Below are 121,504 nucleotides of genomic sequence, written 5' to 3' on the forward strand. Positions count from 1 at the left end.
TAGAGGGGGGGGAAATATATGTACACGTAAAACAATTCCGTTTTAGCTATTTGGATTCTGTTAATATCGTATGCACGCCACTTATCTACACAACTGACAGTCAAGAAAACTCCTGAATTTGATTTAATACCTTTTAGCTACATTAAATTGTGAAATCAATTAAATCTGCTGAAATCAATGACATATTACCACATCTTTAACTGGCCTGTCAGTTGTTAAAACATTCTTCTTCTTTAAATGACTAAAGTTCCAGCCTAGATCATCAAAATCCAGAAATAGCAATTACAATACCACGCGTTATTAATGCTTAGCTACCCACTTGTAGGTAGCCCCCATTTCTCAGGGCAGTTACTTTGAGCGTATAGATTCGTACAGCAAAAGCTCAAAATGCCACGTTGCTCAACGAGGGCTGGCAGCGTAGGGGTATCATTGTGCTAATCCTTCCAACCATGCATCGGAGGTTGAACACTCGTACAGGTATTATTGCCAAGAAACACAAAAATTCTAGCATTGGCAAAAACAACACAAAATAATTTAAGAATATTGAAAAAAAGACACATACAAAAAAAAAAAAAAAGACATTGTTTAAAGGGAGATACAGCAATGTACAACCACCAGGTACGGTGGGTTACCTGACCTGCACCCCCCCTCAAATACTCAATATTAGCAATGTCTAACATTTTAGGTACACATAATGCATTACATCCTTGCTGCTTTACCATAACACACTCCCAGACCTCGGTCTTAACCAAGCAGAGAAATCCAACACAGTTCTGCACCAATATTAGGTATTTCAGGACATTGTTGATGGGTCTCAGATAGAATCAACTTTTCTTCTTAATATGTTAATAATTTGTTTTCAGTTTCTAATCTCGTGGTAAGAAACACTGCCGAACAGGAGCCCACTGTCGTCTTCAAAGAGTTCTTGTCAGATCAAGCACTGAAACCTTGACCACTTCCCAGAAATGTGCAGCAGAGTATCTCAGAGAACGACATCTTTGTTTTTATCTCATAGAGGGAGATTTCAAGTCAGTCAACACCATTATTTTCATTTAAGAACAAACCAGAAAAATTAGCAGGCCAGTCCACAAGTTTATTTGAACATAGCTAAAGTCCTTGAAGTCTCTCACAAAATGGCAAAGGCTCTTTGCAAGGATATGAAGGGAGCTATAAAACCTCTACACAGTACTGGAATGCCCAGCATCTGCTCACATCGCTCACAAATGGTGGCAACATTTATATATAAAGAAAACACTATTATGAAAGAAAAAAAATACATCTAAGTATTACAATTGGTTGTTTAGGAAAACAATTCAACTAGGTTTATTTTCTTAATGTTTAACATAAATATAGTTGCAACTTGATCTTCAGTTGACAATGATTGTCGCAGCCAAGGTAAGGATTGAGTACTATCTAAGCAAACAAAAACTCACTATACATTATACAATTTATTTCTGCCATGAGGGATGCCTTCCCTCTCAAATCTTTGGCCTCCTATCACCAATCTCTCCCAGAAGCAGAAGCAATGTAGCATTGTTGCTCTCTATTCATTCAAAGCAGTGGGTTTGTTTGGAGGGGAAGAATAGGGTTTATTCCAGAGCTTACCTTGAGAGTATTTGCCATGAAGTGCTCTGACAAACACTGTCTGAACTCCTCAACTCCACTCTCCAAATAACACCTGCCTCCAAAGTTGCTTCTTTGGAGCAGATAACCAGAGAACCTGCCCTTGACTGCTCCCACTGGCAAGGCGGCTAATCACAGCCAGAAGAGTGTGCAGATGGGACTGGAGGGTTTTGCTTTTTCCCTGCTGGTTTGCATTTTGTTTACATTTTGCCACCAGTTGGCTTACAAGCAGCAAGCATGCGATCTCTCTTGTGTTCGTGTGTGCCAGAAATTAAATCTGTTTAGAATTAAAAACTCCTGCTATGACATTTCTTGCATGTAGACCTGAGATAACAATCTGATCACTTACGTGTTTCTCTCTGCATGGAAGCAGGATGATTTTATTAAATGCAGCTTGAATGAATAAGGAGCAGGAATTCCTACAGTTTTTAATGCCAGGTTTGTTGCTTACCAGTTGATTTATCTTTATTTGTATTTTTTGGTGTGTGAGATGTTAGATTTTGATGAACCATACTTCTATCAGTCCTACTATTTTACTTTTTTTTAAGCTCATTAAGTTTGACTGCTGTTCACCACAGAAATGAAAAGACAAGGGGGAAAAAAAATAATCTGGACTTGCAGAATCTGCAGACCATTTCCACTGAGAGTATTTTCCCGTCTGGTGATCCCAAATCATAAATTAGAATTTATTACTCTGTATGTGTATTCAAAATATCAGAAGTGGCATTACCATGATGAAACAAATCCTGTAAAATAGTGTTTTGAAATTGCATTGATATCCTTTTGCTCAAGAACTATACAATGTTAAAGCCGGTCAAAAATATATAGCCAAGCACTTCATAATTTCAGCAACTTCATGCACAACTAATAATACCCCAGGAAAACAAGAAAAATCTGCAGTAAAGATCATCACAGAAAACTGTCATAGAAAACCGTCCAATGGTAAGCAACGAATCTGAACGTTTCCAAATAATAAAAAAACCTTACACAAACAAAACCAAACATGCATATATAAAGTGTACATGTACTGCACAAGCGCTATTCCTAAAGGATTAAACTGCATAGGTAAAAATCAAAAACAATGTGCAATATTTTAAGCCCTTAAAGCACAATTAAAAAAAAGCAGAAATTAAAAATAACAAACTTGCTCCCCCACAACAAAGCCAATTACATATCATAGTCATTAAGATATTAATCAAGACAGAGGTTCTCCAATCAAAAGTTGGAAGGACTACTCCCATATTTTGGCTCACCATTCATGCTTAGGGGATCTGAAATGTACGTTCACAATTATAATTATCTTGAACAGTTATGTTCCTCACTAGCCAACTCTGATCTCTTTTACAAAGTGCTCTTTTATGTAATAGAAGCTATCTTCCTGGTAGAAAAACTATCAAGTAGTTTAACACTTTGAACATCAAGACACATCGAGAAGAACAAAAAAAAAAAAAGGGGGGGGGGGAAGAGGGGAGAGAGAAGAGTTGGCTGCTAGAACAAAAAGCAACTAATGCCAATGGCTCTATAAACATCCAACTTGTGTATTGTTAGCTACAGTCTTGTTCCTAAAACTCAATTTATAGAAGAATTGCATAAGCTAATAGACTAGAAGCTTACACTGACTTTACAGGACACCACCTCATACACCCTACCTGCCTTCTCTAATGAAGGGATCCAATAGTTAATGAGTTCACCATTACACAAAAAGTTGTCAAAAAATATTTTCAACTTAAAAAAACCCAAAAAATAAACCAATGCAGACACTAAAGCAAACCGTGCTTAAAAAAAAAATCTACAATATCTGTACATAAGCTGTATAAGATCTTACAAAAGAAGACTTCTGAAACCACAGCTACTTCTACTCCTGCCCTTTTGTTGCCTTCTCAAGATAATACACATTAACTAAGTGGCGATTGAGGTGCTTGCTGTATTCACCTTCCTTTTTAAATGAGCGGTCACAGAAAATGCACACATAGTTCTCCCTGGCCACTGTGGTGTCTGCAGCTCCTTGTGACGTCTTTGGACTTGTTTCCTCTTGTACGGAGCGAGCGCCATTTAACCCCGAGTCATCACTTCCTTCTGATATGTTGTCACTTATGTCGCTGCCTTCGTGGCTGTGGATGCCCTCATCCTCATCCATTTCCTGAGATTCATTCACCGCTGTGTTATCCGGAGATGATAAGGCCAGAGCAACTTTAGGGCTTTGCGTACACCCTTCTGGGGATGCAGGTGCCGGCACGGCATCTCCTGTTGGCTCTGTTGCTGGCAGGCACGTCTTAGTCAGGTCCATTGGGTCGGAGTTACTCACATTTTCTGCCACGCAGGGTTCCTCTGGCTCCTTCTCAGGCGCCAGATCTGGCACCACATCCATGGGCACATCCAAGCTTTTTTCAGAAGACACTGCATGGGAAGATTCCTCAGGGCAAGTGTCTTGCCCTCTGTCCGCCTTTCTCTCCTCTTTTTCACCAACAGTGTCTTTGCTCTCTTCCGCTGCAGCAGGCATTTCTTGGTCCTCTACCTCAGCTTCTGTGTTTGCATCCTGAGCTGGCAGACAAAGCTGCCCTGGGTCTCGTATGCAGCTTCCTTTGGGATCAGTGCTCTCCCCCTTGAGAGCATGGCCACCATCATCACTTGATGCCACTGTGTCAGTGGGATCTTGCTCCCCCTGGTTGCTGCCCTCGATGTCAGGCTTCAGGCATTCATCCTCTTCTGTCATAGGACACTCATCCGGCACCTCCTCATCCTCGATCTTCTCCTGATCGAGTTTACTATTTTTCTTACTGTGCTTATTTTTCAGAGCTTTCTTTTTTCTGTTTTTCTTAAGGCAAGAATTTTGCTTTTTAGGCTCCTCCTCTGGTACATCACTTTTTTGAGCTTCCTGGCAGTCTCTGGGTTTAGTTTCCACTTTCTTTTTCTTTTTTGTTACTGCTACTGAGGTATCATTTGCAGGCTCTTGCTTTGAGGAAGTTCCTTCAGACTCTGCCTTTCTTTTGATCTTCTTTGTTTTACATGTTTTCTCTGTATTTTTCTCAGTTTTAATATCCACCTCCTTGTTTTCTGAAGCCGATTTCCGACTTCTGGTTGTCACTTGGCCTGCAGAAACATTGCTCGTCGGCTTCTTTTCTTTTGCCAAATTATCTTTTTTCTCCACTTTCACAATTTTCTCAGTTTTCTTTGCAGCTGAATCCCCTTTTGTTTGTTCCTTCTCTGCTTTGTCAGTAATGCCCTCGGAAAAGTCAGCTTCACTCTTTTTAGTCCGTAGCTTCACCTTTGAAACATCCATGGTGATGTCAGAACAATCGGGGTGCCTGGATTTGATGTGATACTGCAGGTTACATTTTTTAGAAGCTGCGTAATCACAAACAGGACAGAGAAACTGCCGCGGATTGACGTGGAGCTCAACGTGCTTTTTGAAATTGCTGCGGTCAGCTGTTTTGTAGTCACAGTGTGGGCAAGTCAGAGGCTTCGGCCCATTGTGAACCTGCCTTGCGTGACGAGTTACTTCATGCTGGTTTGAGGCCACGTAGCTGCACTGATCACATTTGAATGGCTTCTCACCTAAGAAAGGAAGGGTGGAAGGGAATGATGGTGATTATTAAGCACAGGGGGTGGGGGGTGGGGGAAATCACTTCCCACTAATACAGATACAGAAATATGAAACTCAAAAAGAAAAAAAAAATTGTCCATGCGCCTTTAAAATTAAGTAAAGTCAACATAAGAAATCCACAAATCACAAACACATTCACAAGACACCAAGAACAAAATACAAAAAAGAGAGAAGGGGCAAGGGTTGGGAAGAAGGGGATCCAAAACCAAACAAGCAGTAACAACGTCACAGGTTCTGGCTATGCATACATACCGGCAGAGATCTCTCTACAGTAATATTAGCAAATGGAATCCATACCCAACTGGTCCATTGAATGCATTGTAGAAAAATGGAAATGTAACATTTGATGAATAGCAGTTTCACACAAACGTTTCAAAAAAGTCCAACTTTACACAGATTTAGCATACTTCATGTTTGCATTGAAAAGGAAATGAGGGAAAAGAAGCTAGCAAAACCCAAAGCATGTGAGAGGGACACACTGCTCAGATGATCTTTCCCTCTGATAATTCAGTTCACTGCTACGGTGTCTCAAAACACATGACTGCTGCAGGCTTACTCTCGGCAAGGCAACCATATGCAGTCCAAAGCCATCATGTTACTACTGAAATCCGAATTTAGTTTTGCAATGACTCTTGCAGAAGTGTTCCTGAAACGTTCTGCTTAGTGCATGCCGCTGCAGAAGTGGCTTTCCATTTACACATCAAAGCAAACAGGAAAAACACTTCTAGAACAACAACTCAAGTCCAGAAATACTTTGAGAACATCTGTGCATGTGCAAATTCAGCTGAGGAATTTGGGATGCTCCTGAGCTCTGAACCAGCATCTCAGAACTGACCTACAGAACTAACGCATGCCACTTCCCAAGTATGTTGAAAATCCAGTTTAGCCCCTTCTGCTCACGATACAATAGTACTTCTCCCACTCCTGCAACCCTCTGCCCCAACACTGCCCATACTCATGCTGCTCCTCTGCAGCATGACTGAGGAGACCAGAGCAGCCTGCAGCAAAAGATGAAGTCACTGTGTGGTGTCTGCTTGCGTGTTAGCCACATGGCTGATCTTGCAACGCCCTCACAAACTCTGTGAAAGGCTGTGCTGCTTCTCTGGCAGGAAGGATGAGGACACTTGGTTGAGAGTCTAAATCATTTCATGTCTGCCTGCAGCATCTCTTTATTAGTTAAAGAAGGGTTACTTTGATTCCTTATCATCTTCAGCCTATCTTCTCTCCTTCCTTTTTCCCCCCTACTTCCTGATGACATTTTCCACAAGTTTAAGCGTGATGTGCTTCACTGCTCATTCTTCTCACACATATGGACCTTTATCACCTACACTTCAAGGAACAGTTCCATGTTACACAGAGTGAGGACAAGAACAGCCTCTCTCTTACATACACATGAAGAAGCTGTTCTAATTGCTCAGAGGTAGCTGCAACAGAGTAACTCAAAGGTTGTACATGAAGAGTTTGTGTCCATCACCTCTACTAAATCCAGGGGGTTTATTGCACAAGTGGAAAGGACATGTAACAAGAAGGCTAAGAATACAGCTACTGTAGGCTCTACACCACTGCCGTTCACTGTCTGACATTTGAAGAAAGCTCCAGCACCAGTTTGCCTTAAAAGGCCAGCCTGTGAGCTGCAGGAGTCCAGAAATTGCCACAGAAAAGGTTCAGCTGCCTGGGCAATGTGGCAAGACATGTAGCAGAAGTTATGAGAGCTATTAATAAAGCACCCCTGATAGCAAGAGTCCCATGTGCACTCCCACATCTGTCAGCACAGCTCACGCCCTCCCTCCCAGACCTTCGAGTCAAGGGCCCAGGGCAGATCCCACTTCTCATATCCTTCGGATTTGAGACTTCTTTGCACAGACAAGGGGAGAACAAGATGTTCATGAAATAGTTTCCAGGCTCAGTATTGACCAAACCATTTGCAAATTCACATTTAGCCCAGAGGTTCAGCCAAAAATTATTTTTGTTTCTGGAAGCAGAATACTTCATTCACAAAATTCTCAAACCAAAATACTGGCTATTTTAAATGGGTCATTTTAAAGCTGGCTATTTTTAACAGGTCCAACCCCCCCCATCCACAACAGTTAAAATTGCCTGCCTTCTGGTTTCAATTAAAAGCCTCATCTATTGAAATCGAAACAATTAGTGCTCGGGAGACTTTCACGACTGTTTGCTAGGATTAGGAATTCACCTAAGTCTGGTCAATTCAGGTATTAGCAAATCAAATGCACAGGCTGAGACCTACCCAAGCTCCCCTGTGAGGGCCACAAAGGACAACCGTGCTTGTGTCTAGCATACCTATGCTGTTACAACTCACAAAAAATGCTACTATTTCATTCAAAAAGAGATTTGTAAGAGAAAGAGCAGGTGATTGTAACACCACAGCTTGTGACCAGTGATGGGAAACAAAGGCCAGTTAAAATTGCCATTTTGGCTTTTAGTGCCACAAGACCGAGTCACTTGTGAACACCCTCCGAGTTTGCTCTTTCCTCCTCCATTTCTCCTTGCCATAAGCAATTTGCATCTTTCTGTAATACTATGCAAAAACTAATGGTTCCCTCAGAAGCCCTGGGTGAGATGAGATCACAGACATCATGGGGGAGACTCTCAGCTGCTCAAAATTTTCCCAGTTTCATTGATTTGAACTGAGTTATGACAGCAGACAGAAGACAAGAATCTGCTCCTATATCACCACAATGTTGTGTTTGCTACTGGATTACTAGGGCTACCAGAGCAGGCCTATGGACCTCAAATACACCCTGGAGAGTAAAAGGGAAAGAAAAAAATATATTCTTCTGTTGACATTTTTATTAATGACACTCAGCATTTCCTTAGCAGGTAAAGACAACCTTCCCTGTTAAAACAGGAGCTAAAGCTCAGGCCATACAGGATGAGATGACATCTCACACAAAACTGGGCAGCCTGCTCTAGGTGGCCCTGCTTGAGCGGGGGGGCTGAACCAGATGACCTGCAGAAGTCCCTTCCAACTTCAACCATGCTGCGATTCTGTGAACCACCCCCCTTTTCCTGAGTCATGGTGCTGCCGCCCCTTACCAACCTGAGTGGGTGCGCATATGCCTGGTTAAATGGGTCTTCTGAGAGCTGGAATAAGGACACATAGCACATTGATAGGGTCGCTCTCCTGCAAAAACAAACAGCAAATTAGTTACTGAAACACAGCCGATTCCCAAACTTGGTTACCAAGATGTACATGTGATCCTCAAGTTGTATTTGAGGGCACATTACCTCTCAGCAAAGGGCCACAGTGAGAAGCATATGACCGAGCTGGATCAGTGCAACGTCTTGCCTTATGAATGAGGGTAGTGAAGGGGCAGAATCTGAAAGGGGCACATCCTCATGTCTATCTGGGGTCAAATGCTAACCTCAGGCAAAAAGTGATGAGGACAGCCACCTTTAGGAAGCCCTAAGCCACCAGAGCTGTCTTTCCTACAGTATTTTCTCCCAGCGCTCAATAGATGCACAAAAGGTACAGACCCTGTAAGACACCAGGTATGTTCTTGCTTCACATAACACCTTACCTGAAAACTCCGTGTTTAATCTGGATTAAGATGGGGAGCAACCATCCATTCAGTGCAGACCTGCACTTGCCAGAACACAAGCACAGACAGAGACTGGGTCTCTACTTCCAAAGTTTTAGGGGCAGAGTGAAACTAGCTTGGAGTGTGGAAAAGCATGATGCTTCGCTCAGTGAAATTACGCTGCTAGCAAAAGGTCAAGCATAGCAGCAACATTTATTTTGAAGGCTCAAATCCCTCTGCCTGCAGAGTTATTGTTTCTGGAGAACTAATGGAAACTAACCTGTCATAAATTAGTTCTCCACGAGGGACAGTTAGCTTGTGTAACTATCAGTACAACAATACTGGAAAATCCTTTTCAAGTGAAGACAAGCCCCAAATAAAGGCAGACAGTTTTAGAATTAACATCTGTTAGGCAGGTCCAGATAAGTACCGGGGTGTTTTCCCTGAACTGGTAGCACAGCCGAGAGATCTAGGCTGCATTGTCTCCACTTCAAGTTGCAGAAACACTTTTTAGTCTAGGGTGGATACCTCCAACAGAAGATGGGAGTGAAATTGGGAAGGGAAAAGTAAGTTAGTCATAATATTTCTTCAAGTCATGGTCAGAGTTACACTACAGCATTTTGCTACATCAGTTGAAGCATCCAACCAATGTGTTCTCCAAATCACAGACCTGGACATCAGCAAAAGCCCTGGATACAGGCTATTTGTTCACTTTCAGAGGCATAGCTTTATCTGCAGCAGCAAAGACCTTCATCTGCCAGTATTCGACGTGAGGCTCCACTGCAGGCCTTTGCCAAAACAGCAGTTGAAGTGGTCTTTGTGATGCAGACTAATCCCACATTTCTTCCTCCCATCAAACATTTAGACTATTGTTCTTGATTAGATCAGCAGTTTAAAGGTAAATTCACCCTAACAACCATACCCCCCCTCCCTTTCCAGTTTAAAACAAGGTAGGAGACTGGTGCAATACACACAATAAGATTAAGTCATGTACAAGGGAGGGGTAGGCCTTTTGTTATAAAGAAATGGTTTTGTTTTTAAATGACTCCTTACAAACTGAAAGCATGTGGCCAAAGGTCCTGGAATATTCAGTCATGTCTTCTTCCCATTACCTGAAATTTCATATCTTTAAAGTTACCTACAGCATTAGGAATGTGTAAAAGGCTTTCTTTCAGGTATTTTACACAGGGCACAGCAACAAAACCTACCAGATTTAAAGTATGATGAATGCAACTAATTTAAAATGTGTTACTGGCACTTGAGAATTAAATGCCTGACTACATTGCAAGGGCTGTTTTATAAAATGCTACTCCCCAAAGGATTTTTATTGTAATTTTACAGGCTCATTATATGCAAACAAGCCACCAAAAAAACCCTCTCCACAAGACAATTAAAGAATAAGCCCTGATCTAGCAAAAGCTTAAGCAGGCACTTAACTCCATGCAAATGAACAGGCACACCAACAGCAATGAATGAGTTTAAGATCATCTCTCCATAAAGCTTTTCTTGTAGTGTTATTAAAAGTTCTATCTGCTTGAAATGAAATTGCTTCCAAACTTCCAACACAGTGGCAAGAAAGAAAGATCCCCTATGAAAATCAAAATAACAAAAAAAACCCCAAACAAACAAAAAAAGATAGCCCAAAGCTAGGCACTGAACACTGGGACTGCCTGAAGCAGATGTCTTATTTATATAGCTCTGCAGATAATTTTCAATTAAGTCTTCTAGAAATTGCTTCTAACAAGTAAAATGGAAGAAACTGAGAACAATGTTGCACTGTCTTGCACATAGTACAGTTCCAGGATCGGCAGTGTGAATAGTTGATGGCATAAATCAAGTCAAAACTTGGTCTAACACATCTAATGATCACAAACAAGTCCAGGTAGATCGGTCACTGACACAAAGGGTCCTCTCTGCCCCATCAGCAGAGGAAGGGACAGCCCTGAACATCTCCAACCACCCTCTCCTGGGCAGCAGACAGGCTCTTCCAGACACAGCTTTCCCAGCTGACAAGCTTAAGACCATCTCCAGGGTTTTTAAACCACCCCTCTACCCAAGGGACCCCGTATTTGTCAGCAGCCTGCCACACAAGCACTGTCAGAAGCTGCAAGGTATCTTCCAGTGCAGGGTGGGTTCATGGACACCTGCTTTCCAGCACGGATGCAAGCAACAGGCAAGCAGAGAACTTCTGTCGACATTCCCGTGGTCCCCAACCATGCAGAAGATAGGCATTCCTCCCACCATGCAAGGTACCAGCACACAGCCAGCCCCCTGCCCTGCTCCTGGCCATGTGCTCTGGCACTTGTATGCGGCCTTAGTAAGTCGATTCAGTCCACTAACCAGCAGAAAACCAACCTGGGGAAGAGGAAAGGAGTGTTTTACTGCCATTTTTGTGAGCTGAATCAGGATACGGGGAGAAAACTGAGACTGCCTTTCTCCAGCAGCAGAGCATTTGATCCTGTGAAACTGCACTCTCTACAGAGTCAGTGTTTCAGAAAACCGGATGGCTCAAACACAGCAGAATCCAATTATCTGCAAGGAGGCACTTTCTCACACAGAAAAAGGCAGGTGAAGTACAAAGAATAGGAGAGAGAGAAAAGTATCTATCCAAAATTATTTAACCTATTCGCAATCAGAAAACTAAAGAAACAAACAATTCCAACTTTTTTCTTATATTCTGAACCCATAAAATAGGAAGAAAATGAAGTATGCATGTATCCCTCTCATCTTTTTTCCAACAATTTTTTTTTTTAAGTTTTAAATGAAAATTATAATCCAAAGGTATTTTAGTATTATTCAGACAGTTTTTATTAAATTCAATATGAGTAACAGTCTGCAAATAAGTTTGACTATAAAATATCTGTGGGTGTTTTTTCTGATTTTTTTTTGGGGGGGGGAGAGCAGGGGGTGTTTGTTTGGGTGGGGGGGGGGGGTGCATGTATTCTGGTTTGTGGGTAATCGATTACACATTAATACCAGCAGAAACTTTTAGCTTGCTGTATACCTGCCAGTAGCTTATTCATTCTTCTAATACTCTTCCTTTAGCTTTAACACTCTCCCCTTCAAAATCAATGTTACTGGAAACAAGGCACATTCCTAAATGAGTCTACTAAAATATTTGAAAGATTTTTATCAAGTGAGAACTGGCTGAAAGATCTTAACATTTTATTTAATAGCTAGCAAAGAACAACTACCAAGGTAGACTAAAAAAATGCTGAAATCATAATCACTCATTTCAGCTTAATTAAAATAATGAAAAGACATGGCAAACCAAAGAACCAGAAACCTTGATTGCACTACTATTTCTAAAGGAGAAAAGAGGAACTGGACAATATCCTACATAGTTTAACATGCTTGATTTTTTTTTAATACAGTTCACTGGTAAATTGGTCAAATGCAGTGATAACAAAGCACTTCCTCAGCAAACATTCTTTCATCGTCAGCTCCTGTAAAACCCAACAAGAGCTTTCAGAGATCAGAGGGGGGACCTAATGTCATGTACAAACACAAGCAGGGATGAATTTAAAGTCGAGACAAATGTAAAACAGACAGGCACCACAGCATGGGCTCACATTTGGCCATGAATTCCCCGGATGATTTATTTAGTTTTTCTCCTATTATTTTGTCATTTTTACCTGGTCGCTTTCCTGTTATATCTCCCACAATACACAAAGAAAACAAACTGGAGGATAAACCACACAATTTTCCTAACACCTCTCAGAATAACCTTTGTTTACTTGTTTAGGAAAAAAATATTTAGACGGGACCGATTTTTAAACTTATGGTATCCTCTAAACAACAGCACGCAGCTCTTGTTAAGAGAAGAATATGCCTTAACGTACTAAACATCCCAGTAGACCTTCCCAAACCCGTCAAAGCAGATACTAAAGCAAGCAGACCAACACAAACTTCTGCACACTTGAGCTCAAGCCCAGCCCCGAGGCCACCCGAGTCCAGCCCTCCCCCTCCAGACAGCTGCAGAGAACTGAACTGAAGTCTCCAAACCATTCATGTCACTGCTGTGACAAAACGTAACTTCAAAGGAGAAATTCCCCAGTGTTTTGCTCAGCCAGTGCAGCTTACAATAAAGGGGAACCAAGTCAGGTCAGCACACTCGAAGATGGTTAGCAAGTCTGCCCTCTCCTCAGAAAGCCTCGACAAGGTGGAAATAAAAGCTTCTTAGAAGCTGCAAGAAAGGTCTGAACTGCCCTCCCACTTCCACAAAAGGGATCAGGAGGCAAAGCAACTTGCATCTTGCTCCCCGAAGAGGCGAGGCAGCTAAAACATCCCCTTGCCCATTTTGGCCCCGGGCTAGAAAGGAGCCTCAAGTTTGGCTACAGGATTCCCCATGTGCAAGGCTTTTCCTAAATCACCTGCAGCCCCAGCTCACAGGATGGCAGCAACACTGAAGGTCCTCCGATCCCACTTGGAATAAACCAGAGTAGAAAGGGGCCTCATGCTTTTCCTCGAGATTACAAACCAGAGAAGACAGGAAATCAGGCCAGAGACTCCCTCGAGGGCTTCCTACAGGCCCACAGAAGTACGTGTCTACTTCTGGCTACTGCAGTGATGCAGACCTTAGAAAAAACGAGGCCCCTGTACGTTAAGAGGAATTAATTCACTGGGAATACAACTCTTATTCTGGTTTTGCAGATGCTGGAGGGCTCCTTCGCATGTGTGTATCAGTTCTTTCTTCTCTGTAATTACCGCTTATTCGAGTTTCAGCTCAGTCTGAAGGTACTATTTTCAAAACTACCTATGTGATTTAGGCACCTTTTGTCAACCTGCTTGTTTTTACAGCACATCAGGCTTTCGTGTTGTAGACCCTGACAATCATCACAAGCATGCTTTGTCATGCCCTCTTCAAAAAATTAGCTTAAAAATACTAAAGAGGATGGTCCTCCTCTCCTCTTGGGCCCCTGACACTGATAGACTTTCTCAGTCCTCTAGGACTGCAGACTGGAGCTCAAACCAAATCCCCACTTCCGTGAGGCTACAACCTGGTAGCACCAAGACGAGAGAGTGCAGAGCTTTATCGGGTGGAACAAACTCTACATATAGAAGACTCTTGGCTTGCTTCATTCATCACAGTTTCCCAGTCCTCTTAACACGCTTAAGTCAAAAAAGATGAAAGACTTACCTGTGTGAGTTCGAATATGTTGAATATAATTGTTCTTCCTGTCTGAAAAATAGGAGCATTGTGAACAGGTATACACTTTCCTGGGAAAATGATTTCTTAGGTGTTTCTTCCAGTGATATTCACTGACGGTAGTATAAGTGCATATGGTACACTTATAGACTCTCTCATTTTCCCCTGCTTTGTTGTGGTGCTTCAAATGAGCCAGATAGTGATCATATCTGTTAGTGTTATAGCCACAACGATCACAACGGATTGGGCCCTTAGAGAAATCCACCTCTTCTGCAGTGCAAGAATCAGACTCCTTCACCTGGGCTTGCTTTTCTGCGTTTTCTTCCACAAAGAATTTCTTAGCACTGTGAACCCTGATATGATGCACAAACTCCTCTTCAGACTCTGCCTCGTACTGGCAAGGCTTACAACGAAACGGTTTGCTCTTCAAGCTCTTACACTTGTCCTCTGTGCTTTCTGGAGTACCCGGTGCTTCCAATGAGACATCTTTGTCCACAGTGGGAGTCTTAGGAGGGGGGCAAGCAGCTGCACCTTGGGTTTCCACACTAGGAACTTCAAGCGAGCTTAATTCCACATTTTCAGGTGCCTCGCGGTCACTCTCCGCAGCCTGGGTATCTTCCATACCCTCTCCATCGCTGTCTGAGAAGTTGCTGTCCCCCACTGTTGTCAGTTCTGCCATTTGCCTCTCTTCTCCAACCAGGTAATCGCAACAGTTGCCATTGACTTCTCCCGTCAGGGCCACATTTGCCAACATAATAAGCTGAGGAGCTGCCAGCTCAGCTTTAGAAAGGTCGTGTAAGTCATACATGTCATTGGACAATGCCATACCAATATTAGCACTGCCAGGAAAGAGGCTGTTCCCACCAGACTGTCCCAGCACTTGAGTTGCCATGGCAATAGTTCTGTGGGAAGAGAAAAGGAACACCTGTAAACACCCGAGCTGCAGAAAAGCCTCCTCTGCTTTGTACTGCCCAAGCGGCCCTCCAGGTAACACCAGAAAATTAAACCTCTTCGCTGAGGCACTGGGCAGCGGGTGGCAGAACCCGGGGCGAGGGCTTCCCTGCTCCCACAGACCGCGTTTGGCCTCGAGGGGTGGGTGAGGGTCCCGTTCCTCTCCCGAAAGGGCTGTGTGGTTCCACCCTACGTGGGGTGCAGGATCCCACCCTGTGGAGGCCGGGCGGGGAGGGGACCGACAGCGGGGTCCCACGTCCCTGGTCCCAGGCAGGGCTCCGGGCCGACGTGTGTCCCCGGGCCGGGTCGCAGCGCTGCCCGCTCCCACGGGGCCCGCCGGGCCCCACCAGCTCCCGCGAGGCCCGCCATGTCACACACCGGGGGCGGCGCAGGCGCCCGCGGGTGGGAGCTGAGGCCGCCGGGCCCCGCCGAGGGCCCCCGCCCGGCTGCCGGCCGCCCGGGGGACCCCACCGTGCCCAAGGCCGCCAACAAAAGGGGGGCGGCCCGGCCACCGGCCCCCCCCGCGGCCCCGCGCGGCTCGGCGCACATCCGCCGCGGGAGGCGGGGGAGGCGGCCGGGGGAGCCGTGCCGGGCCGTGCCCCCCGCCGCCGCCCTCCCTCTCTGCCAGGCATGCGGCCATTTTCTGCCTGCCCACACAAAGCCGCCCTCCCCGCGCCGCCCGCCGCCGGCGCCCCCCGCCCGCCCGCCGCCGCCGCCGGGGGGCCCGGCCGGGCCCGGCCGCCCCGCCGCTCCCCCTGCCGCCGGCCCGCGGGGACGGGAGGCGAGGCGAGGCGAGGGCTCGGCTTCCTCCTCCTCCCCCCCCACCCGCGGCGGGCAGGGCAAGGCAGGGCAGCGGCCCCGGTGCGGGGGCGCGGGGTGAGGGAAGCGGCTCGGTACCGGCAAGGTCACGGCGGCCGCGCCCACCCGGCGCCCGGCGGCGGGAGGGCGAGCGGCGCCCCGGGCCTCCGCCCGGGCCCGCGGCCTGGGGCTGCGTCCGGCCCGGCCCGGCCCGCCCGGCGGCGACATCGCCTTCCGGCGGCGGCGAGGCCCGGCGAGCGCCCCCGCGGCCGGCGCGGCGCAGGCGGCGGCCGCGGCTCCTTAGCCGTGGTGCTGATCCCCCCCCCCCGCGGCCCGGCCCGCCCCGCCGGGCCCGGCCGCCCCCGCCGGCCGCAGATCAGCCCTGGACAGCGCCTCTCGCCCGGCCCGGCCCGACCGGGCCCGGCTCCCCCTTCCCCCGGGCCCGGGCCCCGCCGGGCCCCGCCGCACTCACCGGCGGCGCGGGGCCGCCCGGCCGCGCGGCTGCTGCGGGGCGCGGGGCGGTGCGCGCGGGGCCGGGCGCGCGCGAGGCGGGGAGGCGCTGCTGGCGGCGGCGGCGCGGCGGGAGGCGCCGCGCATTCCAGCACACAGCGCGCAGCGGCGGCACCGCCCCGCCCCGCCCGCCCCCACCGGCGCCGCGCGCCCCGCCCCGCCCCCGGCCGCGGCCTTGCGGGGGGCGCGGGGGGCCTGGCGCGGGGGAAACGGGGCACCGGGGGCGGTAGGTGTGCCGGGGGCCGAGGGGTCACACCGGGGAAGGGGGCCCGGCAGGGCGGAGCCCTCCCGGCAGTGGCGATCGTGGCCTCCGGCCGAGGAGAAGGTTCATCCTCGGGAGCAGAACCGGCAGCCGGGGCGGGGGGTGGTGGGTTTCTCCGTGCCCGGCGCCGCCGCCGTGCTCTCCTTTGTCCCGTTCAGGGAAGAGAAAGCTCCACGGAGCAGAGCCGCGGCGTCGCCCGCGGCATCCGCTTCACCGTGCCCCGCCGTGGCACGGGCCTGGCGTGGGCCGGGCAGCTAAGCGTCCTCCACATTGTCCTTAAAATATAAATCGCCCCGAGGAACCGTAGGACCGGAAACCTCCGATGCGATTCCTCTACGCTCCAAAACCAGGGAAAACGACCCAACGAGTTGCGGTTGCAGAGCCTGGCCGCGCGCTCGCTCGCCGTGGCAGGCCCCTGCGACGCGGAGCGCAAGAACGGCAGCCAGCCCTGGTTGGGTTGACGAGGAGAAATCCCAGTCCTCAACGAGGAACCCAGTCTTCCTGGCCATTCTTTCTTGGGCGCTCGTGCGGCTCCTCAGCATCGGTATCTGAAAAGTCACCTTGGGCCTGAAATTCTTCGGGTCGAGTCGATTTGTAAATCTCAAACCTTTCAGCGGGGAGCCGAGTGCTTAATGAGCTGACATCACTGTGAGGCTGCAAAAAAACCCCCTTGTTTCGTCTGGCGAGCTTTGCCGTACCGCCGGGCGGTGGGCGCAGAGACGGGGGCAGCCTCCCCGGCTGGCAAAGCGGAAACTTCTCCGCAACCCGGAAAAGCAAACGGTTTTTTTTCCTAGATACAAAAACAATAGGAGAAATTAAACGATGGAATTGGTGAAGGAGCGTAAAGATGTTTCGTCGGGTATTTAAATGGGGCATCTAACGAGCATCCCTGACGGCGGGATGCAGGCCACAGCTTGGTAGCTCCTCCAGAGCCGCTCGCATCTCAATTTGTCAGAATCCAAGCCCACGTAAGTACTTAAATCGATATTTAGACAAACACCCAGATTTTAGGACTCGCCCCAAAGCGTGATGAGTACACTTGTGGATGGCGAGCCATATGCTCCCCGGCGCGTGCTGCAGAGGTTTGGGGTGTGCTCTGGGCGCGCCTGGCCACCCTCCTTGCCAACGCTCCTGCGACAGGCACACGCCGTTGCCCTTCGGTTTAAAACACCACCACGGTTCCATCACGAGTCAGCTCTTCGCATCGGTTTTTTTCAGTGTCTGATGAAGGCCCATGGTGATTTGGGGTTTATGCTGGAGGGTTTTTTTTTTCAGGAAAGTATAAAAGTGGACTCTTGCAACTGCTTTAGTGCTTTTTTTAGCTCTAACGCGGCACTTCTAGCTTTCAGAAAGCTTCTGGGTAAAACTTAGCCAAGCACATAAATAACCCAAGAACCTGGCTTTCTTTCAATAAGGCTTCGTTTTCTAAGTTATTTTAAAAGAATTTTGATGTTTCCCACCTCTTTTGAAAAATGTTTAACAGCCTTTTACAATTTACATCTCTAGAAGAGTTTCTTCATTGTTTTTTTGGGTTTTTTTTCCCCCCCAAAGACTCATTCATTAGCAGTTACAGAAATGGCAACCGTGCTTGCGTATCTTCCCAACTGGCCCTGCTTCTGCTTAGGTATTTCTGGTTCCCAAGGGCAAGCTCCTTTCTCCAACGTCCCTATATGCCTGCCCGTCATTACAGAGGGACTCTGTCATACAGGTACGTTATGTTCTGGATTTATACAAATTTATATATAATATGTTATGGATTTATTTGAAAGAGGTCGCCCTAAAGTGTTAACCTGAGGTCCCTTGCCAAAGCATCACGCTCTTGCAAACCTCCAGGTGTCTTTCCTCCTGCTTCGCCGCTCTCAGGATAATTTCCCTTGTTTTGGAGTGGGGTGCTTGGACCCCAGCCGTGCTCTGGCATTAGCGCAGGCTGCAGCTCCGAGCTGCTCTTCGGGCAGAGAAACTCAGCGCATGGGAGGACAGGCTCACGTCAAAGCTTTGCCTTTCCAAAAGATACGGCTGCGACTGGCTCAGACTATTTGGCTCCGAAAAATCCAACCCAACTTTCAGTCCAGCTTCCAAAAGTGGTTTCGACATCGCGGTTGCCTACCCCTCTTCCTGAAGCCTTATTCGCAGACAGCTCTTTGCTCAATGCTCTCCTTATCCCAGCCCAGCACAAAAGATGCGTTCCCCAGGGAAAAGCCCCTTTGAGCTCTAAGTTGAGCATTGCCCCTAAGTCAAGTCTGAGCCATTCACAAACCCCCTTAGCTCCAGTGGCTGCCCCATCAGATTTATAGGTTAAAACTCAAGTCACACCACCCCTTAGCTGCGCCAGCAGTCAAGTGCTGTTAGTACTCCAGTGCTTTCCAAAAAATCCCACATGTGCACCCCAAGAAATCTTAGCGGCACAAGGAAGTGGCTACAGCAATTATTTTGTGGTCGGGATGCTTTTGAGCAGCTTGAATGTAGATAATTCTGCAGTGAATATGTATCCTGAAAGAAATGATCCACATCAAAGTCTGTAATGTCTGCAAAAAAATGCAATAGTAAATAAAAACTTCTGCCAAAACAAGAAACTTGACGTTAATGCAAAGATGGATTGTTTCCATTCTGGATCAGCTGGGGAGCAGGGAGTTGAAACTGGGTTTGTAATAGAAAGCATGCCTCAATATCAACATCCATCTGTTATAAAAATAAAGGCACTGCATTTAGAACTGTTAAAGCATTTTAGATGACTGGAGGTTCCTAAGGGAACTTAGGTTCTTTCCTTTGTGTATAATTTCACAATTGGATTTGACATAAGTGCCCTTTTAGGTTCATTCACTGGAAGCACTTTTTTTTTTCACCGTCTGGTTTTCCTCATCTGGGTTGTTGGGGTTTTTTTTGAGTGACCAGATTGCTTAGGCTTCTCTGAAAGCACAGCTATTAATGTTATCTTAATAGTATTTTAATGTTTATCACTTCAACAGAGATCTCTTTCGCCTTTCAGAAACCAGTCTGACCAGATTTCTCAACTTTTGTGCTCTGTGAGTACCCCAATTTGCTGTAGCTGTCTATGTTAATGTTGTAAAAATGTGTTTATGGTTCCAGTGTTCTAAAAAACTTAAATATTAATTGCTTCACTGCCAGGAAAATAGACCCTACCAGCACTTGCTTTAAAAATACAATGTAGGCTCCCACCGCTGAACTTGTAAAAAGCTCTTCAGAGCATCACAGGTTATATACACTTGGCAGTATTGTGCTCTGAAAGGACTCTCTTTTGGTGCTAGTGGAGAAAAAACATTGCTGCCTGGGTTAAAAAAGGCCTCCGTTTGTTTTGTTTTGCGTCATTTGCTACTTATAACACATCTTGTGTTTGAAGGTCAGAGTGGGACCAAATTGCAGGCCCTATGCAGCATCACTTGCATTTCAGAAATTCTGGCTTTAATGAAAAACCTCTTTCTACAGCTTTCAGAATGTGTAGGTCTCATGATGACAGGAATCTCATAAATTATTTTTTTTCAAATACTCAGGAAAATTCTTCAACTCATAGCCATTCCACCGTGGCATCTCCTCCCTCCTTCCAACATGAAGGTTTCTGTATCTGTGTGGTGAACGGGATCAGTAAAACAACACGCATTAAAATGACCTCTCCAAAAAGCTCCTCTTTGGTCATCAGCACCAGCTTATCCCACCTTGCAGGGTCAGTGGAAATGCCACGTTAGCTCTTCTGCCTAAAAATTAATGTAATGCAGGGTCAGTTTCTGAGATTACCAGTTTACAGATGGTTATCTGGATTTAGCTACTCATTCTTAGCTCTTGCAGAAAAGCAAACAGAACAGATTGCATTTGTTCTGGTTTTGCTACCTGCTTGCATGGCAGCGGGTACTGTGAAGGGGCAAACTTCAGCGAAGTCATAATTTCATACCGTGCAAAATATCATGCTCAACTAAGGCAAAGACTCTTCAGGTAAGTACTTACTGAAAGTCATTTTTCTACTCACAGGGCATTTCTCTACAAGCAGTCAGGCTTAATATTTCTAGCTGGTTTTACATAGCCTTTTCAAAACGTCCTTTGGCTCCTAATGTGCCCTGTTACCAACTCCTGCAGCCGCAATTTTACCGAGCAGTAAATCCAGCGTTGAGGCTGCCACTGCCAGACCTAACCCACCACAGCCATCTGACTCAAAGCACGAACCTGGCACAAACGCATCCTGCCAAGTCCCCTTCGTTCCAAGATGCTCCGAACGGTTAATTTTGTGCCGTCAGACTTTACACAGCTCCCATTTATGTGGTTGGGTTTCCAAATGATTGCAGGTCACGGAAGGGAGAGCTGGTGGGTACCGAGTGCTGTGGAAAACCTGCTCGCGAGTTTGCAGCTGGAAGCCATGCAGTCGGATGTCGGGGCTAGGCGCATCACACCTAATCCTCTGTGGCGATTCCTGCCTCCTAAACCAGACAAATAAAGTTGCCCGAGTAACTGTTTGGAGGGCAGGGTAATGCTGTACGTGGAGTTACGGTGCCACAGCCTAAACAGAGGTGCAGCTGCCACACATAAAACTGTTTTTAAAAGCCTTTCTCATCTGGGAGCAGAGGAGTTTGCACTGGTGTAACCGGATTTGGAGCGGTACGTCTTTTGGGCGATGGCAGGGTAGGGAACGGTGTGCCGTGCCTGGTGTTTGACAACAGTTCTCTGGGTGAGCGGTTGTTTCTTAAGCAACGGCTCCCTGCTCTTTGCCACCGGCTAATCGACAGGGATTATGCGGGGAGGAGAGAGGATGTAATGGGCAAGTACTGGGTAAGAGGAAGAATAAGGAAGGAAGAAGGCCCTCTTTAGAAAGAACGTGTGGTTGTGAGGGGGGCTCACCTGACCACGGGTCCTCTACCTTCATTCCCAGCAAGTCAAACTTCACGCCGCCCATCTGCTCTCAGTAACTCTGCTGCTGGGAAGAGTCTGTCTTATTCACCTCAGGTTCAGAAATCCCAGCTAACTTTCCTAAACACCTCTGGGTGTAACCCACACTCCTCTCGCTCCTGCTTCTCACCGGGCATCCTGTGCCTGCTGGCTTGGACATGTCACTCAGCCAAACCTATTTGGGATGGGACATTCACCTCATCTTCAATCGAGTGCTTTCTTCCTCTGTTCCCTCCTCTACCCAAGTCTTCGCTGTACCTTCCCCAGCACCAGAGCTGCTGCCTGCTCTCCCACCTGCTGCAGCACAAGCTTGTCCTCTGACAACCAGGCAATATTTAACCCCCAGTTTAACTCTCTGGAAGATCCGTACCTTTCCAGTACCAGGGATAAAAGAGGTCAGAGATCAGACAGTAGTGAGGGGAGGGTAACCCTAAATCATGCGGTAAGAGCGAAATACATCCAGCATTATGTAGAGATGCAGTAAAAGCATCTTTGCCACTTGCTGCAGTGCACAGAGGTTTTTTCCCAGGAGACGTGAGGATGCAATCCCATTGTGTCAAGTCACTGTTCTCTCCAGCCCAGCTCTCCAACCTTTCCTGTTTGCACCAGCGCAACTGTACTGCGAGAAAAAAAAAGAAAACGTAGCCTAAATAAACATCTAAACTAGATGTCCTTTCCACTTCACCTCCAGTAATCGTTCAGTCAACAGAAACGTCGTTTCCCCAGCCTGAAATAATCCCCGAGAATCAGTGAAGCGTACAAGCATTTTCCCAAGCACACTCTCCACACACTTCCCTGGATTTCACAGGCTTTTCCAAAGGCTGAACTCTTGGTGATGCCGCGGCTTTCAGCGCTGGGAAAGCCGCACAGGGCAGGACACCCATCCACCGGCTGGGAAAAGCCCCCGAGAGTGTTTTTCGCCTTTCTGTTCCCGGGGTAAGCTCTGGGCTTGCGGCGCAGTTTCAAGAGAGGTTTCAGCGATGCACCCACACCAGTACAATACTGGCTAATGCCCAGATTTAAGTGAGGCCTAACATTTCTTTTAAATATGGAAAATTCAGTGCTCTGTGCAGGGATAAAAGTCTTTTCTATTGTCTTTTTTTTTTTTTTTTTTGAATGGAAAGCCGGGGGAGGGGGAAGCCCCAATCTGATGGCTCTCGGTAACAGCCGCCGCCTCCCCGATTGACTGACCTAGATGGGCAGTTCAGTCTCACACCCCGGTTATGAATGTCTCCCTTTTCACTCTTTTCTTTCGAGTATCTCTGCAGCTCATCTCGGACTAACAAAACTCTGCCCCACAAGGTAAGAAAGAAACCGGAAAAACCACATCCCACCCATCCCTGCAGGGTGATCCCTGCCCCCAGCCTTTTGTCTGCGGGCCCAGCAGGACAGGGATTGTGGCTTACTGGGGGGGGATACGGTGCCCAGTACGATCGTTTTCCTCTCCCGGTTCGGGCTGGGGCCCCGAGGCACTACTGCAGGATAGGAAAATCATGCCAGTCCTGTTAACTCTCCCCTTGCCAGCCCGCTCGGAGATCTCCTCCGGGACAGATGCAATGGTCATTTGAACTCAGGGTGCTTCAGGAGCAAGGCAAGTTGTTGGGGAAAAATAAGGTGAAAAAGCTTATTGAAGAAAAAGACTGAAGAAAAAGCTAAATGCAAGCTCTGTTTCAGCCTAATAGAAGATATTTCCTCTCCATACAAGTCTAACCCGACTTATAAAAGCAGAGTGCTATGGCTAGAAGAAGCTCCTACAACATCCCTGTCTTGGGCGGAAATGCGGACTAGCGCATTGAGATTTTATTTGTTAAGATCTGTGAGATCTTAAGATCAATCTTCTGTAGATCTAGATGTTACATGACCACTGTAATACAGCACACGCTGTAATATGGCACAGACTACAGCTCCATCTCCTGAAACGCAAGTGAAGTGTTTAATAGTTGGCTTTTTGTTTATTTAGGATGTTCAGTAAAAATTGCACGGTTGCCCAAAATGTTGACTGTGCCTTTTCTCCCGATTTCAGTGGAAAATCAGGCCACTTACTGAGATGAAAGAATGTGGATTTTTTTTCATTGTCACAATCTTAACAATAGTGTTTCACTCACAAACTTTCCTGGAAGACAGGTAACAATGTTACCTGCCCTTGTCTGGTGCTTTGAAAAATTAACACTTGTTGAGCAGTCTTGTCTGCAAAGCATGAACGTGTCTGAGTACACTAAGGGCAACTTCTTATTCAAATCATCAGTCCAACAGCCATGCTGAATAAGGGGATGCTAACTATTGTAACTTTATTATGAAGTTTGGTCTACGTTTAATTTTCTGCCAAGAACGTATATTGGGACAGGAACACAAAATAACCCGTGCTCTTCTTTCCTTCCACCTACACCAACAAAAGCTCTAGTGCAATTACAGGCCTGCCATTTGCAGAACTTCAGTAAACTGGGAAAAGAGCTTTTCAGCTAGCATTACCTTTCTGTACTAGGAGGCTGTGCCAGTAGACTCATCCTTGAAGGTAAGGATGTAAGAGCTGACATACTGCCTGGGAGGAAAGCTCTGTCCACCCCAGCACCCCAACTCTGAGGGACGCCATTAACACCTTCTTCCTCTGGAATTCAAGGTCTAGGGGTTTCTGAGCCAGAAGTCACATAATGACTCAGTCATCGATGTGTTGACTTTCTGAGAAATTGCCTAATCCTTTCCATCTCATCTTTGGCTTTGGTCTTTAAAACGTGCTGCGGTGAGGCATTTCATAAACCAGAGGGCCTGTATTTTGAGGTGCACATATGTCTGAGCTGGCAAGATTATGAAAATGTGTTAGTCCATACGTTCAGGAGGAGAGGAAGAGAACAGCAGGGACAGCCTGACCCAGCAGCTGAATGTATACAGTGACCTCATAAGCCACGTGCAGACTGGGGGATGCAGCTCCTTCGGCACGCTGCAGCTGCATTGCACAAGAACATGCTCCAGTACATCGACTGGCTTGACCAGAGCATCCTACATAATTTTTTTTTTTTTCCCCAAAGATCTCTGTCGCCGACCATTCCTTGCCCTTGCTTCATTTGTCATTCCAGGGCACGAAGCATTCCTGTAGCTCAGCTGTCTTCCCGGGCCTCTCCTGACACGCTGTCCAAAGGTCATCAAATACAATCTTCCCTCGCCCGCAACCTCTTGGCTTGGAGGCCCGCCAAGCTGAAGCTAAGTGGTGGCACTCATTGCTCCACGAGGCCTCTCAGGTGCTTGAGCAAACAAAGGCTGGAGAGGAACAGATGCCTCGGTAGCCGGCTCCTGCCTGGGACTCCTCGCTCTCCCCTGCTCTGCTCAGGTTGAACGCTGACGGAGACGGTTCGTGCTGCGTTTCTCTCTCCGCTGCTGCAGAAAGTTCTGTTTCTCAGTTATGCATGGAGAAGCTTTGCAATGTAAAAGTCAGTATCTGTCCAAACCCTAATTTTCTGCATCAGCTGAGGGAATGTGTTAGTATCTCGGGCAAAACTGGATTACTTCATTCAACTGTGGTCTTCCTCTCATCGCTTATGCTTGCACTGTTTTAGCTCTATACACATTCACTTAGTTACAGCCTAATCTCCAGCTCCTCGTTAAAAAGCAAATACATCCTTCCACCTGTTACGAAGGAGAGCACATAGAATTAACCAGCCAAGCTGTGGGACCCAGGCAGCCTGGCTGGATTTCTAATGAGGACACAGGATTTGCCTACAGATGGAAAATAGCACTTCACTGCTGACAGTAGGTGTCAGCAGCAGATGACAGTTTGTGCTGAACAGAATCTCCTTGACTCAAAGCAAAGACGGGAACAACTTTCAGAGCTGTTTAAGCCTACTTTGAGCTTGATTTTGACCTCAATTTCAGAAATAGCACAGATCAGTTTGTTTCTGTCCATGCTTGCAAGCACATGAATTTCTGCACTGATCTAACTTTGCTTGTAACTGCTGCCAATTCTTGGCAAGCTGTGTATCAAACTACAGAGAGCCCCAAACAGGTCTGACTTTATTGAACACCAAACCTGTCACAGTTCTAAGTCTTCCACTCTGGCCGGAGTGGTGCAGAAAGCACTGATGGTATTATTCAAATCCACAGCAATAGAGTACTCCTCCTCCTGGGAAAATAATGTTGATAAAGTATTCCTAGGATGAAGGTCAGCTCTGCAAAGTTGTTCCACTTCAACATTTTATCTACATTTATTACACAATTGGGTTTTTTTTCCTCTTTCCTTCAACCATAATTGTTTTCTGTCTGTTAAAGCAGATGTGATGCATTTACAGCTGCTAAATGACATGAAAATGACTACAGGAGCTGACTAGGAGATGAATAACTCCCATTATTCAGCAGCAGGAAAAGGTATTTTGGATTGCTGGTAGTTCCAGCGCACAGGAGGTGTGCAGAAGATGGCTAGCAGGACCACAATTCTCAGGGCCAAGTCTCAGAGGATCCTGTACAACGACATCTGACTACAGCCGTAGAGCAAAGACTGCACAAGAGTCTCAGTGCCAGGGAAGTCAAGGCAAATCCAGTAAAGGAGCAAATATTCCCCTGTGCGGTAACTCAGAGAGCTTGGTCTTTAAGCAGACGGCGATTTGTCTCCACCAAACTTCATGGTGGATAGTTTGAAAACTGAATTGGGCTATGGCTGAGACGGCCCTCAGAGCAAAAGGCGTCAACACGTGTCACTGATAATTGCCCTTAGGACAACTTTAGGGATGCAGGATGAAACTTTCAAGCCCTGTAAAATAACCCCAACATAACTGCTATTAGAGCTGCCTAGCAGCTCCTGCTGTTGCATGAGAAAAGCGAGCAGACAGGACATACTGGGGCAAAGGCTCCACCTGCAAGCCTGGCTCTGGCTAGTGCAGGTGTAAACTTGCTAGCCTTCGTCGTGCTCGCCTGCTGCTCTTTCCATTTCTGGCCTTCTCAGTTCGTTCCAAGACACACTGCGGCGGGAAAGAAACACGGATGCAGGGCCAAGTCTCCTTTTTTCATGCTTGGCACTAGCATCGTGGCATTTTCAGAAGCACCTGATATCTTTAAACATACATCTACCTACAGGATTTGCAATGGCATGTCTGTGGAGAGGCTGAGCTAGCACATCATAGGCCAGCTTCCCGGTTATACAACTCTTAGTCATTCCTAAGCATCATGGTTTAGCCCCAGCCAGCAGCTAAGCACTATGTGGCTGCTCACTTAGTTCTCAGGTGAGATGGGGAGGAGAATCAGAAGAAAAAGATAAAACTCCTGGGTTGGCATAAGGACAGATTACTGAGACAGCAAAGGATGAGGAAAATAACTACAACAGTACTTACAAAAGAATATAGAAATGCAGTTTGCTCACTCCCTGGAACCTGATGCTGGCTCTCTGAGCAGCAACTCGTCCTCCCAGGTCAGCCCCCTTTTATATACTGAGCATGACATCACATGGTATAGAATACCCCTTTGGCCAGATTGGGTCAGCTGTCCTGGCTGTGTCCTCTCCCAGCTTCTTGTGAAAATTCACTCTATCCCAGCCAAAAACCAGGAGACTAAGGTACGATGGAGAGGATGTTTTCAGGTCTCCTCCACCCTGCCAGCTCACCAGTCCTTAATCCGCTCCAGCCACCGGCTGCCAATACTGTACCCTTGACAAAAACGCTTCTCTGACAGAAGGCTAAAAAAAGTTCTTTTTGCAGACATACTGCCCACAAAGGTCAATTCACAGCCTGACGGTTTGCTCCCTTGACTTCATCTCAATCTACTCCAGCCATTCCCAGCAAAATGTACTTTTTGCCAGCGCTTGTCACTTCCTTACTGAAGAAACATTGACGCTCAGCAGGAACAGAGGGAACTATAAGACTGTAAGAGGGAAGACAGTGGGAGATAAGAAATACAGGCCACAAAGGGAGCCTGCTGATTATTTTCATTAGCATTGGCAAAACACAGCTGCGATAGAAAGAGCAATGTCAGAAAGTAAAAGCTACTCTAGTCAAGGGAAAGCAAAGAGAATCAGCTGCAGAGGAAGGCTGCAGCAAAAGGGAGATGGAGCCTCTCCCACACAGCACTTAACTCTGAACTGCCCCAATAGGTACGGAAGGAGAACAACGGACCCGACTATGTCATCTGTTTCATTACAGACAAGACAACAGCATTATCTGTTGGTACAGACTGCATCTCCATCAAATTTTTTTTTTTTTGTGCCTTTGTTCGTATACTTTAGTTTGGAGGCAGCTGGGCTATTTCTGTACCAGGATCACTGGGTGATAGGTACTCTGAAAATATTAAGAGCTAACACCAATTTGCTTTAATAAGGAGGGATAAATACACCACTTGCAATTGGTGCCAAGTGGACAACAGCCCCTGTACAAATATTGCATTTTCAGCTTTCAGATGGCTGTACAGGCAGGCATTGCGTGCTACTTGATTCCAGCAATTTCTCTGTGAAACAACTCCTACTGCTGGAAATTGTTCCACCTCTCTTAATTGATCTTTTGGAACTTAGTGATGCAAAGTGATGATCATGAAAGATTTTTTTTTTAATAAAATAACCAACATACCATCTTGCCTTGCTGATAAGACTAACACACACTTCACACCCAGAGAAAAGAGCAAGTTGCATAGCATGACAGTCTGCAGAACTAGCTGAGATCTGACCTGGGAGCTGAGTCACCAGACAGTGTGGCATAGAGAAAGGTTATCTCTGTGCATCTCTTTCTTTCATCACATGCTTCAGAGGAAGTCAGCTGTGAAACCAGGAGTTTGTTCCTGTAATGAGCTTTAGCTTTGTGTGAGGACATTAAGTCATGTCAGGGTATGAGCAGAACTAGTCCCAGGTGCCAAGTAGAACTGCAATTACCCTACAACAACATTTAACAGTTTAAGCGTTTACATATGCCTTGCAACTATGAAGTTGCTATGAAGATGCTGCCAAAACCCCGTCCAGGAGCAGAAGGAATACTAGGACCTCTCAGATCAGATATTCAGGAAGGAAGCTCAAAGTCTCTTGCAAGTATGAACTCTAAGCTGCCTTCCACAATTTTTTTTTCCATTCAGGAGCCTCACCAACATCCTTGATCTTTGATCAAGTAAACTTTGATATCAGAATTTTCAGGCCTCTGTTTAACTGTATTACTGCCAAGAAGCTGAGCTGCCGCTATCTGTAGGCCTTGTTGACACATTCTCAGTATAAGCAGCAGATCCGTCAGCTGCTATCCCAGGGTAGAGTTCTGATATATCCACAACCAGGAACAGCAGCGGTGATCGTAACTTTTTTTGAAAGGTTCAGCTAATCACCTTCTAAAGCCAGGAACTCACCAACACAGCAGAGCTTTTCTACAGACTCAGATGTGAAACCTTGGTTTACAAGAAATCCTTCATTTCCTTCCACGGTTCAGTAGTTTGTTACTGACTATGCCCAGTATCATTTTGTTGAAACAACACATGGCTTACCAGCTCTGCAGCTGGGCATAAAGGATGTTTTTACACCACCTGGGAAGTTGATGATGAAACATAGCCAACCCTGAAAACCAGACAGTGCCATCCCTGCAGGCCTGAAGATAGTGCTTTGAAGCACTCCTTATTTGCTTATTTCATTACTTTACCAAAGTGAATGGCAAAAATACCCTATAAACTATGGTAATTCATCAGGTTTGTGCATCAAATCACATTTCATGCAGAAACTATCAATACAATTTTAAACATTGTCTAAAAGATTTCATAACATCATAATTTGAGAGCAAACTTCAGCTTCAGACTACCCAGGTAGCAAAAAAACCAGTTTCATTGTTATGTAATTAGTTGGCAAGGAGTATTGACTGTGACAAGTTTCAACCTGAATACATTTAGAAGAACTCCACATTTAAAATACATTATTTTGCTACATTTGGTCAAAATATACATCTTTATCATGTACTTTTCCTCATAAAAGGTAAAGCTTTCTAAGAGGCCAACAGTAAAGTCTCTGCCATTTCCCTGCTTTCTAGATTGATAAAGCAGGCTGCTAAATGAAGACATTTTCCCCAATCCTCAAGCAGCTCTGAGCAGCAAACTACTACTTTATCCTCAAGTTATAAATTTTATCAAGATTTTCACATTTTTCAACACAAGCTTGACACTTTTTTTTGTTGCTTCTGTTGACTTCTTAAAGATTTCTACGCCTTTTTTTTTTTTGGCTGTTGCTTAAGCCAGAACTCGGGCATTATTATTTGAGCCAATTATTTCTCTACTCATGAACGGACATAGTTACAGTTGCTTTTTCATGAGTAACACTTAAGTCGCATTCTAGACTAACCATACCTGCTAAATCTCCTTGTGGACATGCTGCTTGTATCAGCAAAACAGCGCTTTGCTTTTGCTGTAATAGTTTACATCAATTCCCAGACACAGTATATTCACAAGGCTGAAAGCTATGTTTCTGGGACTGCTGCCAGCACAGAAAAGCTGTGAGCACACACACACACACTTCTAAGCTGTATTAGGACAGCCTCTGGAGAAGACCTGGTGGTCACACAGCCCCGTTTTCACTCTTCCCCTCCTCCCCCAGTCCCAAGAAAAGGCTGTCTTTTTCCAGCAATGCCTCTCCCAGGGCACAGTCAGTCACACAAGAACTATACAACACTTCTCAGAGCCCCAAAATATCATTACAAAACAAAGCTAGGCCTCTCTGCTTCCCACTCTTTGACAGCATTTTGCTTTTAAAAAGTACATTTGGGAAAGTACACCCCATCAGACATTCAATTTCCTTTCTTTGCTCAGTCTCAAGGTCTGCTATGTTCTAGAGATACCACCAGCTTTGGATTAAGAATGCTCCCTTCCCTTTTGCAATGCGCACCTTTGGATTACTGTGTCCTGGACAGGTCACCTAGCAGGGCAGACAGGGCCTGAGCTATCAGCCAGTTCACATCAGAAGTTTTCACAGCATTGCTAACATCCACTGTAAAAAGAATAGTCTGGAGCCCCAACGTGGGCAAAGTGTCTGTAGCCACCTGATTTAAATGACCTCAGCATTCCAGAAAAAGATCCAAATTAGAGAAGGACCATCTCATCTCATTTCAGGTTTTTTTTTTTTCTCATAATTTATACACAAAATCCTCCAGGTTTGCACAGTCACTTGGATTAACCCTAAAACTTGGAGTGTCCTCAGATCTGCACATTTTGGCTCCAATAGTCACATAGCACAGATACAAACATTACATTAATGTTAGTCTCTTTCTACATATACAATTTCCCAGTGAGAAAAAACCCCAACACCCAGCTAAGTAGCTGACTGCACTTACAGTAATGTTCACATGAATTTTACAAAGACAAACAAAAGTAGCTTCAAAGAGCAGCACCCCTTAGATATCAGGTGGATTACACACAAGGCCTTTCAGATGCTGGACCAAGAAAAAGAAAAACTCAGAAATTCTGGATTAAATGAAATTTAAGCCCAGAACATGAGTAAGCTGCTCGCTTGAAAATCTGGTAAGGCTACCATTGCCCGAATCCCTCAAGTACAGGCACTGTAACACCATTCTTCTTATTTTGTATCTTATGAGAAGCTGCTGTTGTGAAACAGTGGATGTTCCAGCACCTGTAATACCCTAAACAAGAGAGAGTCCACATTTCCTCGGGGAAAGAGGAATTCTTTGCCTAGTCCTTCACACTTCTCGTATCCGCTTCTGAAGCCTGCTACTAAGTAAAAAAGTGCTAGTACACAGGAAGATTTAGTTCAATCAGATGTAGTAACATCAAGCATTTCATCTTCTTTTTGTGCCCCCAAAGCCTGCAAACGAAAAAAAACAAACCTGTCAGTTCCATCACAGTCTTTCCACTGTGCTCTCCCCAGTTCTAAAAAGGCTAAAGGTGGTAAGCAAGATGAGTTAAACATATTCACATAAAGTAAAACAACAACCATTGAGGTGATGGACCTGAAAAATATTCTGTTCTTGCAGAACAGACGGCCTGCTTTGTACAAATAAATCATGTTTGTACATGTTTGCTAGAGAAGGGCATGTGTAGCGCACACCAAAGGGGAAAGCCTTAAACTAACGTATCTTGCAGATGAAGACAAGCCCGGTGCTGGTGGTACCATGCTCATTGTACGCCTGTGGGGAATTTCATGCCCCACAATGCTGCCCTACTTCCATAGGAAACAGAAATAAGGGACATTGTTACATGCCCACCTGCACCAAGCGGCAAAATAAAACAAAGAATGCTTGCTGAACCTCAACATCTATGTATTTTTGATAGGTCCTTACCAGAAGCAGTTCTTGTTCCTGAACTGCTACCTTGTGTGGAATTGCTTGACTGACTGTTCATTGGAGGTGCAGCTGTGGGATCTGTCCACATACCGTAATATGGGGAACGTGGCTGTGCTCTGAGAAGAAACAGAGTAGAAGGAAGGCTTCATTAGTGCCCTTATGAAAAATTAAGGGATTACCATTCCAAACAAAGGGACTGCATCTCTGAGGGAAAACTGTAAGCAAGCAGTTGTTTCAAAGCTGGAAAGCTCCCTAATTAATGCAATTAACATGTTGAGAGCAAGGATATCCAGCGTTGTCACAGTAGCACCTGTAGGCTTCCAAGAGAAAGTTAAACCTCATTCTTCAGGATAAGCAATTCTAACAATTGCAAACAAGGAATTTTTTTCCTCTGAAATTCTGACCTCAGATTCTGTTAGACAAGAAAGTAGATTTGACATCTGAAGCTTAAATGCATTTTGGCAACACCTACATCCCAGCCATGCAAGACAGAAGAAAACATCCCTCTGTTCTGTTAACTATTTTGAAGAGGTTGTATCAATAAGACTAACATATCATGACCTTTGACTCTCTGATTTAAATTACTTGCTTCTGTGGACATGGAATTTCCTGCTGCTGAAATTTACAAATAGCTATCTCACACTTTCTGGTACCAGCCTTTTCACACACATAATTTCAAATGACTGAAAAAAAGAAGACTGACTCGAAGACTGTTTTAAAAGAGAAGCCCAAGTCAGGAAGCTTGTCCATTTATTTGGACTTAAATATTCAGTTAGGCCTCTAATCTTGAGCAGTAAGAGGTAGCTACTGAAATGAGGGATGTGTGCAGAAATCAAGGAACCAACATAATACCTAAATACAATGCTTAAACACAAGGGTCATGTATTTAAGACTTAAGAAATATCAAGTCAATAAAACCTTTAGCACATTATACCTTTTAAGAATTCTTAGCAGGGTTAATATAATAAAACAAGATCATAGAATCATTTTGCTTGGAAAAGACCTTTAAGATCATCAAGTCCAAGATAGGATATTTCATCCACTAAAGCTCTACTCAAAGTAAATTTATAGACAATTTCTACTGTTCATGGCATCACTGTCCCAGTCTCATCTTACTTGACTCTGAGATCAAGACTGCACATTGGACACTTTAGAAATTCTCTTATGTCCCAAGTTTTTACTTCCTTAATAAACAGGCAATTCTGATAAAGCTTCTGTCATTACAAAAAAAAACCCCAAACAAATTCACAAAGGAGGAAGATGCTTTAACACACTCCTGCCCACACGATCTCAATCCCAAACTTTCAATATAAAAAACTCTATGTGGTTATATTTAATCTGTTATGTTACTGCATTCATACAGGATTAGACTTGATACACATGCAGTTGTTTGACAAATAAACTGCTTGGGCTGTATTGATTGCCTGCAGGAGCCACATATTTTCTCTAGTGAAGCCTGAAATGGCAGCAATTGCTCCCTTTAAATAGTTTATCTAAAAATGATGCATTTTAAATGTTTAAAAGTGTTTAGTAAATATGACCAGCAGATGTTTACTCCAGCACTGAAACTGCTTTTGAATACTGTTTGTGTTACATTTTTCCAAAATGCAACTTACATGACCTACAAGTCCTTTGGGAAATCACCCCTCTTGGATTTCCATACATGGGCCACAGGAGGCTGTAGATTAAAGGCTGTTTAATTGACCACACTGTGTCTCACAAAAGAACAGCTGCCATCCAGACTGACTTCAGGAGAGATGACACTGATACAAGAGACCTATCTACAGAAGGTTTTATGCTTAATATATTATGTGTGTTTTAAGGCAGTCTGCAGATGGATTGTTTAAATGCTCATTTTAAATTTGCAGGCCATCATGCTGGGTCAGAGTAATCAGCTAAAGCAGAGTGAAGTACCTCAGCCCTCCTAATTCTTGTTCCCAGAAACATGTTTAAAATGTCTCTGCTTCTGGAGCTACAGGCTGCTCCTCAAAGTTGTTCTAGAGGTAGGATTTCCTAGCTTAAACGATATAGGCCTGAAAGCTTAGAAACAATATAAACATGGTATACGGCATACCTACTGAGAGCTTAAATACTTAAAATCTGAGAGCATGCATATTTTACCTGTTACTGCCAGCCAAGTAGCCTAGCAAGGTTCCTGTTCCTAATCCACTCCAAAATCCTGGTCCTGAATTGGTTCCACGATAGGCAGAAGTCCCAAAGCTGTCACCTTCTTAAACAAAATGAAAATGGAAAACATACCAGTTAGTGGCACCTAATCCTCAGGCCAGCTGTTGCAACAAGACTCTCCCCTGTTAAAGATAATGTAAAATTAGAAAATAAACTCCTCCCGATTTCAGTAGATTCTTGATCAAGCTTAACTTGAAGAGCATCACAATTTGGAAAGCAGGAAAAAACAAAGAAATGAACACAGATGTAAAGAGTTTTACATGAAAAATCAGCTTCCACTCAATCTCACAGCCCTGACCTTTGCAAAACATGGCAAAGAGCCCCTGCCTGCAGATTTATAAACAGACAAGCTAGATTAAAAATAGAAAAGGAAATGAAGGAAGAATAATCAGCTCAAGGTCACACAGAAAGCCAGAAGCAGACGCGGGAACAGAAATCAAGTACGTAAGACCAAAGAGTGAAATAACCACTAGGACACATTGCTGCTAATCCCACTCAGAACAGCTGCACATCGTGAGCAACAGTGGCTCAGTCTAACAGCTAACATTACTTCATATTGTTCCTGGTAATTCTAGTCGGCTATTTGTTACCAAAAGACATGCTAACTGCAATCACATCGCAAAGTTTTTATTATGCGTGAGTCACCATACTTGACAAATACCTTGATGAAACTGCGAGAATATCAAGTGGGTTGTGGGGGGGGAGGCGAGTCATGGATTTTTTATGTGTGACCTGCATAACATGAGGTTCTGACTCAGAACCAAATGCCTCCCATTTAGAAATAAAAAGAGATGATGCAAAACCAAAGCAGAATCCCTTTCTGGTGTAGAAAAAAACACGGATGCAAGAATAAGCTCAACCACAGGTTTAACACATAAGGAAGTGTAAAAGGCAAGGACCAAAGAGAACCTTACAGTCTCCCTGAAATATGCCCACCTAAACAAGTGGACCAGAGATTATGTAAAAGTTATACAGGGCCTAGTTTGTCTTCAGATTGGTATGAATTATCTGAAGTCATGGAAGCTAAAAAAAAAGAAACAATTTAAATAACCAGTTTAAGTCCACATTGGACTTGATGTTGAATTTCATTTTGAATGTATTGGGAAAAAGATAAAGTCTCATTGAGATGACATACCTATTAAACTATCCTGATTTGGAACAAAAAAAAAAAAAAGGACTTAATTTACTGTAAAAATTGTGTGAATCAGGGAGATGAATGAACTCATTTGTTCAAAAGCACCGTGGCTGAACATGGACTCAAAACTGAGTCTTTTTTTGTTGAAGTATCTAAAGTAAACATTAAGGATCATGACAAACCACTAACAGAGAAAAAAGTAGAATTTAATTGGGATAGGCTAGCCAAACAAGTTTCACAGGACACATTCTGCATGTTAAGGGGATTTAAAGTCAGGCAAATTAAATATTAACAGGAAAAAGTGAAAGACATTGAAAAATCTGGATGGTAACAATAAGCAAAAACTAACACATTCCTGAAATATGGACATAAACACTCAGGGATGCGCTTTTGTTCCACTGTCAAAATTTAAAGGTAGTTGCTAAATGCATAAAGTAGCATAACAACATTTTTAAGCCAGCCCCACATTCAAGAGGTTTTCCTCCTTACTGTTTGAAATTTAAGGAGAAATCATTGGCACTTGTTATTGAAAATGCCGTAATTTAAGCCTTATATGGCTCCCAATGTGCATTTTAGGTGTCTCAACTTTCAGTAATACTCAAGAAAACATATTTTCAAGGTCCTACCCCTGCTAGATTTCAGACTCCTGCAATGAAAAATGCATTGCTGCAATTAATTAACAAGGAACAGGACAGGAAAAAAAAAAGGTAACTCCTCACTCTGTTTTGCCTGTGCCCAGTGTGACGAGCCCTGCCTTATGACCAGGGCTCTTAGTAACTGTCACAGTAACGCCTGCGGCAAGTGGCATGCACACACAGCGTAGACTGTCTGAAGTCTGAAATAACTACGTGGAACTCATTTGCAAAGCCACTAGTAATATACAAGTAGAACCCCTTTAATTTTCTGCTGCAGGTACAGCTGAAAGTTTCTGCTGCACGTGCCCTGCACAAGGGTATCTAAAAGAGTTATACTGGCACCCTCTGTTGGCCAAGTAGCTCGAGCAAACCTGGAAGCATTAGCAAGCATTACTAAAATATAGCCTTTTGACTAAGTAAACTTAATCCTTGCTATTTATTTACTTGATAGAATCTCTTCTCTAACTCACAGAAAGAAAAAAAAAAAAAGATGGGGACTATGAACTTGTCAGAAGATAATTTAAGTTCCAGTGCTGTGAACATCTCACCTGTTCCCAGGATTAAATAGGTTGGTCAGACACCAGATGAATAGCATTTATTTCCCTTAGACACTATGACCATCTAAGGCAGTCCATTTATTAAGTGACAAAAGTAATCAGTTTTCTGGGAAAAGGAAAAATGCACCTTTTCCTATCAGTGCCCTTATCACTGCTTACACAATTTCCAACTTTAGATGCAAGGCAGCATGTGAGATTCAGGTGCTGCACCTCTAATGATAGTTCACAGACACTGTTCTATGCTCTAGGAACCACATCTTTCAGCCATTGGGACCACACTGAAGCACCTGTTAAGCAGAGGACTGGTACACGACACTCAACTCCGACAGTTTTGTGAATGAAATCAGGGGTCAGGCAGCCCAGGAACTGAAGGACTCTTCTGTAAAGTTTCAAAGTGCTGCTTTGGCATGATTTTGTTTCTGCCTAGGTGAGACTATTCTCTCTTCCAGATTACTTATGAAAATTATTCTTCCCTGTCACAATCCTCGTATTTCACACAGTGCGAAAAGAACGTTTGCAGAGCACAGGGAGATGGATTTTCAAAGGCTCAAAAGGGCAGCTTGCTGCACAGCCTGCCCTGAAAGCCTGGGGGAAATCAAGTTCTTATTTTCACTTTTAAACAAAGAATAGGGCACAAAGGTGGCTGCAGGCTCTGCAGCCAATTCAGCAGAGTCAACTGCCAATGCATTAGGTTTAAGTCTATCCCACCCGCAGATAAAGCAGTACAATCCTGCTTGCTCTTTTGAGTACTATAAAAGGCTTAGAGCCCTACCTGTGAAGCTGGACTTAAAACCAGGAGGAGGAGGTGCCTGCTGACTCTGCCAGGAAGGCCTAGCGAATCCATCCCTGTCACCAAAACTCTGCTGAGGCTGCTGGTTACAGAGGAAGAGCTTGTATACTCCAAAAGCGAGAACTAGAAGAACAATTATAACAATCGCTCCAGCACTAGAATCAAAAGAATCCTTCCTTGACTGATAATAGCCAGAGCCAAAGCTTCCAGAGTTCTTCACTTTCCTTTCACCTTCCTCAGTCAGCTCTAGCGTGAACAGCAGACTACAGGAACCTCTTAAGATGTAAGGATCATCTGGGTAATCGTAGCCTTCACAGCTCACTTCGATTTGTCCAAAACGGTAGGTATTTTCCAAGTCTGCTTTGCACTGCCACTGAGAAAATAAACACAAAGTAAAACCTTCTGCTCCAGAGATGAAAATACCCATCTGCTTCCCCAAATAGGCTCTGAAACACAACTGTAATTGCTAACAAATCATCTAAAAGGCCACAGGGAAAGAAATTTGTGAGTGCTCTTATTTTGAAAAGGAGTAGGAATTTGAAATTAACTAAGAATGATTTTAAAATCCTAAAAGTTAATGAATATTTGGTTTGCTTTACTGAAGAGGTTTTTCAAGTACCCCTTCTTTAGCTACAGGAATACTTCTAAAAATAACCTGTGCCCTGTGCAACAGTTACTTAATAAATGCCTGTTCCCATGTGAAGTGAATGGCAGCTACAAAAAATATAGAACCCTGAAATCCAGTGCACCTGATTCCACAAAGAAATCAAAAAATTGGGAAAGATGTCATAAGGCATTCACATGCAACACTTCTCAATGAGATTGCGATTCTGCAGTTGAATATATGCGGATTCTTCAGTCCTGCGGTTCCTTGAAGTATGTGAACTTAGGTATCACCTCTAACTGCAAGTGACACATATTTTGGGGAAAATAAAAAAAAAAAAAGAAAGTAGTTTCTAAATTAATAATTCAGGACAGCAGTATCAACTGCCAATTCAAATCTGACTGTACTTTTACAATACTGTGTTTTAAAAATTATCTTCAGCCTTGATTCCTGGTTAATCTATTGGCAGAAGCCTAGGTAATAGCTAACGAAACAGAAATACATGACTGTTTACTGACTAGTACTGGTGTACCAACATGCAAGAGAAAGCCACGTAAGTCTGAATTAGTTTTTAAATTGGAGAGCTGAAGTGATGCAAATATCTATAGCCCTTTTACTCTAAAGATGGGAAATCCACACAGCAATACCAAAGCAAAAGCATCCTCAAGGGTTCCCAAGCCTGATTTTATGAACTCGAGCAACATTTTAGTTAAAGCCAACAGAGGTTTGCTACGCAGTGTTTTTACATTAGAGCCTTCAGGGATGTTTCAAAGCTATACCTACAGTAGTTATAGCAAATCCAAACCCCAGAAGTATTTAGGTTAAGCTTTAGTCACCAAAGATCCTCTAACAAAAAGCAAACTGAACCGACACCCTAGCCCATAACTCTTTTCTCCTTCAAAAGTCACCAAGCCTAGAAAGGCGATTTCATTAGTTTAACAAGTTTTAACCCGTTACCTGTACGTCATAGCCATCCCAGCCTTTGTTGTAGCACTGAACCACCTGAGGGACGCGGGAACACCCCGCGGTGCCTCCCGTGCACTGCAGCTGAGGGACCGCAGCTGTCCGCCGGGATGTCGTGTACTGACCTACGCGCAGGGTCAGCGCCTGTACCTCCCTCAGCAGGACCCTGCCTGAAACAGGGAGCCCAAAGGTCAGCGCCGGCCCACACGCGTTCCCCTTAGCCACAGGGGCCTCCCTTCAGGAAAAAAGGGGCTGACAATACGAAAGACGCAATAGCGGCCTCTCGGAGCGCGTAACCGCCACTGACCCCACCGTGGGATTACCGCTGCGGCACAAGCCGTCACAAAGGGCCCCAAACCGAGAAGCCCTCCTGGCGAGGCCCCGGCGCGCCCCCTCCCCCGGACCGGGCCGCCGCTAACCCAGCGGCGCTGCGCACCGCTCGGGCGTGAGAAGCCGCCACGGTGACGGGAGAGGTGGGACGTGCAGCTGCGGGGCTCCAGGCTCCTCCATCCGGGAGGGCCTGACGTTGGTATACCGGCCCGCAGGTCTCACCCAGCTGGTCCCAGCTCCGCGCGGGGCCGGCAGCAGCGCAGAGGAGGAGGAGGAGGAGCGGGGGGGCCGAGACGGCCGCCATAACAGCCCTACGCTGAGTCAAGCCTCTTCTCCGGGCGCGGCGCTTCTCATTGGCTGATCCTGACGGAAGGGGCGGGACCTGGAGAGGAGCACACGCACCGCGGGACCGCCCTGAAGCCCCGCCCCAGTAGCCAGCAGGACCAATGGGCAGAGCGGAAGCGGCCGCGCCGTCACTCGAAGCAAAGGGCCCTCCCGCGGCGCGGCCGCTTCCCGCGCTCCGGGGAGGGGGCGGGGCTGGCGCCGCTGGCCCATCACGCGCGCAACACGTAGCGTGCGTCACGTGGCCGGAGCACGCGAGGAGAAAGGGCGGGGCGCGTTCCGCGCTTGCGCTTTTCTCTCCCGGAAGTGGCTCCGGGCCGCGCCAGTTCCGCTTCCCAGCGCGCGCCGCTCGGCCTGTGCGGCTCGCGGGACGGGCGGCGCCATGGCCGGCATCAAAGGTGCGCGGGGGCGGAGCAGTTGCCCTGGCAACGGCGGCGGGGCGCACATCCCCCCGCTCCCCCCGCCTAGGGGGGCCGCGCAGCGCCGGGCGCCCCACCGCCTTGCGGAGGCCCTGCGGTGGGCAGGGCGGTCCCGGGGCCTCCGCCGGTGGGGCCGCACCCCCGTGGGAGGCCTGGCGGGCCGTGCGGGTGCGGGGCGGCCCTCCCAAGGAGGGGCGGTGAGGGGGCCGTGCGGCCCGCCTCGGGCGGGAGGGGCCGGCAGCCGCCGCGGGAGCCGGCGAGTCCCGCTCTGCCGGGCGTCCGGGGCTGCCCTGAGCCGCCCTCTGCCTCCAGAGAGGAGCGGGGCCGCCCGCCCTGCTCCCCGCCCGGGCCCGGGGCCGGTGGGAGCGCCGCCTCGGCGGGGGGGAGAGGGGCGGGAGCAGCGCGGCGGGCCCCGGGCCCGGGCTCTCGCCATGGCAGAGTCTCGGTGGCGTTGTTTGAAGGTTGTGGTCGGTGTTTTATCCAGTGCACGGAACCCTTCACCTGCTGTCCGTTTGTGTTCTCGTTGTAGCCCTGATTAGCCTGTCCTTTGGGGGAGCAGTCGGACTAATGTTCTTGATGCTTGGATGTGCCCTTCCCCAATACAAGTAACGTGCGCTCTCTTCCTATTCTTCATTTCTTTTCGCATGTCTATAATTCCATAATAGTTTGGCTTTCGCAGTTATGGACTGATATGCCCTGTGTGTGTAAGAGGGTTTGGTTTTGGCTTTTTTTGGCTTTAAAAGATTGGGGTGGGAAAAAAAGACCATCCAGGAGTTAATTCATCATAACAGGGAAGGCAACAAAAGTTAAATTACCAGGCTAGGCTGCAAACTGTTAAAGAATGTACTGTCCAAACGTGTTTCCAATGTTGTTCCTCTGTGGCTGCTAAGCAGGTAGCATCTCCTGAAGTAGACAGCAACTGTGAATTATCAGGGCAGCATTTGCATTTCCTCTGGCTACTTAGTGGTAGCTGGGCTATAGGTGACGGTCAGGTGGACCCGTGGCTGCGTACCACGCTTGGTAATGTAGTGTCTGGACTAATTGCAGCTGCTACCTCTACTTTCAGTCTATTGATTTCTGTCTCTTGGTGTCTGGGAGAAAGGCAGTAATAGACCAAAAGTTCAGAAAGTTAGGCCTGTGGCTTTGACTCTTTGCAAATGAATGCTGACTTTACAGAAAATATTTTAAATCAACTTATTTAATGTTAAATATCAAATATCCTGTTGATAGTCCTTCTGTTAGTGGTTGTGAATTACAGTTTTCTACATATATGACTAGCTTTCTTATGCTAGCTCTCTTCTTTTTTTTTTTTTTTTTTTTTTTTTTTGTTATAAGACCAGGGCTGGTGACACAAAACCTTAGGAAGGAGCTCATTATGCAGTCACCCTTCGAACAATGCAATAAAGTGTTACTGAAACAATGCGCAGCTGCATTGGTGTGTCTGAGAAATCTAGTCTGGCGAGCTGCAAGCAATAAAAGAAAACATTACCAAATACGATGGTGGAATTTTTGTAGGTTTTTGTTAGTTGTGTTCAGATTGGGGGGGAAAAGTCTTGGTGCCCCATGGCAGCTGAGAACAATACTCTGTGAATATGTATGTGAACTGAAAACTTATGGGCAAAATGACGTGAGGGCTCTGCAAGAGGTATCTCTGCAATTCTTAAGTAAAGCTGACAAGTTAAACTTAAGAGTTAAGCTCATCTTGTTAGGTGGCATTAGATTTGGGCTGGCTTAGAGAAATCTTGCTTTATGAATATCCTGTTCATGAGCTCTCTACTGCTGCTGCCATCGAGGTCAGCTGAAGCCGCTCACAAACATGGTCTGTGGGATTAATGTCAGCCTGTTCTGAAGTGAAGGATTTACTTTCTCTGGGCTGGTGCCTGTCTTTCCCAAATGTGAATGCTGGATGGGGAAAGTGCCTTGCATTGATTTTAGGAAGAACAGGAAATAAGTAAGTTAACTTTAACTTTTCTTCTCCTTTCTTTTTCAGCCAGTACTGGCCGCTGTTTGTTCTGTTTTTTTACATCCTTTCTCCTATCCCGTACTGCATAGCAAGAAGATTAGTAGATGACACAGACGCTACAAGTAATGCCTGCAAGGAGCTAGCAATATTTCTTACGACAGGCATTGTGGTCTCAGCATTTGGGCTACCAATAGTGTTTGCAAGAGCAGAACTGGTTAGTAATATTTCAATCTATGATTTTATATTTTTTCTAGAAAACTTTGTTCTTTATGTTTTTTTCTGGAGGCAGAGCTCTCATGCACTAAGCAACTTTTATAAGCGCATTCTTAAGAGGCCTGCAGTGGAAAGAGAATGAAAGTTTTTTTGACTAGAAAAGCTAATACTAGAAACGGAAGCATGGCAGAATGTCGTGATTGCCAATTGCTTCACGTGGTCATGGAATAAACCCTAACAGCCTATATGCATTGCAGACAAAATGACGTAGAAAATAGTGTAAAAACTTAACAGGCAAGTAACCAAATATAAAATAATACTTTGAAGCCAATTTGTGGAGTAGTTGAACTAAAGCAGCATGAACAAACAATGCATTTTTGCACTCGCTGGAAATGATACTGGTATTTTTTAAACTTCTGAGTTGGCATTACATCTTTCCTAGTACATAGCTTTTCACTAAAATCCTTTAAAAGATGATCTTGTTTGTGTGAATTTCGGAGAGCACTACTAAGTCAAAAAACATGGAGTACACTTTCCTAAAATCTCTTTAGGCAAGAACACCTCAGACAGTCAGTTTGAATGCCTCACACCCTTTGAGTAATCCACTTACTCTCCTTGGAAAACATTCACCTCCTTTTTTGTTACTGGGATATCTGCTGGCATTTTGAAGAGCTGAATCCTTAAATGTCTGTTTAAAAAGGTCTTACAGCATGGTTAGCAAGTACAGCTGGGCTGCACATGTGTGTGATGCTGTTGCCTAGCCTTACTTTACTATTTTTGGATGTTACAGCAAGACAGCTGTGCCTGCTAGCTAGCGCTTTGAACACGGCTAGAAGAAACTTGCAGTGCTGCTTGGCTAATTGAATTGGTCAAGTTGTTTAGGGTAAAACCAGCTTTCTTGGCGTAACCACATACCACCTTCTGCATCACAGACCTGTTACTGAACTTTGTCTCTAATGTGACGTTAAGATGTTACCTTTTGTCTTGTTGGTATTCAGTTCAAAACGTGTCTAACTAAATTCCCCTTGTTCACAGATTTACTGGGGCGCGTGCGCACTTGTTCTTACGGGGAATACAGTCATCTTTGCCACGATCCTAGGATTTTTCTTGGTCTTTGGCAGCAATGACGACTTCAGCTGGCAGCAGTGGTAAAAGGAAGATAAGAGAACTATCACAGGCATCTTGTCATGCAGTGGCCATCCATACAAATGAGAGAATGGGCAATAAAGAGAAGTAGCGTAGCAAGCCTCTTGGGTGTTCTAGATGCTCCTTTTCACCTTGTTCGTTCCGAGTGTACTACTGTTGCTGACAGGGTTTCTACATTTTTACGAAGTGGAGAGATTATTGATTTCATTTTTACCTATGGTATGTTTTTAGGTGCTCTCTTGGTTTAAAATTGTCATCCTGCTGTCCAGTGTTTATGTGAAGCTTTAAATCTGGAACAAGAACATTTAAACATGGTTTCAAAGAAGATTTAAAGTTTTGGGGTTGTTTTTGTTTTTGGGGTTTTTTTAAGTTAAGCATTAATACTAAGTTTCAAATTTTTTTTTTTAATATGATTAAATTACAAGCTGAATGGAGGTAAGAGATTGCACACCACCATTGTCAATTACCAGATCAATAGATTGTTGCTATATTTTAGCAGAGGCAAGGTGGGGCGGGGAGTACCAGTTGCAGATTTTTCTTCTGCCCGTACCTCAGACTGGGTGATGAACGTTGATAGCCTTCGTTTCAGGAGAAGGCTGAGGAGCAGGTAAGGTTATTTGAGAGAAGTCCTAAACTTTAACACTGCTAGCACTTTTACCTGCTTCATTATCAATTCTTGTGTGGATGTGACATTCAAATACTCTGGATGTATTGATGCTATGACATACAAAACTGAATTGTATTGTAGGGGAAGGGAAAATGATGTTTAAATTCCATTTTTAAAAAAAATAATCTTTGGAACTCTATTTATAAGTATTGTATGGTTTTGAACTTATGTCAGCTTTTTACCACAAAGATGGCAAAATGTTCATTTATGGAACTACTGGTCTGTTTTAATTTGAAGCATATACAAAGCTATTTCCTCCTTCCCTTTTTAATTTATTTTATACATAGTATATATATATAATAAATCAGCTTTTAAAATGTAGATTAAAACTTTGTGTTAAATTTGCCTAAGATTTTTTTTTTTCCCCTTCAACCAATGCAGTTGAGGCATGACTTTTTGGAAGTCACTGGCTGAACTGATTTTCACTGACTGTTCTTAAGTTCTTATGCACTATCGGTTAATAAGATTTAATGTTAGGTCTGTAACTGTAGCTTGTGTTCTGTAAGATTGCACATATAGCTTCAAATATTTAAGAGAAGTTTTCTGCATACGTCTCAATTGTCTGGATTTTTCATTTAAAGAAATCTGCCATTAGACATTCCATCACGAGACAGTTGATGATTGCCGGTTGCCATGTTTGATTGTACCATATATAGTGATAAACTCGACCAAACATACTTGTAAACTATTTTTTTTGTTCAACTCTTAAAAAAAAAAAATCTAGGAAACTTACTGTGCATAATTAAAAGCTGACAATTACTTAGGTCTTTCTTAACAATGGAGCAATATGAAAATGCACAGAATCGCAGGTCTTGGCCGTAGTATGTCTGCGCAGATGTAAACAAAGTGTAAAGCTTGAATATTTGAAGTCGGATAGTAACGGTAGTTACTTGCGTGATATGCTCAAGGAACTTAGACCAGCAGGTAGGGGCAGCAGGGGTGTAGTTACCGACACGTGCTGCTTTGTTAACATCCTGGGTGTAAAATAAGAGCTCAATTTTATCTGTGCTGGTAGAGGAATAAATAGGTGCCCAGACCAGAGCGTGGGTATAGCAGGTGATCTTTCAGCCATAAGTAAATGCTTCACCAGGCTGCCTGCGATGGTGATGCTGGGAGGTGCGTAAGGGCTGTCAAATCACTCATTTCATCACCTTTTTCAGTGAGACTTCCGCATCCTTGCCCCCAGCATGACGGATGCTTCGGAAAATCTTCCAAACCAGTGGCTAAATTTGCAGTCCTTGCGCGGGAGGAACACTTAGGACTTGTACAAATCTTCTGAATCTGTTACCAACTCCTTTCTTGGTTTGTTTTTTTTCTTTGTCAGGAACTGTGTTTTCTTTTTCATTCCTGTGCTGCTAAGCCTACTTTTCAATGTAATGCTCCTCTTTGGATCGCTGGGCCATAGAGCTGTCCCTGTATGTATTGGCAGTGCATCTTTTGTACGTTAATTGCATTACGGCGTTACCTTCTTTTGCTTGCACACCGAGTACGTGCAGTATTGCTCTGATTTATGAGCTAGACACTTGAGAGGTATGATCCTTCCATGTAATATGCACTGAGATAGCGTTACTGTCCTTCTAGAGGGAAAAACTTTGAACAATAAAAATTTTAAATAGCAACCTGAGTTCTGTATGTTTAATCAAAAATACTCTAATAAAAGAGTATTTTGTTCAAAGTATTAATTTTTTTTCTTTCTTTAATGTGGTTGTCATTCCTGTTGGAGAGATGTCAGCAGATTACTCAGTAGTCCTTAAGAGCAAGGATTTATGCCATTTACCTCGGACTACCCCATAGAAATAGGCTCAGTTCCCAAGCGCTGTACGTGTTGCGCTGAGCTGGCTTTGCTGGTTGTATCTCAGTTGGTGTTTTAAGTCCAAACTCTGATACGTCACGTCAGGGAGGTTTAGGTAAAATGGCTTCACCAAAAGGGTTGTCAGTCACTGGAACAGGCTGGAAGCGGTTGAGTCACTGTCCCTGGAGGTATTTAAAAGACTTGTGGACGTGGCGCTTTGGGACGTGGGTTATTGGTGGGCTTTGCAAGCTCGAGGGTAACGGTTGGACTCGATGATCTTAAAGGTCTTTTCCAACCTCAATGATTCTGTTACACAAAGTGATGGCCACCTTCGCCCTCTGACATCGTTATAAATTTGCAGTTTTTATTAAAACCCCCCAGTCTTTGTAGTATTTGTAATCATTAATGATATTTCTGAAATTTGAAAACTGATGTCTGTCTTAGCAGGAGTCAGGGGAATCGGTGGAAAGTCCTTTGCGGGGGGGGGGGCCGACCTCCCCCTCCCCACACGCACTCTGCTCATAGCTGTTATTTTATTAATTTTGGGTTTAGTTTATTCGGGGGGGGGGGGAGTTGGTTAAAATACTAACTACGAGAGAAAAAAAAAAAAAAGTCTTCAGTTAAAACATGGGAAGAGAAGTGGAGCTGAGTAATGCGGCACTACCCCGAACGCTACGGCTGCTCACGACTTTTGCCAGGACATCATACTCAACTCGCTGCGTCGCCTGTTTTTTGAGCGTGACGAAGAACACGACAGCGCACCAGCGCGGCAGGTGACGGCGGTGCCCACCGACGGCCGCTCCCGGGGCCGTCCCGCCCGGGCCTCCGCGACGTGGCGGCGGGAGCGCGCGGCCCTTCCGCTTCCGGGACAGCCGCCGGTCCCGCCCCTGACGTGTTTCTCCTCCCGGTTCCAAGATGGCGGCGGCAGGCGGCGCGGGGGCCGCGGCGGCGGCGGCGGCGGCGCTGTGGAGTGAGGTGAACCGCTGCGGCCAGAACGGCGACTTCGCCCGCGCGCTCAAGTCCGTTAACAAGAGTGAGTGAGCGAGCGAGCGCCGTCCCCCGCCGCCGTGCCGGTGCTGGGCCCTGCCGCACCGCGGGGCCGCACGCCGCCAAGAGAAGGCTGCGTGTGGGCCGAGCGCGGCGTCCGCGTCTCGCCCCCGCCCCACCTCTCTCCCGGCCGGCGTCGTTCCCCGTGGTCTGTGTCCGGGCGGGCTTGGCCTTGCGCAGGGGCGCTGCGGCGGCGGCGGCGGGGTCACGGCTGTGGTGGGGAACGGGCGGTTTCCGTCTGTAGGCTTCGTGCCGGGCTGCGGGAGCAGGGCTGCGAGCAAAGGGCGGCCCGGGGCAGCCGCCTAGGCCCCGCTCCTGCACCGGGACCGTCAGTTGCTTCTGTTGCCTCAGACAGCCCTTGCTGCGGGCCAGGCCTTCGGAGGCACTCGTGGGTCTTCCTCCGGTTTTGGTCGTGAGAGGAAGGAGGGCTTTTCCGCCTGGGAACTGGAGGGGCGGTGGGGTGCATGTGCACCAGCTGACTTGGGAGCGATATCTTGCGTGGGAGCGAGGGTCCAGGCTGAGATGTGTCGTCTTGATACTTTGGCATTCGAGATGGGATTGCAACGTGAGGCACAGTATGGCTAAAAGTTCTCCCTTTGTAAGTAGGGGCTCATCTCCTGCCCCGGCAGATCTGAGAGTTGGGATAATGTAAAAAAATCAAATACCAAAACCTGTTTCTCTCTCCTAGTTCTCCCTCACTGTCTTCCACTGGCAGAAAGCGTTAGCATATAAAGTGATTACCTGTCTAGAGCCATACTGTTGTTCTATATCAGGTGTTTTTCTTTCTGTATACACTTTACGTGGCACTCAGGTTTTGGCACTGTGTTCTCTGCCTGGAAGTGAAATGCCAATTAAAGGTTTGTCCAGGTGCATACAGCTCCTTTGGCGCAGCTCTGTTCCAGGCATGTTAGCACAGCGGTCACTTTGGGTAAGTTCAGTATTTATACTGGATTCTTTTATGCTGACGGGATTTGTTTCATGATCTGAGCCAAAGCAAGCCATGCCAGGGCCCTTTTAAATTCACATGACTGCTCTCAGTGGTGGGTTTTTGCAACTGTAACAACATACGACTCTTACAAAGCCTTAGCGTGTGTCCGATAATGAGTTAGATCTTTGTGTTGAAACGACTTTCTCCTCTAGTACTGCAGATCAGCAAAGACGATGTGACAGCACTTCAGTGTAAAGTAGTGTGTCTTATCCAGAACGGGAACTTCAAGGAAGCTCTCAGCGTAATCAACACCAACACTAAAGTGTTAACCAGGTGAGTTGTGGCTTGCTGTACTCTACAAAATACGAAATGCCAAGTCCTTGATAAGCTGCTGCAGCTTCAGCAGAGGGGAACAATAGGCAACAAAATAAAGAGCAGGAGTTGCTCAGAGCCGTTGGGCTTGGGCTTGGGCTTCTGAGTGAAACACTGATTTATTCTGGATGTGAGAGATGGTCTGGATGAGTTTGAGGCAGACTTAACATCTTGCTGTTACTGTTGAAGAGATTATCCCTAATGTAGTTTTCAGCCACCTCCATGAGCTGATCCTGCTTGTTGATGTGGTTGAGCACCATAACTTGAACAAGGGAAGAGGACAGATTTCATGTGGAGTGAAGAGAGAAGGGAGAAGCCCTTGCCAGTGGCAGCGAGCTGTTGGCTTTGCTTGACTGTCTCATCGTACTGCTCCTTGGGGTCCTTTTCTTTGCCAGCCTGAAGGTACTGCTTCAGCTTTCGGGGTGATGCAAGCCCTTTGTGCATGTTCTCAAAATCAAGACCTTGGAGACAGCTTGTGTTAGAGAACAAGTCCCGCTTCCCATTTGTGTCATTAAGCAGACTGTAATTTTCTTCCTAGTAAAGATGCTCTCTGTGCAACAACTAGGGTGAAAATTGCTACCCAAGAACTGCCTGGCTCCAAAATTTTTGTATTTCAGATACTGCTCTTGTTAAGGAACTTCCCAGAAAAGTGTGTTGTGGTATTAGTGCAATGAAACATACTCTTGTTTATGTTCACATCTGAATAAAATTTAATTACCTTATTCATAAATCCTTTCTTTCCTGGGACAGAAGGGGTTTAATTTAAGTTTTTTACCTTTTTTTTTTTTTTTTTTTAGTGTATGGTGAGGAGGAGGAATAATTTCTCTAAATTCAGCTGGCTGCAGAGTTCTCCGTATAATTTCTTTAGCTTGGCTCTACTGTGTGTCTGTATTCTGCAGAGCAGGGAAAGTGGTTGTTCTTGATCTGTCTTGAAGTTGTCCTGTCCTGCCCTGAGGCTGACCCACTCCTTTGCTTTACTTCTTAATGCCATTTGTTTGCTTTCAGACTCCCTTAATACTCAGCTGGACCAAGATAATTTTAAATAGGCAAAGAAATAGCTGGTGACCAGTGGCACCAGTGATGAACTAAGGGAATCACTGATTAATTTTCCTTTGGCTTACTTAGGAGATTAGTGGAACATAGCATTCAAGGCTCTGCTTGTTTGATAGTGCTTCCCTGCTGGTGTGAGCTTGCTTTGAAGCCAATTTTATGTTAACATCAACAAACCCTTTTGCTGCAGTTCTGCTGTGCTGATATTTCAAAATAGGTTAATGTTACCATTGGCTTAGTATCAGACTATGAGAGGGACTGTGTTTTATACCATTTCCTTTCTCTGTGTGAGTTGATTGTCTTTGAAATTTTGCAGTAGCAATCTTTTGCTGTAATGATATGCTTTCTCCTTAAGAAGGAGTCACATAATGAAGTTTGGTATTGTTTTACTTTTAAGTGTGTGATTCATATAATCAGTAGGAGGTGGGGGGGATTTGAAATGCCATGTGTCTGGAAACACCAGAGAAAAGGAACGTCTTCTTTTAGGTGAAATTTTGATATTCCTTCTCTGTTGAACACAAAGTAGGTTTAAGATATTTTCAGTGCTAAACAGATACATAATTCAGTAATCTGGGATCATGTTCTCACCTCTGGTGTTTGGCTCTTTGGGAACGTAGCAATCTGTGACTAATTAGGGCTGCTTAAACAAGTGTGTTCAAGTGGGTGAATGCTGTTGAATGAAGACTACAGTGCGCGCTGTCAACCTTTGTCTTGTCCTTGCAGTGACATTATTGCCTTTGAGAAGGCCTACTGTGAATACAGGTTGAATCGTATTGAAAATGCTCTCAAGACTATTCAGAGTGCCAGTCATCAGACAGACAAACTGAAGGAACTTTACGGACAAGTGGTAATTACAAGCTTTTCTTCCTGGTGGGAGTTTCATATGCTGGATGCCTTGTCCCCCCTCTAACATGGGGCAAGTTTGGGCACCTTCTCTGTCTTGAAGGTAAGGACAGGTACAGTTCCCAACTGCTCCGGCTTCTGTGGAGCTTCAGTAACCTGTTGCTGGAGGCAGTTGTCATCTTACTGCTTTGGTTCAGGGGCAGTGCGTTTGTGACTCCATCTCCCTTTCTGGGTCTGGCCTGGTAACAGCCATCTGGCTAAGGGCATGGAGGGTGGAAGAGAGCCGACGAGGTGTATCTGCGGTGGAGCCATCTGCTTGCATTAGATACCTGTCCAGGAATGGTTTGTGGGACCTGACGTCTCAGGCGTTAGAAGTGAAGCAGAAAAGAAATTGCGTTTCTTCTCTGGTTTCTCCCAGGTTGATCAAAACAGTTTTGTGAAGAATTGTCTGTCTTCTCTCAGCCACATGAAAGACCATTCATTTAATCTCTCTCACAGAGAAGTGATCTAATCTGGAAAAAGGCTGTTTGAGGACCAAACTGTGTAAACTGCTGCTTTTAAAGAAGCTGGTTTAGGTGTAAGAACTGTGCCCTATCTGGTGTCATTGCTTGAGTCCTTGCAAATGTAATCTATAGAGTTTGCCCTTAAAGGTAGATGCAAATGTTAGTAATGTTCAGCTTAAAACATAAGATGCTCTGCTGCTGCCAGTCCTTGGGGAGGGAGGAAGGAGCCTGTAGTTACTAGCATATGCAGGGAAATGCTATTCTGAAGGCTAATCCCTTCCCCTTCTCAGTTGTACAGGTTGGAGCGTTACGATGACTGTTTGGCTGCATACCGGGATCTCATCCGCAACTCCCAGGATGAGTATGAGGAAGAGAGAAAAACCAACCTCTCTGCTGTTGTGGCAGCACAAAGCACATGGGAGAAGGTGATGCCAGTAAGTAAGTGTGTGTGTGTATGTGTGTAAGCGTGAGACCCAAGGAGTAAAGGATATAGAATCATAGATAGTTAGCAGGATAGAAATGTGTTCCTGTCTCTTAATGACTTCTGAGTGTATTGAAGATCATCTAGTGGTTTCCCCTGTGTGGAGGAATAAACGCTGTTATTGTTCATAAGCTATATTTCAACTTTGATCTCTAGAAAGACTCGTATTGGTAGGTGTCACAGCAGAGCAGGAAATACATCTTGCTGAGCCTGCATTAGCAGAACACCTGTGGTGACTAGCTCTTTCTTCCGTCTCGTTACCCTCTTGCCCAGGGTAAAGCTAACTGCCCGGATCACCCAGCCATATTTGGAAATATTTTTGTTAATGAGCAGTGCAGACTGTAATGTTCTCATTTTTTCAGAAATCTTTGTCCTTGGGGGCGTGCACAGCATGCTCAGCTTTCTGTTCAGCGCTGTGGTCCACTTTCTGGTTCTCTAGAGTAGCAGTTCTTACCTACTATCTGTCAGCAGCCTAAGTACTCCCCAAGTTCAGGCTGGAGTTTAGTCATTGCCTTGTCAATTGCCTCTTTGTTGTGTAGCATGAGGGAAGAAGTGTGCACTTTTAAAATGGCCCCTAAATTTATTTTGCAAGGAGTACTTTCAATGTACATGAAAACATAGTGTGTGTCCATCGCCTGTCAAATCTGTATGGATCGGTTGGTGTTTATGCAGTGTTACATTTGCTTTTTGTGCTAGGAGGATTTGGGCCTTCGAGAAGCTACTTACGAGCTGTGTTATAACAGTGCATGTGCATTGATTGGGCAAGGAAAGTTGAATGAAGCAATGAAAAAACTACAGAAAGCAGAAGGTAAAAACATGGTGAGGTGAGAGGGAAGCTTTATGTGATAGTAGTCACTTGTTCTCTATAGACACACTTAATCAGAGAAAAAGAGGTTTTGAAAATTTAAAAACTGACCAGCAGCAGGATTTATTGTAAGTTTGCAGATGGTTCCTGACAGAATTGGTGTTTTTGTAGAAGCATTCCTCTGCAGCTCTTTTCCAGAGCCATGTGGCATGTACCATCTCCTGGCTCAGCCCCCTGATTGGTGTTCAATGCCTTTGAGCAGTGTTTTGAAGTAGGAAGTAGTCACAAGTGTAATCTCTTCTCATAAGCATGAGATTTTTCTACTTTTTTTCTATTCTATTTTTCTATTCTATTTCTATTTTTCTATTCTAACTCCCGGTTTTGTTAGTATATGTATATATAAAAGGATATCCTATAAAAAATAAAAATACTTCATGGCCTGAATTAGTTATGAAATTAGTTTTAGCCAATAAATGAGCTTTTTTGCAAAGACAATTTTTTCTATGGGGTGGAAGAGGGATTTTGTGTGTGTGTTTAAAAAAAAAAAAAAAAGGCTGGAGGGGAGAATTAGGAAGAATTGGTATCTTTCTGATCTAATTGCTCTTGCAGATAAATAGGTCGGTTCTGTCCCAATTTTGATGATAGAATAGCAGCTGTCCCATACAACTGATTTATTAAGCATGTGTAATTTGAGTTTATGTGCTGTGATAGCAGTCATTTGGAGAGCAAAACAAGTGATGTTCTGGTGAGGTATATGAGAAAGTTAAGAAGTGACTGGTATGCGTACTGAAAACTGATGGAATTGCTGCCCCATAAAGGGTGTAATCTGAATATTGCAGGCTTGCAGCACTTAAAGTAGCTCCCAGGGTGGTGAGCAGTTGCATCCGAATGATCCCTATGGAAAAAATAAGGAGCTGGGTTTAAGGAAATTTGCATAGGAGAAAAAACGAGTGTGTGACTCTGCTCTCAGAAGGCAGCTCTGGGAGGGACAGTATCTCCTGTATATTTGGTATTTCTTCTGCATCATCTAGTCTTCTCCTTCATGTTCAGTCCCTTTCGTCATCACACTTGTAATCTGATGTGCCCTTGTAATGCTGCAGAAGTTTCAGGGATACATGAAAAAAAGTAATGTTCCCCCATGGTTCTAGGCTATTTTTTTTCCCTAAAGCCTTCTAAGTTCTGTCCTTTGATTTGTTTTTCCTTCTAGAGCTGTGCCGCCAGTCGCTGTCAGAAGACTCTGTAAGTTCTTGATGTTGTTCTGGAAAGTGTTTGCTTTGCAGCAGCATGAACAAGGGTGGGGTCACAAAGCATACTGTAGACAGCCAGTGGATAGCCAAAACTGCTGTGCAGTATTACCCAGCAAGACTTGCCACTGCTGCTGGTACCAGCTTCTGAGGCTGGGGGAGCAATCGTGGTTGTTGCAGAAGCATAGCTAACACTGTAGACCGTTTGCTGCTGTGCTCCTTGCACAGTTGGTGCAGGCAGGATGGGTGCAGGTTGTCTGAAACCTCCCTGTGAGGAGGCTATGGAGGAACACACTGAGTAGGTGGTGGGAAACACAGGAAATTTGTAATCACTGTCATTGGTTCAAGCAGAGGGGCAGATTCAGCGCACAAGTTAAGGGTATCTTCATATTACTGCTGGAGCAGGTGAAGCTTTCTGTTCTGCTGGTTTGACCCAGATATGCTTGTATTTGTGCTGTGGCTACAACCTTCACCTGTAGTGGCTGGGGTACTTTGTTGCTAATACTGCCCAAGAGATCTCATGGACATTTGCCAGCAGAATGCTGAAGCCAGAGGAAGAGAGGTGAGATGGCAACTGTTTTTCTTGATTTTCCTTCAGGATGTGACAGAAGAAGACATTGAGGCTGAACTGGCCATTATTCATGGTCAGATGGCTTATATCATGCAACTGCAGGGTCGTACAGAGGATGCTCTACAGCTCTACAATCAAATCATCAAGTTGAAGTAAGGACTTTTCTAAAACAAATGTTCAGTCTTCCATCTGTAGAGACACCATTGTTTAATAACAATGTGCTTTCTGCTTTTCTTATCTGCAGGCCAACAGATGTAGGACTGCTTGCTGTCATTGCAAATAACATCATCACAATTAACAAGGTATAGAATTATCTTGCTGCTCTCAATGCAGCCCTTCCTGGTGATTACTCAGCCTCCTTCTCTGCTGCTGTGGAGAGAAGGGGGATAATCAGGAAAGACTTTTTTCCTAAACAGTAGTTAAATTGCAGACCCAGAGACCTTTTCCTCTTCAAGGAATGTAGTGAAATCTTCTCATGATGTGTGATTTCTCCAGGACCAAAATGTCTTTGACTCAAAGAAAAAGGTGAAGCTGACCAATGCAGAAGGTGTTGAGCATAAACTCTCCAAGAAACAGCTCCAGGCGATTGAATTTAACAAAGCTTTGCTGGCAATGTACACTAACCAGGTAGGGGGAACTGCAGTAAGTAGCTAGTGATTTAGCACTCTCCACAGGAGTTTGAGTAGGCAAAAACGGATATGCAGCTGTTCTGTGTCGGAAGGATAAGACCACTTGGTCTAGGCACATAAGTGAGGAGAAAAAAAATACCATCCCTAAAAGAACAGCCAGCGAGTTGTGTAGTGACTCGAGTGTTGCTGTAGAGAGGAAGGGGGGGACTGTGTGGAGATCACTAGGAGACAGAAGGGGTTCTTAAATGCATCTGAAGTGCTACTAAGAGGACTTGTTTATGGTTCTGTATATGTTCTTCCCCCATTTCAGGGAAGCCATCACTAGCATCTCTTCTTAGCTACAACTGGTATGTTAGCCCTGCATTAGACGCTTGCAGAGGCTGAGAAAAGTGTATTCTCTCTTCCCACTCCTCAGGCAGATCAGTGCCGCAAGCTGTCGGCAAGCCTGCAGTCGCAGAGCCCTGAGCATCTGCTCCCGGTGCTTATCCAGGCAGCCCAACTGTGTCGCGAGAAGCAGCACGCAAAGGCCATAGGGCTTCTGCAGGTAGGTCAAGAGGAAGTACTCCTTTGGCCAAGCTCCATTTAAACTTGTGCTTTGTGTTCTCCTGTGCTGTTTGCCTTAGCTTGTTTTGTCTGGTTTAAATTTCCGGGGGTATCTGACTGTGCTTATTTTGGTTTGGTTTATTGCTGCTGGAAAAGCATTTACACACAACTGAACAATGCCACTTTTAAAGGGAAATAGTTCCCTTGCACCTCTGATTTTTATGCTTAGGAAGCTGTAGTAGACTACTTCTGGGGTAAGCAGTGGGCTCTGCTTGCAAGCAGTTTGCAACAGCCTTCTTTTGGGAGGGAGTGAGTGGCCTGGGACAGATATCTGAGAGAATGATGGGCCAGTGTCAGAGTTTGGGGTCCTCCTCTACTACGTGCTGAAGCCTGCCTGTGCTGGGAAGTTTCCGTTGGCTCTTGCCAGCTTGCTGTGACTGAGCATGAGATATGATTCACCAGAGCAGCAGCCTGGTGCCCACGCACGTGTTGAATTGTTCTTTCCTCTGACTCTCAGGACTTTGCAGACCAGCACCCTGCCAATGCAGCTGAGATCAAGCTGACGATGGCCCAACTAAAAATTGCTCAAGGTATCCAGTGTCCTCCTTTGTTGAGAAGTGTCTGCATGTGATAATGGCACAAGGGGTGAGAAAAACAGGCTTTTGGGCGATCTTTGCTGCAGTCACTGTTGCGACAGGGCTGCAGAGCAGAGATGCTTTCAGTCGGGTATTCTATGTATGGCTATGGCAGGATAGAGCTCATAGCTTAATGTCTGTGGAAATCCAGGCTCCACAGATCCCTGGCAGAGATGCCCACAGTCTTTGTGAATAATAGGGCTGAATCTGTTCTGGGGCAGGAGGGTCTTGAGAGCAGGGTGAGGCTCCCTGATGGTACCATTCCTGTATACAGTCGGGCAGCACAGGGTCGCTCCTAGAAGAGAAGATGCTGCTTGCAAAAGCCTGCTCCTCAACCCTTGCAGGATGCGACAAGGGCAGAAGGGCCCTTTGTCTGGAGGCCTGTCCTTTATTCCTGGAAAGGGGGGAGATATTCTGAGAAGGGGATTGTTATGTCCCTGTTGTTTACCTTTGACTGGAAGTTCACAGGCAGGGTGAGGTACTACTGTGCCACTCAGAGCATGTTCCTCCCTGTCTCTCTTATAGGCAGTGTCACCAAAGCCTGCATGATCCTGAGGAGCATAGAAGAACTGCAGCACAAGCCTGGTATGGTAAGCAAAACTCAGTCTGAACTGTGTGAGGTTTTTCCCTTGTAGCACAGCTTTGTACTGCCCACTCCCTGTTGCCTCTTCCCTGTGGTTTTCACTTGACCTGAGTGTTTGCAGGGAATTTGAGCCCATCTTCCTTGTCTTGGACAAAGGTGGGATTATAACTTGCATCAGGTGGCCTGAACTTAGCCACAGAAGTGCTCTGCCTGTCAGCAGAGAAGCTCTCTACCTATGTTCCCACTCTTGTAATCCCTCAGACCCATGTGTTGTCTGGATTTACTTCCATAACATGACTGGAGCAGCTGCTTCCCTGGTATGTACTGTTGGAAAGTTTTTTTGAAGCAGCTTTAGGACAACAGGTGTTGGTGAGAAAATGCCATATGTTCCATCCCCACAGCATCACCCTAATCTGCACTCATGTCCACATCTGGTATTTGGAAAAGCTAGATGACTTTGAAAATGCTCAGGTGTACAGCAGTGACTCACAGTTGTAGGTCTGTTCCGATTGCAAATGCGAACGATCCAAGTAATTTATGAGGGCAGTCAGCAATCCTTGCCCTGGGTCACCTCTAGTTGTGACTGGGGTGTAGACAAGCAGATGGTGTCTGTATCATCTCTTCAGTGCTGCCTTTTTTTTTTTTTAATGGCTCTTGGGATAGAGAATAGGGGAAGAAAAAGGGGTTTATAATAAACTGTCCAGTGGCAGGCAAAGAAGGTGCCAAGACAAGAAGGTTCTTTCTGTGAATGCAATCTTAAGCTTGTACCGTCAGAGAAAGATTGGTAGGGACGCCTCTTTGGGAGGGACCCGGGTAGGAAGGTCTCACCTGGGTATCCTGCCCGTTACCACAGCTGATTTTTAGGGACAGAGCAGGAAGCTCACATTGAGTCTGCTTTTAGGAAATCCCGTCATGTAACTGCTGACCCTCTGGCTCTACACAGCTTTTGTGAGGATCTGCTATAAGCTGCTCTTGAACGTTTGCAGGTGTCTGCGTTGGTGACAATGTACAGTCATGAAGAGGACATTGACAGCGCTATCGAGGTCTTCGCACAGGCTATCCACTGGTATCAGCAATTCCAGGCAAGTCAGACCAGAGGAGCTAATGCTCAAGGCTTTGTCCCAGTCTTTTCTAGCTAGTCCCAGTCTTTTCTAGCTAGTCCAACTCAGCTTTTCCTGTTGATGCTCAGCCCCAGCAGCTCATCCGGTTGGGGTTTTGGAGATCTGTGAGATGTTTTGTGAGCGTTCGCTTTATCACTGTTTCATTATTTTAGATGTGTTGCAAACAGAGAGGAGCAGCAGCTCCTGTCAGATTAGGAGAATGGGGGCGATGGATGCCCAAATGTAGCAATCAGGCCTTCTCCCTGATTAGAAAACATTGTGGAGCAGTGAGCTGCCTTGTCCCACGCAGTTCTCCCTCACGTCCTAGGGTGCAAAGGTGGTCTACTTCCTGCATGACAGGGTGCTAAATCAGTTGTCCTTGGCCAGGTTTCCGGGGCATTGAAGCCAGCTAGAGCTGGGCTCCATGCTGCGATAATGAGGAACTAATTATGGCTGCTGTGTCTTTCAGCCAAAGTCTCCTGTCCATTTGTCGCTAATAAGGGAAGCTGCCAACTTCAAACTAAAGCACGGCAGGAAGAAGGAAGCAATCAGCGACTTGGAGGAGCTCTGGAAGTGAGTTGGGTGGTTGCTGAACAGGTCGTCTCCACCCAGAGGCCTCTTCAAGGTGTCTGGTGCCAGGCAGTGTCTGTCAGTGTGGGTTGACTGGTAGCCATCCTTTAGAGTTGCTTTTGCACAGGGACTCCAATGCAAAGCCATATTTTGGAAGGAGAGGGGATCATTCGTTTGATCTATAGCTGAGGTTTACTTGAAAACGTGGTTAACTTGTCCCAGAGGCCTCTTGTGTGCAGTGAAAGTTGCTTTGGGGACTGGGATGTGTCATTTTTTCTAGTGCTGCATAAACCATAGATGTCTAGGTTTTAGTTTTTATTATGCCCTTGATGGGATTTTGGGGGGGGACTGTTAACTTGCTTTTGCTTCTGGGACCTGAGGGATTTTCATCTTTCACTGCCTGCTTCGTAATACTGTGGAGATGTCAGCACCTCCCTTTGCCCACGCCAGCGATGTTCGGTGATGTGCCCTGGAGGAGATTGTAGACCGACGTGCCTGTCCCCACAGATAGCAGCTGTGCTGCAGCAGCAAGCACTGCATGGCGGTACCAGTCTTTGGGATGAGTGTGTATCTTGGTAACTTAGTCCTTTTCTTTTTTTTTCCCCATCAAGGCAAAACCCAAAAGATGTGCATACTCTGGCACAGCTCATCTCTGCCTACTCCCTGGTGGACCCTGAAAAAGCGAAAGTGTATCCTTTTGATGGTGGTATCAGACCAAAGAAAGAGGCCTTTGGGTATTGCTTCCTTGGATTTCATCTGTGTGAGGAATTCGGACCCTCTCTCACCTGAAGAAAGGCAAGGAACATCTCCAGAACAGCTACGTATCTAGGTCGAGTTGTCTGGAGCTACATTATTTCCCTAATTGGTTTGCTTACTGCGAATTGTCTTTGGCCTCCTTCTCTCTGTGAATTGATACTTAAGACTAGGTGGAACCAAATATAGGAGACCCTCTGTCTTTTCTGTTGGAATCTTAAACCTGTGGTAGTGATGCAGGACTGTGTGTTAAAGAAGTAGCTGCTGTCTGAGCGTTCACACACCGTTCATGGTGTCGTGCACACACACGCTTGTGTTTGGGTGCGCTTCCTCCTTCTTCAGGCTCAACCCTAGGTTTCCCATAGCAGAGTCTCAGAAATTATTAGAAAATAATTGATTTAATTGAAAGATGCAGCAGCAGGATCAGTCTGGGCTGGGTGCCTCCAAAGAGAAGGACCCAGAACAAAGAAATCCCGGGGCAATACACCTTTGGATCCCATACACCCACCCCTCACGCTGTCCACACATCCTTTAGTCCAATGGTGATTTTTGGTCTGGGGTCTTTGACATCTAATTGGATTCTTCTTCTGTGTCCAGGCAGGCTCTTAGCTTGTTGACGTGCAGTTTCTGCAGTTTTCCCTGAAGGTTGGAGCCTCCTTATCTTCTGGCTTACACTCCTTTTACACCTGCCCTTGCTGGTGGAACATGGAGAACTGAAGAGTCCCAGACTTGGGAAAAACACTACTGAGACATTAGTGTGATATCAAAATACTTTTCCGTGCTAAAAGACTAAACACAGCACTGTACTAGCTGTTAGGAAAACCACTAGGAAAATTACTGAGAAAAATACCTCTGTTGCGGCCTAAAGGCTTCAGCAGATCTAGCTACTTACGCAAAGTAAAGCTAAGCAAACAGCACAAATCATACTCTATTATATTCCTAAGTAATTTATTCTAATTAAAACCTACTTATTTACATTAAACAACTAATATCCCTCAACATGTGCCCAATAAAATATGGCTAAGCTCTCACTTACTCAAAATACCAGGTTCACATACTGCTTTTGCCACCCTGAGCAGCTTTCAGAGGAAGTTGTTGCTTCTGTCCCTGTATCAAAGAAGGAAAAATGAGGCAGACGGTGATTAGGCAGCTCATCCCAGCTTGTGCAGGAAGCTGGTGAGAGCTGGAACTAGCCCCTGCGTTGCTAGCAGGCTGAATTTGTTCAAGCTGAAGTTGCCTGTTGCTATCTGGACAAACCTGGGTGTTTATCTTTTTTGCTTGCTGGTTTGCATCCCTGAACTCTTCCCTTGCAGTCTTAGCAAACACTTGCCTTCCTCGGACACCATGTCACTGAAAGTAGATGTTGATGCGCTGGAGAACTCCCATGGAGCCACCTATGTTCGGAAGAAAGCTGGGAAGCTTACTGGAGACAACCAGCAGAAGGAACAAGGGTAAGGCAGGCTGCTGTAGCTCTCATGCAGTTGTTCTTTGGGGTGGCACAAGAACCACACCTGGTATGCTGGAGACATTGCTGTAGAAGGCAGGCTGGTGGAAAGGGAGCCTGTTTTTTAACTGCATGGAGCTTCAGGTAGCAGCAGACCAAGTTTTGAGAGAGGGGGGAGTGGTTCAGCTTCTTCCAGAGCTAGGTTTTAGTTGACTTGTCTGCTGTGTCCGTGCTGTGTTACAGCAGCTGTTTCCCTTCTTGCTTTTCAGACAAGGGGATGTGAAAAAGAAGAAGAAAAAAAAGAAGGGTAAGTTGCATTTCCTAGCTGTTGACATGTCACAGCTCCAGAGAGCTCGCCAGATTGTTTCTTCAAGTAGGCAGCCTTCAGCTCCCCAGGAGCTGGAGGCCTTTGCTGGGACTAGGTCCCTGTGAACCCAGATCTTCATGACAGCTTGTTTGGGTGGGACGTTTTTCCACAGAAGTGAGAGCAACACCCTGGTGGGATGATGTGGGTTGATGGGCTCTTTGCACTTCCTGGCTACTGACATCACACGCCTGTGCCTTGGTGATGCCTCTTGAGTGTGTTGACTCCAATCTCATTTCCTGGCACTGGATGTTCTGCAGGAAAGCTGCCTAAGAACTATGACCCCAAGGTGACTCCCGACCCTGAGCGGTGGCTTCCAATGCGAGAGCGTTCCTACTATCGTGGACGTAAGAAGGGCAAGAAGAAGGATCAGGTTGGCAAGGGGACTCAGGGTTCCACCACAGCTGGCTCCTCTGAACTGTAAGTACCCATTTTGCAGGGCTTGGTGTGGGGAATCACTCCTGTGCTGCTTTTCTGTGGCTCTGTCACCGTGCCAACCGTGGGTAGCACAGCTGAAACTGTACTTGAACCTTCTACCAGCTGCTCTTCCCAAAGATCCGTATAGGTCACTGGAAACCAAAATAACATGATAGGCATGCTTGAAGATGCCAAGGTGCAAATAAAATTACTATAGTCTTTTAATGTGCTTTTCTTAGCTTTGATGATAATTTGAATTTTGCATGCTTTCTCTCGAGCTATTTGCTTTCAAGTCTTTTGGCGGCTGGAGAACCATTAGCTGTGATTTGGGAAAACATTGTACTTCCTTCTAAGTTGACACTGATTATTTGAGGTGGAATCGGGGTTTACCATTGTGTATGAGGCCTGACAGCAAGATGGTGACTTACTAGTGTTTGAGAGAAGGAAGTACTTCTAAAATGGTAGCAACGCAGAGAATCGCCAGTGCTGTCTGATAGTTTCTCTTTACACAGCTGTCTCAAAACAGAAGCATGAAAAGCCTTTTGTGGCACTGTTGGCTTGAGCAGTGTTTGCAAGGAGAGCTGGCATAAAGATGCCTTTGTGGTGAAGGAGAGAGAAAGGATGTTGGGTTTGCACTGCCTAAGCATGGGGGGCTGAAAGGCCACTCACGTGTTGCATGAGCTGCCACCTGTCTATTCAAAAGTTAGCTTTGCTTTTGTTGTGGGAGATCGACACCATCTAGTGAATATGAGGTAGAAGGTGATTGCCTGCTCCTTGAGACGTGTTCCCATAATCCGTCAGCCTTCTATATATGCTGAACCTTATTTAAGATCTCCTTGCATGAGTGCCCTCCCATAGGTAATGCGACCTAATGCTATCTTATGTGGCAACTGCTATTTTTCACTGTCGGCTTCCTGCAGTACTGCCACATCTTGCAGGTGTTTGTGAACCCACGTGGTATCTCCTTTCTGTCATCTTCCCTGCAGGGATGCCAGTAGGACTGCCAGCAGCCCACCTACCTCCCCTCGGCCCGGCAGCGCTGCAGCTGTATCAGCCACCAGCAATGTCATCCCTCCCAGGCACCAAAAACCCGCTGGTGCCCCGGCCACCAAGAAGAAACAGCAGCAGAAGAAGAAGAAAGGGGCTAAAGGAGGGTGGTAAAAAGCAGGATGTGTAACCTCCCCCCTGAGTAGGTGATGCTGGTTGCAGAATAAAGGTCAAAAGCAAGTGCTGGTGAAAGACTCTTGGCATCTGGATGTCTGTCCTGCCTGTCAGTGCTCTGGGGGGAGATGGGCTGCTATAGGCACCATGATGTGTCTGCTCACCAAGTTGCCTTCATCACACTTGCCCTTGCTGTGACTTAGGGTGTTGGCATCAAACTCAAATGCAGCCCCTAAGAAGAAATCTGTCCATGTTGCCAAACATTTAAAAGATGTGGAATAATCAAGAACTACTTGAAATGTAGATTTTTTGCTCCTCCTGCATATGTTAGTTAAGGCCTTTAACAGATTTATCTCACAATGTCTCTGACTATGCGTGATGCAAACGCTGTCTTCTGTGTTTCATCCCAGTCAGTCACTGACCACCAAACAGCACAGGCACAAAGGGTCTTGGAAAACAACATGTGGGCTAGGTTATACAGGAGAAGACAAGCTGAAGGGGGAGAACAAGGCTGTTAGGAGAAAGCATGGCAAAGTGTGTGACAGCTGAGTCAGCATCCCCTTTTCTGCAAGCCAGCTGCCTTATCCTAGTGGGCTTGGCAAGACAGGAGAGCTAAAACAAAGAGACTGGTTGTGGTGGTGGGCTGCATTGCAGAGCCCTTGCACTTCTCAAGTGGAAGCTGGCAGTGAGATGGAAAATGTGGGGTGCTAGGAGTGCAGATACAGGTACCCCCCCAAGCATCTCTTGAAACTTCTGGTTTGCTCTGAATGTAGGAAAAACATTTTTCCATACAGGGATTTTCAAGGGGTAGAAATAGCCTCTCAGGGAGAATTGTCAGAAGTCAGCCCGAACAGGCCAAGGCTTTTGTCTCTGAAAGAATTTAAAGCACAGGCCTGAAGAGGTGGGGAGCAAGGCAAATGTTACAGTGGCTTAACCCCCCACCCCGAGTCCCCATGGAGTAAAAATCCACGAAGTAGAATCCAGTCTTTATTATCCTGGCTGTGCCATGGGAGCATCTAGGGTGGGGCTGGATGCCTGTTTGCCCTGAGTGAGAAGAACGAACAGCATGGAGAGAACAGCTTTGTGATGGCTGGCAGAGTCACTGTGGCTGAGTGAGTGTTGGATGGAAGGGGTTGTTCTAAATAACCTGGGTGCTGTGTGGTCTCTCGGCCAGCAGCTGGTGACTACGGGGGAGAGCGCGCTGTCCTGCAGCAATGCAATTTCTGGAGGGTGACCTGGAGAGACTGGAGGAGAACGCAGCTCTGTTCTCCAGGTGTCTTCTCTGGTCAAACGTGGCTGAAACTGACCCGATGACACCGCTGACTTGCGGCGCTGCTGGAGCCCCGAGCAGGCTGCCCGGGCAGTGCCCTGGCTGCTTGCTGGGAGATGGGCGCCCAGGTAGAAGCGAGCTGGGAGCAAATCCCGCTGTGTGGGGGAGAGAGAGGGCAGCAGCAGCGGCAGCTGTGGGGAACGCCTGCCTTCCTCTAGCAGCACGAAGCCACGCGTGGAGCCGCTCGCTCTTTGTCGGAACGAGGAAGTTCTCGGCCCGGCAGGGAGAGAGGCTCCCCCGAGGCTGCCGGGGGCCGTGGTGGCGCGTCGGGCCGCAGGGGGCGCGCTCCCTGGGTCGGGCTGTGCGCGCCGCCGTGCGTGGAGCGGGCCGGGCCGGCCATGGGCACCCGCCTGCGGCCCGCCGCGCTGTGGGGGGCGGCGCTGGCCGTGGCGGGCGGCGCGGCTGTGGCGGCCTGGACCTGGGCCCGCCTGCGGAGACGGGCCGCGCCGCCCGCCGCCCGCTCGGCCGCCGCCGATCAGGTACCGAGGCCGGGTGGGGGCGGCCGGCGAGGCCGCTGCGTCGGAGAGCGCCAACGGGGTCGCCCGGGGCTTCTCTGCGGGGCTGCGCCGCCCCGTCGCGCTCCCCGGCGGTCCCGGCAGCGCGGTGGGACCCGGGGCCGGGCCGGGCGGCGGGGCCCGAGGCCGCAGGGGCGGGGGGGCGGGCTACCGGGGCCGCGCTCTCCGCCCTCCTGCCGAGCTGCGTGTGGCTCGGCCGGGGCCGGCGGGTGTCCCGGGCAGCCCTTCGCCTCGCCTGCGCTGCGGCCTTGCGCTTGTGTCCATCCGTTCCTCTTCACCGCGGTTTCTGCCGTTCCCTCCAGACCCCTTGCTATGCTCCCTTCTTCCCCCAGCCCCGCTGAGCTTGGCACATGCCCCGGCTGCCTGGCTAAGCGTGCTGCCCCTCGCTCCACAGGGTAAAGGGCACAGCAAGCAGATACTGGTGCTCGGCCTGGATGGGGCTGGGAAGACCAGCGTTCTCCACTCCCTGGCAACTAACCGCGTCAAGCGCAGCGTGGCTCCCACCGAGGGCTTCAATGCCATCTGCGTCAACACCGAAGAGTCCCAGATGGAGTTCCTGGAGAGTGAGTGAACATGTTTTAGTATGCAACATAAAATAACTTCCTGTTCTGTGTCCTAGGGATCAGGCCCATATTTTAAAACCTCCATGACTCCTCCTGCCTGCTCTGATAACGTGGAGTTGTGATTATTTTCTCCTTGGGGATTCTGCTTTCCCACCCCGCTTCTCGAGCGAGGTGATACACTAGTGTTAGATGGGGTCTGTGTTCGTGCAGCCCTGTTCTCTGGGGAGTTTTGCTCCCAGAGAGAGAAGGGTAATGGGCCTGATTTGTGTGAAGCCAGCCCAAAGCAGAGGTGTCCCCAGTAAGGCCTGTGCCGTGATCTGTAGCTCTTGTGTGTTGTACAGCTTCTCCTTGGTGCTCGTGCCTAGCAAAGGGCAAGAGCAGAAGAGGAATAAATAATAAGGTGAAAAAAAGAGAGGAGAAAGAGAAAAGCTTTGTAGCTTTTTGTTCAAAAGCATCATAGGTAGTGTTTTTTAGTCTTTAATGGCTCTTGAATGTCTGTAGGTTTTCACTAATTTTTCTGTATTGTCCTTAGCACTGATTTTTGGGTATTATCTGTGCCTGCAGAGAGCATCTCCTGTGATGCTTTCGGGGTGTCACAGCTGTTCTAGGTGCAGCTGGCTGATGGGGAAGGTAGAGGCTCTGGAGGCAGTCCCTGGCACAGAGAGGCTGACATCCTTGCCTCATCAGTGCCTCCCTTCTGTGGAGGCAGAAGTTGCCCTTTGTTTCCTGCTGTTTCTGCACTCTGCTGTACCAGTGCTTGACTGGCTGAGTTGGCAGCCAGCCCATAGATGCCTCGGTACCTTTGTCAGCAGGCCTAAAGGAGCTGTGCTCTTCCCAGGTAAGTCTTTGGGATGTGAGGATGAGGCCACTAAGGCAGAGTTTCATTCCTAGTCCTACTACAATAGGAGTCTCTGCAGTCTCTTAGGAAAATCATCTCTACAGAGATGCTTGTAGTCTGTGCCCCTCTCCTAGTAGGTACGAGACACCTGTGTCTCCTACTTGGAGGTGCTTTGCATAGCTGAGCCCAGAGAAACCCACAGTATCTCTGCTCCTGCCTGGGGACGGCCTGGGCCCAGCGCTGCGCGCCCCATGGCAGAACCTGTTGTTTCTGAGTCGTCCTTCCCTTTCTGGTCCAGGTTGGTAGTGACTGAGATGTGATGGCTGCGATCTGACCCATGGGAAATGAAATGTCTCAGGCCAGTTTCAGCCAGGTAAATCCGTGCATGGCTCTCTAATCTGGTTACTTATCCAGTCTGTACCATTGCCTAGTCCAGGGGTTAGCAGCCTCTGCTGTGATCACATGGCACAAGGTGATCAGCAGACAGCAAGGTTTTTATTTTCCTGGCTTAGACAGATAGAAAGCTTTTTCTTTGTGCCGTCAAATAGATAAGCGGGTGGTATCTTGCCTCTGCAGGGCATAGGATCTCCTGGCTGCTTCTGAGTTCCTACTGGTTTGGGGAAAAAAGAAAGTTCTCTGTGAGGTTGCTGACCCCTGGGTTATGCTATGCATGAATACACTTAACAAAGGCAACAGTGGTGATTCCCCACAATGTCCCGGTACAGAACCAGAGGCATCTATCCCAAGCGTGATGTGTCAGTCACAGCACTTTGGCTCCTTTCCACAGGGGCAGACTTGCAGTTCTGCCTGCAGCTACGCTGGGGCTCTTGAAGAAGAGGCAGGCATGCCCCAGCGGGAAATGTTGTTTCCCTTTCTACATTCTTGAAACTACTGAATCATTTTGACTTAAGTGAAAGCAAAATTGCTTTGAGATAGAATAGAGTCACTGAGGGCAGTAAAAGATGGCTGACTAGCAAGTCAGTTTTGAAGAGAACACCTGTGTAAGGCAGCAGACCATTATAGGGAACCCTGAATGTGTTGCTTTGAAAACTTGCTACATCTGGGAGACTCATACATACCTTTTGAGTGCCTCAGTACTCTTGAGCGAGTGGTTCTGCAGAGTACCTAGGAGAAGACCTGGAGAGCTGAAAACACATCTGAAGTACTTAAGATACTGTTAGCTATTTCTGCTCCTATTAAACTCAGCAAACTACCAAACTCTTTTTGTCCTCAGATGGGAATAACAATCTCGGGCAGGTTGCTGCATATGGTTTCACCACAGAACTGTTACAAGACCTTTTTGAAGGTTTTGAAGGTGGACAGCTTTCCTCCAGAGAAAGGGGTCCAGCAGAGAAGGGGTCAGGGGTATCCTGTGCAAAGGTTTCTCCCATCACCTAGGGATTGCCTAAAGAGTCTGCTGGGACTTGATTTTTCTCTCTTCCTAAGCATCCCTGGTTATTAGCAGTATGAAAGCTGTGGGAGTTTTGAACAAGTCCTTAGTGTCACACCAATCTGATGAGAGCCCTCCCCACCTCAGAACTAAATTTCTTCTTTGGAAATTGTAGGCCTGCTTTGTCTTGAGATGAGATGGGCATGTGGAGATAGGTTATATGGGGACATTCTCACACGGTGGTTATGGACACTGAACCTCTTTCTACTCTCCCTACTAGCTTGAGAGTAAGAACCAACGAGGCAGAAAGCAACTATAAAGGAACTGAACGCAGAATCCTCTCAAAATAAGAGCTTAAAATGGATTTTTTTTTTTCCCCCCCAGAACATACACACATGTCTGCATGGGACTTAACTGGGGAAAATAAAGCTATTTCTAGTCTCATATAGAGTAGCCCAAATACTTCGAGTTCTTGGAAACGCAAATACCTTGGATTTTCAGCTCAGGGCCTGCTGTCCCTGGGAACCTACTGGGAGCGGTGCTGCTTGGATCGCTTGGTGAATCCTGTGCTGCTGTCTTCTCTTCCAGTCGGGGGCAGTGAATCTCTTCGTTCATACTGGAAGATGTACTTGCCCAAAGTGCTGTTGCTAATCTATGTCGTGGACTCGGCCGATCACGCCCGACTGCCTGTGGCGAAACAGCTGCTTCATCAACTGATCCAGAACAACTCCACCCTGCCGGTGGTGGTTCTGGCCAACAAGCAGGTAAGAGTTCCCGGCTGCTAGCTGAGCTTGGGCTGGCAGCAGCTCTGAAAACAGCAACAAAGCCTTTCAAAGGAGGCTTTGTGCCTTTAAGGACGCCACACACCTGGGAGCTGGGGGTCTTTCTGGGACACCTGTTGATCGCAAAAGAAAATATTCTGAGGTAGAGTTTCGGATCTGCAAGATGCAGGTCCTGTGCTCAGAGACGGCGCAATCAGAGCTGTGGGTGGAAATAATGGTGAAAACTGCTGAGGAGTTGCAAGGTTTGAGAGCTGCAAGGGAGACCGCAGTTAGACTTGGAGTTAGGTTTCTGTTCTGAATGGCTGTCTAGACGTACCACTTTACCTAGCAGCAGTGCAAAGTGAAGCACTGTTGTTTGCCTTCGGATTGTCCAGTTGGTTGCTCCTAAGGCTGCTGCTGAAGCATGAGAGAAGAGCAGCTTTCCTCACAAGGCAGTCCTTTCTCCAAAGATCTCTGTGAAAGTGTCGATGACTGGTGCTGTACCTGGAATAGAATTGTGCCTGTGGTGCGCATGGCCAGATGATGGAACAGGCCAGAGTTTTTAAGCCTAGATTTTATTTTATGAGGGCTGTGTGCTTGGATTGCTCTACATTGTTACCTCCTAAATTTCTAAGAACTTAGACACGTTACCAGTAGTCCTTTGTGTTACTCTTGAATGCAAGCACAGGCTTTGGCTTCACCAAACACCAATGCTACTACTGATTCTCTAGGTCCTGGGGTCAGAAACACTGTGGCTGAGAAGGTATGCTGGGAATGACTGTTGCATGTTTGCCCTGTTCTTGTAACTCTCTGCTGGGCTCCTGGAGTCTTGGGCCAGCAAGACTTTTGTCTGCCTTGTACAGGTAGTCTTACATTATTGTCAGAAACACTGGAATTACTAGAAACAGAACTGTACTTTTATTTCTTTGGGGAGAAGTTAGGTTAAGGATAAACATTGTATTTCCCCCAAAGCATTTTAGGGCATGGGAATTTGATCTCGTAGAAGGTATGTAAGACTGGTGACCCTTCCCCTCCCTGGACAGAGGCAGGAACGATGCTGCCACCTCTTGCAACTAACAGGCTTGTTTTGTTTTTGCGTACCAGGACCTCGAAGGTGCATATTGCATCACTGATATCCATGATGCTCTGGCCCTGTCTGATATCGGGGATGAGAGGAAGATGTTCTTGATTGGTACCCACGTGGCAGAGGATGGCTCCGAGATCTCCTCCAGCATGAAGGATGCCAAGGAGCTGATAGCGCAGCTGGTTTTGGAAACACAGTGACGGCCCTTTTCAAACAACATGGTATTTGCCGCTAAGGGAGATGAGGTGTTAGTGTGTGGTCAGTTTGCCGTGTGGTGACTAAAATGCACAGATGTCTTTTCCTTGTGGGTGTGGAATTCCTCTGAAAATGATGTCTAGTTGGTAAGAAAATCTAATTTATAGTGGTTTGAAAATACATTTGAAAAGTAGTCTACTTTTTAGCGTATTTGTAGGGGAAAATTAGTCTGTCAGACAGCAGAGTTAAGGGAATATATAGCTTAGATGGGCTGAGATGGCTTCTTGCCAGGTGGGAATCAAGCATTGACTTCCACGGAACAAAGTTGTATCCAGTGAATTTAACCTGGCTTGATGTCTCAGGCTTAAATTGAAATATGTTTACTTCACAGGTTTTACAGAACCTTGTTAACGCATTTTTCTGTTAAAAATGAGACCTCGCTTTTTGAGAGTGTCAGAAATTTAAAGTGCTGGATTAGTATTTTTGACAGTGACAATTTGTGTTGTATTGGAGCCGGCTTCTAAGGGAGCGGCAAATCAGTAATCTCTGGAAATGGGGTTGGTTACTGCTTCTCTAGTGGGTAAGAGCAAGAAAATTAAAACAGTAGGACACTGTTTCTTTGCCTACAGGGAAAAACCAAACCAGTGTAATTTAAGATAGTGACTGGAAGCTTAAATTGGCGCCAGAGGTGGGAGACTCCTCCATCAGGCTGGGTGGCTTATTTTGGTTCAGTCCAGGTCGTCCTGGAGCAAGCACTCTTGCATGTGAAAAACCTGTTGTTTTTTGGAAGTGATTTCTGTCGGCTTAGCAGGTGAGGGAGATGAGCTGCCGACCAGTGTCACTCTCCTAATTAGACTCCAAGAACGCGATCCAGGATCCGGTCAGTTCTGTAAAAGACCTGTTTTGCAACCGCATTTACTGTATGAGGGTTTTATAGTTTCATCCTTTGGAAGGGATGCATAAAGCAGAACATTTTACCCTAAACAGTGGTCCGGGCTTCATTTACCCCATCAGGGAGTGCGGAGTGCCGCAGGAGCCCCCCCGAGGCCCTCCTGGGACCGCCGCCTCTAACGCCGGGCTTCTCACCCATCTGCGGAGGCCCGGTGCGCGGCCGGCCCGCCCCTGCAGGGCCCGCACCTCCTCCCCTGCCCAGCGGGAGGCAGCAGCTTCTCCCTTCCCGGGACCGCCGGGGAACCGAGCGCAGCCGGAGCGGCGAGGCCAGCGGGACGGGGCTGCGGCCGCCGCCGTTGCCGTGGCGACGGGACCGTGCGCTATGGCGGCGGCCGGGCCGCACGCCGGTGGGTGGGGACGGGGCCTGCGGCCGCTGGCGGGGGCGGCTCCTCCCGTGCCCGGGGCTCGGGGGCTCCGCGGGCGGCCGGCCGGCAGGAGGGCTCCCGGGCACAGCTCGGCACGGCCGGCGGGCCCCTGGCGCCACAGCCGAGGGTGTCTGCCGGGGGAAGCGGTGCCAGCCCGGCCGTTGCTGCCATCGGGGCGCGGGGCTGGTTTCTCCACAGCACCGGCGTCGCGACATCTCTGGTTTTCCCATGTCCCCCCACCTCGCTCCCCACCTTTAAAACATGGCAGCTTGTTCTGTACTGCTACGGAGTCCCAGTTTAATATAGCAGCTACTCCCCTGAGGCTCTCAAAATGTCCCCTTGAAGTTGTTGAAGGCAGCGATAAGGGGAAGCTGCACCAAGCCGGGGGGAGCCCGCAGGTTAGCGGTGGCCACTGGTCCTGGTTGCAGGGGGAGGATGACGTGAGGGGACGTGATGCTGAGGGTGCTCCCTCCTGCAGTGTGGGGGTGACTGTCAGCACCCCGCAGTGAGGAGCAGCCATTGGAGACGAGCTTGCTGTGCAGCTGCACCAGGATGGTACCAGGGAAAAACAGTACAAATAACTGCCGAACAACTGTATCCTAAGGAGATGCACAAACTTCATCTGCCTTATGATTATTTCACGCTGAAGAGCAGACAGCCCAGGCTGCAGGTTTTACCAAGCTTTTAAATTCACCTCTTCTTGTCTTTGCAGTTTCTTGTTACTTGTCTGCATGCTCATATAACAGGTAAGAAGCCCTCCCGGCCTCCTGGCTGGGTGTTCGGGCTGTGCCGCACGTCTCTTGGGAGGGCTCAGTTGGGGATTTACACCAAACAGTGAGCTGATCTATCAGATGACACGGTGATAAACACACAGAGGAAATGATGCCTGGTTTTGCCCTTCCCCCTGCTTCTCAAGACAAACCACGTCTGACCGTCCTGCCCCTTAAAAATGCAGGCTGTGAGCCTTTGCTTTACAAGGAATTGATCTCAAAGGGGCTTGATCCCCCCTTAAGCAATGAGTTTGTGTGAGCGCAGGCAGCGGAGGGGAGGTATTTCTGTGTCTGGCTGCAGCAAGGCCTCATTTTCCTTGCTGGGAAGCATGAGCAGGACCAAATGGCAAAGGCTCCCCCAGGGCTGTCCCCTGGTCAGTGAGGTGCTTTAACTCCTTCAAGTTGCAGAGCTGCTGCAGATGTGTCCTGTGTGGGGATGCCTGTCTGTCCATAGCTTTTGCCATGATAAAAGAGTAGAAAGTAATCTTTTTTTGTAATTGGAAAAAAAAAAACCAAACCCTTAACAATTGTCAGTTGAGTTGAGGGACCTGATTTGGATGTACATGTGACTCGTTCCTTGGGTCATGATGCAAGCTTTGCACAGCAGTGTCCAAGCCAGCGATGTGGGGCAGTAGGGCCCCATGCACTTTGTGCTGAGTTTGGCAGTGGCTGTGTGGTGGATCTGTGCCAGCGGTGGGGGAAAAGCGACGAGCCTGCCGGCAGAGATAGTGCCACCTCTGCGGCGCAGCTAGGCTGGGGGGTGCCTCCGTGTGGTAATCCTTCACCCCCTTGCACCTTTGCAAGGAAGAGCCCCCGGGGAGCCGCTTGGGAACAAACAGCTGAAACTGGTTTTTGGCTCCTGAAATGGTGGCTGCCTTCCTGAGCATGTCCCGTCTTGAACTGGCGGCAGGTGGCCAAAGTCCTACAGGCAGTTCCCTCTGTGGGATCCCGGTGGGAGCCGTGTTTGCAGTGTTGTGACCGGCAGTTAAGTGTGACAAAATCAGCAGGTGTCTCACAAAGAGCGTGCAGTGAGGATGCTGTAACAGCAGCCTGCCATTGCAAGGGTCTCTGTGGTGCTGAGCTCTCTGGCAAGCATTTGCTGGGGCTCGGTGTCTCACTAGAGGCGTTGGCCCCATCAGAGAAACCACAGGTGTGTCACCAAAGCACAGACCGTTCTCTGTCAGCAAACATCTCTCTCTTTGGTGTCACCGCACCTCTTTAAGGGTATGTTGCCTTATTGCTGGGTGATACTAAGCAGGGAAGCAATGCCCCAGGCATTCACCTTCTGTGCTTTTTCCATAGTGGGGCACTTCCACAGCTGCCCACCTCGTGGGGTTGTTCCCCAGCTGGTTGGGGGCAGGCACCTGCAGCCTCACTGGGTGAGTACCGGCTTGGTCAGTGATGCCAGGGAGCTCTGCAAGCCACTTGTGACGCTGGCATTGTCTTGTCCTTCTCTTTGTACCAAGGCTCACAAAGCACAAATGCTTGCCAGCCGCTGGGATTTCAGGCTTGGGACACTTCATCAGCAGGAGCAGGCAGTGATACCTGATCTTCCTGAAAGGTTTTGGTCTGATGAATACTCAGTAAAAACATTTTCAGTGCTGCTCCTAGGGCACAGAGCACATATGTCCCTGTGTCTTTATAGCATCTGAGGTCCCTGTGCTAAACAGACTGAAATAAAATTATAAATTAAAAAAAATCACCTGTGCTTGTAATGCCATGTGAGAACAGTGCTGTCTCCATGATGCCTTTTAGTAAACCACAAACGTGTTCATAACAGGTGTTTCTGTTCACCTGGGCTCCTGTAGGCTGGGAGATCATCCATCTCCTACCTGCTGGGGTTGCAGGGCATGTTGTTAACCAGAAAAGAACCTTCCCCCTCTCCCTGCCAAGGGACCCCACAGTGAGGACAGACTTGCAAATTCATGTCTGTGCAATCCAAGAGATAGCACAAAAGTCCATGGGCTGGTCAGTCCAGCAGATTAAATGGGTGGAAAATTACTTGGAGAGAGAGATCCCTTAAATGCACTCTCACAAGGGATGGAGGCAAAGGCACAGGGGTTCGAGAGTGCGATATGGCTTTGAGTGCAGCAGTAGCTTCTTTATGCTTTGTTGGTTTAACTGTATGTGTAATGGCACATTTGTCCTTTTCTGCAATTTTGACAGGATACAGGAACTTGCAGAACCCAAGAAAGTAGCTTGTGCAAATGATCCCAGGTAAGGAGGTGCTCAGACAGCCCTGGCTCAAGGACTGGGGACTGATGGGGCCTTTGCATTTGTCTTGCTACTGCTTTCCTCTTAAGAGCAGAAGTGGCTCCAAAAAAAACCAGATTGAGATGTTCAGTGTGTGAGGGGCTCTCTTCAATTTTCTCTTTCTTGTTTTCAATCCAAAAAACGGACTTGACCCAAGTCTTGCCTTTGCTGCCCCATCTGAGCTGACCCACTGAGATGTTGCAGGGTAGGATGGTGCTGTGGTGCAAGGGGACCAGACATCGTGGGAGCCACAGGCTGCTGTATCCTGGAGGACACAGTCAAGCTTTAGGAACAGAGTTGCTGTCTGCATTAAGGAGTCAAGCTATGGCTTGACAAGCCAGGGCAGCAGTCTCTTGATAACATCTCTTCTCCACTGTCTGGATGGGTGTCACTGTGCTTGAAAAGGTCTCCATAAACCCATCACCCTGGTGTTCCCTGCCCTGACTGCAGTGGTACCCTCTCCCACCATGGCCTCTCTCTCAATGGGGGATGAGCAACTCCAAATTTGCCCTGGGCACAGGAGAGTAACCACTAACATGCTGCAAAACCTCACCCACTTTCCATGGCACACCCTGACCGTAACATTATTATTATCACTATTTTTACAGTCATACCTGTGGTATAGTTAGGTGGTAATGGTGAGGCAAGAAAAATGCAATCATGAAACTCCCCCAGGGGTTTCAGACATGTAATGAAACGACCCTTTCTGAACATCCACTGGTAACTGTAAAAGCAGACTCATAACTTGAAGGCTCTTTTCTTTTTGAGTTGACAACAACCACCTGGACAGTGTTAGGAAATTCAGTGCCAGGGGGACCATGTGTGTCCCATCCTAAGAAGGGAATCATAGAACCATAGAATGGTTTGGGTTGGAAGGGACCTTCAAGATCACCTAGTTCCAATCCCCCCACCATGGGCAGGGACACCCTCCACTAGACCAGGTTGCCCAAAGCCCCATCCAACCTGGCCTTGAACACTTCCAGGGAGGATAGGCCCAGCAAGCACATTTCACGTTTGTGCATGTTTCTAAAATTTCACACCCTTGCTGTTCTTGCTAGGCTTGTGTGGGGAAACCAAGAGACCATCTGGACCCTCTCGCGGCATGCTGTGACAGCTCAACCATCCCCAAGAACAGTGGCACTGGCCAAGCCCAAGCAGGATTTTGGCAAGCATCAGTGCAGGTCAGTGATGTGATAGCACATCCTGGGGAAGGAGGCAGCTTGGATGGTGCTCTCTAATCAGGGGGATGTGCTGGCTCCCAAGGTAAGAGGAGATGCCATCTCCTCTCCTGCCATCACTTGCCCCACAGGGACCTCCGTGCCACTGAGACCCACCAGGCTGTACTGATGTTTCGAACAGGGGCCATCTGTAGGAGGGAAGAAAGTGCTATGGGAGCATCATCACCCTGAGTGCTTGACTTCCAAAATGAGGAGGAACTAGGGAGTGCTAAGTTTCGGTGCCCTTTTATTTCCTTGTACCTGCTTCCTGGCTGTGGGAAAGCCTTTTGCAACACATGGTGGTTGCTGGTCTGATTGGAGCTCTGGGTTGGATCAGCTGCCATAGGAGCCAGCCTTGATCTCAGTCTCCAAGTGCATGGGAGCATGTTCCTCTGCAGTAACAGAAAAGCCCCAAACAGCAGCTCTGCTTCAGCTTAGAAGCAGAGGCATCACGTGCATGCATGCACGCCTTGCTGGAAACATGTCTGTGTCACACCTGTGCATCCCTAGAGTGAGGCTGATGCAGTCCAGCTGGGCACCTGGACAAAATCAGTGAACCCCTGCATCTTCTTGGAGCCTGGCCTAAATCTTGAGGATAAAAGTTAGGAAGTGCTATGAAGAGAAAAATCTTGCAACGTCCTGCTCGCTAGAGGGAATCGAGGTCTTTTGCCTTGAGTTAAACCTTTGCTGTCACTGCATGGTAAACAACCAGTCAAAGCAGTCCATGTTTGGGAATAAGAGTGAAAAATGATGTAAAAAACTTCAGTGGGGCTGGGTGATGCTGCATTACTTGAAGCAATTCACCTGTAGCTCTGTTGGAGAGGATGAAGCTCTTTCAGAGATGAGATGGTGGTTGCTAGTCTGTAAGAATTCCTAGCAATGAAAATGAAACCGTCTTGCAATCCTGACTTTCCTCTACCCGGAGGGATGTCAAGACATGCGTGTCTGTAGTTTTCTCTCCTCTGCCACTGTCATCAGTTCAGGGGCTCTCATCTGCCTGAGAGCTTCTGCCTCTGATAATGGTGTCCCTCTGACAGGCCTTCCTGCCTTTCTGCTCACCTCTGCTCACCCCTTCCCCAGTGATGACAGGTGTCTGTATCAGCTGTGGCTGACGGAAAGCTGGATGAGCGTGCACTAGGCAAGCCTGGGGAGATCCCAAGTTGAAAGGAGCTACAAGAGCACAAGGTGCTATTAAGCCGTTGCAACAAAGAGGTTTCTAAATTGGCAGAGCTGAACAACAGAGATGCTGCCAGGTTTGTGTTGTGGAGTGGCTTCTTGAAATGGTCCAGGGAAAGGCCTCGACTTTGAAAGCAATGCACTGAGGGTGCTTAAAACAGGACTCTGCATACGCAAACAGCATTTACCTTTCAAGTCAGGAAATCTCAAGTGTAAATGCCCAATTTGTTCATGGCTTTTCCATGTGCACTGGTGCCAACTTTTGTACATGCAGCAGGCATGGATGTTTAACCAGACTGAGGATACCACCTGCCACGTTCATGTTCTCTGTCAGTTGCCTTTTACTAACTCTTCTGTGCTGTTCCTCAAGATCTCTCTTCTTTTACAGCTGCGGACAGGAATCAATGATCTGTGAGCGTCCCCCACTAGTGAATTTTGGCTTCCTTTCTGATCGACTGCTGAAGTTGTCTGAACCTAAAAAATACCAGGCTGCTTACCTGCAGCAAAGGTGAGAGGCTAGAAAGCCTGTAGGATCCTATAGGTAGGCCCTTGGGTCTTGCAGCATCAGTGCAGTTTCAAAATAGTAACAACAGGAACAGAGGATGGGTACAACAGAAGGCAAAATGCAGAGAAGGGGCTCTGCTGGGATTAGGACCTCTGGACTCATGGCATGAGTGGGTTCTACACTGGAAATAGCCACAAGACAAAGCTGCCTTCTACTGTGGCAAACATGAGGCTTACACATCGCAGCTGCAGCCTGGTTTAACCAGTGTGGGGGAGTATCTATGAGTAACGGTGCCACAACTCTCTGCTTCCAGACCTCGCCAGTCCCCTGAGTGGCCCGTGTCGCCAGCTGCACTGAGCTATAAGGCCTCCCCGCGGATCCTGGAGCTTGCCCGGCCAAAGGTGCTGCACCCAGAGTTCCTGTATGCCAGAGAGGTGAGGAGGTGGTTGAGTGAGATTTGGAGGGGGCAGCGATGCAGCAAACTGTTCTGAGCTTTTACCCCCTGTGTCCTGCCCCTGGATGTGCCCAGTGTGTGCTCCGGAGGCGAGAAGCTGTCTGGTTCTGCTGGGGTTTGAGATACTGAGAGAAGCTGCCTTTGTGGAGTGAGGTGCTGTCTTTGAAAATCTCCCTACTAAGAGACAGAAAGCAGCCAGGCCGGAGCAGCCCAGAATAGCAGGAGAGCCAAGGGAGGAATCAGGGCTGCATCCCCTGATAAAGCAGCCTGGGAAAGTGGAGAAACCTGATGGGAATGGCCTGTTTAGCTCGTAGGGAGTACAGTTGTGTTTGTAGTTGGGCAGCTGTGCTCCTATCTGTGTATATCGAGGGGATGAGCCTGCAAACAGTATGTATATTTTAACAGTGTTTTACCAGAAGCCTTATTTAGAGATGTATTTCTGAACTTTCTCCTTTTAGGCGGGTCATTGCTTTGGCAGGGGTGAAAGGGCCTGGGGCAATCTCAGATTACAGTCATTTCCATGGCAAAGGCTAAGTTTTCTGGCTGCAGTCTCTGGGCTGGGAAATAAGGGAGGCTGTGCTGGAGCAGGCCTTGGCATCAGTAACCCTGTGAAAAACAGAGGAAGAAGTCCTGGAGCAGTAATTACTGTTGCTGTAGGAATGCATTAACTGCACCAGCATATTTATCCTGAAATCTGAGCGTCTCTCCTTAGCAAGGAAATTATTTGGTTCAGCCAGGAAGATGAATGTGAAGAACATTACTCTAGAAGAAATTTCTCTGCACTCTTACCTGGCTACACAGGCTCTCATTACAAGCATTCCTCTCCTGGCTATGAGTGGGCAACAGTTAGGGGGGAAAAGTAACATTGGCTACAACATACAAGTCTTGATAGTGCCAAAATTACCTTGTAGTTTCAGTGAACAAAAAATAATGGGTGCTGGGAAAGTAAGAGTGCTCCTTCTTGGGTGCTCACAGTTTTGGAGAGGAAGTGTGTCCCTGTGGGCTGCTGTGGATGAGCTCTGTGTCTGCACATCCCTCCCCCGTTCTGAACCTGTGCAGGTGCCAACACAGGTTACAAATGTCGTGGCCATGGCGAGAGCATCCTCGCGGTTACAGCGTCTCGCAGAGCCCCGGGTCAGGAAGGTGACCTGCTGCTATGAGCTCAGCTTTCCTGAATCTGTCATCCATCCGGTAAGGCAGCATCGCCCAGGACCGTGCACGGCAGGGATGCTGGGCAGAGGGGAGGGCACGGGTACTCAGTGGCTGGCGGCTCTCTGCATGGCAGCCCTGCCTGTGCTGCTGCCTGTGAGCTTGATGTCGCTGCTTCCTGGGCTGGAGAGCAGGACTCGTCCTCCGTCCAGAACATGAACTGGCTCCCAGCAGACATCCCCAGAGAAGGGCAGACCTGTGCCTACCCTGCAGTTGTGGGGACGGAGTGAGATGGACAAGTGTCTAATTGGGACCTCCAGTCCTGGGGGTTGGGTTGGACAAAGGGCTATGAGTAAGAGGAGGCTGGAGGGCAGGTTGTGGCACTGGTCAGGTGGTGGTTTCTCCTTCCACGGCTGGTCTGATGCCAGACACGACAGGATCATGTCCCATCTGTGTGCGGTCAGTGGCTGTGAACCTGGGTACACTGAGTTGCAGGCTGGTCAGCCTTGAATGCCAGGAGCACCTGTAAGGACCTTCCTCCCCATTCTTCCTCAGGTTTCCAAGTTCGCTCAGCAGGCAATCGCAAGCCCTCGGACCCTGGAGCTGGCTAGGGCAAAAAGATTGCATCCTGACTATGTGCCCCTGCGGGATGCTGAGTGGCCAGTGACGAAGGCTGCGAAGCATGCAGTGGCCACACCGAGGCTCGTGGAACTGGCCTAGCCTTGCAAAAGGTAGGTGCTGCTTCCCTGCCATGGGGAAATGATCTGCTCTTGGCCCACTTTGTGCAGGCACCTTGTTGATTTGGGTTTGGCCAGTGTGATTAAGCCACTGCTCCTTCACTTCCAAAATACATGGATTTTATATGGCTGGATGTGCTAATGATATGTGGATTGTAGTTTAAAAAGCATTTTTGAGGTGGAAGGATAATCAAAAGAGGAGTAACAGGAACTTTCTAATTCCAGTAGGAATTACTGGTTGAGACTTCTTAATTATTAATAGCAATTATAAAAAGCAGCCAGCTGCCACACGGCACAGTGTAGCACATTCATGTTGCCCAGCATGATGGAGCTGGCCTCAGCCTGGGCAGCAGGAAGCAGTGGGTAGGACGTTTCACAGAGGATGAGGGAATGCCTGGCTGTAGTGGCTGTGACAGCTTCAGTGAGAGATGGGGCCCCCCTTCTCACTGGTGTCCTGGTGACAGCAGTGGAGGTGTGCCAGCTGGCAGGCAGCTTTGAGAGCTGGCCTTGCTCCAGCCCAAATTGACCAGCTCTGTCCTTGCTCCCCCAGGCCTCCTGGGGGCTTGGCTCAATTCAACCCAGATGCCTTCACAGTGAAGGAGACTGCGAAGAAGGCAACTTGTTCTGCTCGGATCCAAGACCTGGCTCGTCCAATTAAGCGCTGAGCTCCCTCAGAAACACAGCCTCCTGCTTGTGCCAGCTGCCCCCATCACCCCCTGGAACATCACCCTCTCTGGGCTGTGCTGTGGCTGGAAAACCTATTCCACCATGGTGCAGAGGCAGCACCCAGCAGGAACACTTTCTTATGAGCAGCTGCTTTTATTGGGCTTATCTGGGGAGTTAAATAAAATGGTCATTCCTTAAGAACAAAATAGTGACCAGGGGAAATGAGCAGAATTTGACCTGATGTGGGAAGCATCTCTCCATAGGACGGCTTATGTCTGGGGTTTATCGCTCTTCTTATTTTGTTGCTTTAATAGCTAAAGAAGTAGTGAAACAACTGCCGGAGGAAGCCAGCACAGGAACTGTTCTTTCACATAAACAAGTGTGGCAAACCAAAGCTGAAGGCGCACAGGAGGTTGATGCAACACAACTCCTGACCTTTGGTTTCAAAATTTTTTGCTAAAGTTTAGAGATCTTAGTGACGCTCAAAGTTTTGTGCTTGTGACAGAAGTAGGAACACAAAAGGCTGCAAAATTCCAGATCCAGGGCTGGATTTGATAAGGTGCAAATCTTTAGTACAGACTTTGGAAATGCTGTGGTGGCACCTGCATTGAGTTGGCTTGAATTTGGGGCTCGTTTTCTCAAATGCCTGCAGAACGGGCAGATCCAGACTTTTGCTTTACATGCATCTTTGATACAAGTTACACAGGCGGGTTAAATCTGTGTTGTTCAAATATCCAGTTGTGTGACCCTGGGCAGAATAATGGAGCCCTGCATTGGGATTTTTGGAGCCTAACTCAAAAAAGCAGTTCTCCTCAGTGTAAGGCAGAAGGCATGTTGCAAAGATTAAGAACAAAACAGGTATCAGTGCCAGACTCTGCAGAACAAACCCTGGGCTCCAGTCGGCTCTGAGGGTGAGTCAGTTTGACAGCTGGATTGGAGGGGAACAACACAGCCTGTGTGGGACATGGCACAGGGAGATTGCTTTTATCTCTTTCCTACGAGTTCAATGTGCTTTGCACTGGCAACCTAACCACTGGTGATGGGCTGGAGATACTGAGGCAAAAGAGATGCTCTCCAGCAAAGGACAAAAGTGATAAATGAAAGTACCATTAAAGAACAACAACCAAAATAAGGATTCTCCCAAGCATGTGGCAGTTTCAGTGCCAGAGTATCTTAATCTTTCCTGTGTTAATCTGATTGTCCTTCCAAAGGAGCAGAGGCAGGTTACCACAAACCAGAAGAGGATTAATCAGAGGATCCACTAATTGATTCAATAAGCCACTAAGCAGAGGATTTTGAACCCTTTTGAACAAGATAAGGTCACTGGGTAATGGTGCTGGTTATTTTTTAGCTCGTTGCATTGTCCTGTACCAGGACAGATGAGAGTTTGGGCTTTGTGCAAGAGTCCCGGCGCAGCTGCGTCCCTCAGCCTTGAGAGTGGCCTGAAGGAGGCTGGGGTCTGGCCCCCCAACCCTGCAGGGGAACCCCAGCACCACCAGCCTCTGCCACCTCCGGGCTTGGAGTGTGCATGGGGCTCTGTGGGCTGCCAGGGATGGGCCTGTGGGTGCACGAGAAGAGGAGGTTGCCTATGTCCGCGGGTTATCCCTGTGGCTAGAGGGAAAACCCATGGCGCCCACTGAGGCTGCCTTGGAATCGTGTTGCCCTCCCAGAGCAGTCTGCGTCCTGCCACTGGGGAGGGGAGCACAAGCAGGAAGATAACACAGCTCCTCTCATCAAAAAACTTTGGGTTTTTATTAATACACTGAAGAAAAAAAAAAAAAAGACCAGTTCATTCCCTTTGGTGACCTTTAACAGAAATGTGGGAAATGCATTTGAGGGCACTCAGTTTGCCAGTATTCAGAGCTGACTCAGGCATCTCAAGCTAACCAAGATCACTGGAACAACACATCTGGTTTTCCAGGTGCCCTTCTCTCTGGATGATCGGTGCATTAAAGCTAGCAAACATAATTTGCCTCTGGGGGTCATAAGGGAAAGAAATCTCCCCCCCCCCCCCCCCATGTTTGAACTGTTCATGGCAGCTTTTCTGCAAGCCTGGGACAAGGGCACAAGATTGCCTTGCCCTGTGCAGCCACTCTTAATGGATGGGAATCATTAGACAGATTATGCAGCTACCAGAAGCTGTATACACACACATATATATTTTTTTTCCTGGTTATGTACACTTTAAATAAAACTTATATTAAATAGCAGGGTATTGCTTGTATCTCAAAACATATTGCAACAGGAGAACCCCAGTGAAACCCACTCTGAAGAGCTTCACCATCCTTTACAGCAGGCACAGGGATCGGAGCAGCATCCTCTAGTCCCTGACAGACCCGCTTTCTGAAGGCAGCCCCTCAGACTTCCTCCACTCTGCCAGGCGCTGCTTGAACCATTTCTGGAGGGGGGAAAAAAAAAAAAAAGAGAGAGTGAGTGCAGTGGGCTGAGCAAACCCTTTGCTAAAGGTGCAGATGTGGTCAGCACGTGAGACCAGGCAAGGAGACTCGCAGCACTGCTATCTTCTAGCAAGGTGCTGCACTGTTCCCAGCAGTACAGGCAGCAGGACAGCCCTTCCTGACTGAAGGGTGCATGCACCTCTTTCAAACTCATTTCTCTTGCTCACTTCAGACCTTGACAGCATGGGTGAGTCCTTGTTTTATTGCTGTGAGTCCAGGTTTTTCTTGCAGACAGAGTAAGAGATTGGCTAAGGGGTTGCTGTGTGGTGTCTGTTTAAATGGCTGGAGCAGTGAAACAATCACTGCAGGTCCAAAATTAACAGGAATCAAAAGCTGACATGCTTCAGAAAGGATGAGAGGGACAACATGGTGGCTCTCAGCAGATTTAAGAACAAATAGATTTAAAAAAGGGTTAAAAATTATCTTAGTCTTCAAGCAATATGCATGACTACATTATTCTGTAGTAACTTAGCATCTCTAAGCCAACTCCCTGAGCTGCTGATGCCACTTCAACACAGCCGCAGTTTCAAATGTTAGATAAAATGCAGCTGGATAAAACCTCACTACCTCCGTAAGAAGTGAGATATAACTCATGTGTGCCGGAAGCACAGCTCAGCCTTTTGTTTGGGAATGTGCCTTTGATTTGCTTTGTTGCTGCTCATTTTGTTGCTATATTTGTTCATGGCTATTTTTGAAGCTATTGTGGTCCATAACGATACAACCACGGTGCTCTCTATAAGCGGCTCTTGCACTAGCACTGCCTTGGACCACATCCAGTCAGATGATTGCCTGCTGACCCTCCTCCCAAAAATTTCACTTCCTATCCTAAACCATTGTCTCCTGTTGACTCAGTACCTCTTTGTATCTCATTTTTACTAAATTTTTTATTAAAATAGCTGCTATATCTAGCCAATAAAGCACTCCAGATGTCAGGAGTGATGATTCTCTGTGTCATACGCAATGCAGGCACTTTGCAGCCCGCCATCCCAGTCTCAATTCTGTCCCTAATGTGACCTTCATCTCCAGATCTCTAGGAGCACCCTGGATTTGTGGAAAAAGATGGCTATCAGGGAAGATTTTAAGACATCTCCAGAGGTGTCCTGGGCATATATGGCCTGTGTTTACAACTTGCTTTAGGAAAAAAAAAACAACGGAGCAGTGCCATTTCTAAGGAGGAAAAGGTATTTCAGGGGTACTGCCTTCTTGCTGCCTCAAACAAGCAGTGCAATGTGGTACCTGCCTGCCACCAAAGCACAGTAGAGGAGGGGGTCTCCTTTTCCACGGCAGCCAAGGACTATCCGTGCAATGGATGTTGTACCAGACTATCCATGCAATGGATGTCGTACCAGCATCCTTCCCTGGGACAGGCTAAACGCTGGCATTGGCTGCTCAGCTCTCGGATCCCTTTCGCTTTGCTCACAGAGAGCCAGGCTTAGCAGCTCTCTGCAAAATGCTGCTAACTTTTCAGCGGGCTGGATTTCTTTTCTATGCCCAGCAATGCTGCTATGGGTCTAGTAGCTTATAAAACACCCACATCAAAAATGGCTGCACTGCAACCTGAAGGAATTGGGAAGGAGCCGTTTGCTTCTGAAGCCCAGGGTAGCCTGCAGGTAGCCAGATGGAGCACAGGGCTCAGTGGAAGTCCCAGACAGTGGCAGCCTGTCCCTGTGGAGGGACATTTGGAGGACTTTGTGTCTCCTGGAGAGGCTGACAGACTTGCCTGCACTTGGATTTGTGGATGCTGAACTAGCTAATTGCGGTGAGGGGGAGTGTGCTCAGCTTGAGCATGTCCCATAGCACATCTGCAGGAGTTGCATCTATCCTGTATCTGTTTTAAAATGACTGTAGTTTCTTCAGACCATAAAGCCAGCAGTGGTTCGGGCACCCAAGACTATCAGAAATGGGTTGAAAGGAAAGGACAGCATGCATGGGTTGTGTATTGAGGGCTCCACAGTCAGCCAGTGACCCTCGGCATGTGTCCTTGTTCGGGCTGCGGGAGGCACTACCCTGGTCTCCAAGCCCAGGCTGGGGATGGGGCTCCCGGGCAAGGGGTGTGCAAGGATCCCAGCGGGACACAGAGCTGCTGTGCAGGAGACCATGGCTGTGGGATGAAGGGGCTGCGATTACAGGGGAAGGGGCTTTGGGGATGCAGGGGCAGGGGCATGTGGGGTGCAGGGAGGATGTGGGGTACAGGGAAGTGCAGTGGTGCAGTACAGCTCTGTGGGTGCAGTGTGGGGTTGGAGGTGCACTGGTGGTTGCAGAGAAGACTTGTGGGTGCAGTGTGGGGTGCAGTAAGGAGTATGTGGGGTGCAGAGAGCGTAAGTAGGGGTGCAGTAAGAAGCACGTGGGGAGACAGAAGGGTGCAGGGGGTACGACAGCCAGGGACAGGACAGGCAGGGGATGCAGGGGGAGCACAGAGGCATACAGGGGGAGCAGGGCTGGTGCCAAGGTGGGGGCAAGAGGCGCACACTCACCAGGGTTTGCTCCTCAGACAGCCCAGTCTCAGCCGCAATGAGGCACAGCGTGGTGGGGTCAGGATGCTTGTTCACCTTGCAGAAGTTGTACTCCAGGATCTCCAGCTGCTCCTCAGTAGGAGTCACTGGCTTCTCCGTGGCCATCTCCTCCTGGGGCAGGGCTATGGGGCCAGGCACTGTGGAGAGGGGCTGGCATCATTGCCTAAGCTGGGAGTGGCCAGTGGGGCCACACTTCCTGAGCCCCAGATTTGCCATCCCCATCCCCACCAGCTCCCCCCTCTCCGGTGGCCTCTGGCTGTGGCAGGGCACAATTCCCTTCCCAAAGGCATGCCAGGGAGCTCAGCCGGGAGCCCCAGCCCCCCAGAAACTCCTGCCTCAGTTTCCCCACTGTGGCGACTGCACGCCAACAGCACCCAGCTGAGCTGCCTCACCATCCTTAGCTGGCAGGAAACTGCAGCCTGTCCTCTGCTCAGCACTCCCCTGTTGCTGTATTTATAGCCAGTGTGACTCCCGTGGGGACGATTCCTGTTTACAGTCATGTTTAGGCCTGGGCGTCACTTGGGAGTGATGTCACAGCAACGGGCACGTTGGGGGGGTTAATTTAAAGACATTAATTAAAAAACATTATTTATCCTCTGGGCGAGGGAACAGTTATCTGGCATCTAGCCTAGTGGGTTTTTTTCGTTGGTTTTTTTTTTTCTTTTTCTTCTTTCCAGCCACCACGCAAGTTTGTGCAGAGGAATCACAAACCAGAGGATGGAGGATCTTTTGGGACCGTGGGCTTGGACCCAGAAATCACTCCATTTTCCCTCAGTGTCCTGGTCCTCCCCTAGCAGCATGGTCAGACATCACACAAAGCTGGCAATGAACAGGTGAGCTGCTTTGTTTTTACTAACATTTAATGTTATCAAGCATAGGCATAAACAGTTAGTCTGTTGTTCCTGAGTATGGCTGAACTCTTTGTTTGGTTTTTGTTGTATAAGTGAAGGGTCAGTCCTTGGAAAACAGTACCCATGCATGTCCGTTGCTCAAGCACTCAGTGCCTTTGGCTCTGATCACTGCCAGCTGCTCCTGGCAATGGCAGAAGCAAGGAGCCCACGTTCTCCTCCAGAGTAATGTTTGTCACACTTGTGCTTTGCATGACTTGGCACAAAAGCACAAGTAAAACTAGTAAGTACACCTCGGGTAAGTCCCACGGCTGTCTTCTGCAGGGCTCCAAGTTTGCTCCCGTGTGGCAGAGGGTCAAGCCTGCCAATTCGGTCAACTACAACACGAGGCGTTGCCCCCACCAAGCATGCAGAAGTCCCTTGATACTGAATCATCTCGGTGTTTCTGAAACCAAGCTGGGGGGTGTTGGCAGGGGAGGAGCTGGGTGCAAAAATGTGGCCTTTCTTGATCTGCTCTCCTGCTGTCCGAGTTGCCTGGCCCATCTCTGGCAGGCAGGCCGGATGGTGTTGCTGGCTCTCCAGTGCTGCCAGGAGCTCTTGGCCCGCTGTGGGACTTTTCTGGGCCATCCACTCCCTTCCTCAGTTGCAGACCTGCCCTGCCTCCACCTCCCAGTCCAGCCTCTCCTTCTCTTCAGCTCTGGGATGCAACCCAGGCTGCATCCCTACTGTGTAGCTTTAAACCCAACTGCTTTCCTGGTTGACGGAAAACTCACCTTAACCCACTTGGTACCCTGGGTGGTACCGAATGCCCCAGGGCTCTCACTTGCTGACAGCACTGCTGGGATGGGGCTCGGCTCCAAATCTGCCTTGCAGCTTGCAGAGCCAGCCCTCCTATTGATGAGAGGCTTGAGAGATCCTCTTCGAGCTTTACCTCAAAAAGCAAAGCACCCACTGAGCCTTGTCTGCAGGAGGTTGCTTTGACTAAAAAAAGAAGGATCCTTTGGTATTTGAGTAGGGGCTTATAAATAGAGCAGGGCTGGTTGTGAAACAGCCCACTCTGATTGAGTCACTTGGTAAATACTGATTGTAACACAGCGGTTGCGTAAGGCTGGAGCACCTCTGAGTGTGATGGAGTGTTCTGGTAGACGGCATCATCCACCACCCTGGATGGACTGGGGAAAAGACCATCTTTAACCCCAGGTGCTGCAAGCCGAGCTGGCCTTGCCTGCAGAGCATCGCAGCCACAGGTGTGTGGCTGCCTGGACTTTCCTGGCATCAGCTCAGTTCAGAGGTGGCCATATAGGAAGGGGGCAGACAAAGTTCAGTGCTTTGTGCATGTGAGCTGGTGGGGGCCAGGTGAATGCTGCTTACCTGGCTGGAGGCCCTTTGGGGCTACCCCAGGCATTTGGAGACCTCCAGAAATGATGCAGAGGCAGAAGGAGATTCCCTGGACTTGAGGTGCTGCTCTCCAGTACTGTGGCTGCCGGGCTCTCCATGAGGTCAAACTGCAGATAAGGCCAGGCTCCGGCCACGAATCCTTCCTCCCCTCCTTGATCAGCATCCTACGCCAACTCCCAGCCACTTGCCCTTCTCCTAGGAAGCCCAGGCACCACAGGGCTCCTCATCACCTCCGGATCAGGCATCTAGCCTGGGCCACCAGCAGCAACAGGTCCTGGCAGTTTATAAATCATCGTTTGCAGCCTGCTGCATTCATGTACGTTAATGTGTGTGCATTGATTTGCATAGGGAACACGCGCTTCAACTTTCATGTTTCATCTTCACAGCAGTTTCTGTTTCTGATAATCTCCAAGTTCCTGAGGCGTTTCCCCGTAGGACACGGTATTTTCTACCTGCTGGCAGCTCAGGGCGTCCCAGCAAGCAGGACATGATGCCTGATGGTTTTTCCTTGTCTCCCCTGCACCTCTGCTCTGGAGGGGGAACAGTTCCTACCTCTCAAGGCTGTGGGATGGCTTTCAGGGAAAGGTCAACACCCTGGGGGTCCTGGAGGGCTCTGCAGGTCTCTCCACACTGCTCCACTGAGCCCTGGAAGTTTTCAGGAGCCCCATGGCCCTATGCAGTGTGTGGCACCCAGTGCTTGGCACCTCTGGGATGCTAAAAACTGGGGGTATATGACAGGATTTGTGGGCACCAGGAGTTCCTAAATGTCCTGATTGGCCGTATCTGGACCACTACTCACCCACCCGCCATTGAAACGGAGCCTTCAGGCTGCATAGGAGAGGTGATTTTCTTGCTTACATTTCTTTAAGCCTGGCAGAAATACAGAGAATCACAACTGCTTTGCTCAGCTGCTGAAAAGCACCACTGCTCACTGTTTTTTTTTCTACCTAAATTTTTGCAGGCGTTGGGAAAAAACCCGGCTTTTTCAGTGCAAAGGATGTGAACTACCTATTCCGCTTTCCAAAAGGCTGGGGGGCTGTGGCCATCACTTGGCCCTGTGAGCTGCACCATGCCGGCTGCTCCCTCCCCTGGGTGGCACAGGGTGGGGGGTTACTCACCCAGGCAGAAATGACAATGCCAGATGCACTGTCACAGTGAAACCACAGCACCAGCGACACCTGCTCTGTCCTACGCGTCAAGCTAAAGAGCCCCGGGGAGTTCACGCTTTTAGCTCCGACTGTCTTGGTTTTAGGTGGAGCAATGTAAGAGCAGCCACCAGCTGAAGTCTGCAAGGGGTTTATCGGTTGCCCGGGCTGCAGGCAGCTCCAGCCAGCATCACTGCGTGCACGGAGGCTGTGCAGACAGCACCTGCTGCTCTCGCTGTGGCTGACGGGGCATTTAAATGCACCTCCAGGGCCATTTTGGAGTGAGTGGACAAAAAGCAATGGCTGATGGATGCAAGTTGCAGCAAGAGAAAGTCTTATAAGATATTGGGAAAAATATCTTCGTATTGGGGGCATCCAACACAGGGACAGGGAGCAGAGAGGTGGGGGCACCTCTGTCCTTGGTGATACCTAAAAATCAGCTAGACAAGGCCCTGAGTGACCTGACCTAGATGTGAGCTAGGAGCAATGGGGTGGAGATAGACCTCCCTCTGCAATTATTCTGCCTGTGTCCTGTGGTTGCAACCAGCTCCCCAGGGACACCCTTGGGTTACTAGCAGGGCTCCCAGCTCTGGCCTGCAACGGGAGAAGACATCCCTCTGTTTCCCAGCATGCCTGCCCAGCACCGCTAGTGCAGTCAGCATTTACTATCCTGGCAGAAAGCAGCCACTTTTCCAGAAAAGACATGATCTCTGTTTGCTCAGCTTTGCTTTTTTGAATGGCAGATACAATAGCTGGCTGGCTGTGCAGCATTCTAACAATTTACTGCACCCGAAGCCTGTGGAAAACTCTCTGAGCAGGAGCTCCTGCCCAGTTGATGGGGCCCCACAGCCCCAGCTGCGTTTCTTGACCCCTTCCCCAGTGCTCTCCCACTGTCAGGGCTGGGATGCAAGTGGAGGCATCTGGGTCTGGTTTTAGCTTGCAGCTATTTCCTGCCACTGCAGAGATCAAAATAGCAGTTCTCAATGCAAAGGAGCCCTCCTGCCCTCCCTTGCTCTGCTGCAGAGCCATGTCCTGTCCCCAGCTTTGCTCAGCCTCCTGCTGTGGGGTGGCTGTGGATAAAATCAGCCGGCATGGCGCACAGGATAAGGTGGGACGGAGGCTTTAAAAATAAACCAGACCCTGCCATAAATAAGGAAAAACCACCTGTCATGCATCCTGTAAACTACCCATTCTGCCTTTTAGAAGATAATATCGGATAGGAACAAAGCGAACAAGAGCACGGCAGCTGCTGAAGCAGAGGCGGGTCCCCGTGGTACCCCCACCTGGGGTCTCTGCCTGCCCGCATGCCCCTCTCCCTGTCCCAGGCATGAGGCTTTCCCACCACAGCCCTGCTGAGTGCTGCTCCAACCTCCCCAGCATCAGTGAGCGCAGGTCAGCTCCTCCCTTCACACCCCCCCCAACCCCAACTGCAAATGCACCCCAGCACCCCCAGCTCAAAGCCTGCGCTTACCTGGAGCTGGCAGGGACCAGAAGTGTGTAAAACAAGAACCCCGCAGGTCCCTGGGTGACTGCTTAAGTATCTGCGTGTGTGTGTGTGTGTGACAGGCGGGGACCTGAAAAACCTGCCGCAAATCACAGGAGCTCCCGGGATCCACAGCCACTCTCCGGGCTGGTAATTCAGGTTTGGCATCCACTCTCCTTGGCAGGGCTCAACGCATGGTTGTACGCGCTGCGGGGCTCTCCGGACGGGTGAGCTCTCCAGCTGAGCCCGCCTGCCCTTCTGGGGACCCTGGCACCCCCCCCCCCCGCCCCCCCGGTGCCCCCTCGGCCAGGCTGTAAGGAGCCCCGCTCCTGGCTTTGCTGGCGGAGCACGGCGGCGGTCGCCGCTGTTCAGGGCTGGCTTCGCATCTCACTGGAGTCCCCCGCAAATTATTTGTCCCGGTTTCAGGTTCCTGACTGTGCTGTGGCTTTGGTCAGCCCTGTGATCCCGCCGGGCGGGGTACAGGGGCAGGACCGGTCCTGGATCTGACCTGCTGCTGCAGCCCAAGTGCCCTCAGGGGCGGAGGGCAGGAGCCGGGCTGGGGCTGGGCAGGAGGGCAGGGCATCCCCTCCTGCCAGAAACATGTGCTCTCCTCCATTACAGGGCCTGGGAGCCTGCAGTCCCCAGTGGGGTGGGCTGGAAGCATTAGACAGCAGCTTAAAAAGAGGCACCTTGTGGGGTGGGGTGCTGTGGGGAGGAGCTGATCTCCTCTCAGCTCACAGACAGCTGGAAGGGGATGCTGGAAAATCAGAGGGGCTGGAGAAAGGGCTCATGAGAAACGGTATGGGTTGCAATGGCTGAGATTATCTGCCAGAGCAAAAGGAAAACTGGCACTGGATGCAAAAAGCTGTGGAGTTGGCTGGAGAAGTGGCTGGACAAACCCAGGTAAGAAATCTGCCAGATGTTTAGCAATGAGCCAAAACTGTCCAGAAGATTGAGGGATCTTGTAATGTGGGGGGAGACGTGGGCCAAGGCAAGGGGACTGCGAAGAGATCTGCACCAAAGGGCAGGCAGACCTGTGCCAATTTTCCTAGCAGGATGACACTGATCAAGCAAGAGTGCTTTGGCTACAGGGGTAGCCTCGCTGCCTGATAAACCAAGCGGTGCTGTTCGGTGGCTGCCAAAGGAGGTTTTTGGGAGAAGACTTGATCCTGCATGCCTTGGGCAGGCACCCAGCCATGGGGATGTGTCCTGTTTATCACTGGTGCTAAGCGACAGGAGCATGGGTAGCGATGGGTGGGGGAAGCAGGTTGGAAGACGTGTCCAATGCTCCAGCAGCCGTGGCTGGGGGGGTTGGGGTAAGTTCAAGGGGGGTGGGGTAGACCCCTGCAGCAGGACACAGCCCTGGATTTCAAGCCCAGTGTGGGAGGTCCAGGCAAAGACCCTGAATTGCATACTGCCATGTGCTTGGGGGAGCTCTGCTGGATATTGCTACTTACCTGCCCCATGCCTGTGCTCTGCCCTGGCACCTCTTGGCCACCCTTGGAGGTGGGACAGATGGGAAGACAGTCTGGCCCAGAAAGATTTTCTTATGTTTGTACACTGTCTTTATTTTCTTCCATACATGTGCCCCAAGCATCGCAAAATGTGAGTAACCCAGCCTGCAGAAACAGGATTGGCTCCTCTGTTCCCTTGTTTATTACTGTCAATAGAGAGAAAGTCTTTAATATGGAAAAAACCCTTTTCCCTTAGCCTGTGAACCCAGCCCAGACTTGCACCGGGAGCGCTGGCAGCAATGTGTTTCAGGCTGAGACACGCCACTGAAATGGCTTCAGAGCTGCTGGGAGTCCTGCAGTGACAGTGCAAAAGTCACATCATGAATCTGTCCACATCTGGCTGGCAAATGCTAATGCTTTTCTCATCCTGAAATCTTTTAGGTCACGTTTCCTGGGAGAGGGTCAGAGTACTGCTGGAGTTTACGCCTCACCTGGTATGAGGAGATCTTGTCCCCAGAGGATGTTCCTTTGTCAGGAGAGTTAGATGAAAACAAAGTGTAGGGTGCATCCAGGCCCATCACAGAGTTTTCCTCCCTGCAGGGAAAGAAATACCACTGTTGTGATGTACATTTGACAATTTTGCATGATACTGTGGCATTGCAGCGAGTAGTTGGTAGCTGTGGCCTGTGTTGAGCATCCCACTCCCCCTGGACCCCTCTTGCAGAGGCTTGAATGTCCTCCCATGCTTGCCCTGTGGCAACATGTGTGCTGCAGTCACTTTGCGGGGGGCATTGGACACACAGCTCATGGCCATCCTGGCCCAAATGTTGCCCCTCTAAAGCTGTGTGGAGGCAGGATGGAAAAAAGATGAAGAGGAGATGGGGTGGAAGCAACTTGTCAAGCCATCAGGAGAGAACAGGATACAGTTCAGCTTTTCTGACTCGTTCATACTGCCTCCTTTGCACGCATGTGTCTTTCCTGACTTTTGCCATGTTTTGCTTCCTGAAAATAAGGCTTAGTACCAGCACCTCTTGTCTGGCCTTTAGGCAGAGATTTTTTTTTTTTTTTTCTTTTTCCAAGTATATGAGTTAAAAATATGTGTGTGCTTTCCAGAGACACCTCCCCAAACCCAATTGTCAGAGGGGGAGCAAAATCTTCCCTTGTCCTCTTGAACACACCAAGGCAAAGGAAAACTGCAAAAGCCATCTTCGGTTTTGTTTTCCAGTGCTTTTTTTCCTGATGTGCTGGGTTTTTCTGGCTACTAACCCAAAAAATGTGGCTGGAAACAAGGCTTTACAGAATTTTTTGGCTTCCGTTCAGTTAGAGGAGAGTTTCCTACCCAGCCAGTACTGACTCACAGGATAACTCTTGCAGCTAATCAGATGAGATTTCTACCAGCAAACCCCACTTGCCCCAAAATAGCATATAAGATGGGTCGCTCTGCAGGGTGCAGCTACCAATTGCCTTTGTTGGATACCCCAAAACACAAGAACCTGACCGAATCATTGATGTTTTGATCAGTTTTTTCCCCAGGAGAGCAGCAACACTAGCTGCAGCCCAAGAGCCAGCAGCACACAGTGCTCAGATCATGTCCTGGACAGGCAGAAGAGTAGGAGGAGGTGGGCAGAGGCAGCTCCTTGCTGCCCTTGTTGCGGGAGCAGGGCTGCCCACTGCCCACCCAGGCTCAGCAACTGCTGCGGCTGCACTCTCTCTTTCATGCATTTTCCTTCCGTTTTAGTGGGCAGGGTTCAGCCTGTCTCTCCTCAGCATTGGAACTGATTCAGGCCAGACAGATAGGAATCAGATGTGACTTCCAATAAGATCCCTGCCTTTTCTTTGTCCATGGGATACAGCCGTGTGGATGGAAACTGCGGTGTTTTATTGCTCCTCCAGTTGTTCTAATACTTCTCAGAGAACAGTGTCATCTCATCGGTATTTCCATGTGCAATCTCTGCCTGGGGTACAGTCTTCCTCCCTCCTCTCCCTCTTACTAACCAGATTGTTTTGAAGTGACTAAAGCAGGCACTGATACGTGCAGTTCCTTGCCAGGAGGCTTTTCAGCAGTGCTGCTGCTGCTCGTAGGCAGAGCGTGCCCTAGCACGCGGAGAGAGCTGGCAGGGCGTCACATGTGTGAGCCCAGGAAAACATGGGCTTCGGCGCTGGTGAGAGGCTAGAGGAGACACAAAAATCTGCTCTCTACTCCTGGAGTGCCAGAGGGATGTGAAGAGGAGGGAGTGCCCTTCCAGAGATTCAGATGGCCGTGCATTTTCTAGGGAGCAAATCGGGGAGGTGGGAGGCTGGAAAACACCTGCTGAAATCCGTCCTGGTCTGAACCTTGAGGCTGAAGCTGCCTGGTTTTGGAAGTTCTGACTCAAATACTTGTATACAGGTCAATGAGAAGATGTTATCCCTCCTTGGAGCAGGGATGAGCTCTGCCGGACCACTGGCACGTGACCAACGTGGCCCTCCTGGCTGCAGGCATGCTGTCCCAAAGGCCTACCCTGAGGAGAGTGAAGGGCCATAGCGGGGTGAGCACGGGCACAGCCCAGCCTGCGACTGTGTCATAACGCCCTGCCACTTTCCTCAGCCTACACTGTGGGGGACAAGGACCACGTTTTTGCCTGTGCTGTCCCAGGCCTGGCAGCCCATGGGTGCTGCTCACTTGAGGGGCAGGGAGGGTGGCCCTGGCTGCAGGAGGTGCCTGCCCCCCCCCGCCTGCTTTGCGGTAACAGCGACGTGCAGCCGGCAGCGGTCCCTGTGGTTTCTGTTGGACCAGTTTGGGCGGGTGGCACATGGCCATCCATTATGGGCACCCACTGAGAGGTGACTCTGGTGCCACCAGCTGCTGGGGCATCGCCACAGGCCCCAGGGCTGTGAGCAGGAGGGGGTGTCTCCGTGCAACATGCACCACAGCCCCTGGGGCACCCACGGGGCCCCCATGGCACTGGCAGGTGAGCAGGATGTGCTGCAGAGTGATGGTGAACTGGCCCTCTGCTCCAGCTGCTGGGTGTCAGGGAGTCGCTTCAGGGGCCCTGTGCAATTAACTTAAAAATGTTTTTCCCTTTAGCAGCCCAGGTTTTGCTGCTCTTGGGAAGCCAGCACTGACGAAAGCGTCGCAGCTACCTGGGTGCTAGCTGCCGACAGTCGTCTTTACATGGCTGGCCACGGGGACAGCTGGGTCAGCACAACAGAGGCATTCATAGCTGGCTCCCTCATTGCTCTGACAGCCTCACCGCCCCAGTGAGAGGGTCACCCACAGCGGGACATCCCCTGCTCCTGGGAGCTCCCCCCTGCTCCAGCTTTGGGGGCTGGGGCACTCCGCTGTCAGAGAATCGGTTGTGTCCAGCATGTCTGGCAGAGAGGCCCTGGGCTGGAGGAGGATGCGCCTTGCCGTCTCTCTCAGGATGCAGTGACCAAGCGGGCGGATGGGGGTTCTTTCCAGGCAGAAGCAGTTGGAGCAGGGTGCTCTGTTGCACAGGCAAGCAGCTGAAGAGTGTTCAACCCATGGGAGAGCCTAGCAGGCTCAAACAAGCACAAACACCCTAACAAACCTTAGCTAAAGAAGCTGTATCTGCGTCACTGCTCGAGGAAGTCCCTCTCTTGTCTGTGGCATGTGTTTTTTGCTCCTTGTCCTGCTGGAGGACACAAGAGGCTGGGGGTGCCAGTTCTCATCGGCAGTGAGGGCTCACTGCCAGGCTGAGGCTGTTTGAAGCAGAAGGAGGGCTTCTGGCACTGGCACAGGATTGCCTTCATGTTGCTCTGAGTGTCTACATGCCTATCTCTTGGCTGGCTGGTACTGCATACAAGGCAGTGTGTCTGGCTTCCCTGGGTGGGTTTTTCTCCTTTCTTCAAAGGCTGTTTCTTGGCTCTGACCTAGTCCTGGCTGGTAAGATCTTCTCCAAAGAGGGCTTGGTGTAGGGCTATGTCTCCTGTCTCTTAAGTCCATGGCCTGGCCACAAGGAACTGTGCTCAGTGGGGTGGGCACAGTGGGGCTGAGCTGCGAGAGCCTACTGGAGAGCTGTGTCCCCATCACCATGCTCTTCCTGCTGTCCAGTGCTGGCCTGTCTGCATCGCAAGGCTGTCAGGGCTTTCCAGAGCTTGCTTCCCTTGAAATACAACTCAGCAGCTATTTTTTTTAGCAATATACTAATTCTAGCCTCTGCTGCCCATTCAGCTCTTCTGCACATAGACAAGGCTTTGCTGACTTGTGAGGCTGAGCTGGCTTTAAATCAGGGAAAGGTAGTCTTGAGTTCTCCTGACTTGATTTCTCCCAGCTTGATTTCTCCCCCACCCTCCCCACATTGTTGAGTTGTGGCACTGGGAAACCTCTGCCAAAAATGAAGAAGGGACAAAGTCACACCAGCCAGCGTGGCAGGATTTGTCCAGGGCATCTTACTGCTATGCTGCAGCATCATCTCCGTGCTAGATCTCTGCACAGCTTCAAAAGAAACAGGTCATGGCAGTGCTGTAGAGCACTTCCAGCTGCCCTGGACCTTCTCTGGCCTAGGGGAAAGCAGGCACAAAGGACTTCTCTATGGCTGAAAACACCACTTCACTGACCCGCAGCTAGCAGGCTGGAAGGACCATGAAGTCTGGAAGAGAAGGAGCAGGTGGCTACAAGGGGCTGACATGTCCCAGTATCAGCCACCCTGGATTGCACTCTGCTTGTCAACTTGTCACTCCATGCTCCCTCCCTTGATGCCAGGAAAGGAGGTCCCTGCAGCTCGTACATCTCACCTTGGTGCAGAGCTCAAAAGTGAGCTCTGGGGCTTAGCCGCACTCATCCTGGTGCTCACAGTAACATACTTCTGGACCCTCTTCAGACTCAGAAATGAATTGCACAGCTAGAGAGTAACCCTCCATGCCTCAGGAAGAGCTGTGCCACATCACTTTCTTGGGGAAGACCAGGGTCTTCCCAAGGGAACTTGTCCAATTGAGCACTGCTGATCTTTCCCTGATATGTAGCCCTGGTATGTGTAGCTCCCTGATACGTAGTTTTCAGGGATGATTGCAGGAGCTTGCAGGGCACAGAATGAAACCCAAAGCTTCCTGCTCTGTCCTTACCAGTCTGCTGGAGGCCTGGCTGAACTTGCTGAAGATGTGCATCACCATATTCCACGCTGAACAGCTCTGGACACTGGAGCTGAACTCTCCACCTGCCAGGGGAGATTACAGTCATTATCCCTCCTGTTTGAAAGCCAAAGGGAAGCTGCCTTCTCACCGATCCAATCCTTATGCCCCTTGGAGAGATGACAAGGACACAGAAGAACCCCTCACTGCTGGGTTCACTGCTGTGCTGTATAACCAGGCCATACATTGACACAGCACAGGGACCTGTTTTCTCTGTTCTGCAAACTCTCACTGATTGCTGGGAGCTCATCACCCACAGCCCTGAGAATGCACTGACACTCTCCCGGGTGTTCCTCACCACTGCCCAGTCTGGCAGCAGTGTCAGCTCTTGGCATTAACTCTCCTGGGAAGAGGATGAAGCAGGGAAATATTTGTCTAGGTTAGACAAAACCAGCAGCTTGCTGGAACTGCTCCTGGGTTTTACATACAGTCAGGACAGAAAACTGGCAATTTTGGATGAAGCAATAGAGTCACAGACTGACTCCACTTCTACAGACATAATCACTTTATAGGGACTGAATGTTACAATAATACATTAAGCTAAAGAAACAAGATGGGTACAAGTACCTCCTATGTGTCTGCTCATTACTGAGCTGAGAGTGTTCTCCCTTCTTAGTTGTGTATGTGTAATGGCTGAGTTAGATCACTAGCTCTGCAGTGGGCTGTCAGCTTGGCTGGGTTACCTACTCTCTGTGGCATATTTTGGATGTACACACACCACTTTTAGCCAGCTCCTGCTTTCACCCTGGCCACCCAATCTTTACCTTAGCTGATCTAGGCAGATGACTTGCTTACTGCCTTCTCCTATTTGAATCTGGCATGAGTATTACCTAGCTCTCAAGTGACAACACCACATATAGTCAAGTTTTAAACTTTGATTGCGGTTGGCAAAACTACTTGACTTCCAGACACAAAAATTGCCACAAACTGCATATTGCCCCCTGCATTCTCCTGGAGAAACGGGATGCTCATGGCTTGGACGGGTGTACTCCTTGCTGTGTAAGAAACGGTCTGGATGGCCGGACCCAAAGACTGGTGGTGAACGGACCTAAACCCAGTTGGCAGGGCTAGGTTAACGGTTGGACTCGATGATCTTAAAGGTCTTTCCCAACCTCAATGATTCTGAATTTCTATGTTGCCTCCACGTGGGACCTCAGGTCCCCACCACCTTGACAAGAGAGACTGAGCGCAGAAAGGGACTCGAGGACATGCTCCCACCCACTGACATCCCCTCCCTCCTTTTGCCTCCCGGTGGCTTTGGACAGGAGCTGCATCGCATGTGTGATTCTGCCCACGTCGAGTGGACCGAAGCATGGCACCCGTCTGAGTCCTGGCACAAAGGCAGCAATCGCGGGCTGGGTCCAACTGCTGGTGAGACCATCCCAGCTGCTTCTGCCTCAGTCGCACCGCTGCCAGCTGCCAGTGCTGCCCTCCCCCCAGTCCTGCAGGGTCCAGCTGACGAGCCCCTCCAAGATGAAGATCTGCACTGAGGTGATTTCTGCAGTGCAGCAAGGCAGCTCAGGCACCTACCTGAGCCTTGAGTAGGAGAGGCCAGCTTTACCAACCAGCAGCACACCATGGCCGGGGATCTGCGCTCTTGTCGAGATGCCGCTTTTCAGAGTGCATCCTCAGTCAGTTTGCAGATGACACCACACTGGTTTGATCTGCTTGAGGGTAGGAAGGCTCTATAGAGGGATCTGGACAGGCTGGATCGATGGGCCGAGGCCAGCTGTATGAGGTTCAACAAGGCCAAGTGCCAGGTCCTGCACTTGGGTCACAACAACCCCATGCAACACTTCAGGCTTGGGGAAGAGTGGCTAGAAAGCTGCCTGGTGGAAATGGACCTGGGGGTGTTGGTCGACAGCCGGCTGAATATGAGCCAGCAGCATGCCCAGGAGGCCAAGAAGGCCAACAGCATCCTGGCTTGTGTCAGACATAGTGTTGCCAGCAGGACTAGGGCAGTGATTGTCCCCCTGTACTTGGCACTGGTGAGGCTGCACCTTGAGTCCTGTGTTCAGTTTTGGGCCCCTCACTGCAAGACAGACATTGCGGTGCTGGAGTGTGTCCAAAGAGCAACAGAGCTGGTGAAGGGTCTAGAGAACAACTTCTATGAGGAATGGCTGAGGGAACTGGGGTTGTTTAGCCTTGAGAAAAGGAGGCCGAGGGGAGACCTTACTGCTCACTGAAAGGAGGTTGTAGCCAGGTGGATGTTGGTCTCTTCTCCCAAGTAACAAGCAATAGGACAAGAGGAAATGGCCTCAAGTTGTGCCAGAGGAGGTTTAGATTGGATATTACGAAAAAATTCTTCACCAAAAGGGTTGTCAAGTACTGGAACAGGCTGCCCAGGGAAGTGGTTGAGTCACCATCCCTGGAGGTATTTAAAAGATGTGTAGATGTGGTGCTTTGAGACATGGTTTAGTGGTGGACTTGGCAGTGCTAGGGTAATGGTTGGACTCGATGATCTTAAAGGTCTTTTCCAACCTAAATGATTCTGTGATTCTTATTAGATAAACTTAATCATTGGCATGACTTCCCATTCACAATCATTGCATTACCACTGGGTGCATTGTAGCTGCATTTATGTCTCCTAGCATAAGCTTAGGGAAGGCAGAAACATTGTGGGGCAAGCGTATCCATAAATTTACAGAACACCACCTATTCCATTAAAAAAAAAAAAAAAAGCTCCAGAAAAACTCTGAATCCCATGTAAATGCAAAGCTGATTTTTAGAAATTCACAGAGAAAAACAAGCTCCTTGGAGTTTCCCAGTGCTTACCAGAAGGTAGCATGCAGGTAGCTATTGTAGAGCAGCCCCAAAACTTCCTAAAGGACCCACTCCTTCCTTTGACAGATGCTCTTCAAAGAGGTGAAGAGAGAGGGCTCACTTCAGGTGCCCAGGCCCTTCCAGGTCAGCAGTTTGAGGCTTGCTGCAATATCTCGCAGAACCTACAATGACACCAGACTATTACTAGACAAGTTCAGCATCTCATTCCCAGCCCTATTCTCTGCTCCAGAGAGCCACATAGTAGAATTTTTCAGCTCCTTTGCCTCTGCCACTGGGGAAGCTGGAACAGACTAGCTTAAGTAGGAAGAGTTTTAGGCCAACTCTAAACACTTTTGCATCTAATGTCAGGAAGAATAATTCAGATCTGCTTAAAAGGTAAAATAAAGCAAGTGTACCAGAATCTTATATAATTCCTCACCAGCTGACAAAAAAGCACTTAAAAAGGGTTAATTGTTCCTCAATGTAAAGATGAGACTCAGTCACAGAGGAAAATTACTTTTTTTTCTGAGGTTGTCTAGTTAAGAATGCTCTGTCCAGAAGCCTATGCTGCTTCTATACATGTTTAGGGTTTAGAAAATGAAGCAACTGCTACGTTACCAGCTAGAAAATCGTAAAGCCAAGACAGAACCCAATGCAATCCTGTGCATGGCAATGAATGTCACAGGTCCATCTATGAGGCATGATCTGCCCACAGAATATTTTTTTTACAAAATGGTTACTGTAGAGTGTCTTGCAGCAAACATATGGATTCAATGATCACGAAAAAAGCAAGTTAACTTTGCCGAGTAAATGAGATTGACTGTGTGTCAACAACACTAATAATACAGATGAAAAGAAACAGCTCCTAACAGAACATTTCTGCATACAAACGATAATTATTAATAAAAAGTCTTTCCTACACCTCTACTGAGAACACAAACTAAAATGTGATTTAAAAGAAAATAAATGCTGCCGCCTAGTGAGCAAGATGGAAATCCACAGGTTCAAGCTTTTCTTTCCGACTAGTTTCCCATGGGATTCAGACCACGGCTCCCCCAGTTAGGCCTCTCCCTTCTGCACTTGGCTCGTGGTTCTGTGCCACCCAGGACAAATGGTACAGGCCAGCACTGCACTGGTACCTAAGGGGGAGAGAGAAGTCTCTCCTGGGTGACTGACTGTTAATGGCCACCACCTTTGGATAGATGTTCTGCAATAGACAAGGGTTTTCAGCAGCTGGCAGTATTTTTTGAGCCTTAAACGTTTCAGTGGAAGCATGGTGGGTTTGGCACGTTTCTATCATATCCAGGAGAACTTCATGATCCCCAGTCCTGGAAGACTCTGCCAGCAATTCAAGGAGACATGCTTTCCTCCTTGTTCAAACCAAAGTGTGTTACTGCCTCTGGTTGAGAAAACCTGCAAACCCTCAAAAAAGAAGCAAAGGGGCTGAGCACTTCCAAACTATCCCCAGCTAAGCTGGGAGCTGGAGCTCAGCTGTTCCAGAAAACATGCCCACAGTGCCTGCTGGGCAACAGTGTGTGGAGTCCAGGGAATATTTTGTTTACCTACATTTCCTGGACAATTTTTAAAAAAATATTTCCACAGGAGGAGGAGTTGGGAATTTAATCAATTAAAAAAAAACTCTTGTGGTAGGTCAACCAGGAACAAAACCATTCATATCTACCCTTCATTAGCAAAACCCAGTAAGACATCTTCTGACCTTCATCTAACTTAGATGGATGGCTACACATTCTCCTCCCAGTCAGATCAAGACTCTGCTGACCCCAGGAAGCTAGAAAATGTAGAATCCTCCACAAACAAAATATTTTCCAACCATCTGAGCTCAGACAGAAAAGAGATGCTTTCATATCTTGTTTCACAATCATGCCATTCAGCTAGTGTAATCCCTCGTTAGCATCATGCAGATGTAATAAGCTAACGAGAATGCCTGGCATAAGGTTTGTTGATGTCTAAAGGTTACAGAAACATGTATGTTACTGGTTTTAGCTAGGCCGTAAATGCCTCAAGTAGATGCCAGTCAACACTTTGAGCAATCAAAGTGACATATAGATTTTAATGCATCTGATAAATCAAACATGGTGGTCACCAAACACTGGTGAGTAGTCCTCTACTAGTCAATTTTTAATTTCAAGGAGGCTGGGATTTTATTAATTCCTGTCAGAGCCAGGCATGGCATGACTCAATGCTACACACCAGACTCTGTGTTAAAGAGAAATGCACCTCTTTGCTCCAGCTGGAAAGGTATGATTAAACAGTTTGAAGAACAGCAAGAAGTATAAAGCACAATTTAAAAGGCAACAAGAGATTCAGATTCAGCCATATTCAGCCCTTAGGGAAAGCTTTTTCTGTGTGTGCTGCCTCTTCATAAACCATCTCGCCTTGCCACTGGGGTCTCCTTTGCTGAAAAAGCAAAGGAGTGTCCATTGAAGCAAAAGTGATGAGTTGCTTCGGGCTGTGAGCAGCTGAATTGTCAACATCTCGAAGAGTGTTGTTCCTAGAACCTTTATGGGTCCCTGTTCTAGTGTTTGTTTCCTCATAGGGAACAAATTTTTGCTAGAATTTAATCGAAATGTTGCATGCATACAAGATCCCCATTCTAGCATGTAATTCCATATATGTGTTTTCTGGCTTACTGGTGCATGGCAGAGTCTAAAGGCAATGTTTGTCAGGGGACAACAAATGTTTCTTTGCCTCCCCATGAGCCCAAACACTTGGTTTTCTTTTCAGAGTTCAAAATCTCCCTTTCTTCTTCTGACTACTTTTTTAAAGGGCATCCTTCTTCCTCTGCGTAGGGAGTGGAGAAAGTCCCCAACATGTGCAGGTTTTTCCTCTCTTTGAGTTCAATCAGATAATAACAGGTGCTACGAAGAGTTTACAGGCCCTTATGCCCAGAGTTTAGGAAATCTTTATCTTGGCTGATCCAGGCAGATGACTTGCTTTACTGCCTTCTATTTGAATCTGACACGAGTATCATAGAATCATGGAATGGTTTCGGTTGGAAGGGATCTTCAAGACCATCTAGTTCCAACCCCCCCTGCCAGGGGCAGAGACACCCTCCACTAGACCAAGTTGCCCAAAGCCCCATCCAACCTGGCCTTGAACACTTCCAGGGATGGGGCAGCCACAGCTTCTCTGGGCAACCTGTTCCAGTGCCTCATCATTCTCACAGTAAAGAATTCCTTGCTAACATGTAATCTAAATCTACCCTCTTTATCTAGCTCTCAAGTGACAACACCACATATAGTCAAGTTTTAAACTTTGATTGCGGTTGGCAAAACTACTTGACTTCCAGACACAAAAATATTGCCACAAACTGCATATTGCCCCCTGCATTCTCCTGGAGAAACGGGATGCTCACGGCTTGGACGGGTGTACTCCTTGCTGTGTAAGAAACGGTCTGGATGGCCGGACCCAAAGACTGGTGGTGAACGGACCTAAACCCATTTGGCAGGGCTAGGTTAACGGTTGGACTCGATGATCTTAAAGGTCTTTCCCAACCTCAATGATTCTGAATTTCTATGTTGCCTCCACATGGGACCTCAGGTCCCCACCACCTTGACAAGAGAGACTGAGCGCAGAAAGGGACTTGAGGACATGCTCCCACCCACTGACATCCCCTCCCTCCTTTTGCCTCCCGGTGGCTTTGGACAGGAGGTGCATCGCATGTGCGATTCTGCCCACGTCGAGCGGACCGAAGCATGGCACCCGTCTGAGTCCTGGCACAAAGGCAGCAATCGCGGGCTGGGTCCAACTGCTGGTGAGACCATCCCAGCTGCTTCTGCCTCAGTCGCACCGCTGCCAGCTGCCAGTGCTGCCCTCCCCCCAGTCCTGCGGGGTCCAGCTGACGAGCCCCTCCAAGATGAAGATCTGCACTGAGGTGATTTCTGCAGTGCAGCAAGGCAGCTCAGGCACCTACCTGAGCCTTGAGTAGGAGAGGCCAGCTTTACCAACCAGCAGCACACCATGGCCGGGGATCTGCGCTCTTGTCGAGATGCCGCTTTTCAGACTCGTGGTGAGGCACAGCCAGCAGGACAATTTCCAGCTCAGAGGTCTGCAGCTCTGCACCTGTATCGTGGTGGTCACAGCCTTTTCCACCCGTGCCTGAGACCCTGAGGGCCTACTTTGGTCTCACACTGGCAGGGCCTGGGCAACCATTTCGGACACTGGGACAGAGAATCTGCTCATCCCAGAGACTGCGTGTGGACTCTGTGCTGCAGATCTGAGCAAGCTAGGCATGGAGAAGTGGAGAACCAGGCTTGTTGGTGCCAAACGCAGAGCCACTGTGAGTCGGCAGAAAGTAACGTGGTCTGACTTGAGTGAGGCTGAAGATTGAGCAGTGTGCTTGCCTTGCACCGACAAGCACCAGACCAGAGCAAAAGCGAGAGTCAAGCAACTTGCTTATCTTGCGAAGAACCACAGAGGCATGACAGCTTGCAGTCTAGTGTTCCCTCGAATCATCTGAGTGATATCTGGGGTGAGATGGAGGCGTCACAGTCCGATGTTGCTTCAGTAAAACAAGGTAAGACCCCCACACCTCTGTACAGAACGCCTTTGTTCTCAATGCTGCTTCCCCCTTGGTCAACAATGCAACAAGAAGAGCCAGTTGGCACACAGCACAATAATGACTTAGTCCCACCTCGCCAAGAGTATAAATCTAGTATTTAGAATCCTCTATTTTGAGGACAAGAACAACTATCCAGAAGGGTTGACAGGCCTGCACCTCTCTCCTCCCCAAGCAGGGACGCCTGTTTGGTAAGATTTGCACCTCCAAGTATGTCAGATGTTACCCGGGAAAGTACCATTAACAAAAGTGCTGAACTATTAACTTGAGTTTGATCTTTGCAGTAAGTATATTTATCAATGGCAATTCTCAACTATTTATATCTGTTGCCCTAATAAATTACCTATCTTTTTCAACTTTGTGAAACTGTGTCAGTGAAAATCCTCGAGAGGGTTCTGACAGGCAAACATTGACTCTGATAAGTGGCTACACACATAATCCTTTAGACATAAACTGTTGACCAAGTCTGGGACTAAGACTGGACCTAGCTGCACCTAGACTCCCCTCTGAGAAGGAGTTTAGAAAGCAAGGGGGTCCTTTCTGAACCTCGTTACTCAACGAGAGGGCCTCCCTCAGCCACATGTCAGACTCATACTCTTAACACAACAGGAGATGACACTGCTCAGCATAAGCAGAGCTTGGGGAATCTCCCCTGGTCCAGCTGAAGATGCCATTGCAACAGAGGCTCCTGTTACCTCCTGTAACAGGATGGGACCACCCATCCTCTTGGAAAGAGTTGCTCATCTCCTCTGGGACCTTCATGTGGTTCAAAGATGACAATAAATTAGCTTGTTTTAACCAACCTTCTGTCTGTGAGTGTCTGTGCAACACTTTGTGGGGAATGTGGGTGGGTAGCAGGTCGCTACCTGCTCAGATGCAGAAGCAGCGGGGCAGCATTTTGAGGTAAGTAAGTAGTACCAAAAGAGAATGCTTCCCCCGACCGCTTTTTCCTTTCTTTTCTGCTTCCATTTTAAGGGAAAGATGCCTTGGTATGTGTCAGGCTCCTGTCACCAGTTTGGCAGCTGACACAGAAAACCTTCCTGGGCGGCTCCCCAGGGGTCCTTGGCATCTGCGGGCTCAGATCTTCCCAGAAACAGCGAGCAGCCACTGCTGCCAGCACTGCCCACGGCAGAGGTGCTGGGGCCTCCTTGCTCCCAGGTGCTGCTGTGGGAATGGCACTGGGAACCTGTTCTTTTCCTTCTCCAAACAACTGACTTACTTGTAGACAGTCAGGACATCTCTTTCTTACCCTCTGATCTGTCTTGCATGAAAAAATAAATTGGGGTTCAGGTAATAAGCGTTATAAACACTGGTTTTAATACAGTAACAGTACTTCATTTTAACAGGCAAGCTTATTAAAGCAGGCTATATAGATGGTACATTTAAGGCATTGCTTCCATTTGGATTGTATGTCCCCTCTACCATATCAGCATCTTCCCATCTTGAAAATCTGGACATCCTTTTTATTTTCACTGCAAGCAGAAGAAAAATATTTTAGAAGAGAAGCACTACACTTGAATGTAACAAACATTTTATAAAGCAGACACCCATGTCTTTCTATGTGTTCAATTAAACACAGCAGTGCATTTAACTGCATCACGTAGGGCAAACATTACCACAAAGTAACCACAAAGATTTATGAATCACACACACAGAGCGAGTAACTTACTAGAGACAGCTTCACTTCAGGCTTTGTTACCTATAAAAACCCAATAAAGCCACCTGCAATTTAAGAATTCTCAAACAAATCTCGCCATGAGGACTAATGTGTCCATTTCAAAGCACTTACACAAGTCAAACTTCACAGTCCCTGAAGTGGGAACTTTTAATGCTCACAAAATTTCCCCCTTTGATGTGGGAATTCAGAGGGAAGGAAGTGTACATCCCAGGCTTAACTAAATTTTGAACATGCAGTTCTCTGAATGCTGGAATCTTCTTGAAGGAAATTTTAGCCAAGTCTGCCTTAGTTTGGGAACATTAGATTTTTTTTTTTAAGTCCCATACATGGAACTTTAGGGTGCTCCATTTACAAATCTCAGTTTACCAAGGAAGTGCAGATACAAAGAGAATGTGATAGAATCCAAATTGCCCTCCATCTTCAGTTCCCTTCTCTGTCTTAATAGAATCAAGCTGGTTTACCACTCATGAAATTCAAGAGGCTTATGATTACCCAAAAGCAGGGATGATCTGTACTAATAGTTGTATCAGGGATCTTTTAACCAGAAGGTAGCGGAGCGGATTAGGAATATGAAAGGAAAAGTCAAGTCCAGGGAATGTAAACCAGCTGTAAGGAAAAGTTCTGGCTGAAGGACAGCTCTTGCGCTAAACCCTGCAGAGTCAGCTCAAGCTGCTGCATCTGTTTCCAAAGAAGTACTTGTGCTGCCAGACCAGGCTTAATTAAGATCAGCTGTTGTCACTGCTACTGGACGCTAAGTGTGGAAGAGACCAAGGCTTTGCATGTGAGTACCCGCTTCAGAATGGATTAGATCTAAGCTTTAAAAAAAAAAGCAGGGAAGAAGACCAGCTTTGGTCTTACAGTTAATGGGCTGCACTGCAGAACCAGGATGGGCAGGGTTTGTGCTGCACCTTTGCTCCAGGTGTGCATCAGTCACAGCAACCTCTGCTGCAGTACTCCTGATGGCACGTGGGGCTCTCCAGGTGCCCACGCAGTCCGCATGGCTACGAGAGCCCATGGCCGGTACTGCCTTGGCCATCAGGGAAGTACAACTCCCTTTCAAAAGTCCTTTAATGGGCTTAAACATGGGCTGGAAGTGACCTGCAAGTTGGCCATTGAGAATCACCCAACTTAATTTAGAACTGCTTTGTAATTCACTATGGGATACGGCCATATATGTGTTTCTACATCACTGGATTACACTGTTTATCTCAGCAACTACTGGTCATGCAGCTTGTTAATAAGGGCAGAAAGATCTCTTTGTTCTCCCCTCCTAAGGAGCGTGACGGACTGTACCTTAGACTCCTTGAAGTGAAATGAACATTTCTTATGACTATGAACCATTTTTCAAAGCTGAAATTCTTCCAATAAGACAAAGTGTTTTATCTTTGTTGTGTTCATGCCAAGTCAAACATTTTAGAAGAACAACTCCAGACTGAATTAGAAAGCCACTGAGTATGCCAACTACTGAATTATTAAAGGAAAAAAAAATCAGGATAGTATCTGACCACCCTGTGTCCCTTCAGACCAAAATACACACTTCTGAGCACGTAAGAGGACAGCACAAAAAGATGGTTAAGGTAAAAATTTATCTTGTGTGTGTAACTGGATTAAATCCCATATATCGCACAAAATGTGTATACTAATAATATGTAAGCCCCACCACAAATTACTCAAGGAATTGGGTGGAAATGGCAGGTTTGGCTAGAGAACCCTTGGTGGTGTGTGCAGTGCTGAATTCAGGAATCTACCGTGCACCCATCTGTAACTAAGGGATCATGCCTAAAAACTGACACATCTGAGGAATGCAAGGCTGTCTTTATTCCAATATCCAATTCATTATGAAAATACTGAATGATGCACTACACCTAAAGGAAATCCCACTTAATAGCTCTTTCCAGTTTGACTGTAAAATGCTGGTCACTGCTTTTAAAGCACAGCATTTCAAACCGCTGTGACTTCATCCTTTTAACAATTTCAGCTGAGTAACTGTTTGTCTGCTTATGTGAATGTCAAGTGGAGCTATGTAAAATGCCTTATTAATGTCACAGAGAAACACTCCCACTCTGCTAGGCCAGTTGTTTTGCCAAAAAACTAAATCTCCTGGATTTGATCAGATTATTTCTGACAAATCTGTATCAGCTTTGCTTACTCTCCTTTTACCTCTGGCTGTCTACAAGTCAATCACTTAATAACTTACTCCGACATTGTTCTAGGCAGCAAAGATGGGCAGGCTTCTAATATGTAACGTGCCAGCTACATCTCTTCTCCCCTTTTCACAGATTGTACTCTGTGTGCCCTTTGATTCCCTGCTTCCTGCCTCCCAACTGTATGTTTACCAATTCTCTTTGCAATTTGTCATTTGCTTGGGTAGTTTGTGATGTTCTCTGGTGAAAACGCTACCAAATTCTGCAGATCTGCCTACCTTTAAACACACTTCAACACACTTTGGCACTTTCTTTAAAATATTATTTCCTTAAGTGTCCTTTGACACCTTTGACACTTTCCTAATTCTGGCCTGTGTTCCCTCTATCTTGGTCATTTGAATTTTGTAAATGATCTGGTCACAATCTTTTCCCCTGCCCCAAAGTCAGGAACATATTTCAGCCTTCCCTTTCTTGAGATCTATCTGTTTGTAATTTTGTAAATGCCCATCACTGCTGCTGTGCTACTCTCACTTCTTCCATCTGCTGGAAACAGAAAGTCTGTTATTTCATTAATATAAATTGCCTTTCACCATCAAATTCAGAGGTTTCCAGACAATCATAATGGGGGTAACAATGCTCATTAAAGACTAATTTTCTATGTTTTCAATTTGGTTTTTTAAAATGATTAAATTATTAATGAATAAAATACTCTCTCTCAAATATTAGGAGATCTTTTTCTTGATTTTTACACAACCTGAATGGCAAAATCTGAACATTTAGCATTCTTACTCTTCTTTGTGAAAGGAAGTACAAGAGATTGGATCTTGAATGTAAACATTTTGTAATAAAAGCTGCATTTTGGGTGGATCTTTCATGTTTTCTGATGGAGATTGTGGAAGAGTCTGGCATTATATTTAATGGTAATGTGGCATTGTATGAACATGACAGGTAACCCCCCTTTGAGATGCTCTTCCCTAAGAATTACAAAAGCAAATATTCAGTGCTCCCAGCTAACTGAATCCAATCTAAGCCATTCCCAGGTATCACGACAAACGCTGTTGCAATGGATTGACACTTGACACTGCTAAAACCATAGTTTAACAGAGTTTGAACGATCCAAAGCCAATAATCTATCAGTTAATTGGGATGTGAGGGTGAATATTTTGCTTGCATATAAGGAAGGGATGGTTAGGATGTCAACTGAGTGACTACCTGTTTGAAAGGCAGAGCACACACTCGTTTGAGTAGGTTTCTCCGTCGGTCCCACAAACTGGATTGTAGTCCCTTGGACATCCAGGCACGCCATACTTGTGGCAGGCAGGCTAGGGAAGATAGGTATATCAGAAGACTAAGACAGACCATGTGAAACACATCTCTTGAACCCTTTCAGATCAGCAGCTTCTGATCTCAGAGCTTCTGAAGAATACTGGCACGCTCGTGCACAGAAAGAAGCATCCAACGGGAGCTGGCACAGCATTATCAAGAGCCACATTATCTTTCATGGGAATTTATCGCTTGAGGCTTGGCTTCTACTGCCTGGCACAGCTTCAGCTGTGGTGTCAGGACATACGCGTGCTACAAAACGCAGCTCCTTCCAGTGTCTTAAAGTCAGTGGGACACAGGGACGGCGGGTCCCCATGCAGGGCACCCACAGATGGAGCTGGTAAGAGATGGGAATCACCAGGGCGTGCGTGCTGCAGCCCTTAGCAGGCGGGTGCGAGGCTCCCGGGGTCCCTCAGCTGTGGCGAGGGACCGTCTGGGCCATGTCCGGGGGCTGAGCAGGGGTACCGGAGGGGTGGCCTGGCTCAGCCCCGGAGCTCCAGAGCCAGGGCCGGGCACTCCTGCCCGGCGTCAGGCCCGGGGCGCTGGGGAAGGGGCCGCCTTGCACCGGGAGGTCTGGATGGCCGCATGGAGGGCAGGCGGGATGGTCCTTCCCGGGGATGACGGGGAGGCCGCACTCACCGGGACGCTGGCGACGGCGCCGGGACACGAGAGGAGCCCTGTGGAGAGCAACCGGCGTTAACGGCGTCCGGTCCCGCCCGGATTCCCCCCGACCGACCGGTGTTCGGCACTGTCCGGTTCTCCACCCTGCCCCCGGATGGCTGATGCCCGCTACCGGCTTAGATTCCGCGGCCGCTCCCCCCACGCCAGCCGGTGCCCGGTACCGGTTCAGGTTTCCCCTTCCCTGGGCCGGGACCGGTCGGGGCACGGTACGGGCCCGCTTCCCCGGCACCGGCTCTCTCCCTCTCCCCCTCCCGCTCCCGGCACTGCCCGGCGTCCGGTACCGGCGAGGAGGGCAGGCAGCAGCACCAGCACCGGCACCACCATGTCCGCAAACGGAGCAACGGCAGCAGGCGGTGGCGGGTCGCGCGCCGCCGGGGCTCAACGGCCGCGGTGAGGCGCGGGGGCGGCACGGCGGGGAGCGCCGGGCGCTGGGGCTGGGAGGAGCTTGGGGGGGACAAGGGTGCACTTGGATGCCACGGAGGGGACCCGGGGGTTGAGGAACCGTGGGGCACCCACGGGAGTGGGAAGGCCCCGGGACATAGAGCAGAGAGGGAGGGAGGGAGGGAGAAGGACCCGCCGCGGGGAGCGGTGGCAGCCGTGGGGCTGGAGGCACCGGGAGATGTGGGGAGGGATGTGCTGTCGTCTCATCTGTGGGCTTGGGGAGGGGGCAGGCACCTCCAGAGGCACCTCCGGGGGTGGACAAGGGATGGGGACCCTCCCTTTTGGTGCTGGGGGATGTGGGGTTAAGGTGCCCGAAGGCTGGCCTTGGCAAGCAAGTCTGTGCCTGCCCTACCAGTAGGTCCCCATGGGGTCACTTATCCCTGCCATTTGCGTGGGGAACCCCCAAAACATCCAGTAGTCAGCAACTAATCAAGCTCCACTTCTGCTTAGCGTAGAGCAGTGCAGGGACATTACCAGGACAAGCCCACAGGATGAAAAGCTTTAACGTCAGGGCTGGGCAGGGGGGCAGCAGAGTTAATGGTGGGCGCCCTGCTGTAATTTCAGCATTCCCCAGGCTTCCCTGCTTGACTTCACCTCATTAGAGTTGCGCTTTGATTGCAGAGTGTCTTGGACAACACGGGGAAGTTGGAAATATGTGTGCAGTGCCATGTGGCTGTTAAGGTCATAGCTCCTGTCTCGTCAGAAAGTGACATAAGATGACTTGTGCTGAGCTATGAGTGTGTTCCTGCCAAGAGGAAGGGAAAATTAACACAGCCCCAGCAAGAAAGCCAACCTGCCTGCATCCAAAGTCATGGGAATCCAGGCCAGCGGGAGGCTGGAAAGGCTTGGCGTGTGTCCTGCCAGCATGACTGGGTGTCTCGGCAGCGCTGCTCTCCGAAGAGTGTCTTGTCTGTTAGTTGCTGGTAACAGTGGTTAGCTTAGCAGAGCCCAGAGGTTAGATTTACACAGGGTCTGGCTCTGGAATTGTTTTCATGCAGTTTCCTGAAATCTAGGGTATGGGCTTCTTGTAAAATGGCCTATGCTTGTGTATGTGAGCTGGGGTTTAGACCCATCAAGTGTTTTGATGTGTCCCATATAGGTACATACACAGGCATCACACACATCCTTCTTGTCTCTGTGTCAGCCTCCAAGTCCCTCCAAGCATGGCTTTTCTTCTCCTGTGTGTTTCTGACAGTATGCCCTGCCCACATGGCATCAAAGAGAGGTTATTTTATTATCTGCTCAATATGTTCTTATTCCTCCAGGTAACCTCTGCAAATTGATTGCAGTGTTAGATTTCCATTCAGAGCACACCTTTGAAATTACTACCCATCACAAGGGATGTTTTATGCAAAAGCCTCCGGCTTGGATATTTTAAGCAAGATGCCTAATCAGAATGTTTTGTGGCTGGTGAAGCATGTAGAGGGATATTTCTTTCTGCTTGATCTCCTTCCCCAGCTTTGCCCAAGTTTTTGCCCCAGCTTTGCCTGCTAAGCCATTTGAGAAGAGGGCATCTTTTTGTTACCTTGTTATAGGTGGGGTGGTTGCTGGATTTCCCATCCTTGGGGGATCTTTAGGTCCCAGAGAGATTTCCTTGGGAGAAGGAGCATCAGGGGGTTAAATACTGGAGAGTTAGGCTGGCGCGGGTTTCCTTGCTTCTTGAAGGTGTGATTTTTTCAAAGGAAAAGGTGCCAGCTGAAGGTGAAGAAAGCAGAACGAGGGGTAGGAGTTATCTCTTAAGTTGTTCATTTCTTAAGTTCATGTCACTAAACAGTTAAGTGCAAAGCTCTTGCAGAGCTGTGTTTGCACAGGAAAAAAACCAAGCGCAACAAACGAAGTAAGAGCTCAATGTCCCAGCTGTTGGTAGCCCAGACAAGCTTTCTCCTAAACAACTCCAGCACAGCAAGCACAGGATGGATATGTACTGTCATCATGTCACCTAACAGAATAGCTGCCCCCCCCCCCAAAACATTCTCCACACTAATGTATTTTCCAATGAGTTAATTACGTGCTCATCAATTTGTTGCACTTGAGCCCAGATAAACAAGGCGAATGGGATCACTTTGCTTTAATATTGCTTCAGATGTTTCCCTGTGATGGTAACATGAACTCATTCGCAGCCGTGCCTTCTGTCCCGGATGCTTCCTCTTGACGTTGCAGAAAAAATATGAAAAAACAATCTGTAGGTGTTTTATTAACTCCCAACGTGACACTCATGTTTTAACTTGGTGCCAGTCCAGCCTCCTCAGCGCTGAAAGTATTTTGTTTCACTTGTTTAAATTCTTTCGACTGAGAGTATTTAACTTTGCCTTCTTCGAAGAAAATTTTAGAGACAGGTCTTTAGACAAGGGAAGATGAAAGAAATGAGATTTTAAACAGAAGAAAAGATAACTTGCACAACTTTTCTTCTGGCAAGATGGAGTATCTATTACAAAATACCCATTTTCTTCCGTAAATTATTAAGAACTGGAGGCAAGGAAGAGGATAATTATGCAGAGGGCTTCTTAATGGCCTTTGTATCCTGTTAACACATTTCTGATATGAATGCTGAGTCACTGGAAAAGAAAATTGCAGAATTATTTGCATATCTCCTAGAAGTTATCTTTTGTTAACATCAGGTAGCTGATTAATAAACATGGAAGATAATAATGATCCTAGCGTATAGGCTGCAGGGAGCAATACATAATTAGAAGTTACACCCCTACAGAGAAAGTATGTTTCTGCCTTATGCTTAGCAGAATAACCCTCTGTGCTTGGAAGCTAGAATTTATTTGAACTTCAGTCACTTTTCTAAGTATTCTAATCTATGTGACTCCCTGAAAGAAAAAAATTCCTTTAGTGACTTTATATGTACTTCATATTCTTCTGCTGCCCAGTGGTTAGGTACTAGCAAGGTTGTGACCCAAGACACAGAGATTTTGTGACTGAAAGACATTAAGAGCAGCAGAATTGACTAAGGGCAGGTTTCACAACAGAAGTGCATGCCTGTGTCCTTCTCTTGGAGTAAAGTGCTATGTGTGAGAGTCTATGTTTTGCCTGGAGAACCAAGCGCATAGTTCAGAGCCTCAAGTTCACCTAAGAAGAAAGTGATAGTATAGAAAGGAGTGACTGAGTATTTACGACTGCTTCCAGCAGGGCTGGTCTGTAGTCTGGCTGTGTCTTGGAAAAAAAACAAAATAAAACAAGCTGCTGAGCAAAACCTTTGGGGTTGAAACCCTTCTGGTGCTCCTTGGTCTTGCTGGTGCTCCAGTGAGTGCTAGCCAAGATGTACCTGGCCATTGATCACGCCCACCCTCGTGACAGTGACAGGAAGGTCCTTTTATGGCTCCACCTGTAGTTTATCCTCAGCCACTCATGACTGCCCTGCTTAAATCGGTGCACATCAGCTAGGTGAGCAAAGACCTGCTGCTGAAATGGGTGTGCCAAAGCTGAAAGGACAACAGGTTGTCGGGTCCTCAGGAACATATCAGCGAGACACAGGCAGTTTGGGGAGGGAGGGGGCGGAAGTGGCTGCATTGCAGTAGAAAGGGCTTCAAGATGTTCCTTACTCTTCTGCCACCTGGAAAAATTGGATGAGGATCTGCGTTATAAACCTTAGCAGCATTCTCTGTGATTCTCTGATTCATGGAAAGCATTTGAATTAGTGGATTAACATCTACTTTGGGCCTCTCCCAGCGCCTCAGAGAGTAATGTCACTGAGCCTAATAAAACCCCATATTATTTCATGAAGGTGGGACAAGTGGAGAGCTGTTTTGCGCCATTTAGTTAATTGAAGTCTCTTCGCAAACAGGGAGTCAGGCTGCTTATAGCTTTGCTCAAGCTCAAGAGCAGCATGGGCTTAGGTGGCCAGGCAAGTTGGGGACAAGCTAGGAGATACCAGTTCTCAGTAAGCTCACAATCTCAACAGAAAGCTGTTCTATCACCTCATCTGCTTACAAGAGATATAGGGAGAGGTCCAGGTGCCAGGAGGATTGAGACTAAGGCACTGGATTGCCTGCTACCTTAACGTGGAGGATTCAGCAGGGTGGCATGGAATATCCTCTTTGCCACAGGTTGTGGCGAATGCTAAAAGTTTAAAAATGGAAGAAAGAAAAAAAAAAAGAGTTGGAGAGCAAGAAACCATAGGCAGCCTTAATAGCATGAAAATTCCCACTTGAACAGGTTCCCACAGGCTGTGCAGGCAGGAAGGTGACACAGGAGAAGCCTGGCCATGCATTTGCTCCAGTTTTGTCTTCTCTTGGCCATCACTGATGGCATCTCTTGGAGAGCAGAGGCTGGTGAGAAGGATGCTACGGTCACACATAACCTGCAGTTAATCTCCTCTTGCAGCTCCCAGTCCTATGGGGGAGGATGTTTACATCCACTGAAGCAGCAGGACAGTGCAGCTGGCTTGCCTGCGCTGCTTCAGGCAGTCTGGCAGGGCACAGTGCTTGGGCACGTCCCAACTGTACTTGTGCCATGCATGTGAGTCTTTTGCCTGAGTATGGGAGATAGATAGTCTTTCCACCTGAGTAATTACTGGGTAAAAGCAAGCAATGCTCTTGGAACATAGCACGGGACATAAGAAATGCTTCTGAGCTGCTTTTCAGCACATCAGCCTGGGATGGCACTGCCGAAAGCCGCTTTCCTAAGGCAGTGGAGAGCCCCTGCTTCTGGTGAGACTGGGAACGCCCTGGAAATGGTTTGGCACTGGCTAACTGGCCGTTACTGCCAACTTGAACCCGGCACAGCAGCAGGGCAGAGAAGGACAGAGGGGAAAGACCTGATTTTCCTGAACATTTTTGTCTCCCTGACAATGATTCCTGTAGGGAAGAAGTCAGCAGCACTGAGCAGACTAATAAGCTTTTGGTGTAAGTCTGGGTTTGTTGTGCAGGGGGGATTCGTTCCGGTTGACAAGCTGCCTCCCTGACCAAGTCCAGAGCGCTGAGCTGTGGCATCACCTCTAATTCTGGTAGACTCCTCCAGGCTGTTTTCGTAAAGCCTGGGTTCAAAGGTTCATGGAAAGATGTGGAGGAAGCTCCTCGTCTCATCACATTCCCTCACCATTCTGTCAGTGGCATTCCCACCCCCACGCCAATAAGAGATTGCTCGGGGGTTCCTATCTGTCACGCACAGCCCATGAATCATTCACTTCAGCTGCGCTCCTACGTTTGCAATCCCACGTAGCCCAAAAGTCAGGATCCAGACCTGAGGGATTCAATTATGTACACACCACTCAGTCTCTCTCCTTCCTTGATCCCTCCGTGCCCATTCATTTTGCTCCATCCTGTGCCGTTTTCTGCTGTATCAGTCACAGATGGGCAATTTATCCTCTCCTGTTTCCCACATGAACCCCATCTATCACCTGCATGCCTTTGAAATTAATTTACCGGCTGCCCAACTGCCCACGTTGTGTCCCTGGCTCCGGCCCCTCTGTGTGTAACATGAGGGGGTGCTCCTTGGAGGGGGGCTGAGCTCGTGGCAGCGGCACGTGCTGCCTCGTGCTATGGCCCTGAGGAGCGTTGCTGACCTGGGGGTAGCGTTGCTGGACGGCACTGCCGCACGTGCTGTGGGACGGTGGGGAAAGGGCTGCTGTGAGTTACCCGCGTGCTCCTGGAGGATCTGCTCGTGCTCTCAGTCACCATCACAGCACAAAGCAGCAGCCTTCTGCCCGGCAGAGAAATGTGTGTGGATTGCTGTGATACTCCATCTCAAAAAAGGGCTTTAGTAGCCCCTGGAGCCTCCAGAAAGCTCCTGAAGGGTTGTCCTGATGGGCAGAAATCAACATAGTTTTCCTTTTCTCTCTCCTCCAGGCATTTTTTTTTCCTGCTGTTGTTTTCAACTTGACTAAGCATCTATCTACTTGATATATCATGGACGGATTTACAGGTGCTGGCTTTGACTTCTGCTGTCTGTCCGTGCACTAGTTCAAATGACGAATGGCAGACCACGGCCACACATCCTGCTAGAGGGGAAATGCACTTCGTCTTAGTGATTTGCCCTGGGATCAGAACCGCTTTGGAGGGGGGTGGCTGGTCCCAGTGGCATTTCTTATGTCAAAAGTTTTCTCAAAGAGCAGCCTGTAAAAGCTTCTTCTAACTGCTGAAGCTGTTAAAGGAGACAGGGTTAAGGCAACCTGCCTGGAAGGCTGCTTACTATTTTCTGGGTGCTAAGGCTAAACCCCATAGATGACCTGCAGCTGTAGAGCAACAGCCAAGCTGAAGGGTCAGCAGAAACTGTTTTCAGCTGTGAAAGGGCAGAGATTGTCCATGGGGGTGGGAGGAAAGCTGCTACCGAATCAGCACAGTGCTTGAAAGTTAATTGATCCAGCAACACTTGTCTCATTTCTGTATGCGAAGACACTTTGAAAAGTGAAAGGCATCTTCTTTAATGGCCACCTATTTCCTACAAGGTCCATCTGAAGCTGCTTTCAGAGACAGCCTCACACCCTCTTCTGTCTCTTCACCCTGCAGGAACAGGCTCTGTGAATGGAGTGGTCACCTGGAAATGCCTAATCCAAGCAAAGCCCGTGTTCCCCCATTTCTGTCCAGCTTCTAGTGCCCTTGGGCCAGGTGTGTGGGCCGAGGGCACTGTATCTGACCAGTGCCGGGGGAAAGGCTTGCTGGTAGCTGCCACCGTGGCAGAGGGAGTGCAAGCGGAAGGGAAGACAGGGTCAGCATCTCCATTTTGCCTGGGCCCTGTTTATGCAGTGCTGTGCCCTGAGCATGTTTCATGGCAACGTGTGCTGCAGCTCTTTCTGACCCCATGAACAAAGGTATTCTTATCCTGGGAAAACCCACCCAGTGTACTTCATGGTCTCCAGGAATGAGGATGAACTGCAGATGAGAATTTCAGAGTTGGCTGGCATATCGCAGTCAGGGGCAGTCAGGCTTTGATGCCTGTCTGCCTGATGGATTGTCTGGTAAAATGATGGATAAAAAGACCTTTATTCACCAAGGAAGATAAGTGATGGCTTAGAGATGGAGATGAGTTTGCTGCAAAGGTGGAGGCTCAATGCTGCTGAAAGCTGTGCCTTCCCTGTGAAGGCCAGTGCCAGAGGTACCACTTCATGATGGGTAGGTGTGTGTCTCTTGCTGTCTGCACCACTGGCAGCCACAGCTGCGGGGTCTGTATTTTCGATAGAAACCTGCCATCAGCCAGTGGAGGAGAATGGCAAAAGGAGGAGGAGGAGGAGGTGACAAAGCCTGAGGTTTGTCAGAGGCACCATTTCTGAGTGGTGCTGCTGGATGCAAGACCTACAAAAGTCAGAAGTCTCCAAAACACTGCCTGGGCTTGAGGATGATGTAAGAAGGTAAATCTCAGCTTTGTTTCCCCCTTTTATGACCTGACCTGGCCTGTAATCCTCCATCACAAAGCTGTGGTTTCTCTCGCTCTTCTTGCTTCTACATTTGGGACAGTATCTGGCATCTGGGGCGTGTATTGGTAGGTCTGCATTCTAGAGAAAGCTTTCTTTTAAATAGTGTTGGACATGTTTTTTACCTGCATGGTTTTTTTTCAACAATAAAGGCAATTTTTATGTGTAATGGAAAAAACTCAGTTTTCCTCTAGATTTTCAACTCCCCCCCTACATTTTTGGGGAATATTTTGAGGGGGCTGAAAGGGAGGAAGAAAAAGATTTTCTGTCATTCGTAGATGGCTCTGTTATTGCAGAGCAGAATCACAGTTACCTGAACTGCTCTGTAGTTCAACATGAGCCAAGGCTCCCCCAGCTGTTATTGGAAGTATCAGGCTTTCAGATTAGTTCCGCGCCCGCAAGCAGTGCGAGTTTAGGAACTGTGAGAGCTTGGTCAATTTTTGTCTATCAGTGCTCTCAAGCTCTGCTGAGCCCAGACTTTTCTGATCGGTGGGACACTCTTGAACTGGTTCACTTGATTCAAATCTTCCCTAGAGAGAACAGCCAGATCTCATCTGTGTCTTAGGAATCCCCATTTTGCTAGATTTTAGTGGTTTCTTTTCAAGAGATTTTAATGACTTGGAGAGGAGGGAAGGGTGCAAGAGCGACAGTTCCTGACCAAATTAATTGATCCAGCTGAGACATCAGGATTTGGCCATAGCTGGTTAATGAGGCCAGGGCTGGTCGGAGGTGTGAGGATGGTTTTCCCTGCTCCTCCACAGGCTGAAGGAGTCTGCAGGCTCGTCCTTGTACCATGTGGTGGCAGCCTTGCTCACAGTACCTGCTCTGCGTTGCCTGCTCGCTTGGCTGGTTTTGTTAGCAACGTTTTTTTAGGATGAAGAGCTCAAGGGACCATATATACTGTCAGCTGGATAATATTGTACTGTAATGTAGTGTGTTCATCCCCACAGCATCTGTAATGCACAACTGCTTCCCTTCCTTGCCGTGCTGGAGACATCCATAATTCAGTGTGAAACAGCCCGCTCCGTTGGGCTGGGTGCTCCAACACGTATTGTCGGGGCTGCACAACTGACAGGGTGGTGCAGGAATGAGGGACGTGAGGATCTTTGGGGCATGTGAGACCTCGCCCAGCCTTTCACATCCCTACCTGGCAATCCCAGAGGCTTCCAGGGGCTGTGAGCAAGGACTGGTAACAGCAAGGGCTATTCTTAGCTGACTCCCTTCCCCTTTTCCCTGCTAATTTACGCAGGATTTGTTTGCTCCGTACTGCGTCTCACACTCAGCCCCACTTTGGAGGGCTGGGATCTCTTCTGCTGACAGGTTTGCCTGTGGTGGTGCTTGAGGGGAAGAAGTAGACAGGTAGCATTTATTTTGATTGAGCTGCAGTGTTGTTTGGCGGGGCTTTCCAGCAGCAATGGCTTGGCAGGTTGTGGGCATACTTGGGAGGGACTCACCACGCAGTAATAACAGTAGGAAGAGGAGAAGAGAAATGCTTCAAGAGTTATTCAGCTTTTCCTGATGGGAGCCAGACACAGGGGCAAGGTTTACTTGGAGTTGCAGAAAGCATCTAAGCTGAAAGGTCACCTGAGGTGATCTGAGGATGACATGGCTCAGCTGTGGTCCCTGTCTCAAATCCTCATGTGTCCCTGTCACCAGCTGATGTGGAGACTTCCTGACAGATGCATATGATGTTGACATAAGAACTTTCTACCTGTCAGCTTCTCTAGCCACCAAGAATCTCGTCAGGCTGATGTGGCTGTCCTAAGGCACATTTGCTTTAGTGCAAGCTGGCTTTACTAGAAATCATCCAAACACCACATATTTAAACAAAGAAGCACTTACTGCTGTAATAAAAGCATCTGCATGGAGATTACAGTGAGCCACAACTGGTTTACACTTCACTGAGCCCCAGCAGAAAGGATGTGTGTGGTTTGCAAAATTGTTTTTTTTTCTCTTGCTTTTGCTGTTTCTGATCAGAGATGCATGTATGGAATAGTACTTAGGAAGTATTTCCTAGGCTGCATTTTGGTAAATGCCAGACTACTGCTGGTGTTTTCGCTCTGCAATATGTGCTGGCCAGGTGGCCTAAATGAGGGAGCTCCGTTCCCTCCATGTTTGTTATGCTTCTGATATGTGTACCACACTCAGGTCTGGTACCCTGTGGGCACCAGTATTGTGGCATCCTGCAAATCCCAGTTTCCCTACTTTTAGAGACCCTGTTGCTTGCAGGCAGTGACCCCATGATAATGACCACAGTATAAAAACCTGCAGAGAAGTTAGAGGGGGGAAAAATAGATGGGAAGTTGATCTCACAGCATTTTTCTTAAACATGCACTTAAATTATTTGGAGAACTGAGTCTGGGCTGGGGGGTTTCCTTTTCAGCTTATAGCACAGAGGGAACCCTTTGCAGCAGATCTACTTAGTACAGGTGGCTTTGGGCTTCAGGTGGAGGGCTTGAAGCTATGACATTAACTTGTTGTAGCAATCAAGTGTAGTGCATAACTGCTGACAGAATAATATCAGTATGGAGCTTGGGATGATGCAGTATCTCCATGTGCAAAGGACAAGGAAGTTGTGGCTTCTTACTCATGTATTTGATATCACTTTAGCATGGAGCTTTTCCTGCTGCTAAGTGGCACTGTGTGAGCTCCTCACCCTGTTGCACTGGTCCAGGAGGAGATGCTCCCTGTTTTACTGTGATTCCCAACAGTTCCTTGCACACTACTATGTTTATCTACCAGACTTGGGAAGCAAACTGGTGGCTAATGCTGAGGTTGCCCCTGAGGACCGTGGCTATACTGCCTGCAGGAGAGGCATGGAGTAACCTGGCCTGTGGAGCAGCACCCTTGGGTGCACCAAGCATGTGGGAAGCCTTCTTTCTGTGAGTAGGTGTGTGGAGAAATGTGGCGCTGAAGCCAAGGTCCCTAGAGGACACCCTTCCACGGCTGTAATGCTCTGACCTCTTAAAAACACCTTCACCCTTGGGTCAGGCCTGCTGTGTTTGGGGTGGTCAGGGTTACTGACATTCCCCCTGAACTCTGTGTTAGAGGGGTTTGGGGCAGTGGATCCTCTCTATTTTGGGAATGGTGGTGGTAGAGAAACAAGGCTTAGGGGTATGTCTAAAAGTGGCAATGGAAAGGCATCAGGGACATATCCTAACCACTCAGCTCTGACTGTCTTTGGTTGCTCCCAGCTCTGAGTCTGAGCAGCTGGTGACCAGTGGCTGCAAGGTCTCATATGCCACGTGAAGGGAGCCAAGAAGGGCTGGAGGGAAGTCCCAAGCTCTGCTATCCTTGCAGGACTGTTTGGGAAAGAAAGGCCTCTTGTCTGTGCATCTCAGAGTAATGTTTGTGGGTGAACTGGGTGTGCAGCGATCCTCAAAGGTGAACTGATACTCTGTTCACCTCAGTTGTCTCTTCAGTCCCTTCTTCTGTGTTCTGTGTGCCCATTCCCATGGTCACCATACTTGACATGGACGCCTCTGCAGTTTCTAGAAGATATCAGCAAGCCTCTTCCAGAGGCAGCTGGGGATCAGACACGGAGCAGAAAGTACAGTGGGAATTTGGGCCTGGGATCACTGTTCAGAGCAGATTAGGCATTGGTTTGAGTCTCCCAGAACTCAGTAAGGGCTAGAAGGGGAGTGCCTATGCTCTGTGCTCATTTGGTGCCAAATCTGGAGCATGGTCCCAACCAAGAGCATTGCTGAGAATTACAGCTTTGCCCAGAAGTTTTGGAGAAATTAAAAATTTTCACTCTAAAGTGCAGCCTCAGCTTTGTGGCTAGTTAAGCTTCCAGTTGCTGCCATTGGAGCTGAGCTTGCAAATCACCTGTGGGCATCCTCCAAAGCCTGTCAACACCAGGAGCCAGAGAAGTTGCTTTGGAAACTGAAGTTGCAGGGAGCTCCTGGCAGACTAACTGGAATTGCAATGTAGATACCGTCCCCGATGCTGGCATCCGGCAGAGCTCAGCAATCCTTGGGATTCTCATCCCAAGCCAAACGCTAGAAAGGGCCGTCCTGGTGTAGCAGGATGCGAGGCAGCTTTTCAGTTGCAGGTCTGCCCACCCTGGGGAACATGAAGAGAGGCAGGGTTCATATCAAAACACTTTCTCCTCAGGGAAAGAGTGACATGAGTCAGCTGCGCCTGTTCCTTGGTTATGTTATCCTCTTAGAAAGGCGAGTGAGCAAAGCAGGTACATTTGCAGCAGTGCAGGAAAGGGATTCTGCATGGAGTGGGAAAGAAGATGGACTGGAAGACCAAGTAGCAGAAAATTTGCCTGAGGGACAAAGAGAATGAAGCAGGTTACTCACTCCCCCCCTGCCCCTCGCCACAGGCTAATTAAGGAATCGATGGAATGCTGGAAACCTCTGAATGCTTAATGGAAAAGCAGCTAATTAATTAACATTACAAATCATAATCATTAAGGAATTAATCTTTCATGAACTTAATTAGGAATGGTGAGTGAATGGGTACATGGGAGGATGACTTTTGGAATATGAATTATGGTTGTTTCTTTCCGAATCACTGCTAGTTAATGAAGACACAGAGCAATACTACTGAGCAAACAATGCAGAAGGGAACAAGGCTGTGTAATGATCCCAGCTAGGAGTGGTAATTGATTCATTTGTCGGGAAGGCTTACAAATTGGAAATGGTATTTGGCGTGATAGTTCTGTTGCTAGAGATGACCATTTGCTCATGGTAATAAAGGGCTAAATTGTCCCTGACTGTCTGCCTGGAAGGCAAAACTCCTGACCGTGGCGAAGGCTTTGCATCCAGTTCCCAGGGTTGGTTGTGGTCATGGCCCAGGGACCTCAGGAGTTCTCTCATCACAAGGTAATATGATGTAGATGAGAAACGCAGTTTTCAAAAGAGGAAAAGCAGCCGTAGTGCTTTGTGAGGGCTGTATAGATAGAGATTGGAAAGCCTCAGGGGACTGCAATGGTCTGGACCATGAGACTTCCCTATCTGGCATTTTCCTAAGGAGCATGTGCTAGCTCACTCCGGATTTAAAAACTCCAGGTGATGGTACTCAGGGTGTGTGGATGTGGATTTCCAGACTGTTACAAATGTGTTGCCCATTTTGTGCCTGTGTTAGGGATCAGCTTCCCACTGTCCGTCTCCCTGCTACTCCCCTCTGCTAAGCAGAGGTCCTTTCTACACCAGGGTGGTGTGAATGTGTTGGGGCTGCTCCCAGGGGTGCCAGCCAGAGCTCTAAGCGAGCAGAAACCCCTGGCTGTGGTTTGGAGAGCTTTCTGCCTTCGTTAATCAACTCTGTTTCCTGTTCAGTGCTCGTTTGGGGATCATTCTGCTAATAATTGTTCTTAAACTTGGCAGTCAGAGAATTGAGTGAGGCTAAGGACTCATTTGGGGTGGGGGAAGAGGCAGATCTTACTGGGATTTACCTTGGGGAGCATATGCCAGTGGAATTACACTAATAGGAAAAGGAGGGAACATTGGCCCTCTGTTTCTGGCTTGGGTGTCTGACATAAGGTTCCTCCAGGGACTAGAAAACTACAAATTGGAACAAAAGCTAATGAACACCCTCCCTTCTTGAAATATGTCTTAAACTACGTGGTTAGATACACATTGCTATGATAACACAGGTCTTCTGGGAGCAACTGATAGATTTCTCTTTCTTGAAAGAAGCTTCTTAAGAACCCTATTCTCCCCCCCCCCCCCCCCCCTTTTTTTTAATGGATTTAAGTTGTTTGTTCTGGACACAGAAAACAACCTATGTCAAAGGCTAACATTGTCAAAGAATAAAGCATGTGTGTGAACGCCAGTCTTCACTGAACATTTCTTTCTGATGCTGTGCACCTGGAGTTAGGCTGCATGTCTGCACAGACATCTGTTTGCAT

The 121,504-nt window shown here is 48.0% G+C and overlaps 8 protein-coding genes across 18 annotated transcripts in view; 4 read left to right on the forward strand and 4 right to left on the reverse strand.

Annotated features, from left to right (window-relative positions):
* The window catches only part of REST (RE1 silencing transcription factor), a 16,631-nt gene extending 342 nt beyond the window's left edge, over positions 1 to 16,289 (reverse strand). Inside the window, exons 1-4 of one of the 2 annotated variants that reach the window (XM_075751633.1) lie at positions 16,140 to 16,289; positions 13,910 to 14,820; positions 8,289 to 8,372; positions 1 to 5,178 (exon numbers count right to left, since the gene is read on the reverse strand). The exon at positions 1 to 5,178 is cut by the window's left edge and continues 342 nt beyond it. In XM_075751633.1, the coding sequence (XP_075607748.1) occupies positions 3,479 to 5,178; positions 8,289 to 8,372; positions 13,910 to 14,820; positions 16,140 to 16,264 (2,820 nt within the window). In that variant the 5' untranslated portion in view covers positions 16,265 to 16,289 and the 3' untranslated portion in view covers positions 1 to 3,478. Of the gene's footprint in view, positions 5,179 to 8,288; positions 8,373 to 13,909; positions 14,821 to 15,766; positions 15,920 to 16,139 lie in introns of those variants that run through there. The other variant, XM_075751634.1, reaches the window with a different exon arrangement.
* A 14,061-nt stretch (positions 16,290 to 30,350) lies between these two features.
* On the reverse strand, positions 30,351 to 39,122 carry SARAF (store-operated calcium entry associated regulatory factor). Of its 2 annotated transcripts, none has more exons than XM_075751636.1 (6): positions 38,973 to 39,122; positions 38,415 to 38,590; positions 36,836 to 37,226; positions 33,671 to 33,776; positions 31,547 to 31,665; positions 30,351 to 31,071 (listed from the first exon to the last, which is right to left on the reverse strand). In XM_075751636.1, the coding sequence occupies exons 1-6, from the start codon at positions 39,052 to 39,054 to the stop codon at positions 31,046 to 31,048; spliced, it is 900 nt and encodes a 299-aa protein (XP_075607751.1). In that variant the 5' UTR covers positions 39,055 to 39,122; the 3' UTR covers positions 30,351 to 31,045. The 2 variants fall into 2 exon arrangements, with proteins under 2 accessions (XP_075607751.1, XP_075607750.1); XM_075751635.1 differs by having other exon boundaries at positions 33,671 to 33,779.
* Positions 39,123 to 39,346: 224 nt separating this feature from the next.
* On the forward strand, positions 39,347 to 42,989 carry LEPROTL1 (leptin receptor overlapping transcript like 1). The gene is made up of 4 exons (XM_075751650.1): positions 39,347 to 39,490; positions 40,041 to 40,116; positions 41,502 to 41,688; positions 42,723 to 42,989. Exons 1-4 carry the CDS (start codon positions 39,475 to 39,477, stop codon positions 42,837 to 42,839), a joined length of 396 nt encoding a protein of 131 aa, XP_075607765.1. The 5' UTR covers positions 39,347 to 39,474; the 3' UTR covers positions 42,840 to 42,989.
* A 3,178-nt stretch (positions 42,990 to 46,167) lies between these two features.
* On the forward strand, positions 46,168 to 61,416 carry SRP72 (signal recognition particle 72). The gene is made up of 19 exons (XM_075751645.1): positions 46,168 to 46,325; positions 47,480 to 47,600; positions 49,413 to 49,536; positions 50,326 to 50,469; positions 51,213 to 51,324; positions 52,529 to 52,560; positions 53,164 to 53,288; positions 53,381 to 53,438; positions 53,632 to 53,763; positions 54,181 to 54,309; positions 54,826 to 54,898; positions 55,469 to 55,533; positions 56,513 to 56,608; positions 57,096 to 57,199; positions 57,808 to 57,885; positions 59,263 to 59,400; positions 59,663 to 59,700; positions 60,018 to 60,177; positions 61,161 to 61,416. The coding sequence occupies exons 1-19, from the start codon at positions 46,208 to 46,210 to the stop codon at positions 61,333 to 61,335; spliced, it is 2,022 nt and encodes a 673-aa protein (XP_075607760.1). The 5' UTR covers positions 46,168 to 46,207; the 3' UTR covers positions 61,336 to 61,416.
* Positions 61,417 to 62,943: 1,527 nt separating this feature from the next.
* On the forward strand, positions 62,944 to 68,995 carry ARL9 (ARF like GTPase 9). Of its 2 annotated transcripts, none has more exons than XM_075751647.1 (4): positions 62,944 to 63,144; positions 63,575 to 63,743; positions 66,560 to 66,735; positions 67,837 to 68,995. In XM_075751647.1, the coding sequence occupies exons 1-4, from the start codon at positions 63,004 to 63,006 to the stop codon at positions 68,014 to 68,016; spliced, it is 666 nt and encodes a 221-aa protein (XP_075607762.1). In that variant the 5' UTR covers positions 62,944 to 63,003; the 3' UTR covers positions 68,017 to 68,995. The 2 variants fall into 2 exon arrangements, with proteins under 2 accessions (XP_075607762.1, XP_075607764.1); XM_075751649.1 differs by lacking the exon at positions 62,944 to 63,144 and adding an exon at positions 64,880 to 64,954 and having other exon boundaries at positions 63,604 to 63,743; positions 67,837 to 68,204.
* Positions 68,996 to 71,777: 2,782 nt separating this feature from the next.
* Positions 71,778 to 84,095, forward strand: SPMAP2L (sperm microtubule associated protein 2 like). 5 transcript variants are annotated; one of them, XM_075751655.1, is made up of 7 exons: positions 71,778 to 72,314; positions 73,409 to 73,531; positions 75,132 to 75,251; positions 75,562 to 75,682; positions 76,762 to 76,893; positions 77,407 to 77,582; positions 83,901 to 84,095. In XM_075751655.1, the coding sequence occupies exons 1-6, from the start codon at positions 72,121 to 72,123 to the stop codon at positions 77,569 to 77,571; spliced, it is 855 nt and encodes a 284-aa protein (XP_075607770.1). In that variant the 5' UTR covers positions 71,778 to 72,120; the 3' UTR covers positions 77,572 to 77,582; positions 83,901 to 84,095. The 5 variants fall into 5 exon arrangements, with proteins under 5 accessions (XP_075607770.1, XP_075607769.1, XP_075607771.1 ...); XM_075751654.1 differs by lacking the exon at positions 83,901 to 84,095 and adding an exon at positions 78,139 to 80,006; XM_075751656.1 differs by lacking the exon at positions 83,901 to 84,095 and adding an exon at positions 78,171 to 80,006.
* On the reverse strand, positions 79,985 to 90,146 carry HOPX (HOP homeobox). Of its 4 annotated transcripts, none has more exons than XM_075751662.1 (3): positions 90,043 to 90,146; positions 83,185 to 83,360; positions 79,985 to 80,652 (listed from the first exon to the last, which is right to left on the reverse strand). In XM_075751662.1, the coding sequence occupies exons 2-3, from the start codon at positions 83,326 to 83,328 to the stop codon at positions 80,575 to 80,577; spliced, it is 222 nt and encodes a 73-aa protein (XP_075607777.1). In that variant the 5' UTR covers positions 83,329 to 83,360; positions 90,043 to 90,146; the 3' UTR covers positions 79,985 to 80,574. The 4 variants fall into 4 exon arrangements, with proteins under 4 accessions (XP_075607777.1, XP_075607775.1, XP_075607776.1 ...); XM_075751660.1 differs by lacking the exon at positions 90,043 to 90,146 and adding an exon at positions 88,086 to 88,290; XM_075751661.1 differs by lacking the exon at positions 90,043 to 90,146 and adding an exon at positions 84,845 to 85,116.
* Positions 90,147 to 103,317: 13,171 nt separating this feature from the next.
* SPINK2 (serine peptidase inhibitor Kazal type 2) lies at positions 103,318 to 108,265 on the reverse strand. The gene is made up of 4 exons (XM_075751663.1): positions 108,131 to 108,265; positions 107,808 to 107,845; positions 107,058 to 107,167; positions 103,318 to 103,495 (listed from the first exon to the last, which is right to left on the reverse strand). The coding sequence occupies exons 1-4, from the start codon at positions 108,171 to 108,173 to the stop codon at positions 103,450 to 103,452; spliced, it is 237 nt and encodes a 78-aa protein (XP_075607778.1). The 5' UTR covers positions 108,174 to 108,265; the 3' UTR covers positions 103,318 to 103,449.
* Between the last annotated feature and the right edge of the window lie 13,239 nt (positions 108,266 to 121,504).

The sequence above is a fragment of the Balearica regulorum genome, chromosome 4 (assembly GCF_011004875.1).
Source record: "Balearica regulorum gibbericeps isolate bBalReg1 chromosome 4, bBalReg1.pri, whole genome shotgun sequence".
Lineage (NCBI taxonomy): Eukaryota > Metazoa > Chordata > Aves > Gruiformes > Gruidae > Balearica > Balearica regulorum.

What these genes read in the sequence shown, in the direction of transcription:
- SARAF (XM_075751635.1), bottom strand. Translation starts at nt 39,054, where the DNA reads ATGGCGGCCGTCTCGGCCCCCCCGCTCCTCCTCCTCCTCCTCTGCGCT. An exon ending in TTTTAAGTCCAGCTTCACAG is followed by an intron (nt 33,780 to 36,835) that starts GTAGGGCTCTAA and finishes ATTTTGTTTAAG; the next exon opens with AAGGTGACAGCTTTGGGACT. An exon ending in AGGAACAAGAACTGCTTCTG is followed by an intron (nt 31,072 to 31,546) that starts GTAAGGACCTAT and finishes TTTCGTTTGCAG; the next exon opens with GCTTTGGGGGCACAAAAAGA.
- SPINK2 (XM_075751663.1), bottom strand. Translation starts at nt 108,173, where the DNA reads ATGGTGGTGCCGGTGCTGGTGCTGCTGCCTGCCCTCCTCGCCG. An exon ending in GCTGCCTGCCCTCCTCGCCG is followed by an intron (nt 107,846 to 108,130) that starts GTACCGGACGCC and finishes TGCTCTCCACAG; the next exon opens with GGCTCCTCTCGTGTCCCGGC. An exon ending in GTGCTCTGCCTTTCAAACAG is followed by an intron (nt 103,496 to 107,057) that starts GTAGTCACTCAG and finishes TTCTGCTTGCAG; the next exon opens with TGAAAATAAAAAGGATGTCC.
- LEPROTL1 (XM_075751650.1), top strand. An exon ending in TGTGCCCTTCCCCAATACAA is followed by an intron (nt 40,117 to 41,501) that starts GTAACGTGCGCT and finishes TTTCTTTTTCAG; the next exon opens with CCAGTACTGGCCGCTGTTTG. An exon ending in TGTTTGCAAGAGCAGAACTG is followed by an intron (nt 41,689 to 42,722) that starts GTTAGTAATATT and finishes CCTTGTTCACAG; the next exon opens with ATTTACTGGGGCGCGTGCGC.
- ARL9 (XM_075751647.1), top strand. Translation starts at nt 63,004, where the DNA reads ATGGGCACCCGCCTGCGGCCCGCCGCGCTGTGGGGGGCGGCGCTGGCC. An exon ending in GCTCGGCCGCCGCCGATCAG is followed by an intron (nt 63,145 to 63,574) that starts GTACCGAGGCCG and finishes CTCGCTCCACAG; the next exon opens with GGTAAAGGGCACAGCAAGCA. An exon ending in CCAGATGGAGTTCCTGGAGA is followed by an intron (nt 63,744 to 66,559) that starts GTGAGTGAACAT and finishes CTTCTCTTCCAG; the next exon opens with TCGGGGGCAGTGAATCTCTT.
- SRP72 (XM_075751645.1), top strand. Translation starts at nt 46,208, where the DNA reads ATGGCGGCGGCAGGCGGCGCGGGGGCCGCGGCGGCGGCGGCGGCGGCG. An exon ending in AGGCCATAGGGCTTCTGCAG is followed by an intron (nt 54,310 to 54,825) that starts GTAGGTCAAGAG and finishes TCTGACTCTCAG; the next exon opens with GACTTTGCAGACCAGCACCC. An exon ending in ACAGCTGGCTCCTCTGAACT is followed by an intron (nt 60,178 to 61,160) that starts GTAAGTACCCAT and finishes TCTTCCCTGCAG; the next exon opens with GGATGCCAGTAGGACTGCCA.
- HOPX (XM_075751662.1), bottom strand. Translation starts at nt 83,328, where the DNA reads ATGGCCACGGAGAAGCCAGTGACTCCTACTGAGGAGCAGCTGGAGATC. An exon ending in TGTCTGAGGAGCAAACCCTG is followed by an intron (nt 80,653 to 83,184) that starts GTGAGTGTGCGC and finishes TCCCCCCTCCAG; the next exon opens with AAATGGTTCAAGCAGCGCCT.
- SPMAP2L (XM_075751653.1), top strand. Translation starts at nt 72,121, where the DNA reads ATGCACTCTCACAAGGGATGGAGGCAAAGGCACAGGGGTTCGAGAGTG. An exon ending in GCTTGTGCAAATGATCCCAG is followed by an intron (nt 72,315 to 73,408) that starts GTAAGGAGGTGC and finishes TGTTCTTGCTAG; the next exon opens with GCTTGTGTGGGGAAACCAAG. An exon ending in AGTTCCTGTATGCCAGAGAG is followed by an intron (nt 75,683 to 76,761) that starts GTGAGGAGGTGG and finishes GAACCTGTGCAG; the next exon opens with GTGCCAACACAGGTTACAAA.